The sequence below is a fragment of the Miscanthus floridulus genome, chromosome 1, assembly GCF_019320115.1.
Source record: "Miscanthus floridulus cultivar M001 chromosome 1, ASM1932011v1, whole genome shotgun sequence".
In the NCBI taxonomy this organism is placed as follows: domain Eukaryota; kingdom Viridiplantae; phylum Streptophyta; class Magnoliopsida; order Poales; family Poaceae; genus Miscanthus; species Miscanthus floridulus.
In genome coordinates this window covers 33,822,903-33,965,789 of record NC_089580.1, presented here as the reverse complement: position 1 = coordinate 33,965,789, position 142,887 = coordinate 33,822,903, and the positions used below count along the sequence as shown (strand labels likewise).

The 142,887-nt window shown below is 45.5% G+C and overlaps 10 protein-coding genes and 1 long non-coding RNA gene across 18 annotated transcripts in view; 4 read left to right on the top strand and 7 right to left on the bottom strand.

Moving 5' to 3' along the window:
* Nucleotides 1-8,436: 8,436 nt before the first annotated feature.
* Nucleotides 8,437-9,567, bottom strand: LOC136478146 (putative RING-H2 finger protein ATL71). The gene has a single exon (XM_066476491.1). The coding sequence runs from the start codon at nt 9,317-9,319 to the stop codon at nt 8,735-8,737; it is 585 nt and encodes a 194-aa protein (XP_066332588.1). The 5' UTR covers nt 9,320-9,567; the 3' UTR covers nt 8,437-8,734.
* Nucleotides 9,568-22,377: 12,810 nt separating this feature from the next.
* LOC136454328 (uncharacterized) lies at nt 22,378-31,828 on the bottom strand. Its single transcript, XM_066454786.1, is given in 5 exon segments — nt 22,378-22,493; nt 23,771-24,104; nt 24,228-24,428; nt 29,591-29,908; nt 31,796-31,828. Coding segments are annotated over 4 exon segments (858 nt in total). The 3' UTR covers nt 22,378-22,493; nt 23,771-23,798.
* A 13,160-nt stretch (nt 31,829-44,988) lies between these two features.
* Nucleotides 44,989-47,866, bottom strand: LOC136476964 (dnaJ protein homolog). The gene is made up of 6 exons (XM_066474976.1): nt 47,650-47,866; nt 46,502-46,670; nt 46,273-46,414; nt 45,894-46,170; nt 45,575-45,773; nt 44,989-45,481 (listed from the first exon to the last, which is right to left on the bottom strand). Exons 1-6 carry the CDS (start codon nt 47,797-47,799, stop codon nt 45,162-45,164), a joined length of 1,257 nt encoding a protein of 418 aa, XP_066331073.1. The 5' UTR covers nt 47,800-47,866; the 3' UTR covers nt 44,989-45,161.
* Nucleotides 47,867-53,000: 5,134 nt separating this feature from the next.
* Nucleotides 53,001-53,798, top strand: LOC136454318 (uncharacterized). Its single transcript, XM_066454777.1, has one exon. The coding sequence runs from the start codon at nt 53,001-53,003 to the stop codon at nt 53,796-53,798; it is 798 nt and encodes a 265-aa protein (XP_066310874.1).
* Nucleotides 53,799-84,097: 30,299 nt separating this feature from the next.
* LOC136476724 (protein IQ-DOMAIN 5-like) lies at nt 84,098-89,424 on the top strand. The gene is made up of 7 exons (XM_066474688.1): nt 84,098-84,406; nt 84,521-84,658; nt 85,255-85,500; nt 86,148-86,375; nt 86,595-86,708; nt 88,096-88,585; nt 88,820-89,424. The coding sequence occupies exons 2-7, from the start codon at nt 84,560-84,562 to the stop codon at nt 88,963-88,965; spliced, it is 1,323 nt and encodes a 440-aa protein (XP_066330785.1). The 5' UTR covers nt 84,098-84,406; nt 84,521-84,559; the 3' UTR covers nt 88,966-89,424.
* Nucleotides 89,425-91,336: 1,912 nt separating this feature from the next.
* Nucleotides 91,337-96,465, top strand: LOC136476517 (uncharacterized). 7 transcript variants are annotated; one of them, XR_010763703.1, is made up of 9 exons: nt 91,337-92,175; nt 92,276-92,335; nt 92,433-92,822; nt 92,928-93,050; nt 93,651-93,746; nt 93,841-93,945; nt 94,066-94,154; nt 94,648-94,763; nt 95,441-96,465. It is a non-coding gene; the product is annotated as an uncharacterized lncRNA (long non-coding RNA). The 7 variants fall into 7 exon arrangements; XR_010763652.1 differs by having other exon boundaries at nt 91,339-92,175; nt 92,668-92,822; XR_010763677.1 differs by having other exon boundaries at nt 91,338-92,175; nt 92,276-92,822; nt 95,412-96,465.
* On the bottom strand, nt 94,163-103,374 carry LOC136476455 (receptor kinase-like protein Xa21). The gene is made up of 4 exons (XM_066474332.1): nt 100,874-103,374; nt 99,392-99,699; nt 98,911-99,287; nt 94,163-94,440 (listed from the first exon to the last, which is right to left on the bottom strand). The coding sequence occupies exons 1-4, from the start codon at nt 103,372-103,374 to the stop codon at nt 94,387-94,389; spliced, it is 3,240 nt and encodes a 1,079-aa protein (XP_066330429.1). The 3' UTR covers nt 94,163-94,386.
* Nucleotides 103,375-106,684: 3,310 nt separating this feature from the next.
* Nucleotides 106,685-109,871, top strand: LOC136476879 (uncharacterized). The gene is made up of 3 exons (XM_066474881.1): nt 106,685-107,105; nt 109,158-109,265; nt 109,377-109,871. The coding sequence occupies exons 1-3, from the start codon at nt 106,791-106,793 to the stop codon at nt 109,683-109,685; spliced, it is 732 nt and encodes a 243-aa protein (XP_066330978.1). The 5' UTR covers nt 106,685-106,790; the 3' UTR covers nt 109,686-109,871.
* Nucleotides 109,872-110,500: 629 nt separating this feature from the next.
* LOC136476795 (syntaxin-121) lies at nt 110,501-111,777 on the bottom strand. The gene has a single exon (XM_066474779.1). The coding sequence runs from the start codon at nt 111,643-111,645 to the stop codon at nt 110,719-110,721; it is 927 nt and encodes a 308-aa protein (XP_066330876.1). The 5' UTR covers nt 111,646-111,777; the 3' UTR covers nt 110,501-110,718.
* A 9,825-nt stretch (nt 111,778-121,602) lies between these two features.
* LOC136476330 (uncharacterized) lies at nt 121,603-135,828 on the bottom strand. 2 transcript variants are annotated; one of them, XM_066474157.1, is made up of 28 exons: nt 135,432-135,828; nt 135,218-135,312; nt 135,036-135,135; nt 133,661-133,765; nt 133,414-133,576; nt 131,956-132,076; nt 131,796-131,858; nt 131,322-131,402; nt 131,157-131,248; nt 130,924-131,074; nt 130,113-130,199; nt 128,781-128,900; nt 128,574-128,705; nt 128,389-128,486; nt 128,187-128,310; nt 127,988-128,095; nt 127,572-127,704; nt 126,148-126,258; nt 126,011-126,074; nt 125,837-125,909; nt 124,925-125,101; nt 124,737-124,847; nt 124,427-124,597; nt 124,140-124,295; nt 123,340-123,573; nt 123,034-123,192; nt 122,711-122,817; nt 121,603-122,627 (listed from the first exon to the last, which is right to left on the bottom strand). In XM_066474157.1, exons 1-28 carry the CDS (start codon nt 135,589-135,591, stop codon nt 122,093-122,095), a joined length of 3,831 nt encoding a protein of 1,276 aa, XP_066330254.1. In that variant the 5' UTR covers nt 135,592-135,828; the 3' UTR covers nt 121,603-122,092. The 2 variants fall into 2 exon arrangements, with proteins under 2 accessions (XP_066330254.1, XP_066330319.1); XM_066474222.1 differs by lacking the exons at nt 133,414-133,576; nt 133,661-133,765; nt 135,036-135,135; nt 135,218-135,312; nt 135,432-135,828 and having other exon boundaries at nt 131,796-131,879.
* A 1,932-nt stretch (nt 135,829-137,760) lies between these two features.
* Nucleotides 137,761-142,887, bottom strand: part of LOC136476253 (cullin-4-like) — a 9,469-nt gene continuing 4,342 nt past the window's right edge. Inside the window, 15 exon segments of the mRNA XM_066474050.1 lie at nt 137,761-138,023; nt 138,025-138,111; nt 138,216-138,296; nt 138,637-138,717; nt 138,789-138,869; nt 138,954-139,091; nt 139,183-139,314; nt 139,425-139,485; nt 139,663-139,769; nt 139,924-139,977; nt 140,060-140,161; nt 140,804-140,929; nt 141,474-141,761; nt 141,914-142,036; nt 142,137-142,317. Coding sequence (XP_066330147.1) covers nt 137,976-138,023; nt 138,025-138,111; nt 138,216-138,296; nt 138,637-138,717; nt 138,789-138,869; nt 138,954-139,091; nt 139,183-139,314; nt 139,425-139,485; nt 139,663-139,769; nt 139,924-139,977; nt 140,060-140,161; nt 140,804-140,929; nt 141,474-141,761; nt 141,914-142,036; nt 142,137-142,317 — 1,690 coding nt within the window. The 3' untranslated portion in view covers nt 137,761-137,975.

The following is a 142,887-nucleotide window of genomic DNA, read 5'->3' as shown; positions in this document are numbered from 1 at the left end:
TCGACTCTGCCGTCGCCGCCGATGGCTGGGTCGATGTTCCTCTTCCTAGTTGTCCGCCACAGCGACGCTCCGAGCTTCCTACCTCGCCGACGCTCCCTTCCCCTCTCATCTCTGATCTAGCGATGTGGCACGTTAGTAGGCTCCTACCTCGCCCCCACCATCACGGTCAAGACGGCGCCGTCACCACAGACGTTGTTGGCCCGTGGCTGGTTATGGCGATAGCGTTCCTCGCCTCATGCGGCGCTCACATCTATACCACCATGATGCTCAGGCTTCATGGCTGCAGGCCCTGTTGCCCCATGGTCGTCGGTGCTCCGAACTCGGTCCTTTGGGTCTAGTCGACCCGCGGTGGCTACGTAGCAAGCCAGCAGGCACGCTCGTGTGTGGGCGGCGGCTTCGGACCATAGGCAGCATGAGTCCGCCCCATAGAGACCACAGGTCTGATCTTGTGCGTAAGCGGTCCGAGGCAGCATAGCGGGGCTCTTCATTGGCGGCGTCGGTCTGCTGCGTCGCGGGTTTGACCTTGCTCGTGCGGGTTCGACTGGCGGGTCTGGTCTCGGCTCCTCATCGCGGGCAGAAGGAGGGCGAGCGCGTGGCATTGATCTCTATGGAGACCGCGACCCTTGGGCCTTGGCCACCTCGCTGCAGTCTCTGGCCACGACACAAGACGACCGGACCAAGCTAGAAGAGAGGGGCAGGGGCAAATTGGACATTTTACCACCCTTCTCTCTCCTCAATAGTTAGAAATTAATATTTTATTGGACGGAGTGTCCACCAGCAAATTTGTAAAGAAGCAGAGTGTCCACCAGCAAATTACTTCATTTTACATGTCTGCTAGCAAAGAGGAGTCACTTTGGATGTCCCGTAGCCAATTTCCCCTTTTGAAAATGTTTGTTTAGTCTCAATGCGCTCGGGAAATGCATTATCTTTAACGTTTGTTCATGCAGAAAGTGAAGAAGAGTTATAGGAAGCTAGCTCAGAAGTTGAGCTGCATGGACACTCCGTGGGAGGAACCCAAGTACCTAGCATGCTCGGGTGGCACGGCTTCGGTCTCTTTGAGGACACCAGCCGGCTCTTCTGAGCCGATGACAGGTGCGACTCCCGCTGTGCGTACACCACCACACTATAGCGCTGGTAAGGGCCCTACAGACGACGACGATGAGGAGGCCTCGGGCTTCCACATACACCACCACCAGTGGGACCCTTGGCAGCACGACGAGATCAGCATGGCTCAACTAGGTGGTGCCTCGCTTGGTACCCAAGGAGATGAACAGGTAGTAACAAAGGTACTTTTTTTAAATACCTAGCCCATATGAACTAGAAATGATAAAGATTGTAACTAATCTTGCCAATCTTATACTTGTAGGGTATGAGCCATATGCAACAGTATGGCCATCAGCTCCGCCATCGTGACCACACCGATGTTGGCTACACTCCTAATGTGTTGCCTACAAATTTGAAGAGACAAAGGCATCCAGGGGACCCTTACACTCCTAGAACGAGGGTCTAGGTAACCATAGTCCATGTGTTTGTTTTCAAGTTTCCTCAATTGCAAAACTTGACGTGTTGCCTCCTTACTAACCATTGCGACGATAATGTAGGTACACCTTCAACAAGACCTTCAGATGCTCAAGATCTTGAAGGATCATATCATCAAGACGTCCATCCTTGAAGACTTCGCCTTATTTTGTAGTTCATGTAGTACCAAAATTATGTACTAGTTGCACTTGTGGCTGAAGACCTCCGTACCAACTTGTGCACTTGGTTGACTTAGTTGCTTCGTGTAGAACTTATGTCGAATGAATATTGTCGTGTCGTCATGAACTTAATTTTGTTCAAGTCTTATGTACCAACTTGTCTGGTCAAACAAATCAATTCTTGTGTACCAACTTGAAAACCTAAGCCTGTGGTCCACTTTTTGCTTCAAATTCATTTAAAACGCTAGTTGAGGCTGCATTAGTTGATTTATTGAAGCGTCTTGGTGGCTGTTGCTCGACTTCGGTCCGCTGGAAATGTTCAGGCCTTGCCGCACCATTGGCCCTAGCATGTCCGGTTGCCGTGCCATGTGTGCTGGCGCGTCAGGGTTGCCGTGCCATAGCTCATGGCGTGACAGAAGCTAGGCCGCACTGAGCTCCGGAATTAGCTTGTATGGTCATGATGCAAGGGAGTTTCTCGCTGGTCTTGCAAGCAACATTAGTTTACACAAGTTTCGTGCTGTTATAAAAATAAAAATAAAATAACCTCTCCAACCCACATCTAAGGTATAGTTGGATGGATCGGAGGGTGACATACGTTAATATTCTAAACAATTGGGTTAAAGTTGGATGGATTGGAGGGTGACATACGGATGGTATGAAGATACTTGCTTAAGATTGAACATGGGAAACTATGTTCGATACATGGGTACAACAAATCAATAGTTCAAATGAAACACTCTTCTTCTTGACCATTTGCGGGCATTGAAAGTTCAAGTACATCAATAGTTCAAATTAAACACAAGACAACACAATAAAAGTTATAGTGTATAACAACACTGTCCATTAATATTGCATGGAACTACCACACGACGCACTCACAAATACTCAGTTAGAAACATACTAAGTAAGCAACTCATCATCCGAGTATCAATCCTCTACTACAACCTCGTTGCTGTGGCTAGGCTCACCTGCATTGCTCTGATCTACCTGTCGCCTATAGTAAGTGGACTCCACTTCAACTGCGGCCTGAGACAAGAACGCATTCTCCTCCGCCTCATTCATGTGGCTATGCTCACCTGCATTGCCCTGATCTACCTGTCGTCTGTAGTAAGCGGCCTCCGCTTCATCTACTGCCTCTGCGGCTTGAGAGAAGAACATGTTCTCATCCTTCCCCCTTGTAAGCCTGTCTCTGCTAGAGCGATAAGTTCGCTCAGTCTGCCAGTGTCGTCCTCATCCTTCTCTGCCTGCAAGCCTGCCTCCGCTAGAGCAACGAGATCGCTCAACCTGGCAGTGTCGTCCTCATCCTCGTCCCCCTCGTTGTCCAACATAATCGAAGATAGAACGCTGCGACCAGCTCGCATTCTGTGTTTATGTAACTTCTTTTCCACATACATTGCACGGGCCACCTCTACGGCATGCTCCCCACTACATTCAATCCATTCATGTATAAAATGCAACAAGTTAGCAACACAATTATATTACATATAAAAGCAGGCAACAAAAATAACAAGGCTTCCAATGACTCACTTGCACACAATGTAGCAACATAGTCATTCAAGACCTCATCTGTACTCTTTCCTCCTCCATTGCAGCCTTCCTTGCCCTCTCCTCCTCTAACGCCCTCCATCTCTTCAACCCCCATTTATCAAGCCTGACACCGATTGGGTTACGAATACCGCTCTGTCTAGCAAACGCATGCATGTCCTTCTTTCGCTGTTTAACGAACAGGTCGATGTAGTTAGGTCCATACCCCCTCTTCCATGCAATTACTTGCCTCCCCTTCAACTCATCTAAGAACCTAACTTGACCACCATAAGATTTCCACTTGTATTTCCTAGTGCTCTGTTGAAACAAAAAAATAGATCATCAGTCTTAGCAAAAGAAAAAAAATACGATTTCATGTTTTCCACAACAATAACCAACCTCATCATGGTCAACCATATGACCGTAATAATGGCCTATTCCAAGCTCCGACGGGACTAGGCCGTAGTTGGATTTAACACTACATTCGCATATGACAGGTGGTGCTTTAAAAAAATACTTTTTCTTTCTTTCTTTTCTTTTCCTTTTCCTTTGACGGCTTCAGCCATTGATTCTTAGGATCATAGAGCCACTCCTTAAAATGACACTTCGTAAATACAAACACCTAAAAGAGGTGACATTAGTACATGAACACCTATAGCTCAACATTTTAACAGATACACTGTCCACTTACTTCGTTCTTGTTTGGACATACAAACTCTAACATATTCTCAGGGTTTATCATAGCTCGATCTCCGCAATAGCACAGAGGAGGTTTTTCGAGTAATCTAACTACGGCTAAGTGCTTCTTCTTAGCCGTCATTGGCGGAGGGTTAGGGGGAGGTGGAACCTATAGCTCGAAGTGCTCACGTGGATGTCTCCCTCTCCAACAATCATCGAAAAGGAGATACCTTGGATCAAACTTGTCTGCACTGTCGATCCACTGAAAGAAAAAACACCTCTCATGGGCCTACACAACAAGATTCCAACAAAATATTAGTAACCTAGTAACATAAATGGAGAAAAAAAAACATACGAAAAGAATTACTTACATTAAAACGACTACATGTGTAGAAGCAACGAGCCGATGTGTCCGGATGTCTCGATTGAAATATGTTGGCTGGACGACCACAGTTACAGTTAGGGACAGGGAGGTCAGGAGAGATGGAGACATCTTTGCTAGACTCGTCAGGGTACAATTCTCTAGGATGACCCCGTTTTCGCCACAACTACTCCCGATACATGCTTTGCTAATACCTCACACTAAACATGGTAACATGCTTCTAACTAACTAATTAACCTTAACAATGATAAAATCAAACTAATATTTTCCTCTAAACCCTAGCCCAAATATACTTATCCTCCAAACCCTAGCTACCATTCATAATATTTGAAACCACCGTTCAAACGATAAATAAGAGCATTGTTACCGTGACCGAGACCGAGGAGAAGCTTGGGGAAGATAGGGAGGGAGACGGGCAGGGAGGGCCGGGCGGCGGTAGGCTTCTGTGAGGCAGGAGGGGGGGCGGCGCGGGCACCCTCACCTCTGTTCGACGTAAGACAGAGAGAGGGAGGGAGGCTCGCAGCGCGACATTAAGTCGACCCTGCCACGCCGTGGACGATGGCGCAACACTGCCACGCCTAGATGTGCGGCGCGGCAGCGCCTTTCACGTCAGCCGGTCAGGGCCCGTGCCCCTGCCATGTCATCGTTTTTGCCGCGCCGCCATGCATGGTGCGACAGTGTTGTTTGGCCGCGCCGTGGCAATAGGCGCCGCCAAAAGTATTATATTTGAAAATAAAAAAAACAGTGTTAAATTTGAAAATAGTTTAAAGAAGTGTTAAAAATAAAAAAAATCCGAGCCTGGTGAGTAGTCCAGCTCGAGCAGATGGATTAGCAGGTGACGCCACGAATACACCAGACACCGGTTGTGACTCGATGCGGATCACGGATGCGGTTCCAGTGCTTTGACGCAGTGGGCCTTGTTGGGCACTGAGGTTTGGATCGGGTTGGGCCGTTGGGGTGGGCTAGAAATTTTCTGTGTCGCCAGCCCAATATTTCTAGCATCCGAACATTCTGGGACTCCTTTTATACGCTGCATTTTGGGTCAGTCAGCTTTTAAGCTGAAAGCTAATGCTAGAGAGTTCTTGAAAACAATAATGTTGTCTCAAAATCTTGCCAATCAAACTCCAAATTTTATGGAACTCTTCCTCTCTTTCATAGTTTCATACACAGAGGAAAAGCATTTTACATAACTCTGTGTACCTCTGTATGAGTATTGATGAGATGTTCTATTGATCATTTCGGTTTTATGCTCTCATATTCATATACCACTTGGAGAATAAAATCTTGCAGGAATGACTTAATGATATATATATTCCGGACAAAATCTTTGCAAATCTGTTTTTTCAATTTGTACCTTTGATTCTGCGCAGAGAGTGTCAGTACGTCATTACTTCATTAGGGCCTTGTTTAGATTGCAAGAGTTAGAAAATTTTGGCACTGTAGCACTTTCGTTTGTATTTGACAATTATTGTCTAATCATGGACTAACTAGGCTCAAAAGATTCGTCTTGTAATTTACAATCAAACTGTGTAATTAGTTATTTTTTTTATCTATATTTACTGTTGCATGCATGTGTCCCTAGATTCGATGTGATGGAAAAAGAGTAAAAAAACTTGAAACTTTGAAGCAATCTAAACAAGGCCTAGATGGGAGAACAAGATTGCAGGTCGCAATATATGTTGCCAGTGGATTGATAACTGTACCATGGTACTCTTGGAATACTGAAGAGCATAAAGTCGCTATTTAAATACTGCTCCCTCCGTTCCAAAAAAATAGTATAATTCTCGTTCTTGAGGAGTGAAATAATTTAAGTTTGACTATATTTATATAAAAAATCCTAACCAAACAAATATCATTAGATTAATTACATAATATATTTCCATAGTAAGCATTCGGAGACATAAATGTTGATACTATTTATATGAACTTAGTTAAATTTAAGAAAATTTGGCTTGTCTAGCTCAAATGGTTGGGTAAGACCGTAAGAGATGTGGCAATGCACCCAATCATTCAGGTTCAAGTCTCATCTTCACTGAATTTATGTGCTATTTCTTTTCTTAACGAAAAACCACCTAGTTCATCCTAGGTTGGATCTCATTTTTTTTTACCTAGAATTGCATATTTTTTAAGATGGAAGAGTACTTATTACTAATTTGGGTTTTGTATATACATTGTACTGATTGGGATTCAGACACATATCCCACAAATTTGTTACGGGACTTGTTGACTTCTTCAGAGTTTCATGTGTCTGTCGTAGGAAATAACATGCATCAGAGGCATACTGGTGAACCTTATGTCAGAATTACACTAGTAAAGCACGACGAATCAACTGATTATTACATGTCCTTTTCAGTTGCCAATTGCCACGTTAGATAATGACAAAACGATATTAAATGCCAACGTTACTGCTGTAAGGTAGGAGTACTAGTGAATCCAATGCCGTGTCTTTTGGAAATGTCCCATGTACTGCAGATGACGAGTGATTCAAAATAGCTATAAAGTCTTTTGATCATAGCAAGATCGTGTACAACATTTGGAAATGAATAACTATGTTTACCTAAGAACCTCAAAGCTACAACTACTTTGACATGTATCATAGAACTACAGCTATTTTGACTTCAGGTACCATGAAACGGACTCTTGATACTCGCTCCATTCCAAATTATAAGGCATTTTGAGAATCTTGGAGATAATAGTATTTATGGTATCAACTAAGTATCATTAGATTATTTATTAATTATATTTTCATTGTATACTTATTTGATGTTATAAATTTTTGTAATTTTTTGCTATAATTTTGGTCAAACTTAAGATGCATTGACTCTTCAAGATTCTTGGAATGACTTATAGTTTTGAATAAAGGGAGTACTTGATATGCGACGAAAATAAGTTTAGTTTTATGAGAAAGTTTAACTATGTGGCTATGTCATCAAAATAGTTATAGTTCTGTGACACATGTCGAAAATAGTTTTAGTTCCTTGAAATTTACTCTTCTGAAAATGCCCCCCAGATCTCTATGCTTGAGGTACTGCATGCCTTCAGGCTTCAGGGAGAAATTATGTCTGGAGGGAAAAGTTACGTCACAACATTTGTCAATAGTATTCCTTACCCAATTACCGTCTACCTATTATGAAATCAGTTCGTCTGAATTAGAGAAATGAGCTGGTTTAGATGGGTCGCATTGTTTGGTACAGCTTATCTGGAAGTGTAGAAAACACTTCCCAGATAAGCTGTACAAATAGAGTAAAAGTGGCGGTCAAAATAAGCTGGTCTGATCCAGCTTCTGGTCTCGTTCGCTTCGCTGAAAAAACAAGCCGAAACACTGTTCCGGCTGATTTGTCGTGAGAGAAAAACACTATTCCGGCTGAAAAAACAAGCTGAAAAAAGACAGATTATAAGAGAAGCGAACATGACCTCTGTTTTTAGTACAAATGGGAGCTGTGGGAATAAGCGTGGCCAGAATAAGCTACTGAAAAACGTAGTGTTTGGCTATTGATTTCAGCTTATTTTAGCCATAAGCAGCTTATAAGCTGTACCAAACATGCCCGTTGTTTTATGTAAGATCAAATTAGAAGTCGTATTTCAGGGTACATTGAAGTAGGAAAAAATGAACCATTAGCCTTTTGTCCTGTACAGCATGCGTCATTATTCCTTTATTCGCATTCGACCTCGAAGCACGAACAATGAAATTTCCACAGGAGTTGACCCAGAAATCCTGGGATAAATGGGGGCTGCATGTAATACATCATTATAGGTCAAGGGCGTCTTTTAGGACCATTGGTCGCTATTCTATTCATTAAGTACTTGCCTAGTAGAACTTAAAAACTAATCAAGTTGTAGCCTTGTAGGAGAGGCTGAAGTCTGAACCTCCTAGTCTAATTCTTCGTTTTACTTGACCCCGGAAGTCAAGAACACCGAACCAACTGGGAGCGGTGAAATCTTTGTACAGAACAGTTTGAAGTCATGGATCAGAGTATAGGGATGAAATCAATCTCCTTTATATCCAGAAATTATATTCTGAGAGAATTGATATAAACATTTCTCAGGAATGTTTTAGATTACTGCACCCAATTTTTTTTATCACCAGGAATTCACATCGATCTTGTTGAGACCTGGGAGCAAGTTCCTTGTTGATGGCTGCGAAACAGAAATCGCGGTTCCATATAATTTGAAAGATTCCTCAAATATTTGTCATCCGTACATAATCATAATTCAAGCTATGCTTTTTCATCAAAGGAGAAAAGAAAAATACTCTGAACCCAAATTTACAATTACACCCAAGAAAAGATTATTCTAATCCTACTAGTATCCTGAACATTTTCGTCCATTCCAATCTGGCAATTCCACCACATTACATTTTCTGGTAGTGGTAGTGTGGTACAGCAGTATGGGCAAGAAAAGCAAATAATTTTTTAGAATAAGAAGAAGAAAAGAAGCCGGTCCGTGCCTTTTGTCACGATGACATCCTGGCCATTGCCAGCGGCGTGACCTCGGCGAGTGGCGTGGGCATGGGGCTCGGCACCGGCGACGTCCGGCAGACGGGGCACGTCGGGTGGTGGCGGAGCCACGGGTCGACGCACTCCCTGTGGAACAGGTGGCCGCACTCGGGCAGCTTCCGGAGCACCTCGCCGTCGCCGTAGTTGTCGAGGCAGATGGAGCAGCACGTGCACGTGGTGCCCTTCTTGGCGGCGGCCTTGGCCTCCTTCCTGGCCTCGCCGTACACCACCTCCGGGTACCCTTTGAGCGTGGCCTCGTCGATGCCGAGCTCGACGTCGTCGTGCGCCGCTTCGCCGGCGGCGGCTCCGCCCCGGCCGCCGCGGTGGCGCCGGGACGACGGAGCAGCCTCCCCCGCCGCCTCGTCGACGGGCGCTCGGGTGCAGAAGTAGGAGGCGAGCGTGATAGTGGTGATGAGCAGGAGGATGCCGACGGAGACGCCGACGCCGTAGCCGAAGCCGCCGATGCGGTCGGTGCTGAACATGCCGCCGGAGCTGACGTCCGCCGGTGTCAGTCCCACGGGCGGCGTCCCGCCGGAGCTCATCGCGGCGTGCAGAGCTAACTAGCTACCTCGATCGCTCTCGGTTTCTTGGCCGGCCGGCGAGCTAGGCGGCGAGCTGAGCCAAGTGGCCACGCACGATACGACTAGCTCAAACTCGGCGAGGTGAGGCGTCGGCGTTGGTGTTGGTGTAGACAGCGATCCGTGCCCCTGCTTTGGATCGTTTGGTGCGGTTTTGTTTGGGTTTGAAGGGAGGAGGAGCTGCTCGGATCCGGAGTAGGGGAGGTTGCGAGTGCGACGTCAACGCTGTGCATGTCGCGGCGCTAGCGCGGAACAGGAGAAGGGCAGGCGAGCAGGAGAGGGAGTAGTATATAGATGGAGAAGAAAGGGGGCAATGATCTCGAGGTCAATGCGTCGGTTTGCTGTTTTTTTTATCAAAAATACTATACAACACATGTATTTTAGCATTAAAAAAACACATGAATATTCCTCTCTCTTTTCAACTGTCTTCTCGGCCTCGTTCTCGTCGCGCCAAGGAGCGGGTCGTGGACGTGACGGAGGCCACGCCGCTCATGCGTTCAGGTCCGACGGACGATGCTCCTCCCTGGTGCTTGCAGTTACCTCTGCTGCCGACTGGGAACTTTTTATTTGTTCTTGCATATAAAAAAATTGTTTCTTATGATATGTGATCTTGTAATTTGTGATTGTTTAGAGGTAGAAGAAGGCTGGAGGTAGAAGAAGGATGGAGGCTGTTGGATCTTAATTCTATGGTAAAAAAAATTCATGTGTTGAAACTGCATAAAACACATAGTTGTTGGGTAGACAGACTCTTTTTTATACGCATGTTTCCTGCTGGTTTTGCTCGCGTAGTTTGCCCTTGTTTAGTTGTAGGAATTTGGATTTTGGGGCTACTGTAGCACGTTCGTTTTTATTTGGTAAATAGTGTTCAAACATGGACTAATTAGGCTCAAAACGTTCGTCTCGCAATTTCCCACCAAACTGTGCAATTAGTTTTTCTTTTCGTCTATATTTAATGCTCCATACACGGGCCGCAAACATTCGATGTGACAGGTACTGTAGCAACTTTTTGAAATTTGGGTTCCAACTAGACCAGGGCTTTGTTTGAAAAAAAAAACAGGTTGTCTCGATAGGTTGTGTTGCTGCACAACTTGCTGATTTTGTAAAAGGTGATCAGTACAGTGGGATCAAGTGTGCAGGTTGACTTTCTTTGGTTATTCAGCCTGTTCGCTGGTTGGTTTCAGTCAAGGCTTATCAGTGTTTTTCCTTTCACAATAAACCAGCACCAGTAGAACTTATTAATCTAGAAACCAATCAGCGAACATGCTCATTATTGATTTGAAATTGTGAATTGTGCAAATCATGCATGTAATTTGGGTTTACATACTACAGTAGTGAGTTCACATAGCGGTCAATGCAATCATGTGTGCAAGCTCTATCTTTCTTTATTTTTTTTAAAAAATGTGAATTGTGCGAAGCTAATTGAGTTTACAAACATTACGTAGTCAGTAGTTCGTATCGCGCCAAGATACAGCAGCACGGTACTTGACGGTCAGGGGTTCACCAACAAAGTCGCGAATATAGGATTTTAGCTTAGGATATACCGTCTAAAATTTTTTATATCAAATTCGGTAAATTCATATTAGTAATTCGATAATAACTATAAAATTGACAACGTGATTCGATATATATGTACTAAGTAACACAATGAGGTTTAAATTAATAGATTAAGTTGAAACCCCACTAAATTGCCTCGTGACTTCCCGCTTCCGTGATGGATGGCGTGATCCGTGTCCAGGTGATTTTTTTTCTTTTTTATATGAATACACGTATAATATGTATATTATATCAGTTGCTTGCCAGACAGACCGGGTATGCCGGGACAGCATACCTGGCATACCTTGTGGCGGCGCCACTGCACTAAGGTACTTTCTTTGTGTATAGAAGAGTTGAGAAATCAAACAATTTAAACTTTGACTAAAATTATATAAAAATACTAATATTCATGATATAAAATAAGTATCATTAGATTAACTATGAAATAAATTTTTATAGTAAATTTACTTAGAGACATAAATGCCAATATTATTTACTATAGATTTGGTCAAACTTGAGTTAGTTTAATCGGCACGAATCTCGTAATTGCATTGTTTTGTGGACGAAGGGAGTACATCCCGATGTAAATACACCCTGTTTGCTTGGACTTGTTTGGCTTATAAGCCGTACTTTTTCAGTCAATGAACAATATTTTTTCTCACACCAGTCATGGCTTATCAGAATAAGCACTAGCGAACAGAACTATGGTGCTTGATGGTCAGGTGCCACAATTAATGTCTGGTACGAGGATATAGTGATGCATGCATGAGCAAAGGTAAAGTATAGTCTAGGAAAAGCATGACCTGGAAACCTTTTAGACGCGAATGCTTGATCCATGTACTTGTCACCAACTTGTTCACTCAAATTTAAGTCATTGGCTTCACACATATATTCGTATTTTTCTAAATTTATTTGTATTATAGGTAAACAACGAGATGTTTGTAGTGACTAGATCTTAAGATCTTTCTCACAAATTTTCATGAGGATAACTTGGCCCTTGTTTAGTTGTAGAAATTTGGATTTCAGGGCTACTGTAGCATGTTCGTTTTTATTTGGTAAATAGTGTTCAAACATGGACTAATTAGGCTTAAAACGTTCGTCTCGTAATTTCCCACCAAACTGTGCAATTAGTTTTTCTTTTCGTCTACATTTAATGCTCCATGCACGGACCGCAAACATTCGATGTGACAGGTACTGTAGCAACTTTTTGGAAGTTAGGGTGAGACTAAACAAGGGCTTGAGTGTATATGGGTTTGTTTCGTTCGTGACCTAGCCCACGAAGCTCGTCTAGATAAGTTGATTCAGGCCTAGACGTTGGAAATCGATGGCCTAAACCGCTAAACGAGCTGACTGGCCCAGATATATTTCTTAATCTTTCGTCCAAACAAGCCCTATATATATATATGCATAGGTGAGTATATATGTTCAAATGTGTTTCTCAGAGAAAAAATATTTTACGGTGACATTATACGGGGCCTCTTCTTTTGTGTGTTACTAAATGTCGTCCTCGTAGGTGGAATGGATCAAGTCGTGAAAAAAGGGACTGATCCAATATATATATGATTACTTTGTGAAAGCATAATCTATGGTACCATACTGCCTTGGAAGGCAAGGTCATCCGACTTGTCCAAGTGCATGCAATCCTCAAAGAGCGACATGTGAAGTGCACTTCAAGTCATCTGAGTTCCGGACTTTCTTTGTGGCATGCTTGCATTTTCTCACTGCTATCTATCGCCGAAAGAATTTTGTTTTGTCCTTTTTTTTCTGAGCTTCAGAAGTCGATCGGTCCTTGTCACGCCTCACGTCAGAGCTAATCTTTTCCATGGATTATGTCAGGGTTGTTTAATGGTACTCGTCTGGAATGACCCTTTCTCCACAACCTCAAGTTAACCATTATTGTTCCCACACTAATATAAGGCATTGTTTAAATTCAGGACGTAAAGTTTTGGGTGTTACATCGGGTGTTACATGGAGATGTCGTATAAGGTGTTTGGATACTAATAAAAAAACAAATTACAGAATCCGTCAGTAAACCGCGAGACGAATTTATTAAACCTAAGTAATCCGTCATTAGCACACGTGTTACTGTAGCAACACATTGTCAGATCATGAACTACTTAGGCTTAAAAGATTCGTCTCGTCAAGTAGTCATAATCTGTGCAATTAGTTATTTTTTAATCTATATTTAATACTCTAAACATTCGTGTCAAATATTCGATGAGATATGGTGTAAGTTTTTCGGAAAGAACTAAACAAGGTCTAAAACAACCTATCAGACAGCTAGCTATCATACAAGAGGCCTATACCAAAAATTACACGAAAACTGCAGCCATGGAAGCGGCAGGTAAAGATGGCAAAAGTTCTTGCTTCACAGTTCAGACAAGGGGACGTCAGAAGCTTGAGATCTAACGAAATAGCAGTAGACCCTCTTCACGTCTACCAAACCTTACCTCATCTTGTCAAATGCCAATCGATTAAGCTGTTGTTTTTTCGAGGAGGACGCCGCCGCAGCCGATTGCTACTCTGGAACCGAATCTTGGTTGCTGTCCAGAACAGAATAATGGATCCTTGCTCTGTGGTTCCGTTGCAACGTCAGAGAAGGTAGGTTGGGTTGAAGAACATGTGTGGTCATTCACTCAGTCTGGAAGGTCAACGTACGGCCAGAAAAAAGAAGAAGCACATAAACTAGTTTTGTTTGGACTTTGATTGAGTCGAATTGTGTGGGTCAATGCAATTGTATAGTACCCCGTATGCCCTAGTAGTTGAGCAGCCTAAGCCTAGCAGTTGCAGATAGCACAACCTCCTCCAGCGATGCCTTCCCCTGATGCTTCTCCCCTCCCTGCATCATCATCATTCATCCTGTACTCGTTCCAGTTGGTCAGTTGGATCAAGCAGAGTTTTTTTTTATTCAATCATTAAGAACCACCTTTTTTTAAGGACGGGTCTGGTGCAAGCGGTAGAGTTTTACCGTCTGTGACCGAAAAGTCTTGGGTTCAAGTCGCGGTCTCCTCGCATTGCACAGGCGAGGGTAAAACTTGCCACTAACACGGTAAGGCTTGCCACTAACACGTTTCTCCAGACCCTACACAGAGCGGAAACTCTCTGTACTGGGTACGCCTTTATTCAATCGTCAAGAAAATTAGAATTCCTCCAGGGCGTTGTTGAGCAGGTGATGCCTAGGTCAAGTGACAGCAGGAGATGGCCCTACGAGGCTGCGAGAGCTCGCTCAACGGCCAACTGAGCTGAAGAAGGCATGCACGCGTCGCCGTCGCCGTCGCCGTCGCTGTCGCTCTCGTCGCCGACTCGCCGTCGCGGGGTTTGAACTATGAAGTCGCACGCTTGGCCGCCACAGCATCAAGTACCACACGCTTGACATCACAAACCGGAGAATCTTGGATTCGTAAAGAGAAAAGAGACTGCACGGGATCACAGATTAATGATGTTACAGAGGGGAGAATATTGCTGTTGAAAGTTCATGAATGCGAGCTGAACTGGATGGATTCAACGGCTGTTCGTTTTGACTGGACTGTCTTATAAGCCATGAGCTGAAGTACTGCTGGCTGATTTGGTATGAGAGAAAAACACTGTTGGTTGGCTGATATGCCAAGTCAGATACATGCAGATACAGCCTGCCGAACAGGCTGCATATACGAACTTGAGCCGTGCTGGATCATGAATGAGTTCGTCTTCATGACCTCTAGGTCCAGCTCTGAACTTAAATGTTCGACGAATTCTTGGCTCTGGTACGAACAGATCATGTCAGGGGAAAATGGAGGCAGACAGGTGGTAGAAGTAGAACGGCGGCGTTTTATGGGCTGCTACCATCCTACGCTGCGCACGTAGTCGTACTGACGTAACAGCATTTAGCAACCACGAGAGAACACATGCATGTGCCCACAGCAGTACCCGATCGAAGGGGATGAATTGGGCTTCTATGATTTTGTTGCGAAAATTAGAGTTTTTTTTTTCAAACTCACTTATTCTGCTCAAGGTTGCAAAGTGTGACTAATTAATGAACTCACTTATGCTCTAAGAATGTAAAATGCACAAAATAAATGTGAAAAGTAAAGAGCATGTAACAAATATGTTTTCCTGACGCATTGGAGAACCGACTCTCTCCATCGGTCCTTATTGAAGCACCCGTATAAGGATGTAGCCTACCTTGATCTGTGCTACGATCAAGCGCTCTCTAGTGGTAATAGATTCTCTACTATCGATCGGTGGACCTCTAAACAATTACAAGCTTCTTGGGGATGATGTTAATCACTAAGATTAACAAGTAAATGTTAGGATCGACGATGTGTATGTACCTTTCTGTGTAACCCGTATATCCGGATAGGCTCCTCGCCCTTTCAGTAGATGCACTGCAGCCGGTGCCGCGGTGTAGAAGACGTTCAGCTCCGACAAGATGAAGTCCAGTGACGCCGGCGGTGTCCTACAGAGGGAGACGGCGGTGGTTGGGGCACATCCCGTCGCTGGCAGCATCTCTTTAGATCGGTATTAGGGTTTCTCTTTGGGTGGGTGTGGCGGCTCCGGTCAACCTCGTAGTCCGAGCCCTCACCCCCACCTTCCTTTTATGTGTGCTGTGCGACAGGGGCCCTCCAACCGAATTAGGGTTGGGCTCCCCCGATCAGGGAGCAGAGATAGGGCCCAATAGGCCGTTGGGCCTATTGGTGGAGATCAACTAACATTCTCCCCCTTGATCTCATTCCATCTTTCACTTTCATATCATTTGCTTTTGTTCATTCCATTACAGATTAGCTCATAGAGCATGTCTCATCGTCACGGTCCATTGCCGATAGACTTAACAGCTACAACTCACTACTCTGTTCTGAAATAGATACTTATCTTTGGGCCTTCTTTTGTCCAGGAATATTTTAGGCTTTCCCTTAAACCCAAGCTAGCTACATGTTCTCTGAACACCACGTCCTCTGAACATGTTGGGTGGTAAGCCTTTTGTAAGCGGATCCGCGAACATCCTTTCTGTTCTCATATGCTCAAGACTTATGACTTGATCCTGGACTTATCTTTCACAACATAATACTCTATGTCAATGTGTTTGGCAGCACCACTTGACTTATGTTGTGAGCATATTGTACTGCCAGATTATAATCGCAGTATTACTTTAAGTGGTCCATAGATGTCGTCAACCACCTTCAAACCGGGTATGAACTTCGTTAGTTAGTTCACCTGCCCGTTGCCTCATAACATGCTACAAACCGTCATACATTGTAGACGATATAGTGACAGTTTGCTTTGAGCTTTTCCATGAAATAGCTCCCTTTTGCGAGATAATAGAAAATCCACGTCTGGATATGCATTCACTCTCGTATAATCAGAATCTGAATATCACACCATGTGGAGTGAATCAGATCTTCTATATGTCATCATGAGGCCTTCCGTTCCTTGCAAATAACGCAAGATTTTCTTTATCAATTTTAATGTTCTATTCCAGAGTTTCTCTGGAATCTGCCAAGTAAAACCCGGTAACAAATGCCAAGTCAGGGCGTGTTCATACTTGAGCATGTTGCAAGCTTCCGACAACTAAAGCATATGGAACCACTTTCACTTTATCGATTGAGCTCATATTGGTTCCTGTGGCATTTAAAATCCCCATATCTGTCGCCCTTGACTATAGGAGCAGGTGATGGACTATATTTGTGCATACTGAATTTCTTTAAGATCTTTTCCACGTATGCCTTTTGTGACAGTCCTTATACCCTTTTTCTTCTATCTTGGTGAATCTCGATCCCTAGAACGAACGAGACTTCATCAAGATCTTTCATATCAAGTTTTGAGGACAAAACTTCTTTGTCTCCTATAGTAGACTGACATCACTACTAGCAAGTAAGATATCATCCACATACAGGACAAGGAAGATAAATTTCCTATTCTTAAACTTTGCATAGACACAATTGTCCTCTACATTCTCTTTTAAAACCCAAAATTCTTTATTGACTGATCAAACTTCAAGTACCACTGTCTTGAAGCTTGCTTTAATCCATAAATGGATTTCTTTAGGCGGCATCTCATTCGTTCTTTTCCTTCCTTGACAAAACCTTTCGGTTGTGCCATGTAAACATTTTTCTCTAAGTCGCTGTTGAGAAATGCCGTCTTTACATCCACATGATATAATTCTTAATCGTAATGTGCCACTAATGCCATTATGATTCTGAAGGAAACTTTACATGAGACTGAAGAAAATATCTCATTGTAATCAATCCCTTCTCTTTGCATATAGCCTTTTGCCACAAGTCGTGCTTTATATTTCTCTATATTCCTTTGAGAGCTAAGTTTTGTTCTGTAGACCCATTTACAGCCTACTATTTTGACTCCTTTAGGAATTATTTCCAAAACCCAAACTTTGTTGACATTCATTGTTTTCATTTCATCTTCCATGGCTTCAAGCCACTTTGATGAATGATCACTTCTCATGGCTTCTTCAAATGAGGTGGGATCATCCTCCATTTGAAATTCCTCAGTGTTGTACACTTCATAATCAGCAGGAATAGCTGATTTTCTAACTCTTTGAGACCTTCTAGGGGCCTCCACATTTGGCACATCTTCTGTTTGAGGCTGTTGTTGCTCCCCCTCATGTGTGGCAATTGGTTCTATTGAATCCTGAAGAACAGGTTCCTTATTTTCATTCATTGTTGCCACAGGTGGGATAACAACTGGTGCTGGCACCACAGTATCTAGCACTGTCGGTGCAGCTACAGCAGGTAGTGAGAAAATTAGCTCATGAATCATTGGAGTGGGCGCTTGCACCCGCTTCACTTCAAGGTCAATTTCTCGAGCTACCATGCTCCCCCTCATTAATTCGTCTTCTAGGAAGACAGCATGTCTCGTTTCCACAAACTTTGTATGTCTCTCTAGACAGTAGAAACGAAAACCTTTTGACTTTTCTGTGTAGTCAAATAAATGACAACTTACTATTTTGGGATATAACTTCCCAATATTTGGGTTAAACACTTTAGCCTCAGCAGGGCTCCCCCCCACACACGCAAGTGGTTAAGTGAGGGTATTCTTTCTGTCCACAACTCATATAGTGTTTTGAGCACCGACTTTCTTAATACTCTATTGAGAATATGAATAGAGGTTTTAACGCCTCCATCCACAGGCTCAACTATAAGGTGGAGTAAATTATTATACTGCCCACCATATCCATCAGGGTACGATCGATTCTTTTAGCTTCTTTATTCTGCTGAGGTTCGCCCGGTATTGAATACTGGGCTACTATACCATTCTTTTAGGGTATGCCGACCGTAGTACTCCACCACGGTCAGACCTGACTGTCTTTAATCTTTAATGTCTTAAATTTATCCAATACATCTTTTCTTTCTTTGATTGGATAAATATAGTCATAATGGGAGTAATCATCTGTGAATGGATCATAACCATCCACACTCTTTACAGGAAACTGACCACAGATGTCTGTGTGAATAATCTATAAAATTCCTACGCTTCATTTAGCATCTTTCTTTACATACTTTTCTTTTATGCATTCTCTGCATTGTTCTTAATCTGAGAGCTCTAATGGAGGAAGAACATCATTCTTAACTTGTCTTTCTATTCTCCCCCTCGAAATGTGGCCTGAACAATAGTGCCATAATTTCGACAACGCATCGTGAGCTCTCTTATGCCATCATTTCCAGAGTTACACTCTGTCACCAGCTGCTTTATCAGCTGAGTAGCATATGTCTTTGAAGTGTCAGTGAACTGACTCTTTATTCTATCGAGGTACTCGGTGACCGTGTCACACTTTGAGATTTAGCCTACAATTGCAGGTTCAATCATGTTCTTTATCACAGCCAAACTTTTTCTTGTTGGTAGTGATTCATTTCCTATGCCCAAGGAGTCATAGGATATCTTTTTGAGATTCAAAATCCCTCTCTTTAGTTGCCCAAATGGCATCATTCACTTTTGTCTCCCTCACCGGTGCCATAAACTCAGTGGAATACGGTGAGGTCACTACCCAGTCCACCTTAGACAAGATGAGAAAACCAGGTTAAAACTTTTCTTAACATAAAATAACACATTATTTGCATGCCTTGATTCCAACGTTGGTCAAAATCAAAACATACAATTATTCTTATACACTAATTCTACATCACTGTTGGGCAGAAATAGAATTAATGCATAAATCTTTAACTTTCACAAGTGTTCTTACACACTAATTCTACATCACCGTTGGGCAGAAGTAGAATTAATGCATAAATCATTAAAATTAACATATGTTCTTATACACTAATTCTACATCACCGTTGGGCAGAAGTAGAATTAATACATAAATTATAAACATTACGATATTGTTATTATCAACGTTGGTCAGAAAATAACAACATCATAATCATGTCAAATCTCTTTTTCTCTCCAATTAAATACCACATTGGTTCAAAATAACTGGAGAATCAACGTTTTCTTTAGCAGCGGAATAACTTTCTTTTTCTCCGATTAAATACCACGTTGGTACAAAATTAATTGGAGAATAAACAATTTCTCTTTAGCAGTGGAAAAACTTCTCCTTTTCTTGAATTTTACCCACAGGGAAAAAAGTATTTTCTATTTCCTTTAATCTATTAATCAATTTCCAGGGAATAAACGTTTTCTGGAAAATCTTTTCTTTTCTCCAGTTAAATATCATGTCGGTTCAAAATCACTGGAGGATGTACTTTTCTTTCGCAGCGGGAAACATATGCTCAATTTCTTGAATTTTATCGATAGGTAAAATCACTTTTCATATTTTCTTTGATATATTTTTTCATTTTCCAGAAATTAGCAATTACTGGAAAAGAAAAAACTGATCTTGATTCTTTCCCTTTTTTTTTCCGGCCCAACCGGTAAAACCAGCTTGGCCCAGCTATTCTCCGTTCGCGCTGCCGCACCCAGGCCGCAACCTGGGCCTGGGCCGGCAAAGCGACTCGGTCGCGCGCGCCCGCTTGGGCCGCATCGCTGGCCCGTTCCATCTCGGCCGTCCGATGGAGATCGACGGCTGCGCGTCGATTTCGCGCGAACAAAACCGCGACCGCATCCTCTGACTGGAAACCCTAGGCCATTCGAAGTCTCTGCTTCTCTCTCTTCTTTCTCTCTCAGCGCCGCTCTCTCCTCTCTCTACCTTGCTCTCTCTTCTCAGCCGAGCAGAACCGAGCCAGACGAGAGCGAGTGGTGGAGCGAGGCGGGCATCCATGGCACCGCCGCCGGCCCCCTCGCCGGCGTGCGCGCTCCCCAGCGGGTGAGCGCGCCGCCATCGAGCGGCCTGGCCGCGGTGACCCCTTTGCCGAGCCCGGCGAGCAGCAGCACCGGTTCGGCGGTCTTTCTTCTCCCGCGCCGGCGAAAGGTTTTCGCGACGCCCGGCGAGGTTCTTTCTTTTCCCGTTCTTCCCCGTCTCCTTCTCTCTTCATACCGACGCACAGGAATTAGGGTTAGGGTTTGGGAATGGGGTTTTCACTGTTTTCTTTTCGCTTGTTCATCCGAATGGGATTAGGGTTAGGGTTTCAGTGTCCCGACCCCTGTTCTTTTCCCCTTCCCCTTTCGGATTTGGATGCTTTTCTTTGTTTGACCGATTGGGGTTAGCCCTTTCTCCATGCGAGTTAGGGTTAGGTCTTAGGGTTCTTGAGATCTCTTTTCCCCTTTCTTTTCTCTGACATCCGAATGGTTCTAGGGTTCGATTCTATTTTCTTTTATGTCTTTTCTTTCTTTTGATTCGACCGATTCGGTTTTCCTTTTTGGAGTTCATCCGAATCGGGATCTAGGGTTAGGGTTAGTTTTCCGACCCTTCTTTTTCTCTTTGTTCTTTTCTGTTTTCCTTTCTTTTCTTTGATTTCTTTTTCTCTTTTGGATTTAGGGTTCGGCTTTGTTCATCTCAAGGCCGAAACCTTTTCTTTCTTTTCATCCATTCTTTAACCCAGTTAGGGTTAGAGTTCAAGTGCCGATGGCCCTTCCTTTTCTACGATCCGAATGGATCTTGTTTACTTTTCTTATTCTTCTCTGATCCGAACACGGATCTGTTCTTTCCTTTACTTTTGCCGTGCGCCGTCGAACGGTGCGGCTCCTTTCCCCCACGCGCGGTGGCGGTGATGACCGGTAGACCGTGAGCCGGTCTCTCTTTCTTTTGCTTTTACCCGGTTAGGGTTAGGGATACACAGAGGTAACCTGCTCTGGTACCATTGTTAGGATCGACGATGTGTATGTACCTTTCTGTGTAACCCGTATATCCGGATAGGCTCCTCGCCCTTTCAGTAGATGCACCGCAGCCGGTGCCGCGGTGTAGAAGACGTTCAGCTCCGGCGAGATGAAGTCCAGTGACGCCGGCGGTGTCCTGCAGAGGGAGACGGCGGTGGTTGGGGCACATCCCGTCGCTGGCAGCATCTCTTTAGATCGGTATTAGGGTTTCTCTTTGGGTGGGTGTGGCGGCTCCGGTCAACCTCGTAGTCCGAGCCCTCATCCCCACCTTCCTTTTATGTGTGCTGTGCGACAGGGGCCCTCCAACCGAATTAGGGTTGGGCTCCCCCGATCAGGGAGCAGAGATAGGGCCCAATAGGCCGTTGGGCCTATTGGTGGAGATCAACTAACAGTAAAAAGACTCTCGCTCGACCAAATTCTAGCCAAAGAGATATTGGATGCACACTTGCTCCTCCCTAGACACTAATGACCCCCTTAGTCGTCAATTAATCCCTTGAAGTCACTCTTGTGCTTCTCTCTTGCCCTCTAACTCTAAATACGTGTATGAACCATCCTAGGTGGCAAGAAAGAACCTTTGGATCCATAGATGGTATACATATATAGGCCGTTGCAACTAAAAATCAATGCATTGGATATTCCTATGGTATTTTGAAGCACAGGGTCATCCAGCATTCAAATCCACTATTATGTTATGGAACCGTTCAAGTTGACACCATCGGAGCATCAGGTGTGCTGAGCCCATACAGGCTATACTCCACAGCCAACTATAGTGTAGGCAGTTAGCGAGAGGTAGGTTAGCTGGTCAGGTGACAGCAGATTGGAAGGTGTTCCGAAGGCATATCCTGGTGCAGCACCGTCCAACTGAACTGATCAAGGCATGTGAGTACGAGCCCCGCACACTTGACATCATAAACCAGACGGATTATGACCTTCAGCCTTCAGGCTGGCTTGCTCATGGCTCCAATTTCAACTTTTTAACTTTAATTGCTCAATGAAACACGGGCTTTGTACGAACAGATCAGGAATTCAGGGTTGAGGAAATAGCAGGCACTGTCATGTTCCAACTGCCAAGCTGCTGCAGCTAATAGCCATAGCCTAAGATTTGAGAGACCATCCCTACCAGGCTACCACCCAAGCTTAAAATAATACAACCACGAAGTGCTAGCTACTAATACAAAGTCATTAAATGTGTTATCCCTTTCACAGATGCTAAGCTGCTAAATATTAGCAGGCGTTGAATCTAAACATAGACTAGAACTGATTCACACAGATCCCGTAACGCAAAACTTCAGCTAACGGATTGAACACTGCATTCTTGTAACAGAAGTATCATATCACATTGCGCATCCTCACCATACTGATCATAAATCTCTCGCTTTTCAGGTTCACTGAGGACCTCATAAGCCTGAGCTAGCTCCTTGAACTGAAATAAAAGCATGAAATCTTAGTTTTTCATCTCAATCAGAAATCACCAGCTCCATTCGACCATTCATACAGCCTTACAACCAAACATCACCATATTCATGCAGGTTAGGCAAAATGATCTATACATCACCACTTGTTCTATCAAACAAGAGCAAAGCACCATCATAGCATCACTAATTAAATGACAACATATGGTAAAAGTTATTCTAAAAAATCAAACCGCATTATGCCTACAGAGCAGACAAGTGACCATACTGTGTATATATAAATAATCCATAAGCAGAATGTGCATATTCACATTTTTCAGGACCAGAACATTCATGGAATAAGTGAATCACTTTTAGGATCAGAGCATTCATTTAACATTCGAATCAGTAGAGCACATTACAGCATTCAGGTCAGAGAAACTGGATTCAGGTTAGGGAAACTGAACCAAGCATGTCCGTCGGTTCCTCAGGTAAGTTTGGCAATCAATTTCACAATTTTTTCATCAAAAGCTACCACCCTGACCATTATACTAGCAAACCAACCATCTAGCACACAACAACAGACAGGTCTAACAAGACTAAAACGGTATCAATAAAAAAAATACTAAATCATGAATGTTCTGAATGTTGTGGGAGGACAACACTAGAATCCATAAATGGAAGGTAACTTGATTGCTTTGAAGCAATTTGGCTTTGCCTGTTGAGAACAAATCGTGCAGAACTGTTCCTCTAGATGAAAGTTCCTGTTCCATGAAAGTTCTCGGGCTTGTAATATGTCTTTTATTTATAATGTTATATATAGAGATAACAGCATCGACAAACTCAACTTGCCCTATCTTGACCAGTAAATGACACGCTAAGCAGACCTGAACTTTAGTTCATGAATTACAAAAGAGTTCTTTAAAAAAAATATTAAACTGGATTTGATTTCATCATAGGGATAGTGAAAAGATGGGGCTAAACATTCGCCATTGGAAATTTTGAAGTGCTTGCACATTACATCGTAGAGAGTGCAGTCATGCTTGACATGAGTACAAACAAGGCCGTGTTTTCTTGTCTAGCTTGCCTGGCAGGCAATACAAAGGAGTTGAACCCTACCGAGTTACTGTGAGACACATTTAACTATAGATACTTGATCTGGATACAAATCATTGATCTACTAATAGGCAATGACACCTTCTGTCCAGTGGTGATCACCAAATTTATCAAGTCATGAAACTTGCATATAGAAATCTCCAGCAAAACATATCAGCAAGATAAAAACTGACAGGAAGCATAAGAATGTCACCTGTTGTCATTTACAAATATTCTTCTATTCATGGATAAAGAACCCCCTCAGAACTGGATGCCATAATATGGCATTCCACATCAGGATGCTCCTTCATAATGCTACAGATCTTCTTGTAGCCATTGTTACTTGGTGAGACGTCATCAGAAATAGTCATTGTCAATCTCTGAAGCACTGTTGCACATCGGAGTATGATTTTTAGGAAATCAACTTCATCATCTTCTCCTTGCAAGCCATGAATTTCAACGACTTCAAGATTAGCCAAAGAGACATCTTCACTTCTCCAGTTGATAGGATGTTCACAAGGACAGTTTACTGGGCAGGGCACTCGTACCTGAAAGAAAATTGGAGTACAGGATCAACAACCAGAATACATAATTACAGGACACTTCACTACTATCTAAATTCAGTAGCCAACCAGAATACATAAGTACAGGATCAACAACCGAATGATTACCTTGTCACGTGCTAGGACCACCTTAAGCTTTTGCATAGTTGGTTGAATCCGAAGCAGACAAAACATCATTGGTCCAAAAGTATGCCTCTCTGTTTCTAGATCCAGCTCTAAAACAGAAAAAGCAGTCACTGGAAGATGAGCTATCACTTGTGTAATGCTCCATTCTGCATCCAGAAGTGATAGAGAATGATTTGGGGAATTCTCCTTAATTATTGTGATGAGTCAGTGTACATATATATATAGGCATGGTGGACAGGCCCACTTGCCATATTACATTCCAACACTCCCCCACAGTCTGAACTGGGAGCACCACGAACATTAAGACTGGACCTAAACTCTGTGAAGACGGACGTCGGCAAACCTTTCTTGAAGATGTCGGCGTACTGGGACGTAGTGGGAACGTGTAGAACGCAAACTCCACCGAGGGCGACTCGCTCCCTGACGAAGTGTAGATCAATCTCAATATGCTTGGTTCGCTGATGCTGAACCAGGTTGGTGGAGAGATAAACGGCACTGACATTATCACAATAAACCACTGTAGCGCGACGGAGTGGACAGCGAAGCTCTAGCAGTAGCTGTCGTAGCCAGCAAGCTTCGGCAACTCCATTCGCAACTGCTCGATATTTCGCCTCTGCACTAGACCGAGACACTGTCGGCTGACGCTTGGACGACCAAGAGATGAGATTGTCGCCAAGAAACACCGCATAACCCGAGGTGGATTTACGTGTGTCGGGACAACCCACCCAATCTGCATTGGTGTAGACAGTGAGATCAGCTGGGGAGGTCCGGTGAAGGTGTAGCCCAAGATCCAAAGTACCCTGAAGATACCGAAGAATACGCTTCAGAGCGCTCGGATGAGGTTCCCGAGGGTCATGCATATACAAGCAGACCTGCTGAACTGCATAAGCGATGTCGGGCCTGGTGAAAGTGAGGTACTGCAGAGCCCCAGCAAGACTGCGATACTGGCTGGGATCAGAGACTGAAACACCATCAGCAGGAAGCTTTGAGTGAGTGTCCACAGGAGTGCTGCTTGCTTTGCAGTTACTCATGCCAGCTCGCTCCAGAATCTCCAGCATATACTAGCGCTGAGAGAGAAAAAGACTGTCACCTCGGCGCTGGACGCTGACACCCAGAAAATGATGAAGAGGCCCCATGTCTGTCATAGAAAATTCCTGACGAAGTGCTGCGATAATCCGGTGGAGAAAACTCGGAGAGGATGCAGTAAGCACAATATCATCAACATAAAGGAGAAGAAAAGCCATATCAGCACCTCTGTAGTAGATGAACAGTGACGTGTCGGACTTGGCCTCAGCAAACCCAAGAGAGGTGATATGAGAGGCGAAGCGACTGTGCCAGGCGCGAGGAGCTTGCTTCAATCCATATAGTGATTTGTTCAGGCGGCAGACATAATTGGGCTTGGTCGAGTCAATGAACCCAGTAGACTGAACGCAGTATACTGTCTCGTTCAGCATGCCATGGAGGAAAGCATTCTTCACATCGAGCTGGTGAATAGGCCAGGAGCGAGACAGAGCCAAAGTGAGAACCATCCTGATGGTGGCTGGCTTGACAACTGGACTGAATGTTTCATCATAGTCAACTCCCGGAAGCTGTGTGAAGCCGTGAAGAACCCAGCAGGCTTTATAGCAATCAAGAGAGCCATCTGCCTTGAACTTATGACGAAAAACCCACTTGCCAGTGACGAGATTGACGCCGGGCGGGCGAGGCACGAGAGTCCAGGTGTCGTTGGCGAGTAAGGCGTCGAACTCGTCCTGCATGGCGTGACGCCAGGACGTGTCCGAGAGAGCAGTGCGGACGGAGGTCGGCACTGGAGACATGGCCGCAACCGTCGTGGTGAGGTTGAGACGGTCCACGGGCTGCCGAAACCCATCCTTGCCACGAGTGCGCATGCTATGCGCATTGGTGACGGGAGCAATCGCCTCTGGAGCTATGGCGGTGGTGCGACCGGTGGTCCGTCCGATGCCGCTGGCAGCAACCTGGGACGGGATGTCCACAGGGGCAGCAGCACCAGCCAGAGCAGGGAGAGGGCCGTCGTGACCAGGGGCGAGACTGCTCTGGTCGCCCTGGCTGCCGATGTTAGGGGCGTCCAGCTGGCCAGGGGCACCCTGGCTGCCGCTCGGAGCAGCAGAGGGAGAGGCACTGGGTGTCCCTGGTGCGGCGTCCACGCCACTAGGGAGTCGTGTACCTGCAACCACAACTCTAGGCCCAATGGGCGAAGAGGAGTCATCAGCATCAACCAAAAATGCGAGTGTGTTGGGATCCTGGGGTGAGCTGGACATCTCAGAGAAAGGAAACAACGTCTCGTCGAACACGACATGGCGAGAGACGATGATCCGATTTGAATGGAGATCAAGGCATCGATATCCTTTATGACCGGATGAGTACCCAAGGAAAACACATAGTGAGGAACGAGGTGATAGTTTATGTGGAGCTATGGATGACAGGTTAGGATAGCACGCACAGCCAAACACACGAAGGTGGGTGTAGGATGGCTGTGTGCCATGAAGAGCGAAGAAGGGAGTCTGGCCGTCTAGGGTTTTAGTGGGATGACGGTTCAGGAGATATGTGGCTGTGTGAAGAGAGTCAGCCCAATAAATAGGAGGGAGGCTGGCCTGGAACAGAAGGGACCGCACAATATTGTTAATGGTGCGAAGGATGCGCTCAGCACGTCCGTTCTGCTGGGAGGTGTATGGGCATGACGTCCGGAAGGTGACCCCATGAGTGAGGAAGAATGTGCGGGCCGAGGAGTGGTCAAACTCGCGGCCGTTGTCGCACTGAACCGCCTTAATGGAGGAGTCAAAATGTGTGCGCACATAAGAGAAAAAATTAGAAATGACACCGAAAGTATCGGATTTAAGGCGCAATGGAAAAGTCCAGGTGTAATGAGTGCAGTCATCAAGAATAACTAAATAATATTTATAGCCCGATACACTGACAATTGGAGATGTCCAAAGATCACAATGAATTAAATCAAAAGGATGAGCAGCACGTGAATTTGACACACTAAACGGTCGGCGCACGTGCCGACCTAGCTGACAAGCATGACAAATGTGATCAACTGACTGCTTATTACATGAAATTGCATTGGAACTAATAAGTTTGGATAAAGCCGCGTGACCAAGATGACCAAGGCGGTGGTGCCAAAGCGAAGTGGGCGACGTGGTGGCGGCGAGGGCAGTGGTGGTGCTGGGTGGTGCGGGAAAGAACGGGTAGAGGTCACCCGTGCTATTGCACCTAGCGATCACGCTCCGTGTCTGAAGGTCCTTCACAGAAAGGCCAAAAGGGTCAAATTCGATGGAGCAATTATTATCAATAGTGAAACGACATACGGAGATTAAATTCTTAATAATGTTTGGTGAAACTAAAACATTAGAAAGAACAAGAGGACGTCGTGCTGTAGAGAAAGAGTGTGACCCAATAGATGTAACGAGAAGCGAAGCTCCGTTACCCACAATGATAGATGAAGGACTAGATGACAATGGAGGGTGAAGGTGAGAGAGTATACCAGCGTTGTTGACCATATGAGCACCGGCACCGGAGTCAGCATACCATTCGCCCGATGGAGGAGGCGTCAGCGTCATGGTGTTGAAGTTATGGACGAGTGCTGACGGATCCTAGGACGCTCTCTGCATGGACGCTCCCTGCATGGGCGTCCACTGCTGCTGCTGCTGCTGGGGCGGCAAGGGTCCTCCGTAGCCAAACCCAGGAGGAGGGGCGATGGAGTACGGCTGCTGCTGTGGCATGTACTGCTGTTGGGCGAGGAACGCGGGCGGCGCCGGACGGAACGGTGCCCCGGAGACGTGTCCAGCAGGAGCCTGGCCACCAGTCGGTGGGCATGGCCAAAATTGGACATGGCCCGCCCATGGATTGTAGACGTGCGCCATAGGGAAGTTGCCACCTCCCTGCTGTTGCTGGTTGCGGCCGCGGCCGCCACGCCGACGGCCGTTACGCTGGCCGTTTTGGCCGCCTTGGCCACTGGCTTGGCCACCGGGAGTCTAGCCGCCGTGGCCATAGGCGCCCTGGCCAGGCGCCCCGAAGGCAGCTGGCCGGCCCTAGCCATACTGATTGTGGTTGCCAGGGGCGCGCGGAGCTGTGGCGAGGGCGGTAGTCGTGGAGGAAGGCGGTGGGTCGGAGGCCCCAGCGGCCTCGCCGGCCGCAAGGTCATTGATGTCGATCTCCTCGAGCAGCAGAAGTGTGCGAGCCTCCTCGAAGGTGGGAAAAGGCTGCCGAATCTTGAGGTTGGAGACCATGGGCCGGAATTTCCCGTTGAGGCCGCGAAGCAAGGTGAAGACCATGGTGCGGTCGCCGATCGGATCGCCGTAGTCGCTGAGGGTGGCCGCCATCGTCTCGAGACGGCGGCAAAAATCGGTGATCGAGGCCGCACCCTGTTTCGCCGTGCGAAACTCCGCCGAGAGTAGTAGAGCGCGTGATTCGCGCTGGCCGAGGAATTCGTGCTCGAGGTAGACCCAGGCACCGCGAGCGTTAGGCTTGAGGTTCATCGTCGCCTGTTGAAGATCGGCATCGATCGTGCCGTAGATCCATGTGAGCACGGTGCAGTCCATCTGCACCCACGCCGGGCGATCGACATTGACGACGTCCGAAAGGACGTGATCCGTGAGGGCATACTTGCCCAAGACGGTGAGGAAGAGGGCGCGCCACCGGTTGTAGTTATCGTTGGCGCGATCCAACACCAAAGGTACGAGGACCTTGATGTTGAGGACGGCGATGGCGGCGGCATGAACGGCGGCGTATTTGGCCTCATACGCGTCGAGTGCCGCGGCCCGATCGGCTTCCGCCTGGCGGTGGCGTGCGGCCTCGGCCTCGCGCTCGCGCGTTTCGCGCGCCTCGCGAGCCAGGCGCTCGGCTTCGGTCTCTGCCATGACGAGGTGGCGGCGATCGGTGCTGTCGCGGGATGGAGCGCGTCGCACGGGTGCCGGGGGCACGTGCGTTCGCGCGAGGGAAGGAGGGCGCCTGCTGGCCGGCGATCGGACGCCTGGCGGCAGCGGCGACGCGGTCTCAGATGGAGACGCGCGCTATTAGCGGAAACGAAAACAGAAAAGGAACGTAACCTCTCGTGATACCATGATTGAGAATGATTTGGGGAATTCTCCTTAATTATTGTGATGAGTCAGTGTACATATATATATATAGGCATGGTGGACAGGCCCACTTGCCATATTACATTCCAACAAGAAGACCATTTGGCTGCATATCAACAAAGTGAGTGTCCAATGTTATCAAAAGTGGAAATTGTCGTCACATGAAGAAAACCATTTGGCTGCATATAATAAGATAAATAATTTTGGTATAAATGTTTGGAAGAGAAACATAGCAAAGTAGCACACGCACATTAGTAGAACTCATTATGATCAGCGGATGACATGGAAATCATCTAGCTCACGCTCCTTTATGCTCAGAAGGCGCCATATCTGGCCGAACCCAACAGAAACGTACGAATAAGAGCAACCCCATCTGAGTTTCTTCACCATTGGGGCCAAGAAGGACAAACTGGAGCCTTTGGCAATATCTACCTCCAGTGTCACCTCCTTAAGCACTGGGGCCGCAATGTCAATGCGGCAGATGTCATGATTATTTATCTTCAAGCCCAACTCCTCAAGCAACGGTGACTGAACAATCATAGTGTTAACTGTTAGTGTTGATCTCTCCAGGCATTCGGGTTACCCGAAAAATTTGGGTCAGGTAATTGGAAATTTGGATATTAGAAATTCCTACCCGATTCTGCCCCTGAAAAAGTATTATCCAAAATTTCGGGTACCCGATAATCCAGGTTCGATTTTTACCCGATATACACAGAATCGACAAAATCAACCATTTTAGAAGAATTCTATTAGCATCTTAAAAGCAATAAACAATGGTCCTTCAAATCACATCATGTCTTCATATCAATTAACAACAAATCAATTATAGCATAAATCTACTTTAAGTAATACCAAATAATACTTATATTGCACTGAACCAATGTCTTCATATTAGGAATAAGAGAGCAAATATTTGAGATATTTCAGGTAATTCGGGTACCAAGGAACATTACCCGAACTACCCAAACTAAATTTATGGTTTTACAATTACTATCCAAAATTGTGATCGAGTATTTCGGATTCGGAGATTGGGTTTCAGGTACTTTGCCCACCCCTACATTGGCACATGGGTCGATGAGTCGCGTAGCATTTGCTTTGTACGATCAACTAGGCGCCTCGCTGTCGACGAGCACGTCGTCTACCACTGAAAAAATAGTGTCGTTAAATCTTGAAATAAATCCTGAAAAATGCGAGCACCCATATCGAGTTGGGGACTTGAACCCATGTAGGTGGGGTCCACCACAAGGAATGTAACCAGCTGAGCTACGCTCCGTTCGTTTGACTAACTATATGTAATAAATATCAATATTTATAATATTAAATGCATGCATTATTGGATGTATCATGAGATAGATTTTTATAATAATATATCTAGTTGATATCATAAACGTTAATATTTTTAACTATATATTTAGTTAAATTTTAAACAACTTAAAAAATACATCTTAAATTGTACTACCTCTCCCCAAAAGGATACAACTATGGTATGCATGCCGGTTAGAGTGTTTCATATTTGGCCAAGTTTCTAGTAAATAGTATTTATATTTATGACTCTAAATTAATTTATTATAAAAATATATTTTATAATTAATATAATGATATTTATTTGATATTATAATATTTATACTTTTTTATCTATAATTGGTTAAATTTGGTATAATAAAATATAACGCTGTCCCAAAATTATGTTCTTTTACGACGGAGTGAGTATCTTTTTAGAGACGGAGGTGTGCAGGCAGCTCCAGGGTAGAGTTCGGTTTTTAAAAGGCTGTGGGCCCAGTAAAAGTCGATGTTTCTCATGGTTCGCTTGCTGTTGCGTGGAGTTCGATTAGATCGGCGTCAAGTTAAAATAAACAATTGCTTGCACTGTGTGGGGTATTAACCCTATACCCTTATGGCTAGGCTTAGGCCGGCCCAGTCCAGGGGGTTCGGTTCACTGGAAGATGACGCGTGGCTCGGTCGATCTGCTCGGAGTCCCACGTAAGGAGTCAAGACAGACTTGGAGATCAAGTAAGATCCTGGTCGGTTAGAATAGGAATCCTTATCTGGCCACCTATGGCAATTGTAACTGATTAGGATTAGTTTTTAGATCTGTAACCCTGCTCTCCAGACTATATAAGGCGGACAGGGGACCCCTCTAGAAAACATCTCTCATTGACCTACAACAATACAATCAGACGCAGGACGTAGGTATTACGCCTTCACGGTGGCCGAACCTGGATAAAATCTCGTGTCTGTCTTGCGTCACCATCTTGTTTGTAGCTTGCGCATCTATCTGCCGACAATCTACTACCTTGGGCATACCCCTAGGTAGACTGCCGACCATATTTCATCGATAGTGGCGCGCCAGGTAGGGGGTGTGCGTACTGCTCTCTAGGCGAACAAGATGGTCATCATCCCCGGTTCCATGGCTATGCCGAACGGCCTCACGTTCACCATCGGCCAAATCACCTGAACCACGGGCTCTGATGACTTTATCGCCATGACCCTGGAGGAGGCGCGGATTCAATCTTCGCCGACCACTGCTTCACCTGCATCGGCTATGGCTCCGACCATAGTAGATCCGGCTTTGGCCACACCAGCGTCGTTTTCAGCCACGCCGACAACCCATCGTCCGCTTCCTCGCTACAAAGGGAGGCAGATCGACAACACCGACCTGCTCGACTCCATCGATTGGGTCAGCACCAAACTTACTGAAACCCCAGCTCTGGTAAGTTCAATTCAAAATCAACCTAATGAGCAGGTAACCACTACCCCAACAGATCTACCCGACCAGCTCGGGCCAGTCGTCCTGCACGACTCGGTACGGATCTCGTGGTCACATCTACTCCTAAAGGGCGCTCCGTTCGTTGCCGGTCAGCCCCTGCGACGGGTCTCCGGCTCTCCGAGTACGAAGCCTCGATGGAGAACCACCAGGCCTAGCCCTACGGCCTGCGCAACTTCGTCAACATGGTCCGGATTGAAGATTATCAAGAAGGATCGGTCCACACAGTTCAAGAGGGTGGCTCAAGCTCCTCGTCCGACATCGCATCTAATGCCTCTGTCCACATCGAGCTCTAGCATCATGACGATGAAGGCGTTGAACACGATCTAGATATCCCAGACCACGCCCCGGGATACTCACGATTCTCATCCTTCCCACCAAGGCGAGGAGACTTGATTAATGTTGTCAGTAATGACGAACCACCGGTAGTTGGTGAAATAGAGCAAGAAAGGCTAGCACGCGAAGCACGCAATATTGACTGGTTTAATCGCCGACAAATTGAAGCTGAGGCAGAAGAGGAGGCCCGACGCATAAGGGTCCAGCCACGCGACCTTAACAATGCCTTTGATAGGGTGGGGGACAAGTAGGTCTTCAGGACTCCAAGCGCCAACGTAGTTGTTGCTATGGCGACAATGCAATGACTACCCAATACTCTGGAAACTCAGGTAGTTCGTGATGATATACAAGCTTACCTGATGGCTGCTATGGCTCAGACCGCAGAGATTGTAAATCAAGCCTGGGCTCCATTCGTCTTAGTCGAATCAAGCCACAGCCGCCAGTACTCAAGTCACTCACAACCACCCAACCAACGTGGCTTGTGCAACAACGACCCATCAGACAACCATCAAGACAAAAACGGTGGCCATGATGGTGGTCAGAACGACAACCGCCACGACTTCCGGGACGACAACCAACAAGATAACCGCGATAATCGCCGTGATAACCGCGGTCGCAGGGTTAACCAGGGTGGCAACCGAGATCACCGTGATGGCAATAACGATCTCCGCCATTACCTCAGAGAACGCGATCTGCGTGATTGCATTAACCAAAGAGCCAACGATCGTGCATCCCACGAGAGCTATCGCTGCATGGAATATGATACTACCCACGGCCCTCTGGGTTTGAAGCAGTTTACTCCACACCTTCGCCAAGTCATATGGCCCAAGAACTTCAAGCTCAAAAAACTTCAGAAGTACGACGACAAGGAGAACCCCGAATTATGAGTCATGCTCTATGAAACCGCGTGCAGATCAGCTATGGCTGACGAGCATGTCATGTCTAACCACTTCCCAGTCGCCGTCGGCCATGCAGGCCACCAATGGCTGGTCAGCTTGCTGGCAAACTACTTTGATTCTTGGCAAGAGCTCAAGCAAGCATTCATCGACAACTTCATTGCTACTTGCGAGCAACCCGGCAACAAATATGGTCTGCAGCAGATTCGAGATAGCAAAGATGAGACACTACGTGAGTACGTCCGACGCTTTTCGGAGATGCGCATCAAGGTCCCATCAATCTCCGACAACGAGGCAATCGAGGCTTTCATCACTGGTCTCCATTTCCACGATGCCCTAAGGGACAAGCTCCTCTACAAGAGACCCGAGTCAGTCACAGCGCTCCTAGCCACTACTAAAAAATATGTGGATGCCGATGATGCTAAAAAGATAATTATCGAAGAAGCAGTAAGGGTTCCACGCTCCGACCATCCCCCACACCGCGACGACTACCGCGGCAACTGTGGTCGGAACGACAATTTTGATCACCGCAACCAGCGCAATGATTCCCGCGACCACCACGACCAGTGTAATCAGCGGTGTAATCGCCGCGACGATTACAGGGGCAAGCGTGCTCGAGAAGACGACGGCGAGGTTAACACCGTTAAAAATGGTGGCGGACGTCGCAACTATGAGGACGACTACGCCAAAGCATTGAAAGGACCCTGCCAGCTCCATCCCAAGTCAAACCATACCATAGAGAATTGCCACGTTCTCAAGTCTATCTACATGCGTCAACATGCTCTGGATACATCCGACAAGTCTAACGACGCAAGGGAACAGCACAACAAAGACAACGATGATGAAGACGCAGATCCCCGTCACAAGTATGTCAAGCCAACCGATCATGTCCACACCATCATTGGGGGCAAAGTGTCCATTAAGACCAAATGAGAATGCAAGCTGCTCGCCCGCGCTTGCTTGAACGTGACCAACGTCAACAATCTCATCGCCGATCCGTGGCTTCCTCCTTGGTCTCACCGTGAGATCTCCTTCAACAGAAAGGACCAATGGGCCGCTATACCTAAGCCATGGCATTTTCCCCTGGTTCTTGATCTGTGTATCAACAAGGTTCAGTTTGACAGAGTGCTGGTTGATGGTGGCAGTTTTATCGATATACTGTTCAAGAATAGTTTGCCAGCCCTGAAGATAACCCAGGCTGATCTCAAGCCATACAAGGCACAGTTCTGGGGTGTTCTCCCCGGATAGAGCTCTACACCTCTCGGGCAGACCATGCTACCTATGCAATTTGGTACCCCAGACCACTTCCGCACTGACAACATCAACTTTATGGTCGCTGACTTTGAAGGCACCTACCATGCTATCATTGGTCGATCAGCACTCACCAAGTTCATGGCCATACCTCACTATAGGTATTTGGTGCTCAAGATGCCTACTGAGAAGAGGGTTCTAACTCTTAGGGGCAACGTGTACGCAGCTTACACCTGTGAGGATGACAGCTTCAAAATAGCAGAGGCTCACGACCTCTCTATTCGCATGGCTGAGACCATGCTCGACGCCAAGAAGACGCCAGCCAACCACCTAGAGATCCCAGAGCTTGAGGCCCCACGCAAGAACGTCAAGTCCAAAGAGCAAAAAGCGATCCAGCTGGTCGACGATGATCCTAGCAAAACGACCCTTATCGGGGCCAACCTAGATCCTAAATAGGAAGACGCGCTCGTCAGGTTCTTGAGGAGCAACGTGAGTGTGTTCACATGGAAACCCGCTGACATGCCCGGTGTACCTTGGAACTTGATCGAGCACTCCTTAAATGTCGACGGCAAGGCCAAACCTATCAAGCAGAAGCTACGACGGTTCGCTCACGACAAAAAGGAGGCTATTAGGATAGAAGTTACACGGCTTTTGGCAGCCGGATTTATCAAAGAAGTGTATCATCCGGAGTGGTTAGCCAACCTAGTTCTTGTACGCAAAAAGAATAATGAATGGAGAATGTGCGTTGATTATACTGATCTCAACAAATACTATCCTAAAGACCCCTTCAACTTACCTCGCATAGATGAGGTCATAGATTCAACTGCCGGTTGCGAGTTGCTGTCCTTTCTCGATTGCTACTCTGGTTATCACCAGATTGCTCTCAAAAAGGATGACTAGATCAAGACATCCTTCATCATACCCTTCGGCGCTTACTGCTACATGACCATGTCGTTCGGGCTCAAGAACGCCGGGGCTACCTACCAACGCGCCATATAGGCCTGCCTCAACGAGAAGATAAACGACGACCTCATCGAGGCTAATGTTGACGATGTAGTTGTTGAAACCAAGGAAGCGTACACCCTTATCGACGACCTCAAACATACCTTTATAGCCCTTAACACATTCTAATGGAAATTAAACCCAAAGAAGTGCATCTTTGGTGTTCCTTCTGGTATACTACTTGGCAACGTCGTCAGTCACGACGGCATACGCCCTAACCTGAAGAAAGTCAAAGCTGTCTTGGACATGAAGCCGCCCAAAAAGGTGAAGGATGTTTAGAAGCTTACCGGATGCATGGCTGCCCTAAGTCGTTTCATATCAAAATTAGGCAAAAAAGGACTATTGTTTTTCAAGCTACTCAAAGCAACCGAGAAGTTTGAGTGGTCGGAGGAGGCAGACGCTGCTTTTACACAGCTAAAGCAGTTCCTTACATCACCTCCGGTCCTCACTGCTCCCAGAGAAGACAAAACCCTCCTGCTTTACATTGCGGCAACTAATCAGGTGGTCTCCACTGCCATGGTGGTCGAGCACGACGAGCTTGGCCATGTCTATAAGGTACAGCGACCAATCTATTTCATCAATGAGGTACTCAATGAATCTAAGACCAGGTACCCATAGATTCAAAAACTGATCTACGCCATACTAATAACATTCCAAAAGTTGAAACATTACTTCGATGGATATCGTGTGGTGGTCATGACCGAGTACCCTCTGGGAGACATCATTTGCAACAAGGATGCGAATGGGCGCATCGTCAAATGAGCAATGGAGCTATGCCCTTTCTCCTTAGAATTTGCAAGCCGTACTACAATCAAGTCTTAGGCACTTATCGATTTCATTGTCGAGTGGACAGACTTAAGCACACCTGCCTCTCAGGGGCTCGATGAGTATTGGAAGATGTACTTTGATGGCTCTCTCAACATTGATGGCGTAGGAGCAGGAGTCCTCTTCGTGTCACCATCTAAGGAGCAGCTCCGATACATCCTCAGGATTTATTTCCCGGCGTCTAATAACACCGCCGAATATGAAGCATGCTTACATGGTCTGCGCATTGCGGTCGAGCTTAGTGTCAAATGTCTCTATGTCTATGGAGACTCGGCTCTGGTCATCAACCAACTCAACAAGGACTGGGATACGACCAGCGAAAAGATGGATGCATACTGCAAAGCAATCAAAAAGCTGGAAGGCAAGTTCTATGGCATCGAGTACACACATATGGTCCGGGACAAAAAATCAAGCAGTGGATGCGCTGTCAAAGTTAGGATCATCTCGAGCCAAAGTCCCACATGGCATATTTGTTCAAGACCTGCTCACGCCTTCCATCAAAGAAGAAGATCCTGCGATCGACAAGCCTCCGGACCAGCTATTGGTGGCTACGGTTCTGGCGTTTAACACCATCGAACCACCTTTGACCACTAAGGAGCCTGACTGGAGAGTACCTTTCATCAAGTACTTGACAGATGGTAGCGGTTACACCGATCAGATAGAAAACAAATGCTTGATGCGTCGCAGTAAGCAGTATCTGCTCGTCGATGAAAACTTGTGGCGCAAGAACGCGAAGGAGGAAATCTTGATGAAGTGTATAACCTAAGAGGATGGTGAATGTCTCCTAGACCAAATCCACTTTGGCTCCTATGGAAACCACGTGGCCTCAAGAACACAGGTTGGCAAGGCTTTCCGAGCAGGGTTCTATTGGCCGTCAGCCGTAGCCAATGCAGAGAAGCTAGTCCGCCATTGTGAAGGTTGTCAGTTCTTCGCCAAGAGGATCCACGTACCAGCACATGAGATTCAGATGATACCAGTCTCTTGGCCCTTCGCATGCTGGGGACTAGATATGATCGGGCCTTTCAAACCGACTCCTAGGAAATTTACATGCGTCTTTGTCCTGATCGACAAAATTTTCAAGTGGATAGAGTACATGCCTCTAGTGCAAGCATCTTCAGAAAAGGCTATCATGTTCATCGACCAGGTCATCCACCGCTTCGGCATACCCAACAGCAGCATCACTGATCTGGGTACTCAGTTTACTGGGAACGCTTTTTAGGACTTCTGCGATGAAAGGAGCATAGTAGTAAGATACGTCTTGGTGGCGCACCCTAGAGCTAATGGATAGGTCGAGCGGGCAAATGGTATGATCTTGGACGCACTTAAAAAGAGGATGTACAGGGAAAATGATAAAGCTCCCGAAAGATGGCTCAAAGAGTTGCCAGCTATGGTCTAGGGTCTTAGAACCTAGCCCAGTCGCAATATCGACGTATCACCATACTTTATGGTTTATGGCGCTAAGGTAGTGCTTCCAGCAAATATAGCCTTCAGATTAGCATGGGTAGAGAACTTCGACGAAGACAAGGCCAATGAAGTACGGGAGCTAGAAGTGAATAGTGCAAAAAAGAAGCGACTCGATTCTTATGTACGTACAGCTAAATACCTTGCTGTTTTGTGCAGGTACTACAACAAGAACGTCAAGGAATAGTTCTTCGTGGTTGGGGACCTGGTCCTGAAGTGGAAGACGAATCAGGCTGGTGTCCACAAACTCGCAACCCTATGGGAAGGGCCCTCCATGATCAAGGAGGTTACACGCGCAACGTCTTACGGGTTAGCTCATCTAGACGGTACAGACATAACCAATTCATGGCACATCGACAAGCTTAGGCGTTTCTATACCTAACTACTAAGATATGTACTCCTCTTATACTTTTGATTCAATTCAATAAAGCTATTATGATTTCTCCGACCACTCTAATGTGTTACTTCGAAGTCTATTGTTATTCTAACTCAACCCATTAAAACTGACCCCCATTCCTTCTCGGGTTTTTGGAGCAGGCCTTGTCTCCGGTTCCTCCCAATGCATACATGAGATCCGCTCTCTACGCTATGGGTGATCGGCAGGTCTCCTCTGGTTTGACTTGTGTGTGTCTACATGTGCATGAGCTACGCACCTCAAGACAAACTAGGGCCATACAAACCTTTCAGGATGACGTGTCGACTAAACTGGTACAACTAAATAGAACATTAATATGTTCTCACTTAGTTACACCAACACGATATCCAAGCTTAAATACGTTTTCTACAAAACAAACAAGCTTATACTGATACACAGTTACGTTATTACAAGCTTGCCTGAAAAGGACCAAGTTTACAATAACACAACTACATCTTCTTCTACAGCTATAGCCTACACTAATGGTTGGTCGGGGCACGCAGCACCTACTACTCGCTGGGCCTGACATCGTGCTCAAGTCTCGAGGACTCTTGCACTAGTCGAGCTAAAGAAGATGGCCCCGCCGACGCCTAGCTGGTCAAGACCGCAGGCTTCACCGGTTGGCTTGAAACTAAAGGCGTTTCCAGCTGACTTGTCGATGGCATTCCCTGTACGGATGGCGTCGCACCTCCACTCAGGTTAATGTCGCTAATTATTTTCACCGATAAGTCTAGCTGTGCCATCCGTAGCTCCTCAGCCTTGTCTGGATCTACCTCCTTCGGGTATCCAGCTTCTAGGCGCATGAGATCGATCAAGGGGTAGTGAGCACGTACCATGCTTAGCACATGTGTGCCTGTGTACTCACCCGCCTCCTTCACGAACTCCTAGAACCATCCCCGTGCCTTTTGGCATCTATCGATCAATCCCAGCTGTGGCGTCCTTGGCACGTCCTTTGTTAGCGCTGGGTCGATGAGGTTAAGGACTGACAAAATGCACGTTGCCACCTCCTGGCATCGGTTTTTCCAAGTGTCCCAATCCTTGGTGATCTCTTGGCAGTGCGCCTTCCAGCCGTCACGCTCTTTTATCACGGCTTCTAGATGCTTCTTGGCATTGACTTTTAAAACTGCAAACCGCACAAGCTATCAAAACGTCATACCACGACAAAATAAGGCGGGCAACAAAAGTGAGCAAAGGGGTTTGGAAAACTTACTTTTCAGTTCCTCTGTCATCTTGGTCGTGTGGTCTCGGAGCTATGACTGGTCGTGCGCTAGTTTTCTATTGTCCTCTTTCAAGCAATCACACTCCACGACTGCACGACTGTTCTCCTCTCGGAGACAGACCACTTCGGCTTCTAAGCCTACACTATAGCTGTTACTACCAATAATGTAGCAACACTGGCAGTATTCGTTATGATAAAGTGGCTACTTACTTGTTCTTTCCCGCTCTTTATTACTAAGCTGAACAACCAGGTTCTAGTTCTGGGACTCTCGCTCCGCCTTCTCATGGTTGGTGGCTTCAAGTCGGTGGCGCAGGCGTTCCACCTCCACCGTTAGCTCCTTGTTGCTTGCAGTGATCCCCTCGATCTGGTCGAAGCATTTCTTGCGGTACCTCGTGGTCTTCATTAAGTCATGTATGCAGATAGCTAAGTAAGATAGCTCGACTAGACAGCAAGATCAGGTGGTGAAGCAAAGCCTACCTAGACCTCCATCACCAGCCGTTTCGCCGCCCGTTCAACTTTTTTGGTCTCTTCGACCTTTGGGATTTCCTCATGGACAATCCATTCATCGTTCCGCCAACGCGACACATACACATATTGTCGCTTGTCTTGCGGGCGGCCCAGGACCTCCTCCATTTCATCCTCTTTGGGCTCTTCTTCGGATCTCGGTGCTAGTCCGGCGTTAGCAGCTTCTGCGATAACTATAGCTTTCCCACAGGCTGCAGCATTGAATAACGTGCTCTATGCTCTCACCTCCGGCCACTGCTCCTCAGTCTATTCTGCTACCCTTGATGCTGAGGTGTTGCCCTCCGCAGGTTCAGCGCTTAGAGCACTCGTGCTTGTCTCGGCTCTTCCCTCGACCCCCTGCTCAGGGATTGTTGTCTGACTGTTTGTTTGCTGAGGCCCTGACGAATCTTCTGCTATGGGGTCCTCGATGGCCGGCTGCTGGGCAGTCTGCTCTAAACTTACTGGCGGAGCCACACCGCTCCCGGCTAGCTGGTCCAGATTTTTGGTAGACGTCGACCTAGTACATCTGAGATACGTTTAGAAGGCAATCATATTCAATGCAAATTGTTGGCTTACATCAAGGTTACAAATACTTACATGTTGGAGGCACGGAAGGATGTGGCGAAGGCGCATCTCTTCGGCTGTGCTAGCTCCACGTGTTGTGCGGGTGACTCCTGGTCCCCCTCTACGTCCAGCACTATCGCTAGGCCTTAGTGCTCGACCCCTCCGCCGCTTGTCCTTCGCGCTGCAGTGGTCGGCGACATAGGTCCCACTGGCACGGAGGAGCCACCTTGATCCATCGACTCTAGTTGCCTCCTCCTCTTTTGAGGGACGAGTCGAAAGGTGTCTGCATCCCCCTCCCTCCTCTGCATCATCGTCCGACAAAGTAAAAATCACCTGACGACGCTTGCTATCCACCGGCCGTTTACCAGCAGCTTTGGCTGCTACCTCCTCTTCAGCTCCGAGCACCGCCAGTCGACGTCCTCGATCCCAATGTTGGTCTGGGTGGTTGGGTCAGCTCCTTGCGGCCAATCTACTCCAAGGGGTGAAGACACAAACACTGTCGCTCTATCTCGACCATTAATCTGGGAAACAAATAGGAGCGAACACAGTAAATTTCTACCACAATATAAGACTACGGGTACATGGCAAGATGAGTTACCTTTGGGGGAGGTCGGGCGAGCTTGAACGCGTGCTCGATGTCGCTCAATCTGATATAATTTGGATCAGCTAAGTTAAATAGCTCTCCAATTCTGGCTCTGACTTTGATTTTGTCAAGCGCCCCCTGCCTCGTCCTCGTTGGGTCCGCGCTACCTTGATACTCGTAGCCAGGATGTACCCTCCTCTAGCAGGGCTAGATCTGCCGGCTGATGAAGTTCCCGACCACGCTCGGGCTATCTAGTTTTTTCCACGGGATCATCCCAAATATTTCCTGAATCTGTTCCAGGTGCTCGGACATCTTTGACCAGCTTGTCCTCTTCTCCAGAATGTACCCCACGTCGCACAGTGTGATCGTGTTAGGCTTCGTGGATGTAGAACCATTTCTTGTACCAGTCATCAAGCGACGTGTTCCATGGGCAGTGCAGGTACTGGGCTTTCATGCCGTCATGGAGGTTGAGGTACACCCCTCCGGCAATCTTTGAGCCGCCGCTTCCTTTCTTCCGCAGACAGAACAGATGGTGGAAAAAATCGAAATGGGGCTGAAAGCCGCCATATGCTTCGCAAAGATGAATGAAAGTGGCGATAAGGAGGATCGAGTTGGGATATAGATTACAAATCTCAATCTCATAGTAAAGACAGAGTCCCTAAAGAAAATGATGAACAGGAACCCTAAATCCCTACTTAAAGAAGTCTTCGAACACCACGATCTCGCCTAGTTGTGGATCGGGGTATCCCTCGCCCTCCAGCGCACGCCATCCTGCGAGCTCCTTGTTGTGGAGTACCCCCATGATGACGAGGTCTTCAATGGTCTGTTCGTTGCTTCTCGATTTCCACCACTCCTTCATCAAGACTCTGGCTTTCTTCTGCGCATCGCTTTTCGCCATGGATCCGTCCTTGTTGATGAACGAGGACCTGGCGGAGGATTGATTGGTATTAGGGTTGGTAATAGGAAGAAGATGGCTGCGGCTGCAAATGGCAATGGGGTGCGGTAAAAAGTAATTTACCTATCCTATACTGTATTTAACCCAAGAGTTATGCCGTTTTGTTTGCCCGAGATTCTTGGGAGACGTGCGCACGCGCCGTAGATGGTTGTTTTCACAGCCTCGAGATCTATGCCAATATATGCGCCTCTTCGTTGCCAGTGTATGCGTCTCTTCGTTGTCAGTGTGAGAGGGCCCACGCTGACGCACCTACTTACAGGTGCCACGCAACTGTTTGCTTGAAAAGACAAGAAGACAGTATGACATGCTATACTCGTCTACTTTTTTAATCAGACGTGTCAGATTGGACTTGACAGAACGAGTAAATAAAAATACACAAAATAATAGTACAAGTGGCAATGGTTTTTCGCTGCACTACTCGTACTCAGGGACTGTTCAGACCACCATTATGCTCGGGGACTGTCCAGACCACCGTTGTGCTCGGGGATTGTCCAGACCACCGTTGTGCTCGGGGACTGTCCAGATTACCATCGTGCACGGGGATTGTCCAGACCACTATCGTGCTCGGGGACTGTTCTGACCACTCTCCGGACATTGCTTGGAGACAGTTCTCCTCGGCTACATGTGATTTGTACTCATATACAGTCGAGAGGCATTTATTTGGACCTTGCTACAAGGCTAATACCTCGCCTTTCAACAAGCTCGGGGACTACATCGGTACGATACACCTACCGGTGAATCTCGTATCGCTTGTATTATGATTGGATTTTTAACTTAATTGGAAATTCTTTTTAGACCCTGGCACCACGTGCCTGCGTCACCTACTACCAGGCTCGAGGACTAAGTGGGCACACTTCACCTTACGGTGAATGTGTTTATTTTATCGACCCCTATGCTCTGACTGTTGGCCATAACAACTACTGTACAAGGGTCACTTACATTTCTTTTCAGAAATACAAGTGGACACACTTGATCAGGAAAAAATCTTTTTTCTTTTTTTAGAGCGCCATGCATTCTTCGGACAACCGGAATTTTCAGCTATAATCATGGTTTACTGCTCTCTGTGCGGACCAGAATACTAGCATATTTGCTTGGTCGATGTTTCAACCAGTTGGAGATGACATGAAGACAGACTGCATTAGCCGAAGAAGATCAAACGGCGTGTCACAACATAATACATGGTGCTCGGGGACTAGCTGTGGGGGTATTAACCCCTACACCCTTACGGCTAGGCTTGGGCCGGCCACTCCAGGGGGTCCAGTCCTGTGGAAGACGACGCGTGGCTCGGTCGATCTGCTCGGAATCTCGCGCAAGGAGTCAAGACAGACTTAGAGATCAAGCAAGATCCTAGTCGGTTAGAATAGGAATCCTTATCTGACCACCTATGGCAATTGTAACCGATTAGGATTAGTTTTCAGATCTGTAACCCTGCTCCCCAGACTATATAAGGCGGGTAGAGGACCCCTCTAGAAAACATCTCTTATTGACATACACCAATACAATCAGACGCAGGACGTAGGTATTACGCCTTCACGGTGGCCGAACCTGGATAAAATCTCGTGTCTGTCTTGCGTCACCATCTTATTTGTAGCTTGCGCATCTATCTGCCGATAATCTACTACCTTGGGCATACCCCTAGGTAGACTGCCGACCATATTTCGTCGACACACTGTATGGACAGAGAGTGTGTAGAGCAGCTGATTAGTGGACCAGGCATGTTCGCTTGAACTTATCAGTCAACTTATCAGGTAGAACATATAGTATTTTTTTCTCATAATAAACATAGCTTCAGCCGGTCAGCCGACTTTAATACAGGCGAAGATGTCCTTACTTTTTATTTCCACACATTGTTTATTGCCACGGTTCGCACCAAGTCAGGAGTACGAATCAAACCTTGCTCTTTCTCTCTCTTCTCACGGTTCGCCTTTTAATACACCGGAGCTGCGCAGCATTTGAACGAAAACGCATTCCATTTGCACAAAAGATTTTTAAGGGGTGCTCGGCAAAGATAGTTGCAGCTGCGGCCGCACCTACAGTGCTAACAACAATAGCTATGCAGACATAACCTAAAAAGCTACAACCATCTCTACCACTCTAGGCGTGAGATTTATAAAGATTGTTTGGATCACTAGAATTAACGACTAGTAGCTAAATTTTAGCTTACAAATATAAACTAATGACGGGGTTAAATTTTATTCATCCCCAACTAATAACTTTTTAGGTTCTCCTTGACAGAACTTTGATTTCTAAAAAACAGTGAAATGAGAACTTTATATGGCTTCGGTTTAAGAAAAAAAAACAGTTTGAGCGACCGCTGTCTCTGTTTGAGTGGATAGTAGTGGTTGTCTCTGTTTGAATAAATGAGTCCTGTGTGATTTCTTTGATTCTCCAGTCCGGTGTATCGAAGGGAGTGTTTGGCTGTGATTATAAGTTGGCTTATAAGTTATAGTACAATATTTTTCTATTCTAATAAATCAGCCATACAAATCAGTATAAGCGGCTTTACGAGCAGCCGAACAGAGCCGAAGTTTGTCACCAGTGGTTGGTTACCAGACAGACTTCAACCAAGAAGCCATTCTAGCTGCAAGAGCTACGGTGCTGCCTCTACCGTGAGTACTGATGATACACCGGTGATGGTGCTTGTGAATATTTTGACTGCAGGATCAGTCTGGGTGTCGTTCCTGGAGGCCTTACCTGTAATTACCAGTTGAACCCCGTAATTAATTTCTGTACCTCATAATGTTTCTGGGTTGAAAGTAACTGCCGTTAGAAGTGTTCTCCCTTCCACCGCTACTAACTGTTAACGCCATTGGATCTAAACAGTGCCTAGAGCTAGCTAATTCACACAGATCCTGTAACGCAAAACATAATCACAGAACTTCAGCTAACTGATTGAATACTGCATTCTTGTAGCCGAAGTATCATCACATTAAATACGCGCGGGAAAACTTGACCCAACAGTAGTCGCATAAAGCGAAACAACAAATTTGCCGCCACCGTCAGACTTTATCATTGCTACTACTAATAGCAGCCACGAGCTGACTACTGCTGGGCGCACTGCACCCTCTGCGCACCGCCCGGCATTTCCTCATCCTCGTCGTAGGCCTCCTGGTGCTGCTGCTGCCGCCTCCGCATCTCCTCTTCGATGTTCACGTCATACGGCATCGTCTCCTCGCACTCGTCCAGCTCCATGTCAGTGTACTGCGACACTGGCTTGGGCGGGAGCACAGCCTCCAGGGCCTTGCACTGCTCAGGGCTAAACGAGTCCGGGAACTCCACCGAGAAGTGGATGTACAGCTTGCCCTTCATGAAGGGCCTCTGGTACATGGGCATGCCTTCATCGTTGATCGCCTTGAAAGAATCTGCACAAATTTATAATAAACAGTGAGCATTGGCCAGATGCACGAAGGCAGAATCAAGAGTTGAGTGCTATCTTTTATGTTCAGATCACCCACCAGGCTTCACAACTTCACCAGGATTTGATTTGATCAGCAGCTGCCTGTTATCCAAGTGAGTGAGAACAAACTGGAAGCCACACAGAGATTCAGTCAAGATCAGTGTGTGCTCGTAGAAGAGGTCATCGCCCTTTCTCTTGAACTTGGGATGCTCCTTCTGCTGGAGAACAAAGATGATATCTCCAGTGACAGTGTCAGGCTGCACACAAGCACAAGATAGTTAAGACCCAAGGTTAATTTGGTACAGAGGAAGCAAGGTTAATTTGGTACAGAGGAATAACTTCAGAACTGAGGACTGAATGAGTTAAAGAGTCATTACCGCTTCATCAGCTTCACCAGGGAATGTGATCTTCTGCCCGTTCTGCATACCCTTCTCAACTACCACTTCAAGAACCTTCTTCTCCTGCACAACTTTATCACCCTTGCATTGTGGGCATCTATCCTTGTCGTTGATGGTCTCTCCAGAACCCTTGCACTCGTTGCAAGGATGCTGCATTTGCTGAATCATTCCAGGTCCCAACTGCCGGATTTGGACCTTAAAGCCAGAACCTTGGCAACCAGCACACCTCGACGAAGCTCCAGACTTTGAACCCTTACTGCAAGATTGCAGGATTAGAACACACCATGTGAGATCCTGAAAATCTAATCTATAAAGCATAATTGGGCTTTTGGCATCCCTTTGGATTCAGATGACCTACCCATTGCACTTGGAGCAGAGGACATTGCGGGACAGCGAGAGCTTCTTTGATGTACCATTGTACAAATCCTCCAGAGAAACCTTCAGAGGATGAACCACATCCTCTCCCCTTCGCTGCCTTCTGCCCCTACTGCTGCCACCACCTTTGCACAAGTACATACAGCGTGAGCTACTATGTAGGTGATTCTCAATGTCAATGACATTGCATCGGTTTCTGTTTCGCAACATACCTCCAAAAGGGCTGCCACCACCAAAGAATGACTGGAATATGTCAAAGGGATCATGCATCCCTCCACCACCTCCCATTCCCTCCTTGAGGGCATCCTCACCATACTGATCATAAATCTCCCGCTTTTCAGGGTCACTGAGGACCTCATAAGCCTGAGCTAGCTCCTTGAACTGAAACAAAAACATGAGTTCTTAGTTTCCATCTCATTCAGAAATTAACAGCTCCATTCGACCATTCATACAGCCTTACACCCAAACATAACCATATTCATGCAGATTAGGCAAATGATCACCACTGGTTCTATCAAGCAAGAGCAAAGCACCATCATTGCATAGTTGAATGATAACATATGGTACAAATCATTCTAAAGAATCAAATCGCACTACAGAATTATAGATATAATTCATAAGCAGAATGTGCATATTGACATTTTTTAGGATATAGGAGCATTCGTCTATAGTTCACGATTCAAATAAGTGAAGCATTTCTAGGGTCAGAGCATTCATCTAACAATTCAGGGACTCAAATCAGTGCACCAATTTTAAGAATCAGAAGAGCACACTACAATATTCAGGTTAGGGAAACTGAACTAAGCATGTCCCTCAGTTCCTCCGGTAAGTTTGGCAATCAATTTCACATTTTTTTCATCAAAAGCTACAACTTGACCATTATACTAGCACTAGCAAACCAAACCATCTATTACAAAAACAACAAACAGGTCTAACAAGACTAAAACGGTATCATCAGTAAAATAAAAGACCAAGCAAGGCATTCTGCATGATCAACAAGCTTTTGAATAATTAATTGTTAATTATGCGATCAAAACCACGTAGAGCGACTAATTCCAGGGGCATGAACAGCTCAGCTAATAATCATAACAGTGTCCATGCAACTAATAAACCTAATAGTTTACATTACATGCAACATCTACTTCCCCATACGAATCCCTCCACCACCCCCAACCATCAAACCGATCTAATTCCACGCCTCCTCAGATCCGATCAACCGCCCCCCACCCACGAGCACCAGCACCAAAGGAAATCGACCTAGAGAAACCGTCTCAACACCGCCGTAAACCTGACAACCCGCTTACTACTCCGCGCCGCGGACAGATCGGAGCCAGACGAGGAAACCAGCCGGCTCGCTCACCTTCTCGGGGTCGCCGCCCTTGTCGGGGTGGTTCTTGATGGCGGCCTTGCGGTAGGCCTTCTTGAGGTCATCCTGGGAGGCGTCCTTGGAGACCCCGAGGATCTCGTAGTACCGGGTGTTGTCGCTCTTCTTCGGCGCGCGCCCGAACATCTCCGAAACCCTAGTTGTTTGATCCGACGGGACGCGTGGTGTCGCGCCGGCAGAGGTTTGTGAGGAGGAGGTAGAGCGGGGCGGGGGTAGTTATATCGTCGGGACGGGTGGTGGGGAGTGAATGCTCTGGAAGCTGCAGGAGGCGGGGGCGGGTGGCGCGCGGCCCGTCGGATGCGGATCGGGCGGTCTCGGCCCGAGCTTCCAGATGCTTCCGGTGTCTTCCTGCGAAAGGACGAGGGGGCCGTGGGGCGGGCGGGGCTACGGGGAGCGCGTGTTGACGCGACTCGATTCTTGCGTGGCTGTGGGTCGTCGGGTCCGGGCTGGAGGGAAGCGAGCCGTCCGATGAGTTCCGCACGTTTTGGAATTTGGAATTTGGAATTTGGAATTTGGAAAACTGGAAAGATCCTTTGTGCTTCCCGTTTTGATGAAGAGGTGGTGGCCAAAGACGCTCAGTCCACTACAACATTCAAACTCTTTTTTCTTTTATATTTTATTAACTTTTTCTAAAGTGAGGGCATCTTCACAATCTTCTTAAAAATTGTTTGGTAGACCACGATTACGCTATATATATATATAAATAAAAATAAATAAAAAACTTTGGCTTCGTTCAACTGCGTTGGTCGTGGCTAAGCCTATGAGAGCCGTGTAGTGGCAACCAGTGCAGCCAAGCACTCCCTGTAATTTTACCTTTTCTTCAATAGTTTATCTTCCAAATAAAACTCAAACATAGAGCTAAAGGAGAGAAACCGGGCAAAATTACGGTGAGAGGGCACCCGAGTGGATAGCAAACATGGAAGGCATATGTGTATTTGAGAATTGAGGGGAAATTTTACCAAGCGTCTATCTCTATAGAGTTACCGTAAGAAAAACTATTGGAGGTATGTTCCCTCTTTTTCCTAATAAAAGAACAAATTAAAGAGTTAATTTAAGGACCATTCGGAGATACTGTAGTACAATAATACTCCCTCACGCTTCTATCTGTGTTTTTAATTAATGGATCATATGCGATAAAAGCATAGGGTTAGTATATGTGACAGATTTATATTGATTCTGGCATAAGATATCATGTGATATATCCATGTATATGTAGTGTTTTATTGCTCTTTATACTATGGTCGGCTGTTCTATTTTCAGTTTGGCTACATAAAGTTCAATCAAGTTTGTAGAAGAACGTCAATATTTGTGACATCAAATAGATATATTAACAAAAAAATATTGCACGATAAATCTAAAAAATGAATTTATATAAACATAGTCAAATCCAAACCAGTTTAAGTCGGTGCTATGTTAGAATTGTATTTCTTTTCCATGGTGGAAGGAGTGCAATACAACAAAGTATGCACCACAGTTTTATGCGGGACAACTTTACAATAAATTTGTCAGGTTCATAAACCCGGGGTCCCTCGGGGACCGGCTTCTGCGTCAAGGCTCGGCCCAAGAGTCTAAAAAACAACAGGGCAAAGGGGCGGTCCAGCAACCGACCGGAAGACCAGGCCCAAGAAGAGCAACACCCGCTCATCGGCTACTTCAACCCACCTATCCGACCAGAGTTCTCGATTCGAGCTCTAGCCGTCTCTCGACGGCCTCTTCGATTGGAAGGCCTGCCTCCGAGCCCTACTTCCGACTCCGACCCCGCGTCCCTCCGACCGGGGCTCGTAGGAACCCTGCTCACTGCTCTTCTCCGATCGGCGCACTCAGAGCCGACTGGAGCCATCCGAGCGGGGACGCCCGTTCGGTAGGAACCAGAAGACGTGCGGAGAAAGGCAAGGCAAGGCTCACAAGTCAAAACCACTGTACCAGGGACCATACCCTGCACGGAACAGTACTCTGCAGCTACCCTGACACAAATAGTATTGTAGGCGCCGACATCTCTCTCTACAGTATTGTAGGAGCCGCTAAAACTCCCATACGGTAAGACCCCCCGCGTGTCTCTGGACATCGATAGCGGTATGGGTACCAGGATTTACCGTACCGGGTGAACATAGCGAGACTCCTCACATGCCTCTATGCATCAAACAGTATTTGCAGGTACCGACGTCCACCGTCCTTGAAAAAGGCAGCGCGACCTCCCGTGTGCATCTGACATTTTACAACGACAGCAACAGTATTGTAGGCGCCTACCACTATCTTATACCCGCCGGTGTGGGCAACAAGGCTTGGTAGGCGTGGGCAATAAGGCTCGGCAGCATACGTATCCTCACCCTCTCACTTGTAAAGCCATCCCCTTCATCTATAAAAGGGGGTGCGCTTCCTCCAACAAAGGACCGACCGATTCCAGTAGGCCAGAGCTCTTTAGATCGATAGCTCACAACCACAGAACCACCAGGTTTAGACCTCAAGCACCCACTTGAACACTTAGCTCATAGCGAAGTTCCTGTCACTCTCGGCCCTTCCGGTCGAAGCCAACCGGACCTCTTGTACACCCCATCTTTTTCCCTCTTGTTTGTAACCCCACTACAAACTTTGAGCACCTGGGCTCAGGAATAAAGTCACCGACCAACCCCGACTGGATGTAGGGCACGTTGTCTGAACCAGTATAAATCATATGTCATTGAGTGCTAGGCCACCTCCGATCACAACGTACAGCAAAACTACAAATATTCACTAGCTGGTCACTTTCTGCACCGACAGTTGGCGCCGTTTGTGGGGAAGACGCTGTATGTTCAACACTTTTTTGGTCATCGGATGGCCCATTTTTTCGCCACCCTAGCCGTGGCGGGCTTGGGCGATACGATTCACTTCGGCTCGTTGGAGTTTCCCGCACTCTCGCCTGCCAGGATGTGGGTTCCACCCGTCTTCGAGCCATCCCAGGTCTTCCTCTTCGGAAGGCTAGACTTCATCGCCAACCAACTCGGCGTACTCCACCTCCGTGAGGAGACTCGCGACCCGGCACCCATCGGGGAGACGTCCTCCATTGACTCCGGGACGCGCGACTTCGACGACGCGGCATCTGCGCTTCATTCCGAGCAAATTCTCTGCTCAAACCTCATTGTAAGTAATATGCGTACTACTATTCGCTCTTTATTTACTATCTCCCACCAATCACCCGGAGGGAATGTACCGCCCATGCCACAAACACCATACGATCGGTTCCCCTATGGCCTCGTGTCCTCTGTGGATGCATATGCTCGGGGGCTCCGAAGGATGCAGGCACCATCCCCCCTCACGTCTGAGTTCGTGGGAATGGCAGGCTGCGTTCCTGCATTTCCCATGAACTCCCGGATGGTGAGGGCGAGAGCAACAGTTCTAGCATCAGTGACATGGCACCCCACCACTGTCTGTCCCAAGAAGTGCGCTATGGCAGACGCTCCGGGACAGCCATCGGTGGTTGCAGAGTCTGCGCAAACTCACACCCCTCTGAACCCGTGTGCGGGGTCCCTTGCGTCTACGCAAGCACATGCTGAGGAATTATGACAACGACGGTAGAACCAGCCGCCGCCTACGCTGATGCCGTCAGTACAGCCCGTTGCGCCCCATGTGCATGGCCCGACAGGTGGCGCTCGGGGTCGCGCCTGTTAGGTCCAACACGACATCATGAACGAGGGGAACGATCTCCCTCAATTCACCCGAGCTGGCCAGAACATCACCGCTGCGGTAATGCTTCTATGTGGCGTTCCTGAGCCCTCTGACCCTCAGGAGTGGGCAGTCTACCAGAACCTCTGGGTTCTAGTAGAAGCCGCCACCGTCCAACAGGCAGAAAGCTCCATGTCATGACTCCGACCTGCGCCCTCTCTCCCCATTGTGGGGATGAGGACACACCAGATGGATCGCTCTATTCGCTTGCCACCACAGCCGTCAGGTCCGGCTCGGGGTGCGGCAGTCGCGCCACGGTCCGACCTGGCGCCTGCTCCACACCAACTGCCAGTACACGAGTGGCCTGATCTGTACCAGGACGCTCGTAGCATCATCAACAACCGGCATCGGGTTCGACACGATAACAATGTCCACCATACAATAGTAGGCAACACAGACCCTGGCCAAACCATCGAGGGAACTAGTGAAACGCGCCCTAGGCACGGTCACCGGCCAGACGATTGGAGCCCTAGCCCTGAGGGCCCGGGGCCATGGGCCTTCAGTCGGCATATCCGAAGAGCACCGTTCCCGCAGCGTTTTTGGCCACCCACCAACATCACCAAATACATTGGGGAGACCAACCTAGATATTTGGCTCGAAGACTTTTGGCTCGCCTGTCGGGCCAGAGGAGTGGATGATGACTATTTCATCATTCAATACCTTCCCATTTGTGTGGGGGAATATGTTTGGGCATGGCTTGAATTCCTTCCGCACGACATCATCCGCAACTGGGCGGACCTCAAGAGGGTCTTCGTCGGGAATTTCTAGGGGACGTATGTCCGCTCGGGAAACTCCTGGGACCTCAAGAGCTATCAATAGGAGCCCAATGAGTCCTTGCAGGATTACATCCGTAGGTTCTCCTAGCGATGCAACTCCCTCCCCGATGTCGTCGACGCAGATGTCATCAGCGCGTTCCTCTTCGGGACGAACTGCGAGTCCCTAATCCACAAGCTTGGTTGCTTGAAACCCCGTATCACCCGCGACCTACTCGACGTCGCCACCAACCACGCCTCTAGCGAGGAGGTGGTTGGAGCAGTCTTTAGCAGAGGCCGGCATGAGGTCAAAGCCAGCGCATGGACTCGGATGAAGGCCCCTCCACGCAGAGGGGCAAGAAAAACAAAAAAGATCAACGCCGGTCGAACAGCTCCGCGCTGGTCGCCGCGACCGATCGCACGGCCAAGCAGCCCCAATAGGGACTGCCTAACCACTTCAACAAACTCATGGATGGTCCATGCACCAACCATGCCTACCCCGTCAAGCACCTCTATAAGAAATGCGAGCTCCTCAAACGCTTCCTCCTATAGGCCAGCGGGCCAAAGGAGGGAGATGACAAAGAGGCGGCATCCAAGAAGGGGGGCACGGCAAGCAAGGATGGAGATGGCTTCCCTAAGCCCGACGAGTGCATCATGATCTTTGGTGGATCCGATGTCATCTTGTCCAAGCGCCAGCACAAGATCCGCTATCGAGAGGCATGCGTCACCGAGACGGTCGTCCCCTTCTTCCTCAGCTGATCGGAATCACCGATCACCTTCGATCAAAGGGACCATCCATCCCACATCGTGAGACTAGGACGCTACCTGCTCATCATTGACCCCATTGTCCACAAGAAGCGCCTCACCAAGGTGCTGATGGATAGGGGCAGCGCCCTCAACATCCTATACATCGACACCTTCGATGCCATGCGTATCCCCCGATCGGAGCTCTGCCTAGTAGGCTCCCCCTTCCACAAGGTAATCCTAGGAGCACAAGCATACCCGCTCAGACAGATCGATCTACCTATCACGTTCGGCGGCCAGGCCAACTTCCGCTCGAAGGTCCTCACCTTCGAGGTGGTGGACTTTCTAGGGTCCTACCACGCCATCTTGGGATGGCCATGCTATGCAAGATTCGTGGCAATCCCCAACTACACCTACCTCAAGTTGAAAATGTCGGGACCAAATGACATCATCACCGTAAGTACCACCTTTCCGTACGCCTTTGCGTGCGACCGCGAGCACTACGAGCTCACCACGGTAGTCATCAACTCGTCCAAGCTCCTGCAGCTTGGGGAGTCATCAACCCCAGCAGTCCTAGACTGCAACAAACCGACCTCCTCGATGGCCTTCAGCCCGCTCAAGGAAACCAAGGCGGTGGGTGTTGACCCCACCAACCCAGCCAAAATGGTGCAAATCGGGACCCAGCTCCCGGCCAAATGGGAATGCGAGCTCGTTGACTTCCTACGCGACAATCATGATGTCTTCGCATGGAAGCCTTCTGACATGCCGGGGATACCACGGGAGGTCGCCAAGCTTGCACTATGCCTTATTCTAGGCTCAACGCCCGCCAAGCAACGCCTGTGTCATTTCAACGATGAGAGGCGCAGGGTCATAGGTGAAGAAGCAGCAGCCGAAGAAGGGGATGCGGTGGGCAAGGATCCAGATGACTGAAGTGATCCAACTGAACGCCTACTGACTGAAGGACAACAACAACGATGCTCTCTCCGAACACCTTGGAATAGCTATGTCATTTTTTCTTCCCCTAAGTTCCAGTCTTACCATTACTTACTTAGTATATGCTCCTACAAAAGCACCCCGACCCGAACACTTTTTGGCCCAGGGCGCTCGGGGGCTCCACTAGAGTACACTACTATCATTATGCTTAACTACTACCTCTCTATTTTGTTTACTGTCGTGTGGAGAAACTCCTTCCTACCCTAGCAAAGGGGTGGCTCATTCCTTTAATTTACCTTACGTAGCTTTACTTTAAAATATTCCGACTAATTGCACCCTGCCTTTTTCTATGGTTACGAGCGGCCGAGCCTCGCGGGCCATGCCCTGGGTTCCCAAGATTGCAGCCTACGGGACAAACAGGCAGGTGCGAGAAAGAAAAAATAAAAAACAAAGTTATGCAAAGAAAAAGTAAAGGAACGAAAGGGAACAAGCTTCCCTGAATGGAGTGACTCCATCACAGAAAATAAAAATACCATTATAACTGTTAAGCACACAGAAACGTTTACACGGGGGCTCCCCCACAAACTTAACTTTTATATTTTCTACTACTACAAATATTACTGTGACCGCAAGGGATCCACTCAGTTTCGCTCCCTCGGCTTCATAAAGCGCAACGGGTAGGAAGCGAAGGGACACCCCATGTAGGCCATGTTGACTCTGTCATGAATGATGAGCGTGGGTCCTGGTCAGACATTTCCGACTAAAGCTCTTCGAACCCCATCACTTAGGTCATCAAGGTGAGCATGTGTTCATTAATACAAAATTGTTCACACAAGGGCTCACCCATGATTGACGAGCGCTGGTCCCGATCGAACATTTCTGACTGAAGCTCTCTGAACCCCATCACATAAGCCATCAAAGTGAGCACTATCAACCCCTCTATTTCCTTACAATCATTTCATACATCCATACATGCATCTCATTCCATACGCCCATGCCTCCTGGACGATTCAAGCCCTGAACCACCCTAGGGCCTAGGAACTAAGCATCGCACGTGTAGTGAAATGCTCCAGAACGCTCCGTGTTGCGTCACGAAGCGGCGGTTGCCTCATTCAACATGAGCAAACAACAGAGCCAGTGGAGAAAACCATAGATGAGCACCATACGACCCTAGCCCGGTCTGGCAGACCGGGTCATCTCAACCTTCTCGTTTGATCCTAAACCTCTCACCAGGCCCACAGAATCTCTATCGAGGGGAGGCCGTTAGGCCACCTAGGTCGGTCTCCGGAACGAACTAGGCATCTACCAGGTTGTAGGTAAAGGAGTAGTAGAATGTCACAAGAGGGCTATGCCAACCCCATCACGAACGATGGACCCGGATTCCACTCGATCACACCCATTAGCGAACTCACCGAGCTAGTCTTCGAGCCCGAGCGACCAGGATAGGCGATGAAACTTAGCCCCTCTAGTTTGTGAGGAACCGGATGGGGTAACACACAACTCACATTGACCCCCACGAAGGTTCAATAGGGCTCGGGGGCTCAAGACAAACACCAAGGAAGCGACCTCAAACTCACCAGATCCACGACTACAACTCGCTCGGTCCCACGGCACGCACCGATGCCAGGATCCATGAGCACTGCCTCATTCGATCTTTAACTAACTAACTACGCTTCGTCTGCGCTCCAAAAACCCTAGGACCGCGACCCCGAACTCACGTCGATAGGATCTATGGCATCTGGCTATGGCTTGGGACTGTGACTCTAAACTCGCGTAACGACTTCACTTCCGACTGCACTCCAAAAAACCCTAGGACCGCGACCCCAAACTCGCGTCGATAGGATCTATGACATCCGGCTATGGCTTGGGACCGTGACTCCGAACTCGCGTAACGGCTTCACTTCCGACTACACTCCAAAAAACCCTAGGACTGCGACCCCAAACTCGCGTCGACAGGATCTACGACATCCGGCTATGGCTTGGGACCGCGACTCCAAACTCGTGTAACAGCTTCACTTCCTACTGAACTCCAAAAAACCCTGGCTAGGGACCACGACTCTGAACTCGCATGAAAACTAACTGAACTAACTACCTTAGCTACCCAGGCTGCACCAAGGCCAAGGATCCATGACTCCGACCCACCTGATCCCACGGTGCGCACCAACACTAGGACCCACGAGCTCTGTCTTGTCCGTCCTCGGAACTGACCATTTCAAAAACCACGGTGTGCACCGACGCCAGGGTCTGTCTGAAATAACTCCCTCACCCGATCCCATGGCGTGCATCGACGCCAGGATCAGTGAGCTCTCTCGCATCCAAACTAACTTACTCGCCTGATCCATGGCGTGCGTCGGCACCGAGATTAGTAAGTTCTATTTCAATCCAATCTTCGTGCCTAAAAACGCCTCGGCTGCACAACATCACCTTGGTTGACAAAATTCCATCTCAAACTAAAAACACGCACACACGCCCGCTAAAACAAAACACCCCAGACGGTTCCGCCCGAACCGCCCGGAGGCTTGGGGGCTACACCCGTGGGTGCGCTCATGCGCACCCGTCGACAAAATAGAAAACTTCCTCTGATGACACAGAACACCCCCCAGATGGTTCTGCCCAAACCACCCAAGGGCTCAGGAGCTACACCCACGGGTGCGCTCGCGCGCACCTGTTGACAAGACAAAAATCCTCCAGACGATTCTACCTGAATCGCTCGAGGGCTCGGGGGCTTCTGTCGGGTTCATAAACCCGGGGTCCCTCAGGGACCGGCTTCTGCGCCAACGCTCAGCCCAAGAGTCTAAAAAACAACAGGGCAAAGGCGCAGTCTAGCAACTGACCGGAAGGCTAGGCTTAAGAAGAGCAACGCCCGCTCGTCGGCTACTTCGGCCCACCTATCCGACCGGAGCGCTCGATTCAGGCTCCAGCCGTCTCTCGATGGCCTCTTCGATCGAAAGGCCTGCCTCCGAGCCCTACTTCTGACTCCGACCCCGCGTCCCTCCGACCGGGGCTCGTAGGAACCCTGCTCACCGCTCTTCTCCGATCGGCGCACTCAGAGCCGACTAGAGCCATCCGAGCAAGGACGCCCGTTCGGTAGGAACCAGAAGACGTGCGAAGAAAGGCAAGGCAAGGCTCACAAGTCAAAACCACTATACCAGGGACCATACCCTACACGGAACAGTACTCTACAGCTACCCTAACACAAATAGTATTGTAGGCGCCGACATCTCCCTCTATAGTATTGTAGGAGCCGCTAAAACTCCCATACGGTAAGACCCCCCGCATGTCTCTGGACATCGATAGCGGTATGGGTACCAGGATTTATCGTACTGGGTGAACATAGCGAGACTCCTCATATGCCTCTATGCATCAAACAGTATTTGCAGGTACCGACATCCATCATCCCTGAAAAAGGCTGCGCGACCTCCCATGTGCATCTGACATTTATAGCGACAGCAACAGTATTGTAGGCACCTACCACTATCTTGTAGCCACTGGTGTGGGCAATAAGGCTCGGTAGGCGTGGGCAACAAGGCTCGACAGCATACTTACCCTCACCCTCTCACTTGTAAAGTCATCTCCTTCATCTATAAAAGGGGGTGCGCTTCCTCCAATAAAGGACCGACCGATTCTAGTAGGCCAGAGCTCCTTAGATCGATAGCTCACAACCACAAAACCACTAGGTTTGGACCTCAAGCACCTGCTTTAACACTTAGCTTATAGCGAAGTTCCTGTCACTCTCGGCCCTTTCGGTCAGAGCCGACCAGACCTCTTGTACACCCCATCTTTCTCCCTCTTGTTTGTAACCCCACTACAAACTTCGAGCACCTGGGCTCAAGAATAAAGTCACCGACCGAACCCGACTGGAAATAGGGCATGTTGCCCGAACCAGTATAAATCCTGTGTCATTGAGTGCTAGGCCACATCCGATCACAACATACAACAAAACTATAAATATTCACTTTCTGCATCGACAAAACTCCAATCCATTCCATAAAGAGTGTCATTATCATTTTTTGAGAAGTCATTCATTTTCAACTTTGATCAACTATATATAAGAAAATATTAATATTTATATGCATAGTTATTATCATTAGATAAATTACTAAATATAATTTCATAATAATAAACTTAATCGAAGATACAAATGTTGCTACTATTTGCTACAAACCCTGTCAAATTTAAGAAACTTTGACCATCACGAACCTTGTAGCGGCACTCTTTTTTGGGATAGGAGTATTGTCAGGTTCATAAATCCACGGTCCCTCATGGGCTGACTTCCTAACAAAGGCTCAGCCCAGTAGACGACATTGTGAATGATGTGCAACTCATGGGCCGACCCAAATACCTAAAAGACAGACTAGAAGAACAATCTAGGTCTCCGACCGGAAGGCCTAGCCAAGGAGGAATGGCGCCCGCTTCTGACTCTGGCCACCTCTCCGCTCGGAAGGCCTCGATCCGACTCCGGCCCACCTCCAGATGGCCTCTTCGACCGGAAGGCCTGGCCAAACACCACTTCCAACTCGAACATGTGTCTCCAACTAGGGATGCGCCAAACCCCTGCTCACTACTCTTCTTCAACTGGCGCCATCAGAGCCGACTGGGACCAACCGATAGGGGACACCCGCTCGGTAAGGACCAGGAAACAGACGGAGAAAATAAGGTAGGGCACTCAAGTCAACTATAATACCGAGGAACATACCCTGTACACCAATAGGATAGTACCCCGCGACCTCCCTAGCATGACAGAACCCAAGCAGTGTTGTAGGCGCCGACATTTTCCCTATAGTATTATGGGTGCCATCAACTCCCATACCAGACAAACACGGTAAGGCTCCCCCACATGCCTCTGGGCATCAACAGTGTTGTGGGCATCGATATTTACTGTATTAGGCAAACATGGTAAAACCCCCTGCATGCCTCTCGGCATCAACAGTATGGTAGGCACCGATGTCTGCCATACCAGAAGAAGATGACGCAACCCCCTACATGCATCTAACATTAAATGGTATTGTGGGCGTCTACCATCATCTTGTACCCGCCGGCGTGGGCAACAAGACTTAGTAGCATACGTACTCTTTCCCTCTCACTTGTAAGGCAATCCCCTAAATCTATAAAAGGGGATACACTCTCTCCCAATAGAGAGATCGATAAGTTCACTAGGACACAACAACAGAACCACCAGGTTCAAACCACGAGCACAAGCTCAAACACTTAGCACATAGCGGAGCTCCCATCACTCTTGACCCCTCAGACCGGAGTCCGACTGGACCTCTTGTACCCCCATCTTTCTCCTTCTTGTTTGTAAGCCCACTGCAAGCTTTGAGCACCTAGGCTCAGGAATAAAATCACCGACTGACTCAAATTGGACGTAGGGCATGTTGCCTAAACCAGTATAAACCCTATGTCATTGAGTGCTATGCCACATCCGATCACAACGTACGACCAAACTACAAATATTTATGTGTTGGTCACTTTCTGCACCGACAGTTGGTGCCGTCCATGGGAAAGACGTTGTACGTTCACACTTTTTGGTCATCGGATGGCCCACTTTTCCACCACCTTTACCATGGTGGGCTCAAGCGATACAACTCGCTTTGGCTCACTGGAGTTTCCCGCACTCCCACCTGTGGGGATGTGAGTTCCGCCCATCTTCGAGCCATCCCAGGCCTTCCTCTTCGGAAGCCTGGACATCGTCGTCGACCAGCTCGACGTACTACACCTCCATGAGGAGGCACTCATTCCAACGCCTGTCAGAGGGGCACCTTCCATCGGCTCCAAGACGCACAATGACTTCAACAACAAGGCACCTACGCTTCATTTCGAGCAAACTCTATGCTCAAACCCTGCCGTGAGTAATGTACATACTATTATTTACTCTCTATTTACTATCTCCCGCCGATTATCTAGAGGGACCGTATTGACCGCACCACAAACACCGTATGGCCAGTTTCCCTGCGGCCTCATGTCCCCCACGGATGTGTGTGCTCAGGGGCTCCGAAGGACGCTGGCGCTACCTCCGCTCACATCCAAATTCGTGGGAATAGCGAGCTATGCTCCCACCACTTTCCACGAACTCCTGGATGACGAGGTTGAGAGTGACAACTCTAGCATCGGCGACGTGGCACCTAGCCACCATCCGTCCTAGGAGTGTGCTATGGCAGACGCTCTAGGACAGCTATCGGTGCTTGTGGAGTCTATGCAGACTCACACCCCTCTGAACCCATGTGCGGGGGGCCTCGCGCTTGCACAAGAGCACACCGAGGAGCTACGATGACGGTGGTAGAACCAGACGTCGCTTGTGCCGGTGTGCTCGGTGCAGCACGTTGTGCCCCATGCGCATGACCTGGCGGGTGGCACCTAGGGTCGTGCCCGCCAGGTCTAGCGCGACATCATGAACGAGGGGAACGACCCCCATAGTTCACTCAGGCTAGCCAGAACATTGCCGCTACGGTAATGCTTCTGCACGGCGTTCCCGAGCCCATCGACCCTTAGGAGCAGGCGGTCTACCGGAACCTCCAGACGATGGTAGAAGCCACCACCGTTCAACAGGTGAAAAGCTCTGCATGGCGACTCCGACACACGCCCTCTCTCCCCACTGGGAGAGTGGGGACGCATTAGATGGATCGCTCCATCCGCTCACTGCTACAGCTGCCAAGAGCGGCTTGGGAGGCCATGACTGCGCCACGATCCAACCTAGCACCTGCTACACACCGACCGCCGATATGTGAATAGCTCGGTCCACACCACGACGCTCGCAGCATCATCAGCAACCGGCATAAGGCTCGTCATGATGATGATGTCTACCGAGCAGCGATAAGGTTTCCCTATGGCCTCGTGTCCCCCATGGACGTGTGTGCTCGTGGCTCCAAAGGACGCTGGCGTCGCCCCCTCTCACATCTGAATTCGTGGGAATGGTGAGCTATGCTCCCACCACTTTCCATGAACTCCTGGATGATGAGGTTGAGAGCGATGGCTCTAGCATCGGCGACGTGGCACCTAGTCACCGTCCATCCTAGGAGTACGCTATGGCGGATGCTCCGGGATAGCCACCGGTGGTTGTGGAGTCTGTGCAGACTCACACCCCTCTAGACCCACATGCGGGGGCCCTCGCGCTTGCACAAGAGCACACTGAGGAGCTACGACGATGGCAGTAGAACCAGACGCTGCCTATGCCGGCATGCTTAGTGTATCACATTGCGCCCCATGCGCATGACCCAGCAAGCGGCACCTAGGGTCATGCCGCTAGGTCCAGCATGACATCATGAATGAGGGGGAATGACCCTCATAGTTTGCTTGAGCTAGCCAGAACATCGCTGCTGCGGCAATGCTTCTGCACAGCATTCCTGAGCCCATCAACCCCTAGGAGCGGGCGGTCTACCGAAACCTCCGAGCGCTGGTAGAAGCCACCACCATTCAATAGGTGGAAAGCTCTACATGGCGACTCTGACACGCACCCTCTCTCTCCCCACTAGGGGAGTGGGGACGCACCAGACGGATCGCTCCATCCGCTCACCACTATAGCCGCCAAGAGCGGCTCGGGAGGCCACGACTGCACCACGATCCGACCTAGCGCTTGCTACACACTGACCATTGGTACATGAATAGCTCGATCTGCACCACGATGCTCACAGCATCATTAGCAATCGGCATCAGGCCTGACATGATGATGACATCCACCAGGCAGCGATATGGGTAGGCAACACGGGCACCGGTGGAACCATCGAGGGGAGCGGTGAAACGCGCCCTAGGCTTGGCCGCTGGCCAGACGACCAGAGTCCTAGCCCTGAGGGCCTGGGACCACGAGCCTTTGGCCAATGTATCTAGAGAGCGTCATTGCCACCGCGCTTCCGACTACCCACCAACATTGCCAAGTACACCGGGGAGACGAACCTCGGTATTTGGCTCGAAGATTTCTGGCTCGCCTACCAAGCCAGAGGGGTGGATGATGACCTTTTCATCATTCAATATCTCCCCATCTACGTGGGGGAACATGTTTGGGCATGGCTTGAATTCCTCCCGCACGACAGCATCTGTGACTGGGCGGACCTCAAAAGGGTCTTCGTCGAAAATTCCCAGGGGACGTATGTCCACCCTAGTAACTCCTAGGACCTCAAGAGTTGCCAGCAGGAGCCCAACGAGTCCCTATGGGATTACATCCATAGGTTCTCCAGAGGATGCAACTCCCTCCCTGATGTTGTCGACGCGGATGTCATTAGCGCATTCCTCTCTAGGACGACCTGCGAGTCCCTGATCCACAAGCTTAGCTGCCTAAAGCCCCATACCACCCATGACCTGCTCGATGTCACCACTAACCATGCCTCCAGTGAGGAGGTGGTCGGAGCGGTCTTCAATAGAGGCAAGGCCAAGCATGCGGACCAAGACGAGGGCCCCTCCACACAAAGGGGCGAGAAGAACAAAAATGATCGGCGCTGACTGGACAACACCGTGTTGGTCACCATAGCTGATCGTGTGGGCAAGTAGCCCTAGTAGGGCCTGCCTGACCACTTCAACAAGCTCATGGATAGCCCATGCACCAACCACGCCTACCCCATCAAACACCTCTACAAGGACTGCGAGCTCCTCAAACATTTCTTGCGACAGGCCGGTGGGCTGAAAGAAGGAGATGGCAAAGAGGCGGCAGCCAAGAAAGGAGGCGTGATGGGCAAGGACGGAGATGGCTTCCCTGACCCTGAAGAATGCATCATGGTCTTTGGTGGATCTAAAGCCATCTGGTCCAAGCGCTAGCACAAGGTGCGCTATAGGGAGTCATGCGCCACTGAGATGGCTGTCTCTTCCTTCCTTAGCTGGTCAGAATCTCTGATCACCTTCGATCAAAGGAACCACCCCTCCCACATCGTGAGACTGGGGCACTACCCGCTCATCATCGACCCTATCATCCACAAGAAGTGCCTCACTAAGGTGCTAATGGATGGAGGCAGCAGCCTCAACATCATCTATGTCGACACCCTTGATGCCATGTGCATCCCCTGGTCAGAACTCCACCTAGCGGGCTCTCCCTTCCATGTGGTGATCCTAGAAGCACAGGCATACCCACTTGGGTAGATTGACCTACCCGTCATGTTTGGCAACCAGGCCAACTTCCGCTCGGAGGTCCTCACCTTCGAAGTAGTGGACTTCCCAGTGTCCTACCACGCCATCTTGGGGTGGCCATGCTATGCCAAATTCATGGCAATCCCCAACTACACCTACCTCAAGCTGAAGATGTCGGGACCGAACGGCATCATCACCATGAGCAGCACCTTCTCGCATGCCTTCACGTGCGACCGCGAGCATTTCGAGCTCACCACCACGGTCATCAACTCATCCAAGCTCCTATGGCTCAGGGAGTCGTCGACCCTAGTAGTCCTAGACTACAACAAACCAACCTCCTCGATGGCCTTTTGCCTACATAAGGAAACCAAGGCGGTGGGAATCGACCCCACCGACCCAACCAAGATGGTGTGGATCGGGACCTAGCTCCCAGCCAAATAGGAATGCGAGCTCGTCGACTTCCTACACGCCAATCATGATGTCTTTGCATGGAAGCCATCTGACATGCCAGGCATACCATGGGACATCATCGAGCACACACTGCACCACATCCTAAGCTCAAAGCCCACTAAGCAACGCCTATGCCGCTTCGACGATGAGAGTCGCAGGGCCATAGGTGAAGAGATCGCTAAACTCCTCGCAGCTAGATTTATCAGAGAGGTATTCTACTCCGACTGGCTTGCCAATCCTATTCTTGTTAAAAAAGAAGACCGGGAAATGGAGAATATATGTTGATTATACTGGCCTCAACAAAGCATGTCCAAAGGATCACTTTTCTTTGTCGTGCATAGACCAGATAGTCAACTCCACCTTGGGTTGTGAGATCCTCTCTTTTCTGGATGCCTACTCGGGCTATCACCAGATCACGATGAAAGAGTCCGATCAGCTCGCAATCTCGTTCATCACCCCATATGGTTCATACTGCTACGTAACCATGCCTTTCGGCCTAAAGAACACTGGCACCACCTACCAAAGGTGCATGTAGCAATGCTTCACCGACCAAGTTGACCCGCTTGATCAGCCTGATCAAGCCAAGCGGTCAAAACCAACAATCGTCGTCTATGTTGATGACATAGTGGTCAAAACAGCTCAAGCTTGTGACCTGATTGCAAACTTGGCCACAACGCTCGTGAACCTTCGAAGGTTCAACATCAGATTGAATCCTGAGAAATGTGTTTTTGGGGTTCCAAAGGGGAAGCTGCTAGGATACATCGTGTTCGAGCGCAGCATCGAGGCCAACCCAAAAAAGATCATGGCCTCCAACATGGGCCCTATATGCAATGTCAAGGGCATGCAAAGGCTCACCGGCTATCTGGCTGCCCTGAGCCGATTCATCTCCTGACTCAGCAAATGGGAGATGCCACTCTACAAGCTCCTCAAAAAGACAGACACCTTCGTTTGGACTAAGGAAGCTCAGTAGGCTCTAGAGAGCCTCAAAGCGTCCCTAACGTCGTCCCTAATCCTCGTCGGTCTCAAACGGGGAGAACCCCTCCTCCTCTACGTCGCGCCCAGCAACCATGTGGTAAGCGCCGCCCTAGTCGTCGAAAGGGAGGAGTCGGGACACCATCTTAAGGTCTAGCGGCCCGTATACTTCATCGAGGAGGTACTCACCGACCCTAAAGTCTGGTACCCCTAAGTGCAGAAACTCCTATATGCCATGCTAATGGTGACTCGGAAGCTCCTACATTACTTCATCGACTATGAAGTCACGGTCGTCACTTCATACCTGCTTAGGGACATCATCCACAACCATGATGCCACAGGACAGATCTCCAAGTAGGCACTCAAACTCATGGGCCAAGACATCAGGTATATCCCCTGTACCGCTATTAAATCTTAGGCTCTTGTGGATTTTGTCGCTGAATGGACGGAGGTGTAGCTACCGACCCCGGACGTCATCCACGAGTACTAGATAATGTACTTCGATGGGTCCATAATGGCGCTTGACTCAGGGGCTGGAGTGGTTCTGATCTCCTAGGATGGGAGTAGGCTCCGCTACACCATCCATCTCCATTTCTTAGCCTCAAACAATGCTACAGAATATGATGCCCTCATCAATGGGTTGTGCATCGCCATCGAGCTCGACACTACGTGACTCTACATCTGCAGCGACTCGGAGTTGGTCATTGACCAAGTCATGAAGGAGTCCTCCTACAAAAGCCTCCTTATGATGGCATACTGCTAGGAGGTGCGCAAGCTCAAGGACAAATTCCATGGGATCGAGTTGCATCATGTCCCCCGAAAGGACAATGATGCCACCGATTTTCTCGCAAAATTGGTCGCCAGGCGAGATCTATCTCAGAGCGGGATCTTCATCAATGATCTCCATGAGCCATCCACCCACATCCTAGAAGGTCCGATCCAGACACACCTCGATGCCAAGCTGGCACCCAGGGGCTTCGACCCCGACACCAAGCCAGCGCTCAGGGGCTCCGACTCTAGTACCTCTATGATGATGTCACCCGCTGACGTCGCCGTATTGGCACTCGATCAAACTGATCGGCGAGTGTCACTACTCGCCTACCTCCTCGAGGAGGTTCTCCCACCCAAAAGGACTGAAGCCTAATGGATCACTCGACGCGCCAAGACCTTCATCATGCTCGATGACGAACTCTACAAATGGAGTCCATCGAGGGTGCTAATGAAGTGCATCCCCACCAACCTAGGGAAGCAGCTTCTCCTCGAGGTCCATGCCAAGATCTACGGACATCAGGCGGCCCTAAGGTTGTTGGTCGGAAAAGCCTTTCGCTAAGGTTTTTACTAGCCCACCGCACTACGAGATGCAGAGGAGGTCGTCCATAGGTGTGAGGGATGCCAATTCTATGCTCGACAAACTCATTTGCTGGCACAGGAGCTTCAAACCATCCCCATCACCTAGCCATTCGCGGTCTGGGGCCTCGACATGGTAGGACCCCTCAAAAAGGGCTTGGGCGGTTTTACTCACCTACTCATAGCAGTCAACAAGTTCACTAAGTGGATAGAGGCCAAGCCCATCACCAACATCTGCTCAGAAGAGACGGTCAAATTCTTCCTCGACATCATCTACCAGTTTGGCGTTCCTAACTATATCATCACTAACCATGGGACTAACTTCACCAGGAAGAAGTTCCTAGACTTCAGTGATGGATATGGCATCAGGATCGACTGGGCCTCAGTCGGACACCCATGTACTAATGATCAGGTCGAGCGTGCCAATGGCATGGTCCTCCAAGGACTTAAGCCACGCATCTTCGACCGACTCAACAAGTACACCGGGCAATGGGTTGCAGAGGTCCTAGCGATCCTCTAAAGCCTAAGAACGACCCAAACTAATCCATAGGGTTTACACCCTTCTTCCTGGCCTATGGAGCTGAAGCAGTGCTGCCCTCTGACCTCGACCATGGTGCCCCAAGAGTGAAGGCTTTTGACCATGACCAGGCTATGGAGGCTCAGCAAGACACAGTCAACCTACCCAAGGAGGCCCATGAGACGACCATCATCTGCTTCGATTGCTACCAGCAAACTCTCCATAGGTACCATGAAAGGAAGATCAGGGGGAGAATCCACGAAGTCGGTGATCTCATGCTCCAGAGGACCCAATCAACAAAGGAGAAACACAAACTCTCTCCACCATAGGAAGGACCCTATACGGTGATCGAAGTGATCCGGCCAGGCGCCTACCGACTGAAGGACGACAACGGCAATGTTCTCACCAACACTTAGAACATTGAACAACTACGTCGTTTTCCCCCTAAATTTGGTCTTACCATTTTTATTCAACACTTGCTCCTATAAAGCACCCTAGCCCGAACACTTTCAGCCCAAGTCACTCGGGGGCTCCATGAGGGTACAATACTAAATGCTACCTCTCTTTTTTACTGTCACATGGCAAAAACTTTTTGCCCAAATGAAAGCACATTCCATTCCTTCAATTGCCCTATGTGACTTTGTTTTTACTCCCGATCGAGTGCACCCCGCCATGACCTATGGTTATGAGCAGCCGAGCCTCACGGGCCATGCCCAGGTTCTTAAAAGTTGTAGCCTACAGAACGAATGGGTAGGTGTGAAAAAGAAAGGATAAAAATAAAGCTATGCTAGGATAAAAAACAAGGAACGGATAGTGATTCTATCACAAAACAGAACTGATGTATTCATTGATACAAAAACTATTCATACGGGGGCTCCTCGCAAAATTTAACGATTACATTTGCTGACTACTCCTATTCCAAATACTACTATGGCCGCTCGGTGACTTTAGCTAATGCCAAAGGAGAGGCCATGGCACATGCTGTCAGCCATAACCAACCGCAGCAAGGGCCCCGCTCGGTTCCACTCCCTCGACTTTGGTGAGCGCAATGGGTACCTCAAGGGCATCGCACCCATAGATGCTCAGTAGAAGAGCATGGAGCTCCTGACCTTCTCATGTAGTCAAGGCAGCTCCTGGGTAGGGACACTTCCTGTCGAGGTATGGCCACCATGGCTAGAGGACATCTCATCAAACTTTATGAACTGACCAACCTGAGTAGCTGTAGGGGCAAAACCTCCCACCAGTGTAGTCCTGAGCGTTTTCTTCTTCGATAAGGCTCGCTTGGAGAAGATTCGCCGAAAGGAGTCCACGTATGGCTCCATCCAGACTAAGGCCTCACAGACAGTGACGAAATCGATGATGTACGACACCCTCTAGTGTGCCACCTCCTTCGGCGGAGCCAGCCCCTTCTCGGCGAAGGTGGCCAGCACCATCTCATCTACGTTGGGGGACCTCCAACTCAACATCACACTCTAGAATCACGAATGGGTCTGTGAGTTCTCCTTTCCTTCTCCCTTCCCCTATTTAAAGAAGAGGCAGAGCAGTTGAAGAAAGGCGAAAGGATTGGGGTGAGAAACCCTGTCCCTTTCCCCATTCAATGCGGATGGGAAACAACGGGACACGCCTTGACCGATGGGACACACCCTGCCCGACGGAACAATGCCTAGTCAGATAGGACATGGCCTAGGTATGGCCCGCCACTACCACACGCCGAGCACAAGAAATGAGGCGCCATGGTGCGCAGGCGGCCCTCCACCTTCCTAGGCGAGACTTAGAAAGACCTAAACAACAGGATCTCCGCCAGGAGAGAGTGAGAGACCAATGGGCTTCCTAAGTCTAATCGAACGACTCAGGTGAACGCTGAGAGACAGGTAAGGAGCAAAGGGACACCCCATGTGGGCCATGCCGACTTGGTCACGAACGATGAGCGTGGATCCCGATCCGACATTTCTGATTGGAGCTCTTTAAACCCCATCACTCGAGTCATCAAGGTAACATTACCAACCCCCACTATTTCTTTATATAATCATTCATACATCCATACATGCATTCATTTCATATGCCCGCACCCCCCAAACAATTCTACCTGAATCGCCCGGGGGCTCGGGGGCTAAGGCATCGCATATGCGGTTAAATGCATCACAATGCTCCATATTGCGTCATGAAGCAGCAGTTGCCTCATTCAACAAGAGCAACGACCGACCGAGGTTTGAAGGCCGGCCCACGAAGGGCTCAAGGCCGCCTCGCATCAAATAGAGCCAGGGGAGAAAATGCAAATGAGCCCCAAGCGGCCCTCGCCCAGTCTACCTTGAAGCAGACAGGGTCATCTCAACCTTCTCGTTCAATCCTAAACCACTGCCAAACCCACAGAATCTCTATCGAGGGGTGGCCAGCGGGCCACTTAAAGGCCTTAATATGGTTAGAGGGGGGGTGAATAGCCTATTTAAAAATCTATGAACCAACTAGAGCAATTTGATTAGTATAACAAAATAGCGAAATGCAAACTTGCTCTAGCTCTATAAGGGTTGCAAGCCACCTATCCAACAATTCTAGTTGCTATGATCACTAAACACACAATTTGCTATGTCACTACTCATTGAGTGCTCTCACACTTGCTACACTAAAGAGCTCCACTAGATGAACTTAAACTATAAAGCAAGCTCTCAATTCTAGCTACACTAAAGAGATTGCTACAACTAGTTTGTAAGAATATAAATGAGTGAGTAGGGTGATTATACTACCGTATAGAGGAGTGAACCAATCACAAGATGAATACTAAAACAATCACCGGGAGAATACCAAAGGGCAAGAGACAACCAATTTTTCTCTCGAGGTTCACGTGCTTGCCGACACGCTAGTCCCCGTTGTGTTGACCAACACTTGGTGGTTCGGTGGCTAAGAGGTGTTGCGTGAACCTTGTCCACACAATTGGACACCGCAAGAACCTACTTACAAGTGAGGTAACTCAATGACACGAGAAATCCACTAGAGTTACCATTCGGTGCTCCATCGGGGAAGGCACAAGACCCCTCACAATCACCACGATCGAAGCCAGAGACAATCATCAACCTCCGCTCGATGAACCTTGCTGCTTCAAGCCATCTAGGTGGTGGTAACCACCAAGAGACACAAGTGAATCCGATAGTGAAACATGAATACCAAGTGCCTCTAGATGCAATGACTCAAGCAATGCACTTGGATTCTCTACCAATCTCATAAAGATGATGAATGGAGATGAGTGGGAGGGCTTTGGCTAAGCTCACAAGGTTGCTATGTTAATGCAAATGGCCAAGAGGGCGAGCTTGAGATGACCATGAGGTTTAAATTGAAGCCCCCATGAAATAAAGCCATTGGCTCCTCAGTCCACTGAAAAACAGGACGATCAGACGTTGGACCTCAGCGTCCGGTCACACGATGTGTGCCATGTGTCCCCTACTTCAAATGTTGATCGCCCGATCTCAACGGTCATTAGTACATTTAAGTTGTGACCGAACGTGCTGCTTTAAAGTGACCGGACGTAGGACCTCAGCATCCGATCATTTTTAGTAAGCATCCAAAATAAAAAAATCATGACCGAACACGTCCGGTCATATCCGACTGGACTCACCCAGTGTCCGGTCACTCAACGTCTCCTCTGTGCAGCCACATCAGTGGGACCGAACGCACCCAGCTAGTGTTCGGTCACAAAGTGACCTAGCATCTGGTCAAAGACCAACGCCAGCGTCTTCACTGCTTCCACTGACCGGACGTAGGACCTAGCGTTCGGTCACTACGTGACCAGCATTCGGTGCACTCTATGAAAATCTGTCTTTTCTATACAGGACGCCGGTGGCACTGTCGGACTGTCCCTCCACCGGTGAAGTTTCTTACCCTTGCTCCCAAGTGCTAAACACAATGTGTATCACCTTTGTGCATGTGTGTTAGCATATTTTCATAAACATTTTCTAGGGTGTTAGCACTCCACTAGATCCTAAATGCATATGCAATGAGTTAGAGCATCTAGTGACACTTTGATAACTGCATTTCGATATGAGTTTCACCCCTCTTAATAGTATGGCTATCGATCCTAAATGTGATCACACTTGCTAAGTGTCTTGATTACTAAAATAAAATGGCTCCTACAACTTATACCTTTGCCTTGAGCCTTTTGTTTTTCTCTTTATTCTTTTCAAGTCCAAGCACTTGATTATCACCATGGAATCACCATCATCATGTCATGATCTTCATTTGTTTCACCACTTGGAATAGTGCTACCTATCTCATATTCACTTTGATAAACTAGGTTAGCACTTAGGGTTTCATCAATTGACCAAAACCAAACTAGAGCTTTCAATCCCCCCCTTTTTGGTAATTGATGACAACCCTTACACAAAGATATGAATTGAGATTTAATTGAATCCATGTTGTTTGCCCAAGCATATTTACCAAGTGTAAAAGGATATGGACAAGTTTCATAAACCCCAAATGGTAGCAATTGCTCCCCCTCCATATATGCTAAGAGTTTAGATTGTAGCTTGCACATATGCTTAGATAGGAAATATAGGAGACAATATCTACCAGATGATGCTAAGGTATAAGAGATAGACCTTTGAAGCGTGATACCAATCAGAGTGCACTAATATATCATCCTTAGCACCATTAGTAGCTAGACATACACAAAAACTAAAATACCCCATGAGATCAACATTAGAAGCAAGGGATATTTAAATTCATAATGTGAGAATGAGTCTAGTTACTTAACCTATGCATGCTAGTTTTTCATCTCATCATTCAAACCAACAACTAGCATACACCACACAAGCATGGATATTTAAATTTAAAACTTGTGCCATGCAAGCAAATATATGAAATGCACATTCAAATGCAACATATAAGTTTATGAGCTTGCTCCCCCTTCTTGTGTGCATTTTTTATTGATCCCCTTACGATGTCATTTCATTTATTTTTATTTGTTTGCTCCTCCTATCTTACTATCTTTGTGAATTTCTCTCCCCCTTTGTCAACAATTAGCACAAAAAGGCGAGCTCAAATTATAGATAGGTTGGGGTGAAACCATATGAAATGAGGATCATTTTCTCAACTTGGTTCAATCTAGATCACTTGCAAAAGATATTTAACTCGGTTTGATCCAAGGACAAGCTTCTTCACACCTCCAAATAAGGGTTATCTTGTACCATGTTGAGTTAAACACTTAGAGCTTATTTTCTAGATCAAACACTATATTTACAAGCCCACAAACATGTCATATGCTACCACTAGATCATTCCAAACATATAAGCAATAGTGGTACCATACAAGCATCAAATTCATTTGATTTTCATGAATGAGCCTAGGACATGATAGGAATGACTATATGCACTAAACAAGTCCTTAGCAATGGATGGATAACATGTCAATCAACTTTACCTTGCTTTGCTCGAAGAAGAGGCATGTCATATAATGGGGTGCATCAACACATATTGGAGAAGTCAAGTATGTTCAATTCATTCCTTAGCTTGCAAAACCTCTTCTCATCAAGTGGCTTGGTGAAGATATCAGCAAGTTGATCTTCGATGCCCACACTCTCAATGCAAATATCCCCTTTTTGTTGGTGATCTCTTATGAAATGATGGTGGACATCTATGTGCTTTGTTCTTGCATGTTGAACTGGATTGTTGGTTAACTTGATTGCACTCTCATTATCACATAGCAATGGCACCTGCTTGAACTTGATTCCAAAGTCACTCAAAGTAGCCTTCATCCAAAGTAATTGAGCACAACAACTATCGACCGAAATATACTCCACTTTGGCGGTTGAAAGTGCTACACTATTTTGCTTCTTTGATGACCAAGACACAAGTGATCTTTCCAATAGTTGACATGTGCCCGATGTGCTCTTTCTCTCAACTTTGCAACCCGCATAATCGGAGTCCGAATATCCAATCAACTCAAATCTTACTCCTTTGGGATACCACAATCCAACATTTTGTGAATGCTTTAAGTACCTTAATATTCTCTTTGTTGCCTTCAAATGGCTTTCTCTTAGTGAGGCTTAAAATCTAGCATACATACATGCACTAAACATCACATCCGACCTTAATGCGGTCACATAGAGTAGGCTTCCAATCATAGACCGATACATCTTTTGATCCACCATGTTGCCACTAGCATCACTATCCAAACTTCCACTTGTCCCCATTGGTGTACTAATAGATTTAGCATCATCCATTCCAAACTTCTTGAGCATGTCCTTGATATACTTTCCTTGACTGACAAATATGCAATTATTCATTTGCTTGATTTGAAGACCAAGGAAGTTACTAAGCTCTGCAATTATGGACATCTCAAACTCACATGCCATCATCTTGCCAAACTCCTCACAAAAATCTTGATTTGTTGACCTAAATATGATATCATCAACATAGATTTGCATTATAAACAAATCATTTTCAAGCTTCTTGGTGAAAAGAGTGGTGTCAACCTTTCCCATCTTGAATCCCTTAGAGAGTAGGAAATCCCTCAATCTCTCATACCATGCTCTAGGTGCTTGTTTCAATCCATACAAAGCCTTTCTCAACTTATAAACATGGTTGGGTTTCTTTTCATCTTCAAAACCAGGAGGTTGCTCAATATACACAAGCTCATTGATGTACCCATTTAGAAATACACTCTTCACATCCATTTGGAACAACTTGATATTGTGGGCACAAGCATAGGCTAACAAGATCCTAATTGCTTTCAATCTTGCAACCGGGGCATATGTTTATCCAAAGTTAAGACCTTCAACTTGAGTGTAACCTTGAGCCACTAATCTTGCTTTGTTCATTATTACTATCCTATCTTGATCTTGCTTGTTCCAAAAGACTCACTTGGTTCCAATCATATTATGATCCTTAGGCCTCCCAACTAACTCCCATACTTGGTTTCTTATGAAGTTGTTTAGCTCTTTATGCATAGCATTGACCCAATCAACATCCTTCAAAGCTTCATCTATCTTCTTAGGTTCAATGGATGATACAAATGAGAAATGCTCATAAAATAAAGTCAATCTTGATCTAGTTTGCACACCTCTTAAAAAATCACCAATTATAGTGTCCAATAGATGATCTCTTACAACATTGATTGGTTGAAGCACTTGCACTTGATTGCTTGCATTTGATTGATCACTTGGCTGAGATGATGAACTAGCCACTTGTTGATCTTGCACTTTGTCATCACTAGTACTTGCTTGAACGTGATCATGAGAACCACTAGCTTGCCCATTTGAGTTAGAGAGCATTTGATTCTTGTCATCTTCAACATCAATCACCTCTCTAGGCCTTATATCACCAATGTCAATGTTCTTCATTGCATTGACCAATTGAGTGCCTCTTACATCATCTAGATTCTCATCTTCCTCTTGGGAACCATTTGTTTCATCAAATTCCACATCATGAACCTCCTCAAGAGTACCACTAGCCAAATTCTAAACTCTATATGCCTTGCTAGTAGTGGAGTAACCAAGCAAGAAACATTCATCGCATTTCTTTTCAAACTTGCTCAATCTAGTGCCTTTCTTCAATATGTAGCATTTACAACCAAAAACTCGAAAGTATGCTATGTTGGGCTTTCTTCTATTCAATAGCTCATAAGGTGCCTTCTCTATCATGGGGTGACAATAGAGTCCGTTGCTCTAATATCAAGCCGTGTTGATTGCTTTGGCCCAAAATAAATGACTCACATTGTACTCACTCAACATTGATCTTGCCATGTCAATCAAAGTTCTATTATTTTATTCAACTAGGCCATTTGATTATGGAGTGTACTTAGCTAAGAATTGATGTCTAATTCCAAATTCATCACACAACTCATCAATTCTTGTGTTCTTGAACTCACTTCCATTGTCACTTCTCACTTTCTTGATGGTTGTTTCAAACTCATTGTGAATGCCCTTGACAAATGATTTGAATGTTACAAACACATCACTCTTGTCAACAAGAAAGAACACCCATGTGTATCTAGTGAAATCATCCATAATCACAAATTCATATTTGTTTCCACCAATGCTAGTGTATGTGATTGGTCCAAACAAGTCCATGTGCACCAACTCAAATGCCTTAGATGTGCTCATCATGCTTTTCTTAGGATGCGTGTTACCAACTTGCTTTCTGGCTTGACATGCACTACATAACTTATCCTTTTTAAATGTGACATCTTTCAAGACTCTAACTAAGTCATGCTTGATTAACTTGTTCAACTATTTCATTCCAACATGGCCAAGCCTTCTATGCCATAACCAACTCATGCTAGAATTAGTGATCAAGCATTGTGACAATTAAGCTTCTCTAGCATTGAAATCAACTAAGTATAGATTATTATATCTAAATCCTTTGAATATCAAGTTAGAGCCATCTACACTTATGATCTCTACATCATCCATACCAAATATGCACTTGAAACCAAGATCACACAATTAAGCTACCGATAATAGGTTGAAGTTCAAGCTCTCTACTAGTAGCACATTAGAAATGCTCAAGTTATTGGATATTGCAATCTTACCAAGCCCTTTAACCTTGCATTTGCCATTGTCACCAAATGTGATACTATCAATCCCATTGCTCTTGTTTTCGTTGATTGAATTGAACATTCTTGGATCACTGATCATGTATTGTATGCACCCACTATCAAGCACCCAATGCCTTTCTCCAGCTTTATAATTGACCTACAAAAGAATATCAATTCTTTTTAGGTATCCAAACTTGCTTGGGTCCTTAAAGGTTAGTTACCAAGGTCTTTGGTACCCAAATAGCTTTCTTCTTTGGGTCCATAATTGGTGTACCAATGAACTTAGCCTTCACACCATTGGCACCCTTAACAAGCATATAACAAGAATCAAATCTAATTGAGGATACATTAGGTAGTTTATTCTTGTTAATCTTGCAATATTGCTCTATATGCCCAACTTGCTTGCATCTATTACAAAACCGACCATTGTCCTTCACAAAGCTAACTTTGGGAGTGACAAAGGCCGCCTTGCCTTTCTTGGGGGTATAGCCTAATCCTTCTTTATTGAGAGAAAATCTTTGGCTACCCAAGCACTTTAGCAAGCGGGCATCTCCACCATAGGCATTGCCTACGACACGAGTGAGCTCATTCACCTCCTTCTTAAGGGTATCATTTTCCACCATTAGTGAGGCATCATAAGTGAGACCATCACTCAAAGGTGAAGTAGAAGTAGTGGTGCTACAAGAAGTGTTAGTGAGAGCAACTACAATGAGCTTATAAAAAGATTCATCAATAATATCACATGTTAGTCCCATATCATAAGACACAATCACTTGCTCCTTCTTGGTTTCCTTCTTCTTGACTTGCTCAATGAGAGATGAGTGAGCTTTTTTAAGCTTAGAGTGAGCTTTGCCAAGCTTCTCATGGGCTTCTATTAGCCTCTCATGAGTGGCATTGAGCTCATCAAAGAATTGCTCAAGAAATTTGACTTTCTTGCGTAATTCTTTGCACTCCTTTCTCTTTATCTCAACACAAGTGTGCACTTGCTCACACATGTCCAAGAGCTCCTCCTTGGTGTACTCCTCCTCCTCCTCATCATCATCATCATCGCTCCTACAAGCATCACTTTCACATTCATCATCATCACTCACATCATATTTTACCTTGGTAGGCTTTGCCATGAGGCATGTCGATGGAGTGTCGAAGATGGAGGGCTTGTTGTTGATGGCGATGCTTGCTAGTGCTTTCTTGATAGTTTTCTTGCCATCATCACTAGAGTCATCACTATCCAAAGAGCCATCACTATCCTAAGTGACCACATATCCTCCATCCTTCTTCTTATTTTGGAAGGTCATCCTCTTCTCCTTCTTGTCCTTCCTATGCTTCTTCTTTTCATCCTCATCATTGTCACTATTATAGGGACAATCTACTACAACATGATCAGAGCTCTTGCAATTGTAGCATCTTCTCACATATTCTTTGCTTTTGGTGTGATCTCTTCTGTTTCTTACACCATACTCCTTCATGAATTTGCCCATCTTACGCACAAAGAGAACCATTGCTTCATCATCAATACCACTAAGATCATCATCATCACTTGTTTCTTTCTTGGACTTGCTCTTATTCTTGGATGATGAGCTAGCCTTGAATGCTATACTCTTCTTCTTCTTGTCTTCGTCTTCCTTCTTGTCATCCTTGTCAACCCCTCCCTTTCCACACGGTATGTCTATTGTGTCATGAAATCACCTAGTACTTGGTTATGGGTAATCTTATTTAATCCTCCTCTTATGATAAGCAATCTCAATATCTCAAATCTTGGAGGTAGGCATATTAAGAATCGATGAGAGATATCATCATCCTTGATTTTCTCTCCCAATGCCTTCAAATAATTGACAATCACTTGCAATCGATGGAACATCTCTAGAATGCTCTCATCATCCTTCATCTTGAAGCTTGTCAACTTATCCTTGAGGATGTACAACTTGGCGCTCTTCACCACCGGTGTGCCCTCATATGTTTCATCCAATCTCCTCCACACCTCATTAGCTCTTTCACAATCCTTGATTTGCTCAAACACCTTAGAATCAATGGCATTGTATATGGTGTTGAGAGCCATTGTATTGCATTGCTTGTTGGTTTTGTCTTGATTGGTGGGATTGTTGGGATCAATGATAGCATAGTCATTCTCGATCATATCCCATACTTGATCATTGATTGAACCAAGATACATCTTTATCTTTCTCTTCCAATAATCATAAAATGTGCCATCAAAAAAAGATGGTTTGCCCCCCATATGGTTGAACACAACTTGAGCCATAATTTGACACCGAGGTTGTTAAGCCTTCAATTAAATGGTGACCACGGCTCTGATACCACTTGAAAGGTCCTAATATGACTAGAGGGGGTGAATAGCCTATTTAAAAATCTACAAACCAACTAGAGCAATTTGATTAGTATAACAAATAGCGAAATGCAAACTTGCTCTAGCTCTACAAGAGTTGCAAGCCACCTATCCAACAATTTTAGTTGCTATGAGCACTAAACACACAATTTGCTATGTCACTACTCACTGAGAGCTCTCACACTTGCTACACTAAAGAGCTCCACTAGATGAACTTAAACTATAAAGCAAGCTCTCAATTCTAGCTACACTAAAGAGCTTGCTACAACTAGTTTGCAAGAATATAAATGAGTGAGTAGGATGATTATACTACCGTGTAGAGGAGTGAACTAATCATAAGATGAATACTAAAACAATCACCGGGAGAATACCAAAGGGCAAGAGACAACCAATTTTTCTCCCGAGGTTCACGTGCTTGTCGACACACTAGTCCCCGTTGTGTTGACCAATACTTGGTGGTTCGGTGGCTAAGAGATGTTGCACGAACCTTGTCCACACAATTGGACACCTCAAGAACCTACTCACAAGTGAGGTAACTCAATGACATGAGCAATCCACTAGAGTTACCTTTCGGTGCTCCGTCGAGGAAGGCACAAGACCCCTCATAATCACCATGATCAGAGCCAGAGATAATCACCAACCTCCGCTCGACGATCCTTGCTGCTTCAAGCCATCTAGGTGGTGGCAACCACCAAGAGAAATAAGTGAATCCCACAGCGAAACACGAATACCAAGTGCCTCTAGATGCAATCACTCAAATAATGTACTTGGATTCTCTCCCAATCTCACAAAGATGATGAATCAATGATGGAGATGAGTGGGAGGGCTTTGGCTAAGCTCACAAGGTTGCTATGTTAATGCAAATGGCCAAGAGGGTGACCATGAGCCGGCCATGGGGCTTAAATAGAAGGACCCATGAAATAGAGCCATTAGCTCCTTAGTCCACTGAAAAATGGGACGATCGGACGCGCAGGTTAGATCGACCAGACGCTGGACCCTAGCGTCCGGTCGTGCGATGTGTGCCATGTATCCCTTACATCAAATGGTGATCGTCCGATCTCAATGGTCATCAGTACATTTAAGTTGTGACTGGACACGCTGCTTCAAAGTGACCGGACGTAGGACCTCAGCGTCTGGTCATTTCTAGTAAGCATCTAGAAGCGAAAAATCACAACCGGACGCGTCCGGTCATGTTCGATCGGAGTCACCCAATGTTCGGTCACTCAACGTCTCCTCTATGTAGCCATGTCAGTGGGACCAGATGTACCTAGCCAGCGTCCAGTCATGAAGTAACCCAGCATCCGGTCGAAGACCGATGCCAGCGTCTTCACTGCTTCCACTAACCGGACATAGGACCCAGCGTCCGATCACTACGTGACCAGCGTCCGGTGCACTCTGTGAAAATCTGTCTTTTTCTGTACAGGGCGCCAGTGGCACCATCGGACTGTCCCTCCACCAGTGAAGTTTCTTACCCTTGCTCTTAAGTGCTAAACACAATGTGTATCACCTTTGTGCATGTGTGTTATCATATTTTCATAAAACATTTTCAAGGGTGTTAGCACTCCACTAGATCCTAAATGCATATGCAATGAGTTAGAGCATCTAGTGGCACTTTGATAACTACATTTCGATACGAGTTTCACCCTTTCTTAATAGTACGGCTATTGATCCTAAATGTGATCACACTTGCTAAGTATCTTGATCACCAAAATAAAATGGCTCCTACAATATATACCTTTGCCTTGAGCCTTTTGTTTTTCTCTTTTTTCTTTTCAAGTCCAAGCACTTGATTATCACCATGGAATCACCATCATCATGTCATGATCTTCATTTGTTTCACCACTTGGAATAGTGCTACCTATCTCATATTCACTTTGATAAACTAGGTTAGTACTTAGGGTTTCATCAATTGACCAAAACCAAACTAGAGCTTTTAGCCACCCGAGTCAGTCTCTGAAACAACCTAGGCATCTACCGGGTTGCAGGTTAAGGAGTAGTAGAATGTCACAAGAGGGCTATGTCGACCCTATCACGAACAACGGACCCGAATTTCACTAGATCATACCCGTTAGCGAGCTCACCGAGCGCGTCACTCGAGCCTGAGCGATCGAGGCAAGCGACATTAGCTCAGCCCCTCCATTATGAGAAACTAAGGATGAGGTAACGCACAAAACTCAACCGACCCCTATCAAGCCCATCGGGGCTTAGGGGCTCAAGACACCAAAAACGCCTCAATTGCACCTAGGTCCACAACTCCGACTCGCCCAAAACCCTCGACGCGCTGAAAGGTCCTAATGGCTAGAGGGGGGTGAATAGCCTATTAAAAAAAACTATAACAACACTTAACAAACTAGTTAGACAATTATGAGGCGAAGCAAGTGTTGCGCTAGCCTACTACAATAGCAAGCCACCTACCACAATGCTAGTTTATATAGTTTCTATCCACACAATAGCTATGACACTACACTAAGTTAGTGTGCTCTCAAAAGCTAATTAAAGAGCCACACTAACCAAACTAATAAGCTCTCACAACTAGCTACACTAAAGAGCTTGACAACTAGTTTGTGGTAATGTAAAGAGAATGAGCAAGATGTTTATACTGCTATGTCGAGGAAGGAGCTAAACAATCACAAGAATGAATACCAATGAAGACCAATCATCTCGGAATCAAATAATGAACACAAAGATTTTTTACCGAGGTTCACTTGCTTGCCAACAAGCTACTCCTCATTGTGACGATTCACTCACTTGGAGGTTCATACGCTAATTGGCATCACACACTAAACCCTTAGTAGGGTGCCGCACAACCAACACAAGATGAGGATCACACAAGCCACGAGCAATTCACTAGAGTACCTTTTGGCTCTCCACCGGGGAAAGGTCAAGAACCCCTCACAATTACCACGATCGGAGCCAGAGACAATCACCACCCTCCGCTCGACGATCCTCACTGCTCTAAGCTATCTAGGTGGTGGCAATCACCAAGAGTAACAAGCGAATCCCGCAGTAAAACACGAACACCAAGTGGCTCTAGATGCAAACACTCAAGCAATGCACTTGGATTATCTCTCAATCTCACAAAGATGATAAATCAATAATGGAGATGAGTGGGAGGGCTTTGGCTAAGCTCACAAGGTTGCTATGTCAATACAAATGGCTAAGAGAGTGAGCTTGAGCTGGCCATGGGGCTTAAATAGAAGCCCCCACGAAATAGAGCAGTTGTACCCCTTCACTGGGCACAACACGGGGTGACCGGACGCTCCAGTCATATCGACCGGACGCTGGACCTCAGCGTCCAGTCACACGATGCGTGCCATGTGTCCCCTCTCTTCAAATGTTGATCGCCCGATCTCAACGGTCAAGTGACGACCGTACGTAGCTGCTCAAAGTGTTCGGATGCTGAACCCCAACTTCCGGTCGTTTCTACTAAGCATCTAGAGATAACTTTTCACAACCAGGCGCGTCCAGTCACTCGGCGGCTCCTCTATCCACTACCACGTCAGCAGGACCGGACGCACCCTGTTAGCGTCCGGTCATTGAGTGACCCAGTGTTTGGTCAGAGACCGACGCTGCACGCCCTCTGCTGCCACTGACTGAACGTGCCGGTCCAACCGAGACCAGCGTCCAGTCACTTACAGTGACCTCCGTCTTTTCTATCTAGGGCGTCGGTGGCACTGTCGGACCATCCGCACTCTATGGGCGGACACTCTGCTAGTGAAGTTTCTAACCCTTGCTCAAATATGCCAACCACCAAGTGTATCACCTTGTGCACATGTGTTAGCATATTTTTACAAACATTTTCAAGGGTGTTAGCACTCCATTAGATCCTAAATGCATATGCAATGAGTTAGAGCATCTAGTGGCACTTTGATAACCACATTCCGATACGAGTTTCACCCCTCTTAATAGTATGGCTATCGAACCTAAATGTGATCACACTCTCTAAGTGTCTTGATCACCAAAACAAAATAGCTCCTACTATTTATACTTTTGCCTTGAGCCTTTTGTTTTTCTCTTTCTTCTTTTCAATTCCAAGCACTTGATCATCACCATGGCATCACCATCATCATGTCATGGTCTTCATTTGCTTCACCACTTGGAATGTGCTACCTATCTTATGATCACTTGATAAACTAGGTTAGCACTTAGGGTTTCATTAATTCACCAAAACCAAACTAGAGCTTTCACGCGCTCGACGCCTGGATCCGCTAGTCCATTTCGATCCCTCGGCTACGCCCAATGCCAGGATCCGCGAGCTCCATCTCGTCCGATCCCTAAAAACAACTGCCTCGGCTATGCATGACACCTTGGTTGACAACTTTGTCTTGACTAAAATGCACGCACACACGCCCGCTGACAAAACCCCCAAGCGATTTGGCCTGAATCGCCCGGGGGCTCGGGGGCCACACCCGCGGGTGCGCTCACACGCACCCGCTGACAAAACAAAACGTCCCCCACTAGCAACATGAGAACCCCTCAGACGATTCTACCCGAATCGCCCGGGGGCTACACCCGTGGGTGCGCTCGCGCGCATCCGCCATCAAGATAAAAATCCCTAGACGATTCTACCCGAATCGCCCAGGGGCTCTTATCGGGTTCATAAACTCGAGGTCCCTCATGGACCGGCTTTCTAACAAAGGCTCGCCCCAGTAGACGACGTTGCGAACAACACACAACTCATAGGTCGGCCCAAATACCTAAAAACAGACCAAAAGGACGATCCAAGTCTCCGACCAGAAGGCCTGGCCGAGGAGGAACGACGCTCGCTTTCGACTCTAACCCGCCTCTCCGTCCGAAAGGCCTCGATCCGACTCCAGCCCGTCTCCGGACGACCTCTCCGACCGGAAGACCTAGCCAAACACCACTTCTGACTCTGACTCGCGTCTTCAACTGGGGATGCACCAAACCCCTGTTCACTGCTCTTCTCCAACTAGCGCCATCAGAGCCAACTGGGACCAATCGACCGGGGACGCCGGTTCGGTAAGGACCAGGAAACAGACGGAGAAAATAAGGCAGGGCACTCAAGTCAACCGCAATACCGAGGAACGTACCCTGTACACCTGTAGAACAGTACCCTACGACCTCCCTGGTATGACAGAACCCAAGCAGTGTTGTAGGCGCCGATATTTTCCCTATAGTATTGTGGGCGCCATCAACTCTCGTACTAGATAAACACGGTAAGGCTCCCCCACATGCCTCTAGGCATCAACAGTGTTGTGGGCGAACATGGTAAAACCCCCTGCATGTCTCTCGACATTAACAGTATAGCAGACACCGACGCCTGCCATACCAGAAGAAGACGACACAACCTCCCACGTGCATCTGATATTAAACAGTATTATGGACGTCTACCATCATCTTGTACCCATCGGCGTGGGCAACAAGACTTAATAGCATACGTACTCTCTCTCTCACTTGTAAGGCCACTCCATTCGTCTATAAAAGGGGATGTGCTCTCTCTCAATAGAAAGATCGACCTATCTTTCTCCTTCTCGTTTGTAATCCCATTGCAAATTTTGAGCACATAGGCTCAGGAATAAAGTCATCGACCGACTCAAACTGGACGTAGGGCACGTTGCCTGAACCTGTATAAACCCTGTGTCATTGAGTGCGAGGCTACATCCGATCACAACGTACGACAAAACTACAAATATTTACGTGTTGATCATTTTCTGCACCGACAAGTATATTCTATAGTGTTGCTGGAGGATAATTAGCAAAGTCCATTGGTATGTACTCACTCCATTTAAAAAAATGCAATTCTCACTTCTTGAAGAGCCAAACATTTCTCACTTTAGTTACCTCTATGAGAAAAATATTAATATTTTTTATATTTAGATTGGTTACAAAATATAATTTATATTGAATTATTTATTTATAAATATAAATACAAATATTTTTCCTATAAAATATGTTAAACTTGAAAAAAATTGGCCAGTCTCAAACTTAGAGCTGCCATTTTTTTCTAGGACAAAGGACGTATTTTGTCTATATCAAAATATAGATCAACTTCCGGCTATATCTATGGTTGAAGACCTTCTATAGTTTTGTTTTGAGTTAGTCCCGGTGGATCTTACAGAATTCAATTACAGACCATGTTATATTTCGAGAACGCCGAACAGCTTCATCATGACAAGAATTTGAATCCGGCAACCTCCAAAAAAAACAAATTGTGCCGTCCAACGAGACTTCATAGATCACTGAATGATGACGGGCGTACCGCGTACCACTGTACCAGCCGTGGACTAACAAGGACAAACATGGCGGCATGGCGCTCAATCAACCACCTGTTTCCGAGGAGAAAGAGCATCTCTCGTTTTCCGATCAGTAGCCGACTGCCCGGTTACTGTTCAGTAGCTGCAGCAGAGCACTGATAGTATGATGATAGGCTGATAGCACGTTAATAATATAATCATTTGATTTCATGAGCGGAATCTCGAGACAAACCACACATTTCATCCAGTCCATGAGTGCGCTCTATCATCAGTGTCAGAGAGCAATGTAGGCACAGAAACAATCTTAAATTTCTACTACTTGATGAATTTTATCTGTATAGATGATACTACCACTCGTGGACTTAAAACAGGGTAAAAACCGGCCTAACGCACATGATCCTCCCATGATCTCAGAAGAAACCACTCACAAAAATCTGCAGCAAAGTGATGCCCTCTTTGACAGGGCTCTCTCGACTCCGGCTCTATGCTACAGTGTCAGAGGAGCCGGAGACTGAGGAACTATAAAACATAACTTCTTCAGGCTTCTAATTTATTTTGCGAGGAGAGAGAAAAACAGCTCTCTCCTGGGAGTAGCGGGAGCCCCTGGAAGGCTTGCCAAACATGATCTGAGACTGCTTTCAGGTCACGGTGTGCACGATTCGCTGAACCCCAGCGTGATTTTGTCCCGGTTCTTGGACTCTCGGAGCCCAGCAAAAAGGGCGCCTGAAATTCCAGTCCACTTCCACAGGATGAGGGGAAAACGGCAACAAAAGGGGCTTCTCTCCGACATGCGGTGCAGAAAGTGAAAACGCGAGAAAAGCGCCGTCCTTTCTTGTTTCCTTCCGCCCCCGTCTCTCTCTCTCCTCCGTGCCGTTTCCACTGTTGACTGTTGCCACGCCGCAACCGCAACCGCAACCGCAACGCACCACGCAGGCGGCAGCGAGCGCAATAATGCGCACGCAGAGGAGCACAGCGGCGTCACTGCTGCGGCAGTAATGGCCGCCTGGTTCCACCACGGCGTCTACTAGCGATACACCGAGCCCACCCTTCCTTGGTTCCTTCAACACGCCCCCCTCCGGCCTCCGGATCGCGCACCGCGCCTGCCACCCCCAAAGCGCTCCCGGAATCTTTGCCAAGCGGCGCCGGTTACTGGCCGGCAAGGCGACCCCGTCTCTCGGCCGGCGTTGATCTGGTGATGCGCTTTTCATGGTGTTCTTTTTCCACTCCTTTTCTCCCTCCGTCCTGTGAGATTGTGCTGCATTTTCTGTGCCGGTGCTGATGGAAACCGGAAATTTTGCGTCTTTAGGTTACTATATACGGTTGAGGCGGGCGGAGCGGCGGTGCGATGGGCATCTCGGCGAGGTGGCTCAAGTCGTTAGTTGGGTTGAGGAAGGTGGAGCGGCAGCAGCAGCATTGTAAGGAGGATGCAGATGTTGGACGAATGGTACGCGCCGGGTTTCTTCCAATCATTATGCAGTTCTGGCGTATCTTGGTTCTTAAATTGGTGGTTGGTGCATTCATTTCGCTTATTGCCTAGACCTATGTGGATTATATAAGAATCATTTAGTATCCGAGTTAATTCAATTAAAATTGTTATAGCAGAAAAAAGGGTGAACTATTTAATCAGACTTCTTGATCATATCATGACAAATCCTAGGTGTGTACTGATCATTGTTAGTTATCCATCCTTGACTGAATCAGAATTGCACTTGGTAATTCCTTATGCACTGTTTGTATTAGTTTCGATTTGTACTGCAGAGAGCGTATTGTTAGGTAATTGTTACCTGCTTTGTTCAAAGCTTGCTTAAATACTTGACTTCATTGGCGCTTCTTGAATTCTGAGAACAAAAATTATTGGTGGTTATGCAATCACAAGAGCTTCAAATCAACTGATAGATAGGTATAACTTAGTAACGCCAAACCTTGCCTTCTGATATACATATGGAGGACATATATTTGTGCCACACTTCCCTCATTAACCTGTTATGACTTATGAGTATGCATCATTTTGCTTACGAGTTGCCAACTGGGAAAGTGCAGAAAAGCGATGTCGCCGATCAGTTTCATTTTCAGAATCAGCGCTCTCAAGATGACAGCAGCATTGCTGCACAAGAAGAAACTCCAGAGGTTCCTTATGGAAATGATCCACCTGAAGTTGATTCTAATGCACCTTCATGCTTGGAACCCACTTGTGGTTCAGCTCATGTGCCACTGTCTCAAACTGTAGAGGAACTGGAAGAGATCTGGGCTGCTACGATTATTCAGACAGCATTTAGAGCTTTCCTGGTATGCATTCATGTTGTCCTGTGGATTCCATTTACTGATTCAATTCATGCAAGTGTCGACTCTTGAAAATGTGTTCATCTCTAATATCTCAACAACCTGAATAAGCATTCTTATGCTCAAACACCTCTTTTTTTAAAAAATAAAATAAAATAAAACTCAGTTCTGGTTGTAGCTAATGTGAAGGGCGGGCCTGGTGCAAGCGGTAGAGTCTTACCGCCTGTGACCGGAAGGTCCCGGGTTCGAGTCGCAGTCTCCTCGCATTGCACAGACGAGGGTAAGGCTTGCCACTGACACCCTTCCCCAGACCCCGCACAGAGCGAGAGCTCTCTGCACTGGGTACGCCCTTTTTTGGTTGTAGCTAATGTCAATGCAATTTTCATTTCCTAGTGCAAAAGTAATTCAGCTAATCTTATGTCCTATACCTCTATGTCCATTCATGTTGGTACCCAGTGCTCCTGTAGTGATGCTTGAAATCTGTTTGTTCACGGTCTGATTGTATATTACCATGTGCAACTGCGGAAGTTGGCAATATAAGTTTTCTCTACCAAGGAAAAAAATAGAAATTGTGGAAAGAAAATGAGTAATTTACCATCATTCTCACTTAATACTTTAGTTCCTTATAGTTCCCACTTGTGTTCCTTCTTCAGGCTAGGAGAGCCCGCCGAGCTTTAAAAGGGCTGGTTAGGCTTCAAGCTCTTGTAAGAGGTCATATAGTAAGAAAGCAAGCTGCTACAACACTCCGCTGTATGCAAGCTTTGGTCAGAGTTCAGGCCCGTGTTAGAGCAAGGCGAGTTCGCATTGCTTTGGAAAACCAGACTGACCAGCAAAATACTTCACCAGAGCACACGACCGAGGCACGTGTTAGAGAAATTGAGGTGAGATGCACAAGTTTAAAAAACAAGGCATCCTATTATCTTGTCATTTATTTGGCTGATAGTTATATATGCTGATACTATTTCAAAAATTGTTTCCAAAAGACTATTTCATGATTTGTTTACAAATTACCATATTGTTCTTTTCGTTAGGAAATAACTGGCATTCCAGTACAATGTTCTGGTTTGTTTGTGAACTTTTACCATTGTCTTAAAATGCAGGATGGCTGGTGTGATAGTATCGGTTCTGTGGAAGATATCCAAGCAAAACTTCTAAAGAGGCAGGAAGCAGCAGCTAAACGGGAGCGAGCCATGGCCTATGCTCTAGCTCATCAGGTAGTTTATCCTGCTTCTACACCAACATATGCATAAACTGTTATTCTAGTAATAATATCACTGAAGTAATAAATCATAGATTAGAGTGAATATAATAATATATTGTAACACGTAAAACCTGTTCTAGTCTAAGGGGGTGTTTCGTTTCCCCTCATTCCTTGGCCTGCGTTATGTCTAGACCAGATCGGACGGTTTGTTTGGTTCATCCGCGTCAGAGCCAGGCTACCCTAACTCCGTAAGCCATCCGTACTGAGATAGCCTGTCTATCCCTGGTTCACAGAATCGGGCGACTAAGGTTAGCTAGGCTTTGGCTACCCCTCCCTTCCCGTTCCCCTCATCTCCTGCTTCTTCACTGCCGGGGCAGATGACGTGAACAGCTTGGTCAAGCTTCTTCCTTGTCACCGGCGCGCCTATCCCTCGCAGTGCCCCATCTGCCTCTGTGTCTTGGTCCTTCATTGCTGCAGTTGTACTCGCCCTGTGCTGCCTTGCCGCACAGCGGCGCTGCCCACACAAGTGCGCTGCAGGGCAAGGAGCAGGCATAGGCTGCCCAGCTCCGGTGAAAAAGAGTGCCGAACATGGGTCAATGGATCGATTGTTCTTGGTGCTTTGGTAGAAGAAAAAAATTGAGAACTCGATGCATAGTAGATAGTTGGTCTCCATTGGTAGCTTAGTTCAGCTTTTGGCATGGTAAGTTTGCTAGGTCGATGAACTAGTTAGCCCTGCAGTCTGGTAATGGTTTGTACTGTTAGTACAAGGATGAAGTGATTTTCCAAAGATAGAATCACTTCTGAAAAAAAAGCGTTTGGTGATGTGATCCTTACGCCACCATTATCTTCTTTGATTGGGTTGGAAACGTTAGTGCTTTTTTTATTCCATGCCGACTCCTTGATGTCCTGCATGTCAGCTGAGTTCATGCAGAGCACCCAACCAAACACGATCCTAGCTTGTCAGGTTTAACCATACAACTAAACACCATGGACTTGCCTTATGCTTGCCTGGCTATCCTTGACCAGGTCTAATCTTAGCCAGGTTCGGATGCTTGCTATTGTTTGACTAAGTCTTCCTTTCTTGGGGAACAATTGAAGTTGTTCTTCCCTGTATGCTAGCTTGACAATTAAGATCCTCATCTTTTGCAAATTATTCTGTTTGGTCAGCTCATGGTAGAATAATTACATTCTGTAACAAACATGAGACCTGTACTCGGAAGGAAAAATGGAAGATTCGTGCTTTGGTCCTCCCTGGGAGGCTTGGAGCGAAAGCACATCCGAGAATTGAAATTGCCTTCATCTGATAAAAAACAATAAGAAGGAATCTGCAGTGCACAAGGTTAGTAAGCCTTTCAAATCCTGGCATTCGAAATTCTTAACTTGTTCCCCTCCTATTTCAGTGGCAAGCAAGTTCAAGACAAGCTGCAGCATTTGAACCTGACAAGAACAGCTGGGGCTGGAATTGGCTAGAGAGATGGATGGCTGTTCGGCCTTGGGAGAGTCGGTTCCTTGGCACTTATGCTGCAGATGGCATTTTTGTAGTTAATGAAACCAGGCAACCTGACAGAAGTGCAACGAAGACCCCATACAGAAAACTTGTTAAAAAGCATGATTCAACCCTTCAATCAAACTCATTGAACCACAAGGTCTTCCCATCAAACTCAGAGGGTGGTGGCTCCTCGACAAATCGATCCAGTGGTTCGGCATCAGCTAAATCTAGACTGAAGGTTTTACCCAGAGAAGGCTCTGAGGAAGCCTCATCTCGTCCTTCTGTACTTGTTGTGCGGTCCACTAGTAACCCAAGGGAGAGAACTTCCAGTATTAATTCAAAGGAGAGGACTGGGGACTTGGATTGTCAAGTTCATAAAAGGTTCTCCTTGCCTAGCATTGGTCAGTCTACTACCACCTGCACTGCTTCTAGCATAGCTTCTTTTATATGAAGATTTGGAAGGCATTTCTTGTTGTGCATATCAGCATATGGCATCTGCTCTGTTTTGGTTACTCATACACAAGCTTGTACTTTTGGAAGTAGAATTTAACTTTCAGGCATGGGAAACATTCATATTTACACGGCTGCTTAAAGAAACATTCAAATTCATTGACTTGCTATTGGCGAATTACCAGGTTCAGAAGCGGTTAAACACTTGACAAAGAAAGGCACGGTTAACCGATCCCTGAAGGCCACAAAAGATTCCCACATTCTGGGGTCAAGGCATCATCTTGCCAGTTCCATTGATCCAGTTCCCACTAGAGTTGAGCTGGAGACTTGAGAAGGCATGTGACGCTTGAACATCGCCATGGATTGCACTTAGCAGCCAGATGCCCTTCTTGTCTGTATGACTGCATTGTAACATCCATGTTGTACTGGCGGAGACACTGAATATCGGGGCATGCCCTTGCGGTGTGCGCTTTATCAGATAAAATCAGATGCATGTCCATATATGTTGAGGTTACCATTGGTTTTATTGTTGTATTTGTAAGTTCTCGCTAGGAGATGTAAATTTCTGTCGTCGAATGGTGTACTACTTATTATGTGTTGTCGGTGTATGGTATATTGGTATTGGTATAGTTGTAACACTGAATATCCGGGCATGCCCTTGCGGTGTGCGCTTTATCAGATAAAATCAGATGCATGTCCATATATGTTGAGGTTACCATTGGTTTTATTGTTGTATTTGTAAGCTATCGCTAGGAGATGTAAATTTCTGTCGTCGAATGGTGTACTACTTATTATGTGTTGGTGTATGTAAATCCATTGAACTGTTTATATATATATATATATATATATATATATATATATATATATATTGTATCTGGCGACCGATTACTCATGCTTTAGGCTCCCTCTGGAGCACGGAAAAAAATTCATGAATCATATATATATTTTTTTCTATGCAAGTGAATTGATTCCTATAAATTTCTTACGGTGCCTATGAAAATCCTGTATTTTAAAGGACCTTTAGGGCCCGTTTGATCCTTAGAATTGAATTCATTCTAATAATTATAATTTAGACATAGATTAATTAAACTAATATAGTTATATATGGAATATATTTATATGTTTATTGCTAAGCATACAAGGGATATACTTATATGTTGTATTTTTATTGTAGGGAGATGAGTTGAAGAGTGTGCTATAAGTTAGAGAATAGAATTATAGCATAGTCATCTATAGAATCCATTTTCATCTCCAACCCTATGAATTTGAGATAGGCTTATTTATGAGCTTGGAAATGTTATGAAATGTCAAATTTCAAGCTAAATAGCCTAATCAACTATGTATATTTTAATTCCTCCAAAATAAAGGAATTCAAACGGCCTCTTAGTAAATCATGCGTTCTAAAAGGGCTCTTATCCTTGCCGAGCTCCAATATGCCCAATTTTTTACAATTTGATCTTTTTTTGAAGAAAATTTACGTCTGACCTCGGAGAGACGTAAATTTATTTTTGGACCCTAGGGGTCAGCGTTAGGACTCATGGCTCCGAAGTAACACGTATTACCTCGGAGCCATGAGTTATGGCGCTGACCCCTAGGGTCATGATACGTGTTACCACAACAGATCTGTGGCTCCGACCTCGGCTCCGAGCTCGGAGCCATGGATCCTGGCGCCGAGCATGGATTCAAAACCCACGACAAGTTTCCCTCGTCGATGCTGCTTTCATTTCTTCCTCCTCCCTCTCGGGTTCTTCCTCTCCCTAACCCGCCTAATCTGAATTATAAGCATTATTTCCAAACTGTGATCCAGCAAACCTGGTGGTAGCTAAAGTCAACTTTTGGTATCTCATTGCAGTGGTGGCTCGGGCCCAGTTTAGTTTCCAAAAATTTTGCAAAATTTTTCACATTCCCCGTCACGTCGAATCTTTGGACGCATGCATGAAGCATTAAATATAAATAAAAAATAAAACTAATTACATAGTTTAGACGAAATCCACGAGACGAATCTTTTAAGCCTAATTAGACTATGATTGGACACTAATTACCAAATAACAACGAAAATGCTACAGTAGTTATTTTGCAAAAAAAATTTCATCTAAACAAGGCCTCGAATGCACCGAAAGATTCTGAACTTCTAGTAGAGAATAAGCAAGTAAACTCGTTGAAGAAAGACATGGATGTTAAACAATCTGAGGTGGACAGTAAAATCCAGGCTGCTCGAGAGCGCTACCTTGCACGAAAAGGTAAGAAATGACAATTGACACATTTTCCTGCTGGCTCAACGTCCTTCTGGTCATCCTGAAGCATTTCTGAAGACCATACCAACGAATCCATTCATGTTATGGTGGGCGGTGTATACTTCAACGAAGAACATTCATCATGTTCCATTGTGCACAGACAAGACAAAATTCCTTATTTGGACTGGAAGAAAACGTGCTTAACTATGTAACCCTGATTTTTTTTTGAATTTTTGTTTGACAACTCTAACCTTCTGCCTTATTTGACATTACCGTCACCTTTTCCTTGGCCATGCAAGTTATTGATTTACGGAACGACCAAATACTCTTGGATGTCCAAGACAGCGGACAAATCAAATGTAGAATATTTCCTATATGACACTGGAAGTTAACAGGCTTTCCTCCGTGAGCTAGAATTTTTTCCCGCTTTTACCCAAACAAGGCGGACATGCTCCTCCGACAGGAGCGACGTCCACGTCGCCGAAATTCCCACCACCGTCCGATCTGTCATCATATGGCCAAGATTGCTTATAGCCGCTTCCGTTAGAATCAGCTTCTTATAACTCTTCGTCGTCACAGTTGCTCTGCCTAGCTTCTGCAGCTTCTCGTCAGGACCCCAACCGCTAAATATATAGCTGGCTCCCGCTTCTCATTCCAGATTCTTCTCCTGGCTTCCTCCTCTCTCCCCATCGGTCTCTCTCTGTCCCGACGCACGGAGGGGCGACAACGGCATGTCGGCGCCGCCGGATGCGACTGCTGTGCGGCGGCGGGCTCCGCCCTCCTTCGCCTCCTCCTCCTCCTCCTCCGTCCAACCTCGGCTGCCTCTCACCTCCGTTTTCCCCTCACCTTTCTCTCTCTCTCCTTTCCTTTTGATGGCGTGACCGACCAAACCCTAGCTGCGCCATCGATATCCTCGTCACCAAACAAACCGCGTCCGCGTCGAGTCTCTCGGCTGTCCCCGGCTCTGGCGTCTCGCGTCTCCAAGCTACCCGTGCAGCTCCTCCACTCCGCCCCACCACGCTAATTAATTCCAGCTGCAAGGAGTCACCGCCAGCCAAGACGTCGTAGTGCGCATGTCGTCGCAGACACCGCCATCGCCGCTGCCGTCGTCGTCCTAGATCCGACAGCCTCACGAGCTCCATTTCCTCTAGGCCAGCCATCCCGGTGTCTCATCAACAGCGGCGGCGAGTTCTTGCTTGCTGTGTCCGGGCGCATGGCGGTGGCCGGCCGTCGGCTCTTGGTCCTCTTCATCTCGACCGCCGTGGTGGCTGGGCTCACCTCTGCGGCGAATGGTCCTTTCCTGTCCGGTACGACCTCTTTGCTCCGGTGTTTCTTGCTGTCTGTTTCGCTTTCCGGTCTCGTAGCTGATGGGCTGGTTCTGTACTTCTGTTTGCTCTGCATGAGCAGATAGCGTCTTCCATCCGAGCTCCAGATCTACAGGGAGGAGCTTGCTGCAGGCCAAGAATAGTACATTTCATTCCTTCTTTTCTCCTTTAACCACTTCAACCTGTGATTAATTCGTGGATTGGGTGATTCTGATCTGAGATTGGGAGTTATGTGTTAGCGTACCCCTCCATTGATGGCATAACAGTTTGGGTACAAACTGGATTAGACAACCTCTTGGAAGAGGGATGTCTCGAGTTTAGCAAGCAATTTGGATGGAGGAATGGAGAATCGGAATTGCGGAAGGAAGATAGCTCTGAACCTAGGGAGAAGGGCTAGAAGGAGAGGAACCGGAGGAGGAGATGAACAAGACATGTCTCTGTATTCAATTCATTGAATTTTCCTTTCTGATGCAGCTGCTCTTCTTGTGGTGTTGCCCTTCAGCTGGTTGGTCCAGTAGGCAACATGGCCCATGGCACAACTCCAGTTCATACCTAGGATGATTCCTCACATTCTCCTCTCTATAAAAATTGACTTGCCCTCAGGTCGATGCAAAAATGTCAAACCACCGGTATCCCATGGCACTTGTGATTCTTCAGTGCTATGACTTGACCTTGTTCCATTTGCCTTTTGTTCTACCACACCATGTGTCTCTGTTACAGTTTCTTTGTTGCAGGTCATGGCCGAGTCTTAATTTCTCTGCATTGAGGGAGAGATCATGCTAATTAAAGCAAAAAAATCAAAACGCGGTATACACCTACTATCCTAACAGGTGAAGCTGCAGCTGTCATCCTCAAAAGTAAGATGTTTGCCATTTTTTTATGGATAAAAAAAAATGGGACCATTTAAGTCATGGGAATTCTATGTGTGTTTTTCCCTTTTCCTTTTATAACATCTTCAATTGAGTATTAATTGTTATCACCGCATTTATTTAATATATATGGTTTATGGTTTTGCAAATTTGATATATCATGATAGGTGCCCCCATTGAAAGAAGGGTTGGGGTAGCATAGAGGTTCAGGGGAAATTTTCATGTATGCTTTGGGGTAGCATAGAGGTTTTGAAAATTATGCCTCTGCTATAATCTGAAACCTGTAAATATAGCCTCTGGAAATTATGCCCTGAATTATTATATCATAGCACAAACATGATCTAGAAATTTCATATAGCCTCTTCTAAAAGGGTGTGCCCAGTGTAGAGAGCTCCCGCTCTGTGCGGGGTCTGGGGAATTGTGTCAGTGGTAAGCCTTACCCTCGCTTGTACAATGCGATGAGACCGCGACTCGATATAGCCTCTGCTACCAATTCAAAAATATTTTCGCATTAGCTGCACCTGTTTATGCCTGCTTCCTCTTCTCATCTTTTCCTTCCTAATCAAAACATGGCTATTCTAATTGCAGGCGCCTGATACCACTAAAATTCCATGGAACACAGTTCACAGACATGCCAATTTCGGTGCACTCACATACAGCATGCACAATCCTCCCTTGTGATAAGTATGCTGATCCTGTGATGCCATTTGTCATCCTATTTTTATTTATCGTTATATATGCACACCATCGATTCTTTATTTAACATAGATATTTGCAGATGTCATTGGTTTCATCATTGATATTCAGCCACCAATTCCTATATAATTTCCAGAGGCAAGGACAAGCTAACCACCCTTAGAGAGGTGCTCATAAAGGATCTGTGGTAAGTGTTTTTACCTAAAAAGAGCTCTCAGTACTTGGTCACCGCCTTGCATCTTCATAATAATTTGTTTTTTTTTAAATCGACGTATGGGGGAAAAATACTATTCCCATATTTTGCAAGGACACAAAGCTCCAAGTAACCTTATGGGGGTGCACAAGCTAAGGATTTCAACATTGATACTGTTCGTTGTCTGCTTAAAAAAAAACCCTGTAAGTTTACTCACAAATATAGCAGCTCTGTACACTGCCTCCAGCCTGTATATAACAATGGACACTCGAAAATGTGCTTTCCACTTGGTTAGCAGCTTTGCACAGTAATTCTCTTCTGTATTTTTAATGTGCTTATCACCACAACTTTGAATGCCCCTGTTTAAGTACCGCTTATTTTCGTAGCTCAGAACCAGCAAACTATCTGAATCCTTATGTGGATGTTCCATGACCATTATAGAGGCGCATGATTTAGAAGCAACCCATCTATGTCCTTCAGAAATTTGTGCTAAATGACTAAGTAGATACCTCTCAAGAACAATTGTTATATATATTTTTCTTACATGTCAAACACTACATTTACTGGTTGCTGCTTACCTGGAAACTACTATATGACTAACAACTAATCTCATATTCACCGATTTCCTCTTCGTACACTACGCATAGTACATCTCACCGTACACTTTGTTACACCCCCGATTATCAATGTTTCCAGATTACTACCCCTTTTTCAAACTCTGGAAATTCCAAGAGCAACAACAGCTACTTACTGAGGACAGCGCTCCGATCAAATGGCAAAATCATCAACCTTTGTAGCGCTTATTGCCCAAGGTACAGATCCTCTGCCTCCACCCATTGTGTGATCACACCTTAGGCTTTACTTAACTGGTTCCGCTAAATTCCTTAGTCTGTTACTAATATATTTTTTACCCTCCTTTTTAATTGTTAGCTATTTCTAGATTGATCTCTCGTGAAACAAAAAAAACAGAAAATCTTAATAGTTGCAGCTCTAAACCTACACACGTGTGATGACGTAGGTATCCCTTCCAGATTCGTATCTATGATTTCAAATACATGTATGCCATACACAAATTACTGTCAACTTGCAGCATTTGATAATACCTATGACACTGACCTTAACCTCCTACAAGTTCACAATTTTTTATAGTTTACAATAACCTGTCTAATTAATGTTTATTTTATCATAACTAGGTGCTATTTTATTTTTTTCCCTGTTCCCAGCTGTAGGTATGACTAACACAGGTAAATTCGCGGATATATTAGTGGCTTACATTATCCTATTTTGTCATAACTATATCTTATGAGTTTAGGGAACACACACGAACATAGGTTTCTTTTCACGTAACCGTTCGACATATAATGTTCCAATCAGAACAACATACTATTTATCTGCTTTCGTTCAAGATCGGAGATGTCAAATAAAATTAATTGTTTTGGTACTCTTCCTATATTCTACAGGTTGTCCCTAATTCTGTGTCTTGTCACAGGCATGGAGAGATGTGCACACTCCAAATTCAGTGGAGGACCAGCTGGATCCTATCTCAATCTCGCAGCGTGTGGCGTGTATGCGTATGTAACATGTCTGACTTTATCAAAAGTTGTTGCTGTATGCAGAATAAATAGAGCTTCTTGTGTATTTTGTGTATGTATATCTTTGTGCTTTCCATACTACACCAGGAATCAGCTCCACACCCCCTTTGAATTTAACAGCTACTGCGCTTTGTACCCTGCTGCATCAGTAAATGCAGGTGTTCGTATCATAATGTACTCAGCTTTTGGATTCTCCAAGTGGTACACACCATCGGTAATGCATATACAAAGCTCTTTATATATTTATATGTAACTCTTAGATGCTTTTGAGCCCATAAATTAAAATATATCTTCATCTTCTACTATCACACAAAATTATCTGTATTTATGAACGCGCGCTGTATGCAACATGTGTATCTTACCTGTATAAACCTAAAGGTACTTGCTTTGCATGACTAATATGTTCAAATTGTTAAATTGATTTCCTAATGTCGTCCCCATATTAGCTAAAATTCGCTGTTATTGTTTCTTCGTCCCCTCTTCTGTTTCTGTGTACCAAAGAAAATATATACTTGCCAGCATGTAGCTAATTATTTTTACACCAGCTTTGATTTCAAAGAATTGCTACAAACTATATCTCACTTCTTCTATGATACGGCCATGTACTCATCCCAAGGCAAGTTTCTTAGTCTATTTATGTACTTCATTCTCAACCTGTTTATTTAGTATTTTAATACATACATTCTCTATTTATGACTACTTGACAATGGCCGCCTTGGCTATAGAGAAATCATCTGCTTACGTTTTATGTGTATAGAATGTTGTGTTGATGCCAAAGAGGTTTCGTGTGTCATCAAAGCACCTGCCTCTTCTTTTTTCTTCTCTTTGCGCCAAACTATTTTTCTGCGATCTTTTCAGTTTGCTAAGAAAAGAAAAAAGAGGGCTCTGCCTCTGCCTCGGATTTTATCGAGCGCGAAAAGATTGGAAGCACTCTCGGATTTTTAGTGTGGTTTTAGATAGCTCTCTCGGAGATGCTCCAATATATAATCAACCCCAACGATGACCTTCTGTGATTCTCTAGGGGGTTTCATGAAGGATGTCAAACTGTCTCGGAGTCCATTGCTTATTTTGTTTAGGCACCTTGGGAGCATTGTGTATTCCTCGCGTGGTGCAAAATAAAACGAGTTGCTTATGTGCGCCTTCTGTGTGTAGCTAATTGTCTTTTCTCCTCTTTCTATCCTGTACCCTGCAGGTCATAATGCTACGTTGAGGGGAAATGCAGCTAGCATACGCATTTATATTGAAGATGAAAGGAAGCAAAGTTGCAATATATTTTCAGAAGACATCCGCGAAGCAATCCAGCAATACTGTTCTCGTGTGTTTATCATCGGCAAAAGTAGAAACTTTCTTTTTCCATTTAGATACATTTCTCGGTTGTATAACAGTTTAGCACAATATTAAGTGAATATTCTTGACGCTGTCATTCAAACCAACGTTCCAGCTTCTCTATATAACATATGTACATATCAGCTCGATGGATGCACTTCCGCCTAACTTGTGACGCGCGCAAAGGCGCGCGTAACATACTAGTCCTATATGATGCAGAGTTTATTATTTAGGTCTCATTTGATATATGAAAAGACTATTTTGCGCCCTTTCGCCTAGCATATGAGTCCCAGGCAACACCACAGTACGGGCGTGTTTGATGTGAACCTGGAGTGATATGCCTGGGTGAGAGCTTGCCTGCAAAGCCGCTGATGCTGATTTGTATGACTGATTTTTTTAGAGAGTAAAATATTGTACCATGGCTTATAAGCCAGCGAATAACGCTGGCTGATAAGACCAGCCGGACACTCCCTAAGCTGTCTGCATCGTTTAGATGAAGCCCTGGAGACCTTTCTGACGCAGTGCATGGGAATAAACTATTTTTGTTTTTGCTATTGGTCTCTTAATTAAGTCAATAGAACAATCTTTACAATAGTAAATTCGGTTTGCCTTTATTTCTTTTTTCCATAGACATATAAATATTGGAGATGGAAATATTATGTAATACTAATATATTTTCTTTCTTAGTGTTTTTAGAGCTACTAACAAAATTGCTCGTGCGATGCAACGGGTGATGATTATTGGAACCACATTATCATCATCAGAGTACTAAATTTTAAAATTGTAAATTAAATGTGATTGTGTTAAATATATGACATGACTTTTTTCCGAAGTCCAACTCATACAGTGTCTTTACGATCCAAGCATGACAAACTTTTTTTCATTATGCTTTGTGATGCAAGAAGTACATAGGTTTCTGCTATATACATTTATTGTGGCAAGTACGTGTAAAATTGTCCAACGATTTGGTCCTGTTCGTTTGGGCTGGTTTGACTTATAAGCCATGACTGAAAGTACTGTTGACTGGTTTGGTGTGAAAGAAAAATATTATTCGTTGGCTGATAAGTCATAACTTATAGGCCAAATATAAGCAAGCCAACAGGCTATTGGACGAAGTTACTACATGTAAACAGCTAGAGAGTCATCATGCAAGCTAGCCGGCTATATAAACAGCAACTCCTAGAGTACAACAATGCTCTATGGACGTGTCAAGGGCTCAAGGCTCTCCAGTTCTTGGCGGTACAGGAGCGTTGGCAAGACGCGATGAATCAGCGAAGTTCCAGTCAAAGAGGCCAGCGGAAGACCAGGAGCCCATGCCCCTGTGCACCGGGCGCTTGTGTTATAACCTGTCACGAGAAGCCTAATTTAACTGGTTACCAGAATTCATGCTCGGCACCAGGATACATGGCTCCAAGCTCGGAGCTGAGATCCACGGCTCCGAGGTCGGAGCCACAGATCTTGGCACCGAGCTCGGAGCCAAGATCTGTGGTTTCGAGGTACCGGCCATGTCAACGCCACCTAGATGCCCTGCTGTGCACGGTTAGACACATCGGAGACAAGATCTGTGGCGCCAATACGTGTTACCTCGGAGTCATGAGTTCTGACGCCGACCCCCAGATTTCAAAGATGAGTTTACGTCTCCCAAGAGACTAAACGTAAATTTTCTTAAAAAAAACCAAATTATAAAAAATTGGATCCAACGTGGCAGCACCCGGCAATGACTGTCCATCACAAAGAGGGTGCAAACGACATGGAATTGCGTCGGCGATACTTAAGGTCCAGTTTGAAAGGTAGACTTTCTGCTATTTATTTCGTAATAATCGAAAAGAAATAATATGTAAAAGCTCAAGCCAGATCTCTTCTGTGCAATTTTTTTATTATTATACAGTACAACTTAGAATGCACGCACACTCGTCAACATGAACACACGCACGCAGACACTAACAAACATACGAATCCGTCGCCACCCAAGATAGAGGGCCGACGCTACCTCCATCTCCCGCTCCTCTAATTTCTTTCACGTACGTACGTATGATGTAACAGACTTCATCCCCATGTTACTGAGGTATGTTTCTCTGATATTATGCACCTCTACAGCGGCATCGCTTATTGACAGACGACCTTTGGGTGATTGCTTTGAGCACAGCACTCCAAGCTGGATAATAGCAGCCAAGCATTCCCTGGTTCTGGAAATATCTCCTGTGCCATTGCTATTTTTTGCTTGGTCATACAACCAGATTCTGGAATCTGCTATCTCCATCACCTGACCAGGAAGTGCTGCCTCAGCAAAGTAATGCAGGTTTAACCCGTCCCTGAACATGTCGTCTGTTGGGCGCTTTCCTGTAAACATCTCGATCAAAACGATGCCAAGGCTGTAAACATCACCGTGAGTTGATACTCCAAGCCCTTCTCCATATTCTGCAACAGATTAATTGAAACAGTTTCGAGAATAAACAGCTTTGTATAGCTAGTTGAATCTGATCAGGCAGTGAAGTAGACAGGATATATGCATATTGAATTACCTGGAGCAACGTATCCGATAGAGCCTCTGACGCCGATGGTACTATTGGAATTCACACGAGTTTCTCTTGCAGCTTCATTTAGAATTCTAGCGATGCCGAAATCTCCAACACGAGCCCTCATGTCCTGAGTAAGAAGAATGTTGCTGGGCTTGAGATCGCAGTGGATGATCATTGGATGGCAGCCATTATGGAGGTAGTCCAATGCATCCGTGATGTCAACGGCGATACCTAACCTCTGCTCTAAGGTCAGTGCTGCATTTCTGCTCTGGCTTTCCATATCTGAATGGATCCAGCTATCTAAGTTCCCAATCTCTACACCCTCTCCCTCCCCTCCAAACCCTAGCCGCCGCGCCCTCTCCCTCCCCTCCAATCTCCAGTCGCGCCGCCGCCGGAGCGGTCCGCCGGCAAGGCCGCGCGGCCGGCCGGGATGGCGGCGGCGTGGCCCTCTCAGCCGGTTGTGTGGCAGCGCTGGATGACGCGGCCAGGTGGGGGGCGAGCGCAGGGCGGTGCGGCGGTGGCGGACTTCTCCGTCATCGGTGTGCAGTCGCCGTGGCGGCGGACGGGCGGATTTGGGCCCTGCGGGCCTGGATCTGGCGTCCTCGGTCTGGGCTGGTGCTGTCCCTCTGCCGGCAGTACCCTGCTCTGTGTGGTGGTGGATCGTCGGCGGCGGCCGGCGTGCCGTTCGTCTGGCGGCGGTGGCGGCGGGTCAGGATTGGGCCCCCTGGGTCTGGATCTGATCTACGGTCAGCGCCGGGGATGCCCGTCTTCTGAGCGTCTCTGATGGTGACCTTCCGGTGAAGGCAGTCTTCCACGTTGGCCGGGCGCAGCGTCGACGGTGGTGGCGGCGGCTTGGGCGAAATCCTTGCCTGGCGTGTTACGCCGGGCCGGCGGCGGTGGAACTTCTGTGCCACGCACCTTGTTGAAGGCGCTGCTGAAGCCGTTGGTCAGTCCGTCCTTTGCTGCATCCGCGGGCGTTCAATAACTGGGTGAAAACCTAGCCTGGTATCTCCGGGCCGGCGGCGATGGCGCAGGCGCGTCGTCGAAGTTCTTGATCGCCAAGGCCGGGCAGTTTTCCCGTGTGGTTACCCTGTTCAGTGTTCAGCTCAAGGCGGAGGCGGCATTCGTTGGCGTAACAGCTCGGCGTTTGGTGGTTTACACCAAGTGCTTCGTGCTGTTGCCAAGGAAGAAGCATCCAGTCTTCAATGGTGGTCGGTGTCCAATGTTTTCAGTACCTTTATTAGGTCTGACAAACGTGTTTGGCGGCTTCGTCTTGACGTTGGTGATCTTATTCTGTGGAATTGACATCACGGTGGAAGTCAGAGGTCACGTAGGACTACTCGAGCTCCTTGTTGGGGATGTATTTTCTTCGGTCAACTTCTTTCTTTAATTTTTGATGCTGTAATAATTTGGTCTGATTCTACCCACGGGTAGATGAAGCCGGATAGTTTCTATCCTTTATCTAAAAAAAAATCTAAGTTCCCATTTGGCATAAGCTCGAAGACTAGAGCCCTGAAGTCTTTACCTTGGTGGTCGATGCTTGAACAACATGTGATGATCTTTACAAGGCATCGGTGCCTAACTCTTCGCAGTGCCTCGCACTCAGCCTGGAAACTTTTGTATGATCCTGATTGCTGAAGATTAAATACCTTGACGGCTACAGGAACACGTCCATTTTTTAAGGTGCAACTGTATACGGACCCATATCTTCCTTGTCCTAGGAGATTGGTTTCTGAGAACCCATCGGTTCCTTTGAGTATCTCATCATATGAAACCATTGGAAGCTCTATATCAGTGAAACGAGCTGGTAGTTTTTCTTCCAGCTGGGTTGATGCCATTGCCATAGACCTTCTGTAAAGGAATGCGGCTAAAGAAAGCACTGAAAGTAAAACCAGGATAGCTCCTACTGTAGGCAATGCTATTCTAAGCGACGTCGACGTGGTTTTCTTATTGTTCCTCGCAGCAGAGTTTGGGCATTTTGGCAGATGAAGCTGTGGTATTCCACCGCATAACCTATCATTTCCAACTATTGATAGTACAGTTAGATTCTTGAAAACTCCATCCTGTGGTACTTCACCTTGTAAATTGTTGAAGGACAGATCGAGACGGACCAGTGATGTTTGATTACCTAGGAGTTGTGGAATTTGTCCTGAAAGGTTATTGTTGGCAAGGTATAGCTGCTGCAAGTTGGTAATATCCCCTAGGTCCCCAGGAATGCTTCCATTCAGCTTATTGCTTGTCAAGTTCAGTAAAGTAAGCCCTTTCATGTCTCCAAAAACAGGAGGGATGTTTCCTTGCAATAAATTGCCATCCATTAGGAGGATTTCTAGTACTACGCAGTTGCTGATGGTATCAGGTATCATACCAGACAGTCGGTTTCTCGACAGAGAGAGCACTCCAAGATTCACAAAATTACCAACCTCTGACGGAAGAGGTCCCTCCAGCAAGTTATCAGATAAATCCAGATACAGTGACAGTGATGGTAGGTTCATAACCTCTCTTGGGATCAACCCACTAAGGTTGTTGCTAGGTAGATCTAGTACTGACAGTTTCTCCAGATTCCCCATGCTTGCTGGAATCGGTCCCTCCAGGCTGTTGGCTTTGACAATGAGTTGAACTAGACCAGTGAGGTTTCCGATGGATGACGGGATGCTTCCTGACAAGTTGTTGTAGCTCAGAAACAGCTTGTTCAGTTGTGTGAGCCTGCCTATGCTTACTGGAATGGCCCCAGTGAGCAAGTTCTCTCCAAGCATAAGCTGCTGAAGGCCTACCAGATTTCCAATGTCAGTTGGGATGGCGCCAGATATACTGTTGGAGAAAATCAGTAGCTCCTGGAGAGTCGTGGACAAATTAGCCAATGAATTTGGTAGCTCCCCTGCAAACCTACTATTCCATCCCAATTCTAGTACTTGCAGCATGCTACAATTTGTCAGCGAAGTAAGGAATGCCCATTCTTGCTCACTGTATGCCTGGAACATGTTGTTGTCCAGGTTGAACCATTCAAGTTGCTGCAGTCTGCTCAGCGCAGAAGGGACGACTCCACTGAACTCGTTGACGGACACGTCAAAAACTTGGAGATTGGAGATATTAGTGAGAGATGCGGGGACGGCTCCCGTGAACCGGTTACCTCCGAGCGAGAAGAACTGCATGCTGCCAAGGGTTGTTCCGAAATCTTGTGGGAGACGACCGTGCAGCTCGTTCTCCGCCATGGCAAGTAGCTTGAGCGATGACAGGTTGTACAGGGAAGGAGGAAACGTTCCCGAGAGGTTGTTCATGGAGAGCTGAAGGCTCCTGAGGTGTGGGTTGCCCCCGATGCTTTGGGGGATCGGCCCCTCTATGTGGTTGATCGCCAGGGACAGGTCCTCCAGCCGGGAGAGGTTCCCGAGCGACGCAGGGATGGTTCCGGTGATGCTGTTGTTGGCAAGACGGAGAACTCTGAGCATCGTCAGCATGTCGCCGATCTCGGCAGGTATTCTCCCCTGCAGCCCCCTGTTGCCACTGACGTCCATGACCTCGAGGCGGGCGCAGCGGCTGATGTTGCCCGGGATCTCGCCCGCAAGCGAGTTGTCCGCCAGGTCAAGGTACCGGAGGCGGCGGAGGGAGCCGATGGTCGGCGGGATGTCGCCGCGCAGGGCGTTGAGGCTCAGGTTGAGCGACCGGAGGAAGCTGAGGTTGCCGATGGCGGGGGAGATGGTGCCGGCGAGCCCCCGGGAGTGCAGGTCCAGAGCGACCACCCTCCGCGGGTGTCTCTGGCCGCCGCACGTCACGCCCTCCCAGCTGCAGTAGCTGCCGTTCTGGGACCAGGAGGCGAGCGAGGCTCCGGATGCCGCCTTTGCCTTGAAATCTAGGAGCGCTCTCTCGTCGCTTTCGTGGCCTGTCGACGGCGGCGCGGCTGCAGTGGCAACTGCACGCCTACCCGCCATGGCGGAGAGAAGCAGCAGCAGCAGCAGCATCATTTGAGCTTTCCTCGCATGGAGCTGCAGCATGGCTGACTGGCGCTGGCTGGCTGGCTGGTTCTTCCCTCTGCTTGACCCATCCTATTCCTAGGACGCCCGACGCGCTGTATGTCTGTCTTGACTGTTGACTCCTTATCCATGAACACAGCTGGGATCGACTAGCGAGTCGCGACCCAGAATCCCGTTTGGCACGGTCGGAACTGACGCACGATCCAGCAGCCTGTTCGTCGTAGCTTTGTCGTAAATCATCGTAAATTTTCAGTTGGAATAATATTTTTTTCTCACATAAATCAACCAACAGTACTTTTTCACCAACCAGCAAGAATACGAGTCAGCCAACTGCACTGCAGAATCCGTGAAGCTTCCTCTCCCCGCTTTCTGCGTTCCGCTTTCGGGGCGAACTAGAAACATAGCCATCGTTGGATGGGGGCCATGGATGTTGATCAATCCGTTTGCCTATGTCGCTGTTTTCGTTTGGATCTTGCTAGTTTTAATGTGCTAACTATTACGTCTAATACCAACATTTTCATTGCTAAGAGATGGTAATAGATTCAAAGGTGAAAAGATGGTCCATTAGCACGTGTTGTTTGGATCCATGTTTGTTAATTTTAGATGCTAGCTATTATCATCAAGATCCTGACATGAAACATGCCCTACCCTGATAGTAATAGTACTGTAGCAATATGGTGATGATTACTGCCATGATTCTTGATTTGTAGTAGAACATGATTGTGGACTTTTACCTAAGCTCTAAACAACTGTGCATTGGTACGATGTATTGAAAACAGTATGAAAGAGTACGTTTTGCTAATTCATTGACCCTGTTTATGTTCGTGTCAGACTTCTGTAGAAAAAAGAAGCTTTTGTTTGTTAATATATCTCTAATATTACCTTTTCAATTCCTTTGTGCAAAAGAACCGTTCAATGGACCAAACATTCTTAGGAGCTAACCATCCTCAAAAACAAACATTACAGTGTTAAACCCAACAAAACTTATTCTTTTAATGATGGATGATGTAATTATCGACACCAAACCATCAATCTCGTGATCTGCCAACTTAGGTGTGTGGACAAGTTAAGGATCTTTTGAAGTACTCCCTCCGTCCCTTTATATCTGTCTCCGTTGGTGTGCGTGCCATAAGTTTGACTTGATTTATAGAAAATACGTGCAACATTTGTATCTCTAAATAAATATATTAAAAAACTAGATTTAAAGATCTTTTCAATGATACTAATTATGTACTATAAATATTAATATTTTTAATATATATTTAGTCAAAGTTATTTCTCGGGAAACGTAAACGATAGATATTTAGAGACAGATGAAGTATGTGATCTGTTAACTTTTTTTTTCAAGAACGTGCTTAGCACGTGTTTTGTTAAGAAAAAGTTAAAAAGCTTAGACGCCTGTCATCACATCACAGCAAGGTGTCATAAGTGATGGGGTTGAACACGAACAAAAGGCACCACTAGATAGTGGGCACGCTGTTGTAACTGACTAAGAAACTAATTGTATGACTTAATATATGCTATGCGCTACCCGCTAGGAGACAACAACGAAGCGACGTTGAGCAGACAGTGCTCAATCCGACACCGGTGTCGCTATGCCCCTGCGCGCGATGTGACCTGCTAACTCACTCTTTAGGAAGTTGGGGTGGTGTTCGGATTCAGCGACTAAAATTTAGGAGGTGTGTTGGGAGGATGTTGCATGGGGTGTTCGGATACTAATAAAAAAATAAATTATATAATCCGTCGGTACTCCACGAGACGAATTTTTTAAGCCTAATTAATCCATCATTAGCGCACGTTTACTGTAGCACCACATTGTCAAATCATAGACTAATTAGGCTTAAAAGATTAGTCTCGTAAATTAGTCACAAACTATGCAATTAGTTTCGTAATTAGTCTATATTTAATACTTTATACATATGTTCAAACATTCGATGGGATAACGACTAAAATTTAGGAGAGGCAACCAAACACCACCTTACTTTGTGTTTAGTTTGTCCTAGCCTCTTTTAGCCTAATAAAATGTAAGACTTCAGCAGTATTTTCCAACGAAGAAATAAATTTTTTTCTCACAACAAATTAGCATAAGCATCCGCATAAGGTAAATTCCAGTGAAGCGAGCGGGGCCTAAGAAACTTGTGGGAGTGAAGGTGAACCGATTGTTTATTATAATACTAATATAGATCGAAGCCGGCGCCAACGGGTTGGGCCCTGTTTAGTTCCCTCCCAAAACGTCAAATTTTTCAAGATTCTCCGTCACATCGAATACGAAAACGCATGCATGAAGTATTAAATATAAATAAAAAATAAAACTAATTACACAGTTTAGACGAAATCCACGAGACGAATCTTTTAAGCCTAATTAGACTATGATTGGACACTAATTGTCAAGTAACAACGAAAACGCTACGGTGCTCATTTTGCCAAATTTTTTGGATCTAAACTGGGCATTGGCCGCTTTAGCCGGAAGGTAGCTTAGGCGTTAGAAGATAGCCCTGGTTTTGTTAAAATCAAAATGTAGCGCCAAAGTTCATTCCTGCCGACGGTGACCCCGCTTGTACCTTTACAAATTCTAACTTCTTAATATAAGGGCACCAAAAATGGATGATTCATAATAAGCTAGTTCTAAGTATTTTTTTATATTTTAATAGAAGAGAGAAAAGTTAGCTCTTATTAAGAATTAGGCTCATACGTTTTCAAGATCATGTGATAGTGTCATGTGTGGCTATCCATATTATGAGCTACTCCATCCGTTCTAAATTATAAGTCACTTTGACTTTTTTGTACACGTAATTTGCTATGTATCTGGACGTATTATATATCTAGATACATAGCACAACAAATGTAAAAAAAATATAAAGTCAAAGCGACTTATAATTTAAAATTGAACGAGTATACTCCCTCTGTCCCATATTATTTGTCGTTTTCGGTTTCCGTGTCACAAGTTTGACTCGATTTGTAGAAAAATACGTACAACATTTGTATCTCCAAATAAATTTATTAAAAAACTAGATTCAAAGATCTTTCCAATGATACTAATTATGTACCATAAATATTAATATTTTGTAATATATATTTTATCAAAGTTATTTCTCGGAAAGCGAAAGCGACAGATATTTTGGGACGGAGGAAGTACGCTAAAAGTTACTACTGTTAGAAGTTGGCTTAGCTGGTATACTTATACGTTGCGGGTATCCTAATGATATCCAATGCTCTTGAATTCGAGAAAAAAAATTATATAATAAAAGAATGTGTAAATGCTGGGCTGGCAAACGGAAATGGGCTGCCCAGGCCCAACAGGAAGCCGTACCCTTTATTCCTTGCCCCCCCGACGCGTCTTTGTAACGAACCGAACCGGAACGTAACCTCCGCTCGTCAACGACCTCGTCCGTCGCGCCCGAGGCGAGAGAGGAAGCAACCCACCCCAGTTTCGCGCTATGGCGGCGACGTCGTCGAGGCGCGTGTCGTTGCCGGTCCTGGCGGCCGCCGCCGTGCTCCTGCTCGCGTCAGTAGCCGCGGGCGACGACCACAACGGCGTCTACGACCCGTGCGCGGACGCGTCGGTGCAGCGCGGCGACGGGTTCACCTTCGGGGTGGTCTTCTCCGGGCGCGACTCCTTCTTCTCCGGCGGCGTGCAGCTCTCCCCCTGCGACAGCCGCCTCGGTCTCGCAAACCGCGCGCCGCTCGCGCTCTATCGCCCCCAGGTCGACGAGATTTCGCTCCTCACCGTCAACTCCTCCTCCTTCGACCCGGTGAGTCCCGCGCCATCGCCATGTTAATTATTAACTGCTTTGTGGATTTCGTGTTTAATTGCCGAAAGTTTGCGCGAGGTGTTATACGAATTATGGCATATGGATGCATATGACGAACCCTAGTTAAATGGGTATTTTGAACTCATGGCATACGTGATCTATCATTAATTTCCTTTTCTTATACAGAAATAAATTTGCGAAGAGTTAAATGCACCACAGGCCCCTGAACTGGTAAGCGTGTATTACATAGATTCCTGAACTTGATAATGCATTTCTGGCCCCTAAACTTGTTAAGTGGTACACATAGGCCCCTGAACTTTGAAAATACATTTATGACCCCCTAAACTTGTCAAGTGGTACACCACAGGCCCCTGAACAGTAACTTTTGCTATTTTTCCAAAACTTTTTTAGAAATCCATTTGCAACGCTCCGTATACACAGTCATATATATATATATATATACGGTACAGAGCAGCAGGGCATCCATCAGGCGATATGATGCAGCAGGGTGAGGCCGGCCGGGTCGGCGGAGCTGCTGCTGCTGCAGCAGCATTGGCATGAGTGGTCGGTCACTGGTACGTACAATGCATGCATGCATGTGCTGATGTGTGTGCGGTGTACTACGTGCTACGACGACATATATGTAGGTGTGCGCATGACGACTTATATGGACATGCATGCATGTGCGTGGCTGACTTGACCCGGTCACCCGGCCGGCCGGCCTCAGCCTGGGTCGCATGCGCCATGCCATGCGCGCACTGCAGCAGCACCGGTTCTCTTCTTCCTCACGCCAACAACACCAGCAGCACCGGCCAGACGTCGGCAGCAGCAGCGGCACAGCCGCGCAGGTCTCTCTCTCTCTCTCTCTCTCTCTCTCTCTCTCTCTTCCCCCCCCCCCCCTGTGTCTCTCCATCCATGGAGGGAGGCAACAGCAGGCAGGGGCAGTCAGGCACAAGAGAGCGAGCGAGTCAGGCGCCGCTGTACCAAGGCATGCACGCCGAGCATGCAGTTACACGTTCAATGCCAAACCTACTGGCTACTGCATTCCTGTCTTACCCTGCTGCATCATATCGCCTGATGGATGCCCTGCTGCTCTGTACCGTGTATATATATGACTGTGTATACGGAGCGTTGCAAATGGATTTCTAAAAAAGTTTTGGAAAAATAGCAAAAGTTACTGTTCAGGGGCCTGTGCTGTACTACTTGACAAGTTTAGGGGGCCATAAATGCATTTTTAAAGCTCAGGGGTCTATATGTACCACTTAACAAGTTTAGGGGGCCAGAAATGCATTTTTCAAGTTCAGGGACCTATGTGACACACGCTTACAAGTTCAGGGGCCTGTGGTGCATTTAACTCATTTGCGAATGGTATTGGCTCTGCTAGGAAAATAAATTTAGGTTAATCATAGTATTCTTAACTGCGAAGAAAAACTTGAGTACAGTGCTTGCTAATAAGTTAGTCAGAGAAGAACTTGTCAGAAACTTCGGTGACAACGGCCAGCTTGGAGGGGTTAAGCCAAATCATTAAGGGAGCTGGACGTTGTTGTCCCATCGACGTGTTGAGACTCTGCCACTTTTGGACGCATTTGTGTAGCTGAACATGGGTAGGGCAAACTGTCCTTTGAAGCTGGGACACGCCTCGTGTAGTTCTGTGGTCCAAGTGTTGGGTTGTTAGCATTCACGATGCAATTTATTCGGAAGTTTATGAGCGTGCTGTCCTCACAAATTTGGAATGTCCCTGTTCTGCAATTCTACTTAATTGATTTCGTCAGGGAATTGGTTGGAGCTGGTGGGTTTCTATAATTTTTCATCTGCAATAGCGCAAATTTGAATGTCTATATAAACTTGCTGATCTCCATGATGAAGGCTTTCACACCACCATGGTATATGATTGTTCCACCATGTTTGTGCTCTTCTAGTAAGTATATATGTGAGTGGAATTATGAACTGCATGCGGTTGATTGCTCTCCTTAGATGATCGCGCGAATCGAACGTGTACAATTGAAATCACATCTAGTGACTAATGCACAACCCTTTTTCACCCTGTTCCAGTCTTCTTCTGGTGGGTACATGGTAGCTTTCGCCGGGAAGAAATACGCAGCGAGGTCACCCCCGGTGTTCGTCGCCAACATCTCGTACACAGTGACCGGCTTTACCCTGGTACGCCCACGAACTGTACAACCTTTTTGCAGTTCTTCACAGTTCCTCAAAAGGGACATTTATATAACTTGGTTAACCGATCGAGCTCCGGCACCTGTTGCTGCATTGCAGGTCTTAGAGTTCCAGAAGGGCACGCTCCAGAACCTGTTCTGGAAGCCCGGCGGGTGCTCGTCGTGCTCGGGGCGCTCCGACTTCGCGTGCGTGGACGGCAGCTGCGCGATCAAGACGACGAGCTGCGGGGGCAAGGGCGGGCAGGTGGACTGCAACCCCGGGATCCAGCTCGCGTTCTCCGGCACGGACAAGCACGAGGCCGTGCTCAACTCTTGGTACGAGGTGTCCAAGCTCCGGCAGTACTCCCTGTTCGGGCTCTTCTCCAACCTCAAGGACTCGCTGGCCAGCCAGTTCAGCAGCTTCTTCTAGAGCCTGCCCCGTGCAGTGTTGTGTGTTGACACGTCGCTCTGTACGCTTGCTTGTCTGTTCTTTGGTTATATCATGCACTATAGTTAGCGAATACTCCTCCTGTAGTTCTGTTTGTGATGACAGAAGAAATATGTATGTGTACAACGGCTATCAGATCAGTCCTATGTATGTGCAGTTTTTAATGCATATGAGATGGTGTAAGTTATGCGTGACTCCATTCATATTTAGTTCTTCCGGTTTGCCATGCTACTTGTGCTGCTGCGCAAAGCCGATCAGCGTTGTTCCGGCCGTGCGCATAACGTCATCGGCGAGGAATTGTGCCCGCCCGTATGCGCCTGAGGTTTTGACTCGACAGACACGTCAGTTGCTTGGAAGAAAATGGGTTTGCGCCGGAATTAGGCTTGACCATTTTCCTGGCAGAGCCGTGCCCATGCGTGGCTTGCACGGGGCAAGCAGCGGGAGCCGAGGACACAGGAGAAAGGGCGAGAGCGCATCGGCAACGTCGCGCGGGCGCTAGGGGCGTCCCCGGCGCTGAGCCAGCAGGCGGCGGCGGCTTGGTTGACCTGGCCTTGGCCGCGCTCTGCACCTGCCAAGGCGCATTCCACCAGACTACCCTGGCGAGCTGCCCAACTAGGAGGAAGACTGGTGAGAGTGCGTTTAAGTCTCAGGCATGCGTGCTGCGTAGGAGTGCGGACTACTCAACAACCACCGCAAAAGCAGGTTTGACTCGCAAGTTGCGATCAAGGTCGTTCATCTTCTTCCCCCAACGCACATCGACAGCAAAAGAAAATGAATCGGCTCCAGACTCCAATCCATTTGTCATAAACAAAACCACCGGTAAATAACTATAATCAAGTAGGCCGGATCAACTAACCGTATGTACGATACAAAGGCCACGAACAAAGAAACAAGAACGAATCTGGGGTTGGGGGAAAACCCAACAATAATCATCTCTCTCGGAGTCCCGGTGTATGCGTATCCACCACAAAGACGGCGACCTGATCACCGTGAACGCAGTCAGGCAGGCGGCGGGCTAGTTCTTCTTGGTGTTTTGGAGCACGATGGGGAGGACGATGACGAGGATGATGACGAGGAGGATGAGGATGGCGATGCAGGTCCACTTGCGCGTGCTCTTCTGGTGCTTCCTGGCCACCTGCAGCTGCTCGCGCCCGCGATCAACGAACGACCTGGCGCGGCCGACGTTCCCCTCGATGTCGTCCAGCTGCTCCCCCTGCGCGGCCACCAGCACGGCCATGTCGTTGAACACCTGCTGCAGCTCCAGGAGGCTGCGCTCCAGCTCCGATACGGCGCCGTGCCGCTCCTGGATCTCCGCCACCACGCCCAGCACCTGCCCTCTCCCCTGCTCCGCGATGGCGCGCTGCAGGAACCGCTCCCCTTCCCCGGACTCCGCCAGCGCGTCCAGCGTCGCCTCGTCTGGCTGGGCACCCGTCACCGTGAAGTACCGCCGCGCCACCGTGTCCCGGTACTCGGACGCCACGCGGGACCGCAGCGACGAGAAGGACTCCATCGAGTCACGGAGCTTCTTGCGCAGCCCGGCCACGACGGACGTCCGGGTGCGGTCCGTGGAGGACCCCGGCCCGCACCCGGGCACGGAGCGGTTCGCGGCGTTGGCGCGATCCAGCGACTCGAGCCGGAGCTTCACCACTTTCGCCTTCTTGATCGCCGCGCCCACGTCCGCGTCCATCCGCGCGCGGAGGTCGCGCACCGCGGACGCGTCGTGCAGCGATTTCCCCGCCTCGTTGCCGTCGTGGAGCGAGCGCTGGATGCGCTCCAGGTCCCGGAGCTCGTCCTTGATCGACTCCACGTCCTCGAAGAACCGGTCCAGGCTCGCACCCGCCGCGGCACCCGGCGGCGCAGACATCTCCACGCTGCCGGACTCGATGTCTCCGTCTCCGCCACCGCCGCCGCGCTTCCATGAGCTCGAGAACAAGCTGTTCATGGCAGCTGGCTGGCTCGCTGTATCGCCTGGATCAACTGGATCGCTCGCGCCGCTGCTATGCCTCTGGCTCTGTCTGGCTTCCCCTCACGGATCAAGGTCGTTTCTTGGGGTTCGCTCCGGTGGCCGGTTTCTTGGATCGGGAGATGAAATAGTGGGAGGGGCAGTTGGGCAAGGGGCGTGGAGACTCAATCAAGCGAAAGGGAAGACGACGGACGCGGAGTTGAAGGAGTCGGCCGTGCCCAGGCATCCATGTGATGCGACGCCGTGGCGGGCTGGGCTTCGCGTAAGGCCGAGGAGACCGTGTGAAATGGCAACGCCAACGGAATATTTTTTTAATTTTAACATTTTTTTAAACTAATTCTAAATCTGTCTATTTTTTATTTTTAAATTTAACACTTTTGGCCGCGCCTATTGCCATGGCGCGGCGAGCATGGTGGCGCGGCGAGAGGGCTGACGTGGCGACGACCGAGGCGCTGATCGGTGACGTGGTGAATTTTTTTAAAATTTTAACACTTTTTTTAATATAATTTTAAATCTAACACTGTCGTTTTTTTAAACTAACACTTTTGGCCACGCCTATTGTCCTGGCGCGGCTAAATGCCTATGCCGCACCATGCATGGTGGCGTGGCACAGGGCTGACATGGAGCGGGCCGGCCGAGGGGCCGCTGACATGGCGGGTCCTGCCGCGCCGCCGACCCTGGCGCGACAGTGCCGCGCCCTGTTGTGTGGCGCGGCTGGACCGACCATACCACGCGAGCAGCCACACCACCTGGGCGCTGCGTCTGCCGCTGGCCGGGGCTACCTAGATGGTAGAATCGAAACGCATCGCGCCCGTATTTTGTTGAGTTTTTTTCACGGCCGAATAGAGAATTTGATAAGCCAATGATTAGTTTTTCGTCTTTCATAATACGGTTATGCATCATTTTAACTAATCAATTACGAAAAATTGCCACCGGTGTCCAGATAAGCATCCTCGCCTAAGCCGATCATTCCATTAAACCAGGAGCAGTTGGTGGATCGAATCAAGACTTTGTGTTTTGAGGAGAAGCTGGGATGCAACAGAGCTTTTACTTCCTTCCTTCCCTTGCGTCAGACAGACTGAACGGGCGGGCTCTGAACGACCTTGGTTTTTTAAGAAAAAAACGACAGTTGTGGATCCGAGATGATTCCCTTTTTGCAGTTCAAAAAAGCATTCTAGCGCGATGGAAAGGCAGAATTGGAAAGTATTAGTTGGACAGTACTTGAGGTATCTTGCACAGTCTTGGACAGTAGACAAAGAAAAAACTACAATTTGGTAATAAAATCTACATGGTTAGAATTGCCATAACGACTATATTGAGGAGGAAACGAGAATTCTCATAGATGATACGAAAAGCAATGTACTAAAAGCAGGAAAGTAGCAGTTCTGGGAAAGTGAGAAAGCAAAGCGTGGACTGCCGGTTCCCGAATGCAGGGTACTTAATCTCGCCGGCAGTGCTGCCGTGACTCAACGAAATGAATAAGAAGCAAGTTGACAAGCTGCCACATAACATATTCATTGTTTTGACATAAGTTTTACATAACATAACCAAATAACCCCGCAAGTTTCGGATATCAATATTCGTTTGACCTAAACAAACTAAGACCTAGAAGTGTAAGGATCCATCGAATGCCTCTGTCTCTTCGGATTTGTTGGCAACACATTGGGAGTGTAGCCAACGTCGGTATGATCGCGTCGACGGTGCATACGGCTCATACCCTGCAGGTATATGATACGCACGATTACCTATAATTCTTTATGATCGTTAGTTCATGGAGCCTATGTACTAAAACAAATTATCTTTGTTAGTACCTGTGAGGCTCCTTGGGTGCCAAATGGGGCACCACCTAACTGACACATGTCGATCTCGTCCTGCGGTCATTCGTCCCACTGGTCGTGTTGTCCGCGGAAGCCCGGGGGTTCGTCGTCGTCATCATCGGTGTCCTCCTCGTCCTCGGTTGCAGGGTCTTTCCCAGCGCTATGATGTGGTGGTGTACGCACCGTGAAAGTGGCACCCTGCGTCATCGCCTGAGAAGAGCCGGCTGGTGTCCTCAAAGAGGCTGAAGACGTACCACCCGACCGCGCGGGGAGTGGCGGTTCCTCATAAGGAGTGTCCATGCAGCTCAACTTCTAAGCTAGCTTCCTGCAGCTCTTCTTCACATTCTGCATAAATAGACATTAAAGTTAGTTCATTAGTCAAACGCATATACAATAAAGAAATATTTTCGAAACGGACAAGTTTATGTTTACCTCCACAAAAGCCGCGAGAACGCCTGGCCTCTGCCCTCTAGACTCGTGAAGCCAGAATGCTACTTCGTTGGACAGCCTTGACAATTATATCGCCTGGGTACAGAAACACAGTTGGATAGTTTTAGTACACATACTTAATATCAAAAGGATAACAAATTATACCATTCAAGTATCTTACCATGTATCTTTAAAGCGGGGCTCTCTGTAGCTGTGTGCCCTCCCTAGTGGTGACGTCGTACACATCTTCGATGACATCTTCCTCCGAGTCATCGTCAATCGCCACGTCAGTGTATGGAGGCTTGATATGTGTCCTCGTAGACCTGTGAAACCACCGCAAGTACTCATCGAAGGTGTGCTAGTCGTGTAGAGGACTCGCAAGGACCGCATGTGGTACCCTGGTCTGCCACAAATGGATGTACGAGCTGTGTGTCACGCGCCAATTCTTGGTCTTGTACCTCTTTCTACGGTCAAACCTACAACAAAACGATATTAGTTGTAACAAACACATCTCTGAATTATAGCATTATTATTAATCGATAACGCACCCGTGCAATACTTAATTGGTGGAGTAAAGCGGTGGTGGGCAGCCTGTCATTCTTCCAAACTGTCTGCAGATCTAGATGGGCAAGTGAATCTCGACCACATGAAAGAAAATAAGAGGTACGTCGCAGCGATACTCGTGTGACTTGTCCCTAGTGACAGGACTCAGATAGTCCTGGAGCTCCGGAGAATCCTAAGGACACCAAAACACCTAAAATTTCGTTATTATGTTAGGTTGTGATATAGTGTACATCGAAGAAGGCACTGATACGATAGTATAGAGAGCGTAACCTAGTGCTGTGTTAGGACGTCGAGACCGTTCGTATGCTCCCTGTACTTGCGCCACGTATTCCCTCTAACTAACTGTGCTTCCGTCCAGATATACAGAGCTGTAGGGAGTGTATCATGCACGTTCCATTGCTGCATTGAACACGATAATAAATTAGCAACAAATAATCTCATCATATCTAACTGCCTGAAAGAATATAATGAACCGAAGTACTTACCGGTAAACCATTATTAAGGGGCCTCCCAACGGGCAATCGTTCCCAACACCAAACCTAGAGTAGGTAGGAGCAACCCCCAAGGTTCGCATGTCCTGAGGTGTGACGGCAGGCAATGCATAGCTGTCGATACGTCCATGCCAGGACTGCGCTGCCCTAGCTGTACCCCGTTATGTTCTCCCACGGTTGGCGAAGTATGTCAAGGAAGATCCAGCTAATGGTGTTGCCCGAGGCGTCTGGGAAGAGGAAAGCACCAAGAAAGTGTCAGAGCCACACTCGAGCGAACCTATCGATCTGTGCCTCCTTAGCTTGTGGGTCCAAGTACTCAAAGTGCTCTGTGATCTAGGACGACGAAACACCGAAACTTTTCCTGTAATTGATCAAAGAAAATGAGACTTGATGCCAGCTGTAAAGCAATGTAAGTATTAAGTAGCCTTGAATTACTCACTTATTTTTCTTGGAAGCATCGTCGTCCGGTGAAAGAAAACCAGTAAACTGAGCCACCAACTCCCTCCAGTGATCGTTGTCAACTATCTCTGTCACTGGAAGTCCCCCCAACTGAAGGCCTAAAATAGCCTTGACGTCCTGCAACGTCAAGGTCATCTCGCCACAAGATAGGTGAAACGTGTGGGTCTCAGGCCTCCACCTGTTATAAAAATAAAACGACTGTTAGTTGCCTCTAATTGGTTACAAGAAAGTTTACATACAAAGAATGCACTCGCACCTGTCCACAGCTACAGTAAGTAGTGCTGGATCAAGGGACGAAAGACCGTGGTTGACAACACGGACAAGCTCGAGGAAGCCGGCACGCTGTATGTACGGCGTATAACGCTCATCCCACTGATGCGTCTTGGTGTGAGTGCGGGGCCTCAAAGGAGGCAAGGACACCTCTGCGTCGTTGTCACTCAAGATATGTGCTCGGTGCTGATCGTCGTACTCCACCTCCAGAATGGGGTACAACGGGTGCTGCGTAGAAGGGGCCATCCTGTTACAAATTGATAAACAAAGCGTTAGAGTATTCAAATTAAAAAAATTTAAGTTAACATTAGTAAGTTCATAAACAAATTCACTAACCTAACTAGCCTAAATTTCTAAACCCAAAATCCTAACTATACTAGATAATAAATACATAATCAATCCATATAAAACTTTGGTTCTAAAATTACAAGTAATCTCTCCGTCTTAAAATAAATACACATCTTGCTTCTCGAGTAGTCAAATATGTTTAAGTTTGATCAAAACTAAATAAACGATATCAATATTTCTATCTCCTAATAAATTTATTACGAAAGTATAGTCCATGCTTAATGTAATAGTACATATTATGTTTCATAAATATTAGTACTTTATTATATAAATTTAGTCAAAGACACTAATAGTACATACAAAAAAGGAAAAGTCTACTCCACCCCCCAACTATGGGGGTGGTCTACATAACTCTCTCAACTATGAAACGATCTGATTTACCTCCTGAACTTTTCAAAACCGTCTATTTTACCCCCAGGCGGTTTTCAGCGGCGATTTTGCTAGGGTTTTGCTACAGTAGCGTCGTGTTGCTACAGGGCCAGGGGTTTTGTCTTTTTTCTTATTTCCGCTGAATCTTTGAAAAATCATAGTAAATCACAGAAAAATTATAAAATAGAAAATCTAATTTTGTTGAACTCCACATGAGTAGATCTATACAGTGAACGTATAATATAGTACGCTTTAGTACAAAGTTTTTGCTGTAGCTTTAGATTAATTGGAAGATCCAATTTTGTCTGTAATTAATTAGAATAATTCATAACTGCAGCTTCTATGGTTCAATTGTGGTGAAATTTTTATGGTAGATTAATTATTATATGCTTAAACTATAGTAAAAATTTTATACTCATTGGACCATGTATAACTTAGTTATAGATAAATTCTAATTAATTACAGACAAAATTAGATTTTCTAATTAATATAAATCTACAGTAAAAGTTTTGTGCTAAAGTGTACCATATTATATGTTCACTGTGTAGATCTACTCATGTGGAGTCCAACAAAATTAGATTTTCTATTTTATGATTTTTCTGTGATTTACTATGATTTTTCAAAGATTCAGCGAAAATAAGAAAAAAAAGACAAAACCCCTGACACATTTGCAAAACCGGCGATACTGTAGCAAAACCCCTGTTACTGTAGCAAATCCGCCGCTGAAAACCGCCTGGGGGTAAAATAGACGGTTTTGGAAAGTTCAGGGGGTAAATCAGACCGTTTCATAGTTGAGGGGGTTATGTAGACCACCCCCATAGTTGGGGGGTGGAGTAGACTTTTTCATACAAAAAATACTAACTATACTGCATAATAATAATAAAAATATGAAATCGAGAGGGAGGTACCTTAGGAGCGGGCGGTCTTGACGCGCCGGCGTTCGTGGCATGGTCGGCTAGGGCGCTGCGTGGCAGGAGTAGCCGGGCGTGGCGTGGGTGAGCGACCGAGGACGGGCCGTGCGGGCGCGGCCAGGGCGAGGCGAGGACGGGCGGGCGTGTGCGCGGCATGGACGGGCGGGCGCGGGCGCGTGCGGCCGTAGGCAGGGCGCTAACGGCGACGGCGATCGGGCGTCGGGCGGGCGGGCAGGGCAGGCGTGCGTGCGGGCGTCCGGGCTCACGCGCGGGGTATATATCTGCTCCTGCCGCGCCCTAATCTGTGGCGCGACACTGCCGCACCATGGTCGGTGGCGTGGCAGGACCCACCATGTCAGCCCCCCCCGGGCCGGCCCGCACCACGTCAGTTGGCCGCGCCAGGGCAATAGGCGCGGCCAAAAGTGTTAGTTTAAAAAAACGACAGTGTTAAATTTAAAATTATATTCAAAAAAGGATTAAAATTAAAAAAAATCGACGTGGCAGGGTCTGTCGCGCCACCGATCTTGGCGTGGCAGTGACGCACGGTGGAGAATGGCACGGCGAGGCAAAGCTCAGTACTCACATCCCCTACCAGAGCACTGTAGCCACATCCCTCCGCGCGGGGCTTTTTTGCTTGCAAGACTCAGTAGTCACGTCCCTTGCCAGAGCACTGTAGCCACAGTGGGTAGCACAGAGCTACCCACTGCAATCCTATGTTGCATGATGTACCTATAATTTATTTCTCTTTCATCTGTTCCCATGTCGATAGCTCTACTGGTTGAAACTGTTTTTTTTCCTAATCTAGTTAATTTCTATGTAACAAATTATTACATCGCATTGTGTTATTTTAATAGGTATCATTAGTTTTTTCCTTTTTATTCCTAATTGTACTACTTTTCCTTTGTTGTTTTGGCATCGCAGTACTTTTTTGCTAGCTAATAGATTGGCTTTCACTATCACAGCAACTGTTTGTTACCTATCAATGTTTTGTGCGCCATATGCTTCGTTCTGCCACCCTTTCTTTGTTCACAAATTTCCACAATTCTCGCTCCCTTCTTTTCACTTTGTACTTTAACAAGAAAGAAATCAACAATTTTCCCTTTTATATTTGAATTGAACTCAATTAATGTATATTTATTTTTTATATTTTTTTTACCTGTACTAGTTTTCATATGACTGCAGTTGGGACAATCCTGCTTCCAACTTGCATTCCACCACTGTTCGTCATATGCTTCTTCACCAGTGTCACTTGCCAGCCATGCCCTTCTTATAGCTGCAATTTCAGAATTACCATTAGCTATTTTTGTTTGGTGTCGAGAAATGTGAACTCATAAAATTCCCTTGTTTTGTAGTCTCTCCGTTCCAAATTATAATTTGTTTGACTTTTTTGACTCTAAGTTTGACCACTCGTTTTATTCAAAAAATTTGAACAAATATAGTCAAATTTAAGTCATTCTTAAAAAACTTTTATTAATAAAGCAAGCCACAACAAAAGAAGTGATATTTAACATAAATTTTTGAATAAGACGGGCTGAGTCTAGCAAGGGATGTGATTGCTGAGTCTTGCGAACAAAAGTACTGCGATGTCAAAACGACAAAGGAAAAGTAGTACAATTAGGAATAAAAAGGGAAAAACTAATGATACCTATTAAAATAACACAATGCGATGTAATAATTTGTTACATAGAAATTAACTAGATTAGGAAAAAAAAAACAGTTTCAACCCGTAGAGCTATCGACATAGGAACAGATGAAAGAGAAACAAATTATAGGTACATCATGTAGTATAGGATTGCTAGGGTGTAGCACAGAGCTACCCACTGTGGCTACGGTGCTCTGGCAAGGGATGTGACTACTGAGTCTTGCAAGCAAAAAAGGCCCGCGCGGAGGGATGTGGCTACAGTGCTCTGGCAAGGGATGTGACTACTGAGCTTTGCCTCGCCGCGCCATTCTCCATGACGCGTCACTGCCGCGCCAAGATCGGTGGCGCGGTAGACCCTGCCATGTCACCGGTCAGCGCCTCGGTCGTCGCCACGTCAGCCTTCTCGTCGTGCCACCATGCATGGCGCGGCATAGTCATTTCGCCGCGCCATGGCAATAGGCGTGGCCAAAAGTGTTAGATTTAAAAATAAAAAGCTGACATTGTTAGATTTAGAATTAGTTTAAAAAATGTTAAAATTAAAAAAATATTCCGCCAACGCGGGAGGAAGGAGAGGGGGCACGGACACGTACGAGCGAAGGGGTTCTTGGGACGCCAAGTCCAGGTCGGTCGCCGGATCACGCGGTGGCGTCGCTGGAAATCCAACGCCCATACAACCACCGCGCCACGTTGACCGCCTGACCGGAACAGCTGCCGCACAACGAGAGCAGAGGATTTCGTTTTCACTGGATGATGGCTTGCAAAGTTGTGAACACTCTTGATAGCATTTTTGTATTGTTTTCTTTCCGCGAGACATCTCGCATATATAATGTGTTTTATTATAATAAAGGCAATAATCATGCGAGGGGGGATGCAACGAACTCACATCGTCATTATCCTGTCCACGTTGACCCGACCCGATCAACTCAACTGCACAAGTATTAATTATTGTTACCAAAAAAAATTGCACAAGTACAGGTCCACCAGTCTGACTCTTACATATTTTTATTACACGTACACAGTACTACTACACAGGCACAAGAGGGAAATGGGCGATACGGTGCCTTGTAGCATATAGTGTCGTAGCCGTCGTTTGGCAGTCTCACTCTCGTTCTCTCTCACGGCCTGTTCGGTTCCCGGAATTCCGGCCAGGATGGCTTAGTTCATTTCTATACACCGGACTCCACCCATAATCATTCCGGACAGGAATAACTGCAAACCAACGGACCCTTAGGAGTATAATACCTACGAGTACTAGAATAAAGTATCAATTGGCAGTAATAATACTTGCAATTTTGCAAAGTGATGTAAATCACCATCAGTTTTGTAGCTACTGTACCCACCAATTGGGACGCGGAAAATAACGAGCTGGGCACGCCAATCCTTCGTGCGTGGCGTGCGTCACACATTTTTGTGCTCCACATGCTGCGTCACACAAGGAGTTCTCGGCGAAGGTGGCACTGGCCAAGTGGCCGGGCCGGCGACGGCGAATGCATTGGATCGAGCACAGCGGTTCCCGGCCCCCGTCTCGGCTCTGCATGCATTGATTCCCTGCCAGATTTGGTAGAACATGATAACGAGTGGGGTAACGATGCGACAGCAACGGAAGGAAAAACAAAGCAAACGACTGACTGAACGAGGACGACGAGTCAACGACCCACTGCCGAACTGCCTCCGGAATGGCCGGCCCAGCCAGCTGGGTTCCCAATTCCCGTCGCAGGCGAGTCCTCGTGTGATCCAAAAAAAATTTCTCGTCCTCCGTTCCGTCCATGTGATATGCATGCACGCACAGGGAATGGGCATGGCACGGGCAGGCGGGCAGCGGCCGAGACGCAAGAACAACTAGCCTAGACCACGGTGTTACCGCGGGCTCGTAGGTGGCACGGTTGTGGCTGTGGCATTTGTGCATCTGGAGAGCTTCTAGCTATTGAGCTGTGGCATACTGGCATCTAACAAGATCACCCCATTGCCCATTGCCCGTTATCAATACACGCACAAACTTCCTACAAAGGTGCAAATGGATGTGTATCAAAAGAAGCGACATGCAGCCTACAAAGGTGCAAATGGATGTGTATCAAAAGAAGCGACATGCAGCCTACAAATGTGCAAATGGATGTGTATCAAAAGAAGTGACATGAGCCAACAGTGTTTTACTCTCCCAACAAACCAGCATCAGCCGAGCTTATCAGCCCAGAAACCAATCAGCAAACAAGCCGATGATATGCTCTTCAGAGTCAAATCACACAAAGTACCATGGCAGTTGTTGTAAAAAAAAGTACCATAGTAGTCACACAGTTTATGATCACCCGAAAGAACGGCATCCTACAAAAATGCCAATGGGTGTGTATCAAAGAGGCGAAAGGAGAGACATGAACATGATATACTTCTCTTCAAAGCAATTCAGTAGTGATTATGATCTCCCAGAAGAACGACATCACGATCAGAAAGAAAGAAAGAAAAAAATAAAAAAATAATAACTGCACCCCTCAGACACTTGCACCTAATGTGGACTGCTGGACATCGATATGAGAAACTGGAAAGGGAATCAACATACCATACGGCGTATGTGCTCAAGGCCAAACAATGCTTTTAAAAGGATTGTACAAACAAAAATCATTGTCGTCCATACAACAACAGTATCGAGACAATTGTCTGATTACCTTTTCAAAATTACAGAAAATTTATCTGATCCAACTATAACTACATACTACATTTGAGAAAACGTCTAGCAGTGACAAGTTAAACAGGATGTACATGAGTAGTATATGCTCCTACTAGCCACATCAACAATTAGACAAGCAAAATCTCTAACTGTATATTCCGTCTAAGCCAAAATTCCACCAGCAATTACCGTTAATTTTTTCCACCAACAATTGTATACATGTACTCACCAAAACTCATCGTTCAAAATGACGTGTAAATATACCAGTATCGAAGCAGAACAATCATGAGCACATCCAAGTATATTCAGTCAGGGAACACACGCAGCACATCTTTGCACAACCAACACCAGGACTGGATTGGTTTGCGCCTATTATCATAGTCCCGCTGCAATTGGGTGTAATTCCTGAGTTTTGAACTGAACTATATTGACATTCAGGAAGGTACTTCTCAAATCCTGATAATTACTTAGACACTTTGAAGGACAGTAACATAGAAAGGATGCCCTAGACCACCACCAGATAACAATTTCTCATTTTCATCCACATGTCGTCCCTCAGATGGATGCACTTTCCATTGCAGCTCATAATTGGAAAAATTGTATGTACCTGGTGCAAATATGCACACTTTTAGAGGAACTCTAGCACAATTGTCAGGTTGGAGCTCAATTTGAGCACAACTCAATGAACACCAAACATATGGTGAAATGCTCTTCGAAGATTGCTTCTCTTGATGTGTACTCTTGGAACTAGAGATGGTCTTTACATCATTTTCCAGTGATACATCATACCATCCACCCTGAGCACTGGTTGAGTCATGAGGATGAACAGTTTGGCTTTTCTCTGGCATTACATCAAAAGTGACCACTCTCACCAAAATCTTATGAGCTTCTGAATTGTGAATGACCAACTGGAGGTTAACCTCACAGTAAGACTTTGAGAAATCATGACTAATTGTCCGAGGTCCTTCCATAAGCCACCATATAGGGTTCTGGCTTAGAGAACTAAAAAAGAAGATGGGATCAGCATTTATTCAACAAACCAAGGCCAACGAAGATTGTATCAAACTACATGTTGTATCACTTGCCTGCAATGACACGTGTGATGAGAAAGTAGTTCAAAGTCTGGAGTAGGCTTGGAAGAGTTACCAACTGCCTTTGAGATTAGAACAAAATCAAGAAGGCTGCATGGCCCCTGAACAGTTATCAAGTGCAAATCAGAATTTTATTAATCATTGATCAACATAACAAAAATTATGCATGTGCCAGTTTTCCAATCAAGTCTGTTTTAAGTTGACCTGGAATATTTGGGTCAAGATGTACCCAGATGTATAACTCTTGGAACCAACAAGAAAATAATACCGTCAAACGATGCAACAGCAGTGTAATGAATTATAATATAAGAACTAACCTTTGCTACCTTCCCTTGCCTGTATCTTTCTTGATAGTGAAAATCAGCTAAAGGAGATCGAGCAATGTCAAACAGATCAGTGCTGCTCCCTGGACACAAAGCCATATCGCTTGTGCAGGAACCACTTTCTGCCTCTTTACAAGAATCCGCCTCACAATCCTTAAAAAAAGCATGCATTGGGAAAATATATCACAACCTTGAATGTACAACACTTAATGAACAGAAGAGCATTGAATAAGGCAATGGAAAATATGGCATATTAAAGTGTTCTGTATCTGACAGAAAATTGAAAAATGGGCCTTCAACCTTAATTTTGAAGAAGCACGACACAGCCTGATTTTCTGATACTGTTTCAACAGAGTTGATTGAACTGCATAACGGCAACGCTGAAACTGCCCATTTACCACCGACACATGATAACTGATGAAGCACAAATGACTCTGATGGAGTCTTGTTCATGACATCCATGCGAACAATATACTCTTGCAATCTTGATGAGGACGTGCTTATAGAAAAGGATACATCAAGTGATGGCAAAACCTGCAAAGAATTGCTTAGAGCTAATGCTTATCCAAAAGGAAAATAAGCAATAAAACAATAGCATACAACAAATAACTAGTTTGTTCATCCTTCGTTCTTAAGATCAAGGACAAAAAGAATATTAGTATGGAGGATAACCGTTAGAAACGCCTTGATCTTGGATTGCTTAAACTTTAGCAATTTCACCTTGGAAAAGTAATTGTGTTGGGAGGACAATCAAAGCTTCACTGATGCAATGTGCAACAATAAATGTGAAAGAACAACTTTTAAGAGAATCCCAATCCCCAGCCGAAAGTCTGGGCATTTTATAAAACACTAACATGTGTTATGAATGTGCTAACAATCCAATATGACATTCTATGAAAATATTTTATTTAAGAAGAAATTTATACATGATGAAAATATTTTTCATGGTGAACCTAGTAGCATCAATCTTAGCCATCAATCTATGTAAATCAATACTGAAAAAAAGAGCAACAAGAATCTTACAACAACTTGCATTTGGAGCTGGAGGGAGTAACAAATATATTTCCTAAAAAAACTAAATATGGGACACAATCCGTTACCTCGAGATTGAAATGCATGCGTAGTGTACGGTATTTAATATCACTGGAACTCCCCATTTCGTAATACAGAGATATATAAAGAGAAACATTTCCAGGAGTTGCAGCATGAAACCAAATAGGCCAAGAGAGTGCTGCCCCTGTTTGAATTTCAATATCCTGGAAAAATTATGATGGTCAATATTTGTGAAAGAAAATGCGACAGCAAATAATCTGTGAAAGCAATAAAAAATGTTAAATAGATTACTCTAGTACAAACAAAAAGATACTAGTGCCTTAAGCCACTTTACCTGAGGAAATGCAAAGAGCAAACTCTTGAAATTGTCCTTCAAAGTTTTGGATGATATGACACTGCTTTCTGATTGCATATGCCTTTTTAAGCAGTCTGGGAACTCAAGGCCAATGTCCGATGAATCACCAGGAATTAAAAATCTTGGGCTGCTAAGTTTCATTTTTATGCCCTGCATTACAGGATTGGAAAGAGTTAACAGATAATATGGTGCTTGATACTTGCATAAAGTCATGATCATCTGTAGAAAACTCAGCAACTCTTCAATGATTATCAGAATAAGAAACAAGAGGAAGACAAATGGTAAAGACCTTCACAGCATATTCTGAATGGTTTCTCAGATTTAGTGTAAGCAGCTTTAAATCACCAGCAAACGCTTTTGTTGGCATGCGATCAATAGATCCTGTAAGTTTTGGTAAACCCTGTAGGCGAAGAATTTAAAACTTCACACATCATCAGAAACTAATGTTTGTGAAGAGAAATCTGGAGAGATTATAACCTTGATTACAACCAGGCTGTTATTCCAAGAACGACGTGGGCCTCTTTTCCCTTTCTTGATTTTTTTCTGTGCATCAAATTCAAAGTATTGATAGCCTACTACTGACTCTGAAAGTGTCCACCTTATCCCAACCAACTTCAGAATACCTTCAACTTTTGGAGTAACATCAAGTTGCACCTAATGAAGTTGGAGAGGAGATGAGCAACTACCTTGAAAGACAATTAACAAAAAAAAAAAAAAAACACCTATACGAAACAACAAATGCCAAACACATCAAATCTGCAAAAATGCAATCGGACAAATAGTAAGGAAATGAGGAATAATCAGTTTAGAATTTTTTTTCTCAAACATGCAGGAGAGCTGAGTATAATCAGTGTAGTATTTGACCCTGGCTACATCCATTTTCTTAAAAAAAGAGAAATATTATGATTTTGCTACACATCTCTTGTAAAATCAGATTGAAGAAATTGAAACAGATGAAAATAATTCAGTAATAACATATGGCGGGTTAATGGATACCAAGCAAAACAGTATGTATTGGCACTGAACTGAACTATTATTGGCTTTCTCAGTATGCATGTGGTGGACTTTTAAACAACATCTAAGCATTCTTTGGAGTATAACTAGTTGTTTGCATCGTCCATCTTTGAGCCCAAACAGCAAAATCTTACTGTAACGAATTCCAGCAAATGAATAGATCCAACAGCATACTGCACCAATACCAAATTGAACCTTAAGCACTTCTTTCCCATTCAGCCCCTAAAATATTAACAGTATATTCTGTTCACCTAGCTTTTTACTGAGTAAAGGTTAGATCTGCTGTAATGAATCAGGTAGCAAAGACATGCTTAAACAATTTTCAAAGCACACAAAAGATTGGGTAGAGTTAAAAGGCAAGAAATTGTTACATACTCTTTTACTTTCACCTCCTCCTAATATAATGTCAAGCTTTGACAATGTAAACTTATCTCCATCAGTCTCAAACCTGTAGTGTTCAATAAAAAATAGAAATAATAGCCATTATAAATTTTGGTGGAAAGAACAACATCTACATGAACGAAACCTTAATTATGAAAAGAAAATTACATTGAAATAGATGGCTTTGTGTTAACCTTATCTTCCCCACCATCCAAATCCAGCCCACTTACATCTGCATGAGGAATGTAATGCATCAGTGGTTAACGTAACTCTATATGGAAAGAACTCAGGAAGGAAAATCTTACCAGAACTTAATGCATCCAAAGTGGTGGAAAGCTGGCATATAAGAGAGATGCCAGAAACAGCAACAGGAATTTGGAGGGGATTTTTAAGTTCAACATTCAATTTTACTGCTTCTGCAACCAACAAACAAAGCAACTAAGAACACTATATACATAATAAAAAAGAAATAATAATTAGAAGGGTCTAAAGGAGATGATAGCAGATCATTTCAACCAAATTTATGTCTACTTTGTGCCTTTACTGAAACTTCACGTAACATTTAGTGCTCTAAAATTTTGTCAGAACTCCAAGGGTCATTTGCGTCAGGCTCATAAAATATGAACACAACAGTTCTGGGGTCCCTCTTGCTTATAAATAATTTGGTACCAAGAAACAATTTTCTAGTCTTGTTGTGCCAAAAGAAGCTCCATTGCCAAGCATCCAAAAACTTACAGCTTAGCCATGGTCAAAATGGTTATCAGTCTACCTTGGTTGAAAGCCTGTAACTCAAGTATAACTACAAGGGAAAAGTCCTTGTTGGACGGAACCAATATCCTACCAACAATTGCATAAGAATGTTACCAGCCGTGGCTAAGCCAAGTGACTGGTTACATTAGTTGTTCACACTGCTCAAATGAGCAAATAATGAAAACTGGTATCAATTCAGTTGGTAAGTTCTATCCTTCAACCTCAAATGACAATGTAGGCACCACTCAGGCCTCATCCTCTCCTTCTCATGCCCACTTCCTCAAGGCCTCACCCTCTTATGTTTGCTTCTACTACTGCTGCTCCGACCTCATCTTCAACCTGATATATGCAGTACCAGTGGCATCAACCACAGTCTGCAGATCTGTAGCTTGGCTAAACCAGTCTGCCTCCAATTGGTAAGGTTCATTTGGTCACCTTGAGACCAAAATTATGATGGAAGGCCAAGAAGGCAACAGCCAATGGCATTTTTTTTCAAATAGGTCAGCAAAGAAAAGATCCAATTTCAAGGATATGGTAAAAACCATAAATAGTTAAAATATTTCAAGTGGAAATGGAGGACATATCAAGTTCAAACTCCATTGGCAAAATAAAGGGGATTCAAACTCACATCAGAGTGCAAATCATACAATTCCAATGGGACTGGTGGACAATAGATGGACGGTGGCCAGACGAATTATTAATATATTATACAACATAAGTAGCTAAGAAAGATGCACAGCACTTGATGTTCAAGCCTTAAAAGGCCCAAACAGACAGTTTGTCTATCCCTTATCCAGCAACAGACGTGAATGCGAGATAGCACTCAAAGACAAGTGTCCGCCCATCTAAAAAAAGATACTGTCCTGCACTAGATTGGTAAGTTGACAAGTGCCACATTGTATACCAGACAATTCCAGATAGTGGTTTGACCTCAAGTTCAGTCATATATAGCTATGAATTTTTATTTTAAAAAAATTACCTCCAGTCACACAAATACAGGAATCCTTGTATTTTCTCATTGGCTGAGTATCCAGCCAATTAGTTCTGACAATTGATGATGATGGGATCAATTCTTCCTCCAGCTCCTGCCAGGTGCTTTCACTAACGCCAACCTGTAACAGAATACAACCAACACATGCTGAGAATGGGCATCAATAGCATAGCACCAGCAAAAGAGATCAGGTTAAAGACAGTCATAGTGTTTCATTTTATTATCGAAGGTGTGAAATTGACCATATATTATGCCTTTTCTTTAAAGGAGCACGAGAAGGATAACTCAAGTACCCAAAAAACAATATTCTATAAAAATATAGGGAGGTTCAATGTTTGATTGCTCCCAGAAATGCAAATGATAGATGGATTAGAAATACTCCTGGTACAGTTGTTAGGCCTTACATCTGCATCTGATGCATAAGTGCGATGATCTTCATATATAACTTTGAGAGATGACATGTTAAAAACAGGAAGTTGAAGCTTGTACACATCAAATTTCTTCCCCATGCTCTATACACAAAATAATATCACAAAATTAGAATGCACCAAAAGTTAGGTTCAAATAAGGTATTAAGGTGTAGTGCTATAGTTGGTCAATAACCTGAACATAATGGAAAAAATCAGTGAGGAACATGTTTTGTGTAGTCAGCGACTGATGGCTACAAGCAATGACCTCCAGCAAGTGCTTGATGGCTACATCAAGTATCCCGAGAACTCCATACCACCTACCAGTACACCCAGAGTCAAGTACAGCGTAAAGACACAAGATAAAAATTGGACAGGAGCTAAAAATACCTAACTACCTTCCAACATTAAAATGTACATGATTGTTGATGTAACTCCAAGGGTTTTGTTTGTAGACAAACAAAGCATTTCTGTACACCCGAACAGCATGTTGTTTCTGCATTTAAAGAAAGAAAATCGATTTAAAAAAGATTCAATCAACATTGAAAGAGATTACAACAGCGGTACAATAATTATTATGAACCTGATCAGACACGTAGTAGCTATTCCCAGCTAAGATTAGGTGAAATCCGTATTTCCGAAGCATGGGTGGATTGGCTAATAGATAGCAACAGGCGGCTTGCTCAAGCAGTACAGCTGAATGCAACGAAGGTTCCTGAGCAGTAGAGATCTCAATCAATAATACATCTAATCAGCCAAAAAACTTCCCACGACAAAAAAGGAAATCTACCTCATTAGAAACACGGAAATACACGTTTGATGCTTCCCTATACTGTCCTCTTGTTTTAAGCATTTCGGCCCACCAAAGGCCACATCTAGTAGCATTTCTCTGGCCAGAAGATCCAATTCTCTGCATATATGAAAAGGTGAATTACACTCCGAATGAAAGACGACTACAAGAGGAAGTTCAATCAAGAAAACTAGAGAGTCTACTATCTACATATCATAAGCGTGTAGTATCTTGTCATGGCACATATTCCACTTCTTTGTGCATTTCTCCTAAATGCAACACACCTCAGGATATTCAGATTTGTACAGCTGGTACCAGAATATCCATAATAAGCAATTTTATATTGAAGAGGGTAGCTTAAAATCAGGGCAGACCCTGTACATTCTGACTATTTCTCCGACACAGCATACGTTACTGAAAGAAGCCAGAAACTAGAATGAAATGAATATGTGGCAATGTGGCCCAGAACTTGTAGCCAGTCTAAAACGCCATTCCTTCCCAGATGAATTTAGGTACAAGACATCAAGGGCGTGTTCGGATTCCCGCTTCCAACGATCCAGGACCTGCGTGTCGATATAAACTATAGGGGAATACTGATCGGATGCCAGGTTCCGCGGTGCTGCTCTGCATCCACCGGTGCAAAAAAAAGGGTTTGGGCTCTGCTCATGCGGCTGATTCGTTTGTCGCTCTCAGGCCTGTACCGGTGGATGCAGGATTAGTATGGTCCCACACGTTAATCTCACATGCTAGGTAAGTTGTATCCGCTCATACAGTGAACCAAACAGAATCTCAGCTTCTTCTTTTTTTCTTTTTTCTTTTTTGCATTCGCTCGTGCACTTTCACCAAACTCTCTCCCTTAGAATTTACATCCGCTGAGCCAGTTTCTCCTCATTCAGGATACAGTCTTGCTCGAGCAACCAAACACACTCCAAGGGTCTCTGGAGCCGGATATCAACGGCATGACACCTATAGCATCCACTACCGTCGTCATGAACATATAAGTGCTTTACCGTTGAGCTAATATCATACGGATATCTGCAGGGTAAGTTCAATGCATATTATGGAATAATATGCACAAAAGCATCCTAGTTGTTTGTTATGACCATTGCTTAAATAAGACTTAAATTGGGTATTCATTAAACAACTGATAGACAAGAAAAAGATGTTCCATGCAAAATGGGTTTTGGGCTCCTCTTATTGTTCTGTGTAAGAAACATGGGGTAACAGCGCAATACCACAGAACAATATCCAAAACATTAAATAATAAGCAATATAAAGGAAATAATTATTTGCCTGTGCAGGAAACCAAGATGTGAATTTCTAAATAAATACCAAATATGTACTGAAGGCATTTTCCATGCAATACTCCGCGTCCTTCCTAGACTGATCCAAAATGAAATAGCAAAGTCCACTCATCTCCTGCAAAAGGGAATATATGAACATGTATCAATATGAAATGAATATGTAACACACATTAAGGTTATTCCAGAACTCAAGAAAAAACGATCCAGAAACCCTGCAACATAGTGGACATGTATCATCTGATGTTTTCTAGGCCAGGCCCCATATTTGTAGGAAAGCTGGGTTGGTAATGGAACTGCCAATTGCTTAAGGCCCCGTTTGGATCCTTGGAATTGAATTCATTCTAATAAATTATAATTTAAACACATATTAATTAAGCTAATATGGTTGTATATGGAATATATTTGTATACTATTGTTAGCTATGCAAGGGAGATGCTTATATGTTGCATTTCTACTATAGGGAAGCGAGTTGAAGAGAGTGCTACAAGTTACAGAGCAGAAACATAGCATGTAGATCTATAGAATCAATCTCCATCTCCCACCCTATGAATTTGATATAGGCTTATATGTGAACTTTGGAAAGTTGTGGAATCTCAAATTCCAAGCCAAATAGCCTAATCCATTTAGTAGATTTCAATTCCTCCAAAATGAAGGGATCCAAACGGCCCCTTAGTGTAAACAGGACCATCATGTTTAGCATACTAGCATACCGGGATATTCCTTCAGAATAGGAATCCTAATTGTGCCTTTACAACAAACTCAAAGACGCTAAACAGACTACTAATATGTATATCCATGGAGAAAGTTCAGCAAAACGAGTCAAAAAAAAAATCTTCCACCTGTACACCAGCAAATCGCTTCCAAGCCTTATCAAGCTTATAATCAGTGGCGAGTAATCTGTAGTTTGACAAGGCAAGCTCGTAGTCTCGTAACATGAAGGCGAAATCACCTAGTACTCTGATCTGTGATTCTATGGAGGTGAATGTATACCTGATGGAGAAAATAAAGTTACAGCATATTACAAATTACATATATACAGTGAAAAGTAGCAAGATCTAGAACAATCACTTGCATTGGCCCATTTGGAGCTTCTGGGACATCATCTCTCTTTCTCCACCACAAGTTCTTGATCTGATTTCTAAAACCCTTTCTTGTTGTGGCTACCTAAAACAGTACTGAATCTTGTTGGGATATGATAAGATGAACATAATGATATACCAAACTTTCAACTGCATACCTGCTGATTGAGGACACGTATCTTTTGCTCCATGTAGGGGATGATATGGTTAGAAACAAAATCTTGCATGAAGTCCTTTATCTGAAATAAACAAGCTCAGCAATTCAACATCAAGTAAAGCTTGTTGAAAGCTGAGAAAGGTTGCATGATGTGACAACACACCCACAATGGAAGAACTGGAGAATAGAGATCTAGGGCAAGAAAAATAACAGAACAATATGATGTGCCATCCTTGGCATCAGTGCACACACACACACACACACACACACACACACACACAAAAAAAAAAAAAAAAAAAAAAAAAAAAAAAAAAAACTTGAATCAACTGAAAGCAGGGATGGTTACTCCATAACTATCACCTAATAGATGAATCCTTAGGCACCATGAAAAGTTGAACAAAGTGTCACAAAACTTTGTGTGCCCAGCAAAACACTATAGAGAAGCACATGATAAAACAGATCAATGTTCTAATACCTCATTCAGATCATCCACACTAATGAAACAGGATCCATCATGATTGTTCAAACCAAGAGCTTTCTGCATTTAGTAACGAAAAGACTATAAGTAGATTGTATATTTGCTGAAATTTGAAAACATTACTGAAATTCTATATGAGGTAATTCAGTATGCTCACATAAGGTAGCCATGAATTGTCAGCATTACTACCACCTGCTTCTGTAGACGAATTTATGCATAATAATTTACAGTCGTTCAGACCAAGGGTACTCCTCATTTCAGCTAAGACATTCACAGCTCTTCATGTACAAAGTAATATGGGTCAGCAAGAAAGAAAACAGTATATAATTGAAACATAAAATATCAGACAATCTTAAAGGATTTGGCAATAAAGACTTGGCAAATCAGCTATTAAAAAGAAAGATTAAACGATTTTCTGCAACTGTGTATATTAAAGGATTTTCTGCAACTATGACAACAAAGACTGAAAACATAAAGACTTGGCAAATCAGCTATAACAAAGAAATAGATTACAAAATTGCAATAAATAATAATTCGATATATTACATGCCATAATATTATCCCAAGTTCATACTCATTTAGCAAAAAAAAATAGTATTTAGTTTTAGTGGGGCTTATGTGAGAAACCACATGCCCTTTTAATCGGAGTTTGCTTCCTCAGAAGTGCTTCTATGAGAAGCTGCTAAGGAGAGGGCTTCAGCTTCCTGGTACAAGAGAGGAGTTCAAAGTTTTTTAAAAGGCTATACCAATTTTAGGGAAGTTTGAAGACTTGAAGGATGAGCGTTCCGAAATACCCTTTGGACAATAGATGCCCTGATTTTTAATGGTAGTGATTTTAATTTTTTTTACAATTTTAATTTCCACTTTTAAATATATTATAAAATTATGCTACTTTCTTTTACTCTAATCCATACTCCCACTGATTCAAAATACATGTAGATTTAGGATTCTTATAAATCAAAAGTTCTTCACTTCAATCATCAATATATAAGGATTTGATACATTAATAATGTAAATTATATGTCATTTATTTATCGTGAAGAACACTTCCATATATTTAACTGTCTTTATTTAGCATGTCATAGTTTCATAGAAATTATTGTGCTGAGTAATCACCCTATAGACTATGTCGCTATGTGTGCCCGATCACCGATATGAGTTTATGACCAGACACAGCACAGTTATGGTCCTGACAAAGGTGTCGGACACATGGGTGTCAGATGTAAAACAATTTCCTTTGCACAAGAAGCACAAAGTTAGGGCCTAGGGGTAAAAAGCCCTTAGAAGTTAAAATGCATAGAATTAGGAAAGCAAGGAAGCATGAATACTAAAGGCAATAGGGACACATAAGAAATTAACCACTATGAGGAACCTTGTCTAACCTTGATGAAGACAAATAATCCTAAAAATTGTGAACTACAAAATATGTAGGCAGTTATGTTTGTCAACCATTTTGCCAATACAGATTCACAAGCATTATGTTTGACAATTCTGAAGGGGTTGGTCAGGTACGAAAAACATAGGCCAGCTATGTTTTTTTAAAATGATTTTAACATCATAAATTGCTTTAGTAAGAGTATCTTCTTTAGTTAGAAAGAAAGGTGAATAACAATACATGTCTTGTGGCCCCTCTTGCTGGTCATGAAGTACAAGGTAATGCTTCAAAATCTGTGGATCCATTATGCCTTCATTCAAAAGAGATGGCAACTGATTTGTGTTGAAGAGATCAACAAATTTATTGACTGGTTCTTTGTCCATTGATGACACAACTAGAAGACCTGTTAGTAATAGCTTAAAGCATAAGCAAGAACATATTCTGCAAACAGAATAACCAGCTAAGAACAGGAAGTGTCAAATCTCACATGCCACGGGATGGTCAAATGTTTCATGCTCTGAAAATGAGAGTGTCCGCATTAGCTCTCTATTGAACTTCTTAATCCACAATGGGCACAGCTCGGCCTCAGGCTCTGGAATTACATAATTAAGGAATCATATATAGGATGCAATAAGGTATCAAACAAAATTTGCACAGTTGAGCTTTGCAAATATTGGAGTTGACTTGACTAAAGCACGTAACAACCAAAGAAGCACCAATAAGAGACACACATCACATCTTCCAGTAAGATACATCAGAGTACCAGCCAAATATAAATGAAGACATTTGAAGTGACAATGTCAAGCGCTTCCCAGCAATTTCCCAAAAAAAAAACTAAATTACCCAATTTAGTAACAAAAATGCACAGAGCACCAAGCAGCGCATTCTTCTAATGAGCATTTGCAAGCAATTTGAGCTCTCCATCCATACAATAGAATGCATGCAAAGCAACTTCACTACAACAAACAATCGCCTGAAATTATGCTGCAACTGCACCAAGCGATCTTGATGGAAAGCATGTGGCTGCCCATTAAAAAATCATTCCCAGTTCACAGGTTACACATTTTACTATTCTTTCTGTTTATGAACACACATTCCACTATTCCTCACCATAAAGGTTAAGAGGTTAACCATTGCCAGCCTGGGCTAACCCACCCCCTGCACGCACCCTGGCCCAGGAAAAGTCTTGAGGACCGAGGACCCAACTGCAGCCCTCCAATGCATCCCAAGTCCACTGCCCATTAGGGCCACAAAAGTAACTTCAACTAGCCCATTAACTGAATTCTCCTGCTGTGTTCTCGTTCAAAAAAAACTAGCCCATTAACTCCTGTCAACGTTGCCGGAACAACATACCAGTCACAGATCATTATTTCCCTCTCCTATAAATGGAAAACAACCACACAAGCTCACCTTGCCTAGTCACCTCAGCAGCATCCAGGCTCACCACACACATCATCATCAACATCCGTGCAAGCCTTGCCGGTGGCTGCGCTTCCCTGCCGCCGCCACAACATGCACAACAATGCTGAAGTGGCAAGCGGAATGCCCTTATGTAATCAATTGAGATCATTTCCTAATTTACTTTAGAACTTTACATGGTTCCATAGTAGTTCGGCTCTAATTTGCAGTATATACTGATTTCCTAATTCTATGGCTAACTATGGCTAATTGACTAGTTTTCCGCTGCCTAACCTAAACTACACTGATCCCCCCCCCCCCCCCCCCCCCCCCCCCCCCCCCGAAAAATCTTTGCCCCCTTCCACCACTAATCCAATTATCAGAGAAACACAGCAATGTGTACTTCATTGGAGAGGACGTAGAACATCCATATTATCATACAGAAGCAAAGCGTGGGATCTTACTTCCAAGTACATCTTCAACCTGAGGCGGGTCTGAAAGCAAATCCAGAAGAGCCTTCTCATTGGCCTCAGAAACTACCGGCTTAATCCTCTCGTCTGCCACCTGTTCCCAAACATCGAGGTCATCAAACACTGAAGTAGCTACAGCCACCTAAGATAGCAATACCAGAATGTTTGAGGATCACCTCGCAGTCCTCCTTCCGGACGTCGGACGCGTAAACCATCCGAATCTTAAACATTTGCAGCCTGTACGGCACCTCGCTCGCCGTCCGCACGGGCACTGCTCAATCGCGGGCACAGAGACAGAACCTTCCATGAGATCACATAACCAAAACAAACGAAAAGCGAACAAAATACAGCACAGGGTCATCTGAAACCAAGCATTGGGAGGCCAATCACCGTCGATTTTTTTTAAGAGCGAGAACGGGGAGAGCATGTCGACGAAGCTGAGGCCGTTCTTACGGCAGGCGGCCTCAGCGAGCGGTGTGGACAGCACCATCACCACCGGTGTGATTTCTTCGAGAAGGAGCCGCCCCAAGTAGCTCCGGAGCGGATCCATCGGGCCAAAACCCTAGCGGTGCTGGTCCGAATTGCGGATGAGCCAAATTTAGCGGCGTGACTGACTCAGGGGTGGGAGGCGCGAGCTGGGGTTACAACGTGGGTAACCAACCTTTACTGAGATCGGCGTACGCGGGGTCGCCGGAGAAGGGGGTGATCTCCGGCGACCGGAGGGCTCGGTGGTGGTGATCTGATCTGGGAGAGCGCCAGGTAGAGAAGACGACGACTGGCCGTACTGGTTCCGCTTAGGCACAGCCTGCACGGTTTCCATACTTGGGCTTCAAGGAATGCTTTGTGGGCCTTGAACGGCCCATCCATATATCCCAGCAATTTCTTTAAAAATGGCGACAGTTATATAAAATGTACCAAGATGTTTTTGTTCGGTAGAATACCCATTTTTGTCCCTCAAATATTACATGTGGCTCAATTTCATCCCTAAACTTTTAAAACGGCAGTTTAGGTTCTCAAACTTTAGTTTTAGGCTCAATTTCTTCCTACAACTATGAAGATGATCGTCTCAGTCCTTAAACTTACAATTTGGGCTCAATTTTATCCATAAACTATCAAAGTGCATTTAACCTTTTTATTTTTAACTCAATTTTATCTATTGAAAAAGAAAAGTTTATATTTTAGGCATAATTTCATCCATGAATTATCAAAATTATAGATCTGCTATTGTTTCAATATATCCGTGTATTCTTAAAGAATAAATAGTGTCCGATGCAAACGTAATTGCTCCCACAAATATTATTTAGTCAGATATATATAAATGGTACCATCATAAGGTAACATTAAAAATATGAGCTTGGAATTATTAATGACCACGAAAGAGTTTTTGGACGAATATTATTTTCCTATCTCCAATCGCCGGTGGTGTTGGAGCTAACCAGGTGCAACAGTGCAGTGTTCTACATAGAACGTAGACAAAGTTTAGTTGAAAATAAAATTTTAAAGAACAAAATACACTTTGATGGATTATAAATGAAATTGATTCTAAAATGCAAAGTTTGAGGACTAAAACAATCATCTTCGTAGTTCTAGAATGAAATTGGGCCTAAAAATAGAGTTTGAGGACGAAAACGGTCAATTTGAAAGTTCAGGGATGAAACTGAGCTTCGAGTAATAGCTGATGGACTAAAATGGCTATTCTATCTTTTTGTTCTAATCACTCTAAACTTTAGCTGATATTAAATTAGAATAAACATTCAATGTAAACTAAATCTTCAGGGTGTAAGGGCCCATTTGGCTGGACCCTCTCCGGCTTCAGCATTGTAGCATAGAGCCACAGGAGCTCCGCTGGCTCCGTCGGTTTCGTAGGCAATAACAGAAGGAGCCGAAGTTGTTTTTTGAGTGCTATTGCAGCGCAGTAGGTGAGGAGCCGGAGCCGCTGCGGAGCTCTGCCAAGACACTCTAAATTGTAATCATGCCTAAGTTTTTTACTTTTATATGGGAGACCCTCATCACTTTCAGACGAAATCAGTTCAACTTTTGCTTACTTGGCTATCCTTTTTACTGATATAAATCGAATCGTTGTTACAAGTCTTGTTTATGTGGCTGTCCAGTCATTCCGACTTTTTTAGAGAAGCAAAGTATATCAAGTTTGATCAAAATTATAGAAAGACAAAGATTTATGGCATCAAACAGATATAGTATAAAAATATAATTAATGAAGAATCTAATGGTACTTGTTTGGTATATCATAAATACTATTATTTTATTGTATAAACTTAATTAAACTAGAGATGCTTTCATTCTAAAAAAAAGTTGGAATGACTTATAATTTGGGATGGAGTATTACCTCCATTTCAAAAAAAGATGCAATCCATATTTTCAACCTATATAGCTCCAAATAGATATAGTGCACAAAGTATTTGTTATTAATAAATATTGTTCTTTTTATAAAATAAATTTGATCAAACTTTAAATCATATGGCTTAACATTATCCTAAAATTGCACCCTCTTTGGGAGGTAGGGAGGATGTTTCTTATACTTTAGTATCAGGATGTTCCTCTACTGATAAATGGACTTAAGTTTTTAAATTTGGCATGACAAAAATAAAAACATCTTTTGTTTTATAACCGAGATAGTAGGCCCTAAGAAAAATGTCAAACACTCGGAAATTAAGCGAGAATGAAACGTAACCAGGCACATTGTCCAGATCGCGGCGCACCAGGGAAGACGACGTGAATAGCCAAAGAAAACATGTAAACACATACATGCATTATATGCTTATACATTTTATACTGATACTGAAAAAATCGTTCTCGTATACAGACACGTTGCAACAGCTACAACTCCCTCCCAGACAAGAAAAACAAGAACAAGGAACTGGAAAATAATTAATTTACAATGTCTTTTCCGATAATAAAGTGAGCATGGTGTCTTTAATGGTCCGCCAAAGCGCTGTCAAGCCAGATAGTTGTAGATCTGGGGGTTACTCCTGTCCCGCTCCAGGTACTCCCGGTCGATCAAGCTCTCTATTCTTTTCTTGATATCAGCTGGCTTAACAGGGAACTTGAGCTGAAAGGAGGGGCATGGATGAAACCCAACGGTTAAAGGGGGTCAAGTTAGCCGTGAGGTAAATAAAATACACAGCTAGATTAATTAATATTCTGAAGTGTCACCTGCTGGTAAAGCTCCGTTATTAGAAGGGTGTGGCTGAGGACCTTCCGCGTCTTCATTATTCGAACTATGGCCGCATCAACCTGCATTATAGAACCAAAAGAATCTTGTCAATTATGCATTACAAATTTCAATTCAAAAGGATACAATTTACATATTTAACCTATTAGAAGATAAAAAAATGAAGAAAAATGGGGTCCAGTCTTGGACATAGTATACTGTGGAGTTGACTCACTTTTCTATCATAAAGCATCAAGCACATATCAACTGAGCAAGCAAAAGCACATGTTGTTCAAGCTAACTATGTACTGCAAGTTCCAAGGATAATCCATCACGAAAATAAAAAAATACACAAAAGAACTTGCTCCCATTCTGAAACTAAACTAACAGATTTTCACTTGCTAGCATATAGAGTTAAAGCACCTGATACTGCCGATCCTGGAACACTCTCTCAGTGGTGCTCGTGTATTCTTCTACCGTCTCCTTCATTTGAATTGCATTTACCTGGAAGTGCACAACAACAGTTCAAGCTTAATGACCATATCAAATATAAAGTGTATGTGTACATATATTACCTTTATGCGATAGAGGGGAGCACTAAAATCTTCATTGAATACAAATTCATCCTTATCTTCTACATCTCTCCCTTTTGGTATCTGAAAACATAGGTTACAATTAAAGAAGCTGCATACTGAAAATGCAAAATGATGATGAGGCAAAAAAAAAAAAAAGGATCACACCTTTTGGAGAACCCGAACTTTACCACATGCAAGTGATTGCAGTGTCCGTCTCAATTCTTTATCCTCGATACCAGTGGAATCTTTGATGTCAAGGAAGCTTAATTTTTGTGCGTCATTGAACAACATCAAAACCACACTCTGATGGGCAGCAATAAGTTAGGGGAAAATATAATTATTGATCTCAGATGGTTTCAACTGATAAGCACTGAAAAATGAGATGAAAATGCACCTGAAACAATGACACTGCGAGTTCCTTTTTGCCTTTGGGAAAGTCCACTTTCAAGACACAGTGTCCCAAAGAATTCTGCCACATTAAACGCCTTCCACTGTACTTGCTCAAATAGAACTCTTTAAATATATCCTGTCAGAGGGAGAGGATTAAACAAAGTATTCAGAAAAAAGGGAGAGGATTAAACAAAATATTCAGACTGACATTAAAATATTTACTACCACCACCAACTACATACTAACCTGATACACATTCAGTTCGTGTGGGAGTTTCACGTCCATTGGTGGATATGTAGGCCAATAGCTGTAAATCAACATATTTTACTATCAGAACTACATAAACATGACAAACAACATCAAAAGGCCAGCCTCCCATGCTAGGACTATGGAGCACATGCATGAGATCAGGTTTACAAACCTATCTAAACGGAACATGTTCTACAGAGAGTTTGTATCAAAGCAATGGGGCAAAAAATATTACCCTGTTGTAAGCACATGGACACTCATTTCAATGCCAGAGAGAAGCTTTGTCCTAGCTTGAGATGATTGCCTGAATGAATCATTTATTTCTTTGGATAATTCAATGTCCTACAAAACCAGCAAGTAAAACAGATGTTAAAAGGGTACTCAATCTATATAATGAAATATTGATACTTCAGATGCATCTAACGATACAACTATACAAGTTCGCAAAATAAGATAAGACTAGAAATATCATCATAGTAAAAACAGCTAACGCTACCTTGAACATTCCCTCCAGCTTGTTGGTAAACTGACTTCCACACTCAGTTTTGAGCTACAAACAGAAGCATGTTGGTAAAGTTGTTCTTGTCCACATATGTCAGAACATGTGAAAACAGTTGAAAAGACATTATTACTTTTGTGATCATCGATTTTTCAGCATCTATTGATGCGCTCTTCCCAAGCAGCAACCTCTTAGCTAGATCCTTCTTGTAGAATGCCTCAAATACATCTTTACCCTGCAGATGATGAAATATAAAGCTTGCAATTAAACTATTATATAATATAAATTGAATTTTCCCTTTCAGAGTTAACACTAAAACAATTTTGTTAGTTTCCATTGTTTAACAAATTTATTACATCATACAAAAAAAAATCAAGGGTTTGGCACTTTATCTTTTCATAGAAGCCTAGTAAGGAAGGCTTCTCAGGCTCACCTAAATATTCAAGCCAAAATCACAATGTTATTTTAAGGCACCAACATAACCATGTTTGGGAAGGCCCAAACTTATAACATCCATTGGATAGGATCTGTTTGGTTGCCCGCCCCAATAGGCCAAGCCAAAATTTGATCTCAGTTTGGCAGGTAGCCTCCACTTGGTTCATAACCAGGCCAAAATTTGACCAGCCAAAATTGGGATGACCGCTTTCACAGCACAAGTTTTGCCCAGCTGTGACAGAAAAAAAAAAAAAATTGGCCTGCAAGGTTATTTCCCCCTATACCTTTCTAGTACATAGAGTGCATATTTGAGCAAAAGGGGGCCCATATCTGTAGTGCATCAAACATGCAACTCACGAAGAGAAGTAGAAATTATATTGCCAATCAAGAGGAAATGCAATTTAGTAGTCAAATGAAATAGAATAATAGATCAATAACTTACTTGTATAAACCGAAACAGGACCAAAACTCTATCAAGTATACCCTCCAGCTCTTCTTCTGATGTCCCTTTATTGCCAGCTCGAAGTTTCTCATCAAGAAACTTTGCAATCAATTCCGCAGGTCGGTTCTGTTGTCATAAAACAAGCATGGGACCCATTATTTGAGGGGGACATATAGAACCAAAAAAAACCTAAATTACTCCACCTAGAATGGAAAGCTTATCTACAACAGACTGCAAGTTAACAAAATCAGAGGCAAAATTGTTTGTTATTTTTTAAAGTTGGAAGACTTTGGATGTGGTAATTATCAACACACACAAAATGAATACCTATTTTAGCCATCTTTTCTTATAAAAATGTAGGTCCAAAAGTTCAAGTCAAAACAGATGCCATTATTTCTAGGAGTTGGTTATTTAAGTATAGCATAAGTAAGTTTTTCTGATTCTGTAACTTTCTACATGATCATCACAAAAAATATTTTGGTAAATTGGCAGAAACTATTGGCCAAAGATCTCACATTATAACGACATGGACATCATAACCAGAGAGAATAATAAACAAGATGATAGAAGACAGTAAAAAGACATCTACGGAAAGAATTACATTGACATCAATAAAAAGACAGTAACTGAAACCCCAGTCAAGTAGAACAATAAAGATCAGATCAGACACCTGTCTTAGATTGATAAGGTGCTCAAATGAATCTTTTATGGTATTGGAGAAAGCCTCATTCTTGGCAAAACTTTCTTCCAATATTTTGTCGAGTGATGCCTTAAAATCGAGAAGAAATGGAACTAATTCTCTGTCCTTTTCCTCATCCATAATAATGGCCTGGCCTGTAGCCCGGATATATGAACTAAGCGCTAGTTTTAGCAGCTCAACAGCATTAACCTTCTGGAAAAGGTTGTACATCCTCGAGAGGTCATTTATACGATTTGCATCCATGAGCATAGTGAACCCCTGAAGAACACCAAAAAAACAAGGACCGACATACAAAAGCAGGTTAGTAAAGCATTATTGCAGTTTATGGATATCGAGCCCAACAAGAAACAAAATCACATGCTTGCTCAGGCTACATAAAAGAAATAAATATTATAAAGGCAAATGGTCACCTTCTCAATAATTGCAGATGTATGACGTTCTAGCAATTGCTTTTCAGTAGTTGCGATCAGTGGCTTCCTTGTGTTAGCTTCCAAATATAGAATACACCTTTCATGTTCTTCTTGTAACCTCGACTGCACAGCTCAGGTGCATATTATCAGTTAAATGGTGTGCCTGACTGGTTCTACATGAGCAAATAACATGAAGAACATAAGGAAATCTATCCATCCTTACCTCCACATGCTTCAGGTAGTCTGGAATATCAGATTGCTGCATATATTTAACACCTTCCGTAGCATAAAATTCTGAAGTGCATTCAAGAAAGGGCTTTTCAAAACTCTCAGAATACATTCCAAGAGCAGTAAGCATCTTCAGAAGATGACTAAGTAATGTCCTATCTATTGCTTCACCAAGCCTGATCAGAAAAATGAAAAATTATTGAATAGACATATCTATTATTGACAGGATTATGAATAATTTACGAGGCAGACACTCTTTCAGTTCACAAGCTCAGTTATATAAGATGTGTTCCACACACATGCAATTACCACAGCTAGCACAAGTGAACCACCATTTTTCCACTTATTAGCTAAAAGAAAGCAACATGTCTTAAAGTCCCAGTACACCGTTTCAGTTCCCCCATTCAACATAGCTAGTACCAAATTACACTACAGTACAAGCATGACTTTGGTGGGGAAATAAATGGCCCAAAACATACTAATCAGAATGTCTGGTTAAAAAAATCCCCTCGTCTGTCCCATGGCCAAAGCACAGGTCAAAAGGCCCGGCCCGATTCTCACAGGGCAACGGTGCCCCTGTGTCAGGGTGGGGCAGGGCTTTGGGGGTTTTCTCGACCTGTGTGAAAAGGTCTTCTTCTATCACAACAATGCCCGGGGGGTGGTCTTACCCCCTGCAGGTCGAGTTTTTTTTATGTTCATACGAACTTGGAACACAATCAAGTAACTTGAGGCAAATTGGCAAAACA

Bases quoted from the DNA above. Each gene is read 5' to 3' on its own strand.
- LOC136478146 (XM_066476491.1), bottom strand. From the start codon at position 9,319: ATGAGCTCCGGCGGGACGCCGCCCGTGGGACTGACACCGGCGGACGTC.
- LOC136454318 (XM_066454777.1), top strand. From the start codon at position 53,001: ATGGATAGGGGCAGCGCCCTCAACATCCTATACATCGACACCTTCGAT.
- LOC136476455 (XM_066474332.1), bottom strand. From the start codon at position 103,374: ATGCTGCAGCTCCATGCGAGGAAAGCTCAAATGATGCTGCTGCTGCTG. The intron at 99,700-100,873 runs TGGGAACTTAGA...GGGTGTAGAGAT, and splicing joins GTCTTCGAGCTTATGCCAAA to TGGGAACTTAGATAGCTGGA. The intron at 94,441-98,910 runs GTTACATCATAC...TTAGTCATTTAG, and splicing joins GTAACATGGGGATGAAGTCT to CACAAATTTCTGAAGGACAT.
- LOC136476330 (XM_066474157.1), bottom strand. From the start codon at position 135,591: ATGGATCCGCTCCGGAGCTACTTGGGGCGGCTCCTTCTCGAAGAAATC. The intron at 135,313-135,431 runs GTGATTGGCCTC...GCGATTGAGCAG, and splicing joins GCTCTTAAAAAAAATCGACG to TGCCCGTGCGGACGGCGAGC. The intron at 130,200-130,923 runs GTGGAAGATTTT...TCCCTTTTGCAG, and splicing joins AGCGATTTGCTGGTGTACAG to GAGATGAGTGGACTTTGCTA.
- LOC136476964 (XM_066474976.1), bottom strand. From the start codon at position 47,799: ATGTTCGGGCGCGCGCCGAAGAAGAGCGACAACACCCGGTACTACGAG. The intron at 46,415-46,501 runs GTATGTTGCGAA...ACTTGTGCAAAG, and splicing joins TGGTGGCAGCCCTTTTGGAG to GTGGTGGCAGCAGTAGGGGC. The intron at 46,171-46,272 runs GTAGGTCATCTG...GCAATCTTGCAG, and splicing joins CTCTGCTCCAAGTGCAATGG to TAAGGGTTCAAAGTCTGGAG.
- LOC136476879 (XM_066474881.1), top strand. From the start codon at position 106,791: ATGGCGGCGACGTCGTCGAGGCGCGTGTCGTTGCCGGTCCTGGCGGCC. The intron at 107,106-109,157 runs GTGAGTCCCGCG...ACCCTGTTCCAG, and splicing joins ACTCCTCCTCCTTCGACCCG to TCTTCTTCTGGTGGGTACAT. The intron at 109,266-109,376 runs GTACGCCCACGA...GCTGCATTGCAG, and splicing joins CAGTGACCGGCTTTACCCTG to GTCTTAGAGTTCCAGAAGGG.
- LOC136476795 (XM_066474779.1), bottom strand. From the start codon at position 111,645: ATGAACAGCTTGTTCTCGAGCTCATGGAAGCGCGGCGGCGGTGGCGGA.
- LOC136476724 (XM_066474688.1), top strand. From the start codon at position 84,560: ATGGGCATCTCGGCGAGGTGGCTCAAGTCGTTAGTTGGGTTGAGGAAG. The intron at 84,659-85,254 runs GTACGCGCCGGG...GGGAAAGTGCAG, and splicing joins ATGCAGATGTTGGACGAATG to AAAAGCGATGTCGCCGATCA. The intron at 86,709-88,095 runs GTAGTTTATCCT...CTCCTATTTCAG, and splicing joins CCTATGCTCTAGCTCATCAG to TGGCAAGCAAGTTCAAGACA.